Genomic DNA, 138,930 nt, shown 5'->3' on the forward strand with positions numbered 1-138,930 from the left:
TTTTTTTAATGTATTTTAATTGTTCAGGTGTGCTCTGGCTTGGTAAGTTGGTTTTCCAGTCCTGCTGTGAGATGGAACCGTGAGCCCTCTGGATGCCATGGCCAGTGGGGACACTCAATTTGAGGATGGGGCTACAAGCTCTGCCACGGACCAGTAGCTGCTGCTGCCAGCTCTGCGCGCTGGTGAGGGCAGCTCCATGCGGAGAAAGCCCTGCAGCAACTTGCTGCCGGGAAATCCGTGCTCGCTGCTTGAAAAGTGGTGCAGCTGCTTCCTGCAGCATCTGGACCTGGACAGGGTGGCTGGGCGGAGTCTCTCCTCCCTGGCTGCTCTGGGATTGACCCATGGTGGAACCAGAGCTGAGGTCCCTGGGATGCAGAGGATGAGGAGCATGTCCCATCCCACTGTGCTGTTCCTGCCTCTGTTGAACAAAGTTATTGCTCTCTCCTGTGCCTGAGGTCACCATATTGTGTCCCTGGACATTTTAGGAGGATCTAGCTCTTGGTTGTCCTCTTCTTCCCACCTGTGTATCCTGCTCTCCTTCCCCTATTGCATGTTGTCTCACCGGTCCTCGGGCCCTCAGCTATCTGCTCCAGAAACCCTTCCTCTCCTGCCCTTTGCTCTATCCTGCAGATGACCCACCTTCCAAGATGCTAGGTGGATCCCAGGCAGGTGGGATCAAAGGGAGCTTTGCTGCAGAGGCTGGTTTAGGTTTTAATCATAGAATCATAGAATGGTTAGGGCTGGAAGGGACCTTCAAAGGTCATCTAGTCCAACCCCCCTGCAAGGAACAGGGATATCTCCAACTAGATCAGGTTGCTCAGGGCCTCGTCCAACCTGGCCTTGAACATCTCCAGGGATGGAGCATCCACCACCTCTCTGGGCAACCTGTTCCAGTGTTCTACAACTCTCATGGTAAAAAATTTTTTCCTAATATCCAATCTGAATCTACCTCCCTCTATTTTAAAACCATTACCCCTTGTCCTATAATCTCTCTAAAATTTCTTCACGTGGTCCTTGTTACGCCACAACCCCTGGCCTCACCACCCCTAGCAAGCGCCCAGTAGTTGGAATCCGTCTCAGAGCACGTGCGGAGAAGGGCAGCTCCAAAAATAAACCAACACGGGGTTAAAATAACCTGCACTGCTCTGGTGCTCGAGCAGGGGCCCAAAATAGGCTCTCCTGCCAGGATCAGAGCGCTATAAATAATTCTGCGGTGATTTGCATGGGAGTGAATCACTGCTCCTGTCCAGTCAACCCAACCAATTTGTTGGGGTTTTTGGTAGAACGTGCCATTTTGGTGTCGTTTTAGTGGCTGGCGCGCAGGTTGTCCCTCTGGAGCCATCTTGGGGAGCAAGCGCACCCTGGCAGACCCCGGCGCGCGGGTCTGGCCCTGCCAGTGCTGCCTGCGGTCGGCTGCTGCACCCGAACGCCCTGCGGCAGGCTGGTCCCTCCGCACCAGGGCGAGCCTTGGTGGCACGAGCACAGAACAGCGTGGCCGTCTCGAAAAGGCCTTGGCCAGTCTTGTGTTTGTGGGCTCGCTAGCCAAGTGTGGCTTTTGGAGCGCCACAGGGCGCAGGTTCGGCTTTCCCACCAGATTTCAGCTCCGAGTGGAATTGCACAGGCCTTGGGAGCTGCGGTCGGTCAGTGGGAGCGGAGCAGCATCAACGTTTTCCCAGGACAGCATCTCCAGCTGTGCCGCTCGGAGACTCCATTGGTGCCCGTGGCTGGAGTGGGCCATGGGCCTCGTGATTCCTCTTCTCACCTGGCTGAAAGTTTGGATAAAGGCTTTTTGCCAACGCGCAGGGCTTGGCGAGTCCCGCCGCAGCCCTCCTGCGATAGCGCTGCCTTCGCCACGCCGTCCTCCTCGGAGCTTCATTTTGTCTTAACTCCTTAGCGATGAGCTGCTCAGCAAGGTAAGAGCTACCACTGCATTCCCAGCAGTAGCTGGAATATTTTGCTTGGAATACATATTCCAAATGTATTTTTTTTGACTCTACAAGCTAAAGAAAGGCCGAGTGTCCTCTGCCATCGAACTCTGAGCACGCCGGTCCCACCAGTTTCATTCCAGCTGCTCATAGCTTGCACTTGCACACCTGAGCCCCTTTATTTCCAGCTCTGTATTGGGTCAGCCCTCACCTACCCCCAACGGAATCATGCTGATGCCTCCCCCCCCAGCTGGTGCTGTGGTTAGGTTTTTATCAGCGTGCCATCACCCATCTCCAATCGCGCTGCCTTTTGCTGAGTGCCTAGTTTGCGAAGCAATCTGTTAGCTAGCAGATCCAGAAATAACAGCCTCGTGCCATTTTTAGGAGCCTTTGTGCTCCGATGTATTTTTGGGCTGTTAAAGTCTCCCATACTATTTCTTTTGTCGAATACACCGCCGATTGCTGCCGCGTTGCGCTGGGGATGCTGTAGCGCACACCTTGCCCCATCCCGCAGATCCAAGGAGATGCTGTCCCATGCAGGTTTCTGTGCTGTCCATGTTTTCCCTTCTTATTCCTGTAGCCTTGTTCCTTGTTTCTTTACATATTGGTCCTGAGTTGAGCTATTGCCACAATATGAATCATCTTTGTTCCTTTCATCACGTGCTAAATAAGTAGGACCTGTCTAATGAGCCGCAGCAGGGCCGGGCCGGTGAGTAAGGCTCAGAGAAGGGTGGTGGTGCCGGGGAGATTGGGGAAGGAGACGGGAGTGTGACGGAGAAGCACGTCCTCTCTGGCAGATGCACCAACCCCTCGGAGACACCAGTGTTTCCTGAGGATGGCCCAGCACTGGATTTGCTGGGATCTGGGAGCAGGGAACACTGCAGTGGAGAAGCTTCAGCCTCCACCACCTCCATCCCCACCAGCATGGGCTGGGCTGGACGTTCATGCACCTCCTGGGCACAGCAGGGCCTCTTGGTGCTGAAGGGCTGCGGGACCAACCAGCCGGTGCCCACCGGCCCTGGCACAGGGCTCAAGGCCACTCCTGCCAGACATCAGAAGTGTTCGACTGTCCAGTTGGGCGCACGCAGCAGTCTTTAGCTCCCTCTAATGTTTACGGCCCGAAGGAAGCATCGGAAAGCCGAACAGGACTGGGCAGGCGTCCAGGTACCACGTTTGTGAGTAAAAAATGTGGCAGCAGCTCGGCCAGCAAGGGGGTGCGAGCGCGAGATGTGCTACGCAAACGGCGTGAAAGACAAAAGGAGGCAGTGTTTTTTAAAGAGAATACGTTTGTACTTAACGCTCGGTTATTCTGAACGTAAGAAAGATTTCACAGGAAAAAGAACTGTTCCTCTAAAGGTTTCTACTCATTCCTGCACGCACAGAAGGGATGATTAGCTCTGAACCCTGCACAGCTGTGGCTACAGGAGTTTCCCAAACTCATCCTTCACTTGGGGTATAAAAAGTGAGTCCTTCACTTGGGGTATAAAAACCCCAAGCATCGCTACAGGCTTGGTGAAGAGTGGCTGGAGAGCTGCCTGGCGGAGAAGGACCTGGGGGTCTTGGTTGACTACCGGCTTGATATGAGCCAGCAGTGTGCCCAGGTGGCCAAAAAGGCCAATGGGATACTGGCGTGTATCAAGAATAGTGTGACCAGCAGGAGCAGGGAAGTGATCCTGCCCCTGTACTCGGCACTGGTGAGGCCGCACCTGGAATATTGTGCCCAGTTTTGGGCCCCTCGCTTTAAGAGAGATATTGAGCTCCTGGAGCGAGTCCAAAGAAGGGCGACTAAACTGGTCAAGGGGCTGGAAAATAAAACTTATGGGGAGCGGCTGAGGGAGTTGGGGCTGTTTAGCCTGGAGAAGAGGAGGCTGAGGGGAGACCTGATTACGGCCTATAAATACTTGAGAAAAGATGGTGGGGAGGTGGGGGAAGGGCTCTTTACATTAGTGATGGGTGATAGAACAAGAGGAAATGGGCATAAGCGTAGTCAGGGGAGATTCAGGTTGGATGTTAGGAAGTATTTCTTCTCTGAAAGGGTTGTCAGCCACTGGAATAGGCTGCCCAGGGAGGTGGTTGAGTCCCCATCCCTGGATGTGTTTAAGAATAGGGTGGATGATCTACTTGAGGATATGGTTTAATGGGGATTAGGGATGGTTGGACTCGATGATCTCTAAGGTCTTTTCCAACCTAGAAATCTATGAATCTATGAATCCACGTGAAGTGTAACACAGCTCTAAAAAACGCAGCAGAAACCTGCCAGCACGTACAGCAGCCGCAATAGGTATTTGATAACATGATACAAAACCACGTTGGAAGCTCTCAATCAAAACTAGTGGTGTGACACCACCGCTGCCATGTGCCACCGCAGCGCCTGGCAATAGCAGTTAATCGGTGAGATCCCTGAGCCATGCAAGGGTCTGGAAGCTTTGAATCCATATAAAGAGCACGTTTTCCTGTATTACAGAAACTGGAACACAAAGGCACAGAAAACAGAGGGGGAAGGCAGGACATCTTGCTGAACATGGCAAATCAAGGACCACACATTCGCTCCTGAATGCATGTGCAGGCACCTCCAAGAGCTGAACACAGATCAGGGACGGATAACAGGGAAAGGGGGAATGTAATTACCCCGTGAAGAATAAATCACTTTAACGGTTCAGTTACTGAGATCACAGCAAGGCGGTGGCACAGCCTCTTAATTAATCTTCGGCTTTTCAGACTCCTCCTGCCCCCTGCCACCATTTTCCGCCTCATGCTGGCTGGCAAGGAGATGGCCATCGGTGGGGACCCGCTGGCCAGCGTGCCCTTCTGCCGAGCAGATCTCGCAGGATCCTGGTGGCAGGGGGGCATGGCCAGGTGAGGGATGAAGCTGCTGCCCACCAGCCTGTCCCCAAGGAGACCTGTGGCTCCCTGCTACATACAGAGCGTGTGGTGCTCCAGGACCAGTGTCAGCAGCAGCCACCTATCACTCCGGGCTAATTATCCTGAGGAATTACTGGGCACAAATCTGGGTGTTCTGGGGACGGCAGAGGCTTGGGTCTCCACTTCGGAGGGAAGGCTGGTTTGTGAGAGCAAGGAGCGACCCTCACCCCCTCCGCATCTGCCCCTCCTGCTGCCTCACCCACCCAGTCTGCCCCCTTCACCTCCACCCGACTGCCCCTCTCCACGGCCCAAACCTCCCTTGCTCCTCACCCCCCAGCACCGACCCCCTTCAGCCCCATAACCCCCAACCTCCCCTCCATGAATTGCCCTCCCTCACTCCTCATCCCTTCCCAAACTGCCTCCTGCCCCCCCCTTGCCCTTCATCCTCCCTCAGAAGGACCCTTTTCATGGCATGGCCCCCTCAGGAATTGCTTCCCTTGTCCCCCTCAAATTGCTCCTCACGAGATCGGCCCTTCATCCTCCAAAACTGGCCCCCAGAGATTGTCTCATCCTCCTCAGAGATTGTCCCCTCAAGGATCGTCCCCTCATCCCCAAACTGCCCTTCAGGGATCGCTCCCTCATCTCCCGAACTGCCCCTCAGGGATCGCCCCCTCATCCCCAAACTGCCCCCTCATTCCCAAACTGCCCCCCAGGGATCGCCCCCTCACCCCCAAACTGCCCCCTCATCCCCAAACTGCCCTTCAGGGATCACTCCTCATCTCCCGAACTGCCCCCCAGGGATCGCTCCCTCATCCCCCAAACTGCCCTCCAGGGATCACCCCTTCAGCCCCAAAGTGCCCCCTCAGGGATCGCCCCCTCATCCCCTCACAGACGGCCCCCCGCTCCCTCAGGGACCGCCCCGCTCCCCTCCCGGCCCCGCGCCCCGGGGCCTGCCCGGCGCGGCGCGGCCCCGCCCGCCGCCCCACGCCCTCTCTCCGCCCCGCCGCCGCCGCCGCCGTCGCTCCCCCCCTGGCCCGGCCGGCGGCGGCGCCGCGCCGTGCCCCATGCGCCGCTGCTGCCCGGCTCTCTGCATCAGCACCAGCACCAGCGGCACCCGCCCCGCCGCCGCCGCCATCGCCATCGCCGCCCCCCTCCCGCCCGCCGCCGCCGTGTCCCGCCCGCCGCTGCTGGTGCTGGTGCTGCTGCAGCGCCGCCCCGCGCCGCCCGCTCCTGCGCCTCCGCCGCACAAGATGGCGGCCGGTGGGAGCGGCGGGGGCCCCGGGGGCCTCTCCTCATCCTGCCCGCAGCCGCCGCCGCCGCCGCCGGGCAACGGCGCCGCCGCCGCCTGCACCAACGGCGCCCCCCCGTCGCCTCCCGGCCTCACCTACAACCAGTGCGGCGCTGCCAACCCTCCGGCGAGCGGCGGCGGCGCGGGGGGCCCGGCGGCGGCGGCGGCTGCGGGGGCGGCGGCGGGGGCCGCCGGCGGGGCGGGCGGCCCCGGCGGGGCGCTGCAGCGGGAGCCGGTCTATAACTGGCAGGCGACGAAGCCGACGGTGCAGGAGCGCTTCGCCTTCCTCTTCAACAACGAGGTGCTCAGCGACGTGCACTTCCTGGTGGGGAAGGGCCGCGGCTCGCAGCGCATCCCGGCGCACAGGTGGGCCGCGCGGGGTGGGCCGGGGGTGCCCCGCGCCCCGGGGCGGCCGGGCCAGGCCGGGGGAGGGGGGCCCGCAGGCCGTGCTGGGGGCCCGGCCGGGTGCTCGGGGGTCCCGGGCCCCGGGGCTGGGCGCGGGTGTCCGGGGGGCGGGGGTGCCTCCCTCCTGAAAGGGGGGTCGGTGGCTTCACCCCGCGTTTTATCCGCTGTCGGGAGCTGCCGAGCTCGGAGGGGACGCAGCGGCCTCAGCGAGGCCCAGCTCCGCTCCGGGACGGCCTCGGACAGCCGGCAGGAACGGGGTCCGGAGCGTGGGACCCCCGGGTTTGGGCTTTGGCGTGTCGAGGGGCGACTCTGCCCCTCGCCGTGGTCAGTCGCTGTCACCTCAGATCTCTTCCAGCCCTCGGATCAAGGCCGTGCTGCTTCTTGCAGCTACAGCCCAGGCGGCAGGGCTCGGCTCTCGGGAGAGAGTGTTTTCCCTGGAGGGCAGGTGGGACTGGGGCGAGCGCAGCGGGGAAGAACCCCAAATCCCTGGATCTCGCTGATAAGCAATCCTTGGGTTTGTGGGTAGAGGAGGAATAGTCTCCAAGACTCCCTGATCTCTGCCGACACATACAGGGATCGGTGGGAGCGCTGGGAGTGGAGAGGAAAGAGCGATGATTTGAGAAACCAAATTTCTACCACAACGTTTTCTTATTTTAAAATAACCTTTATGGAATCTTTTCTGCAACCCTGTATTTTGGGGTGTGGGGGGTAATCCACATAAAACAAACGCCATGATTCTGGAAGAGCTGTATTGAGAATGACATCTGGGCGTGCGGTAACCCGCCGAGGTGAACGTTTAAGGCTGAGCTGCCATTTGAGAGTGGCTGAGCAGCTGGGAATCGCCTCCGCCTGGATAACGCAAAACCGATGTGGCTGACTGCTTCCTGGGGCAGCTCCGGTGAATCCACACGTGCCACTCGCAACCCACCGCTCCGGGAAGTGCCTCCTGGGCTGCTCGGCTGAACCAACAGCAAACGCCAGAGCTTTTCGCTTGAAGATGGGACCTGATTTAATTGGGGTAGGGGAATGCTTATTGGCGTACTTACAAGTGGTGCTTGGCAAAGGGAGCCTCACTCCAAACTACTTCAGACTATTGCTTCTCTCGTGCTCCTGGAAGTTTCCCCTTCAGATCTCCCTTTTTCTCTCGCTTTCCGAATGAAACACGCTTGTTCTAGGCTGGTTTGAGCTTCTAGGGTGTCAGTTCTTTCAGAATGTGAAGCTTAATTAGTATTTGAGTGAGTAGGCTTGCTCCTGTCCTGAGAACTAGGCTTGCTACGTGGGGAGCGGCAATGTTCAGCCAGAAATAAATGGAAAATAAATGAACCTTAAAAAAAAAAATAGCCCCAAAGTGAAATGCTGCTTAATTGCTCTGAAATCCATCTGGTGCTCTGGGTGGTAAAGATAGAATAGAATGTGTCATGCTGTGACATCCCACTTACGGATTATATAGATTTTAGTAAAACTTGCCTGTATGATGTTACAGTTGGGATATCCTGATGATTCACGAAGTACCGTGGTTATTTCAGAAACAGAGAGCTTAAAATAAAACCGCCCAGACCCCTTCTGTGCGCAGTTCTCCCCCAGCAGCCTGACAGCAGAAGATATTTTGCGCTGGAATTGAGTCCTAAAGCAACCATGAATTTAATTTGAGAGGCACTGGATTGCTTCAGTGACGAAGGGCAGATGTTTGTACTTTGGTGCTAGGTGTCCGAAATAGTGCACAGGTAAGAATTTCTCCAGTCTGCTTTTATTGTGTTAATTTGCAGACCAATAACTCTGGGCCAGATATAAAGCGTGGCCGCAATAGGAGCATATCCTAAATCAGGTTCTTGGACGGCAGCTCGTGGTTCCTCAAGGAGCGGTCTGCAATATCTAACTCGTCATCTTTGATACGGGTGTGTGAGAAATCACCGACTTTGGCAGCAAACTGGTCAGTACAAATAACCCGGGAGTCGCAGTCCTGCAGGAGCTGGAGGTGATAGTGCAGCTGCTCCCTGGTCCAGCTCCTCCACGAAGGAGGGGAGCAGAAGTTCGTAGGTTGAGGTAGTTAATGGCACGTATGGCGAGTGATCGGAAGTGATATTGTCCACGTGTAGTGGTGGTGGTGGCTCAGGGAGGAGGTTTCGGAGTGTGACATAGCTGTAGGTTCAGGTGTGTTTCTGAGAGAGTCTGGCAAGTTCAGCAGTTCGTATAAAGCCGTCGAAGCAGACAATGGGTATCTCACACAGCAGCTAAGAGCAAACATTCGTTCCGTGTGTGAAAGCCCTGCTTGTAGATAATGGCCTAACTGGCTGTGCTGCATTCAGCTGAAGGTTCATCTGTCCAAGCGTCTGTCCTGTGAAACATCTGCAGCCCTGAGAAGATCAGAATTCAGGAGGTTACAGACCTTGTGGAAGCTGATTACCTACCCTGGAGCACGCTCCATCTCTGAGCCTTGAACTCGTTCCCTCTTCCTGCTGGATCAACCATGGAGGAGATGGAACAGCTTTAAGTTTTTTTGATGTCAAGGCTATCAAATGCAGGACTGAGCAGGCTTCCTTGAAGCTTCACGATGCTAACGTGGCCAAGGTCAACGTGTTGATTAGGCCCAGCAGTAAGACAGAAGGTTTTTTTTTTTGTCTTTTTCCAGATCTGCTTCATTGAGCACAACATCAATGAGATTAGAAACATCTAAACCTCATCAGCCAGGAGCTGTATTGTTGTGATAATTAAGCTTGTTAATTGTCCAGAAAACACGGCCCAAAATGGAACAGGGCAAGCATGTGGCGATGCACCCCTGTGTAGACTCCAGCCTGGGAGATCTGCAGCTTTGGGGACAGTCTGGGTAGGTTTTTGGCTGCTCTTTCCGGGCATATAGGGTCGTCCGGTCTTTTCTGGGATACTATTAACTTGCATGTGCAGTGTCGTGTGCCGAGGTGTCCCAGCACTCGACTCTCGGGGCTGTGTTTTTGAGCCTCCGTCCTGCTTGTTTCCCCCGATGTCTCTACTCCTTGCCCTGGAAGGATGCAGCAAGCGAACGATCATTGTTCATTAGCTTCTTGTCACCTATGGCTTCACCAGACTCCAGCACATCCCGCGTTGTTCTGTTCCTGTGCCAGCTCCTCTGGAATAAATACATTAAGATTTCTCTGCAGTGGAGAGGATGGAGGAGGTATGCAGTGGTGGGATAGTCGTGGTTCTCGAGTGGTTTATTCTATTATTGATATTACCGTAGTGCCTAGAAAGGACTGTTGGGTGTACAAATTAAACTAGGTCACAGGTGGAGATGCCAAGGTGAACAAGGAAACAGTGGAAATTGGTGGGTAGGAAGCTCTAAGTAGCGTAATGAAAGACATTTTCTTGCAGGCTTCCAAAAAACCTTTGGAGTCAACTTTGGATCCTTGTGAAGACAAATCGAATTATGAACCTCACGGAGGTTCCTGTGACTCTTGTTGCTGGAAGTCAGTTCACTTTGATTCTCACACACGCAGAGGGGACGACGAGAATTCAAGTTTTGCTTTCTTAGTTCTTTTGCTCCACTTCTGCTCGTTTATTTGCATCGTTTTGGCAGTCGGCTTTATTTTGTTCACCGTGCCGTTGGTCAGAAATAACCCTCTGTTTGAGTTCTTCCTCTGACGAAGGTGGGTCACTGCTGAGCGCAGGGTACCTGCGTTTCCCTTTCGAGAGCTGGTGTTTGCGTCGGGCAGTGCTCCTCGGGGCAGGAGAGAGGCTTTGCTGGGCACTGGGCACTGCGGTGCTTCAGAAAATAGGAGGGCAAAACAAAAGAAAGCCCCGTTTCTCTGCCCGTTTGGCTTAATAGTTGTGTTTCTCCCACCTGAAACAAACCTTATTTCTTCCTTTTGCAGACCTGAGCGGTTGGGGAAAACTGTTGGAGTGTGTAGGAGAAACAGCACATGTCCCTGCTTTTCCTGGAGCGTCTTTAGAGCAGCGTTAAGTGTTCATTTTAACAAGAGTGAGAGGGAAGGCACCATGAAGAGCGAGGAACTTTCTTATGTTGCTTGTGTTCCCTTAATGTTTTAAGGGAACTTGAAAATTCGGAGCCCTGTGTCTCTCTCTGGCACCTACTGAGAGCTCTTTAGGGCTCGGTAGCTTAAAAAAAAATCAGGCTGACTTGTCCCTAAGCGAAATGGAAGCAAAAATTTGAGGTTTTTTTTTTAAATGAATGCCCTTTTCAAATTGCTATTGCTCGTTGAGGATACGTATTGGCTGTGAGAACGAAAATTTTAATGTGCAATTAATTTATGTTAATTTTTAGTAGCAAATAATGCGTGCGATTGTCTCGTCACCGTCGCTGCTTTGGTAGGAACAAGGATTTTTGTTTCATCTGGCAATTCGAGTATTGCGAACAAGGTTTTTTTTTTTATTTGTTCTTGACGTTTTTCTTCAGACTTGTTTAACAGAAATATGCGTGTGTATTTATTTTTTTTTCATCACTGTGGTTTGTCCCTAGCTCTCTTAACCGATCCGAAACAATGCACCCCGGCTTGTCAGCCAAACGGCTCGGCGTGCCAAACGAGCCTGGCACGTCCACGGCACTTCGCTCTATTGTGTCCGTGGAAGGCCTCTTCTGGATGGGAGGGGAGTTGAAAAGTGAGAAAATGAAAAATTTTGTTCAAAAGAAAAGAAAAAGGCTTCTGTGTCATTTCCTACTGCAGCAAAATCTTAACTGAAATTCCTTCCCCTTTAGTGATGGGCATTCCTTGGGGTCTGAGTACTGGAAGTTTTGGTCTCGTTCCTTCTGTCCCATACGTTTTCTGCCTCCAGTTCTTGATGCTTCTATCCATCAAACCGTGCATCAAGCTCTGCTGCAGCAAGAGCCCCTGATTTTCCAGTTTCTTCCTTTTTACAGTCGGCTGGAGAAGTGGTTGCAGTAGTCGCTTCTGCAGCCTGGTCTCCTCTGCTTCCCCGTGCTGCTGAGCTGTGACCTTCGTGGCCTCTGCTGTGTTTAACTTCAGGGAGCTGCTGGATTGCAGACACCAGGAACAAGATTGCTTTACTGGGAAAAACTCATCTCTGCGTTTTCAGACAATGCAAGTTCTCAAAGTGGCTTTTCTAAGCGTAAGGCAGGTACAGCAGCTTAAATACACGCAGGCCTCTCAGCAGCCCAGGTCTGTGCCTCCTCTTAAAACACGAGTTGCCGTTCATCAGTGAGGGAAATCATCTTGTTTACATGGGAGCGCTGGAATATGATTTTCGGTCTCAAACTTGGTTTGTGGGAATTCTTGCTTCCTATTCCTCGAGGGCCGATAACATGCCTCTCACCGTTAATCACCCCGTAAACTCACAGCAGTGCAAGAACGGTTCGTGTGCACCTGGCAGTGCCAGTTTGCTTCCAGTGAGGTTTTCCCTGCCTTCTAGGCTAAGCCCAAAGTAGTTTTTGCGTGGAAGGAGACAGCAGTGTGCCTGGGGAAGGCAGCTCCTGTGCCGGGTGCTGCAGGAGGTGCTGGTGTCCGCGGCTCCCGGTGGTGCTGCCGGTGCAATTTGCATGTTTTGGGAGCTTCCTCTGCTGTCACCAAGGATGTCTTCCTGGTGTCTGGGGAGACGGGAGGAGGATGGGTAGTGTGTAGTGACTGGTTTTCCGTAAGCGTTTTCAGTATGTGCCTGTGGGGAATTGCACCAAGACTTGGGCGCCGTTCAATGGAAAAACTTGAATTCCTTAACTTCGTTGTGTCTGAACTTCTCAACCTCGAGAATGGTCCACAGGGCTCCTACAAGGACTTTGCAAAAAGCAGCCACATGTATTCTGTCCCGTGATGCACAAAATGTTGTCTTTGGGGAACCATTACGATGTTGTGTACTGGGACAGGGCTCAAAATGAAGTTGCTTGAAACGTTGGCGTTTTCACAGTAAAGGAACAGAAAGCCTGACACTCCCTTCTGTTGCAAAACATTTTTTCTTTAACCCTAGGAGGGATTTGCTTTCCCTGGGGGTGACCTTGGGGAACAGCAACTGGCCTGGGATTTTTTTTTGGAAAGCGAATATGGTTTAACATAAGGTTTATTTTTTTTTTTCTTGTTTGTTTTTTAATGTTAGGTTTGTGCTGGCTGTGGGCAGCGCAGTCTTCGATGCCATGTTTAATGGTGGAATGGCCACAACTTCTACAGAGATTGAGCTGCCTGATGTGGAGCCTGCTGCCTTCCTAGCTCTGCTGAAGTAAGCTGCTTCTAATCTACAGTATCACTGGAATGAACAGATTTATTGTAGAAACGGGTATTTTCAATGAAAGCGGTGAACCATTTTGCAGAGTGGAGATCGTTGAGTTTCTAAATAAAATGCCTCTTTGTTGATCTGTTCAAGGACGTTTAAATGCTGGTGTTGAATCCCTCTTTTCCTGGGTAAAAGTCTAGCATAGCTACTGCACAAAAGTATCTGACTTGCTCCATGTTTTCATTTAGCAATAGTTAAATGAGTATGCCCCCCTGTTGCTGGAGTATGGGCAAAACTACATTGGATGGATTATAATTTTGTAAATATGTAGTTATATGTAGTTACACCATCAAATGCAGCAACAGGGAGGTGTTCTGGTTAGAAACTGGAGTAGGCGCACATGCTGGCCCGTGTTGTTAAGTTGGCACTCGTTCACACGCTGTCTCCTAAATTTTCGTTCATGAATTGGTTTGATTTGACCCAAACGCTGTTTGGGAGAAGTGGGGACGAGTTAAAGCTCTGTAAGTTACAAGTACTTGCAGCTCATTTAGGTTATGGGCAAATGAGCAAGTCGTAACAGGTAAGCAAGCGTATGGAATCGGTGTCAGCCATTCCGTGTGGTGTTTCCCCTGGCACGTGTTTAGATTCTCTCTGGAGAGCTGGTCTGGAGTTCACGTTGGCCGCGTGCGTTGCAGGTCTGCGTGCTGGGGCAGGGGGGAGGAAGGGCTGTAACACCCGATTCACCGATGGCTTTAAGCTCGGCTGGTGCTGTGTAACATCCAGCAGCAATCCTGAGTGTATGCTGAAAAGTCATTGTCCCGTTTCTATGGAATTTCTGTAACCTACTTCCAGGGGTTTCCAGTCCTGTGCTCTTGACACGTTCCCTGCTTGCTTCCTATTGGGAACAATGACTAAATAAATATAGCTTTGGCACACTTTTTGCTTTACCTTCACTAAGTGCTTCGGTCATGACTGTGCTGTCTTAGAAGATTTAAAAATTGATCTTTGCTAGAATGAAAGGCCAGAAATAATAGGGAGCCCCTAGCCCCCTCCCCTTCGGCTCATTTTAAACCAGACACCAGCACGTGGGGAATGCCTCTAATTGGCGTAGGACTCTGTCAGGTAGATCTCTCTGGAGCACACAGTATCTGTCCTTAAAACTTAGTGAGGTTAAGATATCGAGTGAATTAGAGGCAGAGTCATGTTGGTTCCCTGCCAGTGGTGAGATTTCAGCAGTTGTATAAACAATATGGTCTTGGAAGAGAACTATCATCTGAAAAGACTAAGGTGATGAGTTTAGGTGGATTTCAATGGAAATGTTTATATTTTGTATAGGAGAAGTTGTGTGTGGATTATCACAGTGCCTCTAAAGCTTACAGTTGTGCTACAGTGCTGTGTTCAGCTCTGGGGTCCCCAACATCAGAAGGACATGGAGCTGTTTGGAGCAGATCCAGAGGAGGGCCACGAAGATGCTCCGAGGGCTAGAGCAGCTCTGCTATGGAGACAGGCTGAGAGAGTTGGGGCTGTTCAGCCTGGACAACCGAAGACTCCAGAGACACCTTCCAGTACTTCAAGGGGGCCTACAAGAAAGCTAGAGAGGGGCTTTGGACAAGGGCATGGAGTGATAGGACAAGGGGCAATGGCTTTAAACTGAAAGAGGGGAGATTTCGATGAGATCTATGGAAGAAATTCTTCCCTCTGAGGGTGGTGAGGCACTGGAGCAGGTTGCCCAGAGAAGTTGTGGCTGCCCCATCCCTGGAAGTGTTCAGGGCCAGGTTGGATGAGGCTTTGGGCAACCTGGTGTAGTGGAAGGTGTCCCTGCCCATGGCAGAGGGGTTGGAACTGGATGACCTTGAAGGTTCCTTCCAACCCAGACTGTTCACAGTAGCTGTGCACATGGTCTAGTGGTACTATAGATTCTTAAATCTAGAATCGAACTGTCAGTTTTAAAATGCTTAAGTGTGCTAAAGGAAGTTTGAGTGCTGCTTTCTAGTCGGAAGCTTACCAAGTACATGGAGTAAAACTGATCCCTCCAAACACTGATCTGAACTAGCAGCTGATCCTTACATGTATCTCTGGACTTGATCCAAGCCATGACCGAATGCTGTAGGATCAGGAGCTTGTTACGGGACAGAATGCCCATCCTGAATGTTCATCAGAAGGTCCCTTCTGAACACTAGATTGTGATGGTGTTTGTGGGCTAGTGGCCTTTAATAGATCTGTGGTAATTGTGTAAGAGATTCTTTTTTAGTAGTAGTATTTTCATGGTAACCCAAAGAACACTTTTGCTTGTCTGGGGTTATAATCTGAATCTTCTTTTAAATTTATACGACACTTTTTCACAGTTCGAGCTTCCTCTTTGTGTACACTGGACTATTGCGAAAAAAAATAAATACCAACATAGTCATGGCAGTAAACAGAACTAGTTGTTTTTAGAGCAACTGTGTTCTTTTAAGCTTGTAATAAAAAGGATTACTTAGTGAAAATAGGACTGCTGAAGGGATGTGTGTAAAATACATTCGTCAGCCCGTGGCTTGATGCTGTTATTAACAGATGCTCTAGAGCAGCACAAAAGCCTGCTTTCAACAGCAATGAGAACGCTTCCCTTCCTCTGAATCCCCCCGTTTATGCTTCCCTGAATTGCATCCTGGCCCTCTCTAGCTGGAGGACCAGAGCTCCGCTGCTGCTCTGCAGCAAGTCGCTCCAGACAGGGACCCTGCCTGGCATCTCCCTGGAAGAGCCCTCGCTGCTGCGTGACGACAACGTTGCTGTGGCTCCTTCGGAGAAAAGCAGGAGAAGAAATTGCTGGAGTTTCCAAAATATCCCGCGGAACAGGAGTGCCAAGCGCAGTTAACACACTGAATGTGATGCCTCCGTGCTTCGTGCCTTTCAGATCCCGATGGGCAAATGCTTGACTGGCTAAAGGAAAAGCAGTAAACAAAAACTCTGCATGGGATTAGGACTAACACCAAGTGTGTAACTGGTTTTACTGAACTCAGCCTGTCGGTTCCTGTTCCCTCTCATCAGCATGCTTGGGTGTGAGGAGGCTCCGTCAGGCTTCCTAGGAAGACCGCTGTTTTTCCATGCGGAATGAATGTACTTCCTTGTTTTGGCCTAACAGTGAAGGCTGGTGCTTTGCTAGCAGCGTGGCAGTCCTTGTTTATCATTGCAATTAACTCTTGCTTTCTGCTGAAGTTATACTGTGTGCTGTACTTCAGCATCAGTATCATGAAATTAAACAGTTGGGTATATAAAGTGAAGAGATGAGGGGAAAGGGTGTGGATGGAAGATGGAAGAGATGAGGGTATGGGTGAAACCATGGATGAAACCTCACCTGCAGTGAGTGTGTATGTTTGAGTGCTTCTGATCACTTTTGAATTAATATGTAAAATGGATCTTCTCTTCTGAAGGAGGCAGGCAGGATTGAATTTTTGCCCCTGTTTAGTCTAATTGAACAGCCAAAAATGTTCATCTTTAGGCTTGGCCAAAGACTGTTCTTGCCTGGTGTAAGTGGCAGGCTAGAGAGCTCACTGGTCGTGGAGTGCTGGACCGTTCAGGGTGCCTCAGCAGATATCCCAGCTACTTCATTCATTAAAAGTTATACTGTAAAAAGTGTGGTTTTTTTTTAAAAAAAAAAAAAGCCTCTCCTTGGTAAACCAGAGTCAGTGGAAAGGATGTGAAAACCCTTCCATCTCTCACGTACAGGAAGTGAGGCCAGAATGATGGGCAGAAGCACAAACATGGGGTTTATGACTTGCAAGGCTTTTCACCCTGTTATCTTGTTGGCTTCACCAGAGCAATGTTTGTTTGCATGCTTTCAGATTTCTCTACTCAGACGAAGTTCAGATTGGACCAGAGACTGTTATGACAACGCTTTACACAGCTAAAAAATATGCAGTTCCAGCCCTTGAAGCTCATTGTGTGGAGTTTCTTAAAAAAAACCTCCGAGCAGACAATGCATTCATGCTGTTAACACAGGTGAGTTTGCAATCTTTTGCGTCAAGTCCTTTGAGCAAGGTCCATCACAATAGAAACACAAAAGTTTTCTGAGTGTTGCTGAGTTGATCATCCAAAATGGAGCAGTTCTGGGTCATTTTGAATTCTCCCTTACAGGAGTCTAGTGCTGATGAGCACGTTCTTAGAAAGAACAAGAAAATACAGCAAATGTTGCTGCCATTTCCGATCATCTTTCTGTTTCAGTGTGGCAAGTGGTTCCTTCCAGAGCGTGAGCTGGGGAAGGAATGAACTGAGTGGAAAAATTTCATCTGCCAAGAAGGAAAGTGAAATGGGAGGATTTTCACTTGTTCAGATTCAGGACTGGTGTGATAACCTTTCTCTGTGCAAAGCTTGCTGCGTTTAGCTGGTCAGACGATCTTTGAAGAACTTTTTTTTTTGCAGTAGTTTCCCTGAAATGGGGGTGAAAGAGAGGAAATGGAACTTTTTCACGAGTGCTTTGGTTTATTTTCCTAAGAGAGGAACAAAGTGATCTCTGTCTTGGCCTGTTCCAGCTCCCCTTCCTGCTGCACGGAAGGCACCCAAACCTGGAGTCCCAGTGCAGCTGTTCCCTGACTCTTCGCGAGGCTGGTTGCACATCCTCGTGCCCCTCTGTCCCATCTGGTCGGAGAGGGCTGGACTCCTCCGTCTGCCGTTTGGCCCTTCGAAGCAGCACACTAGAACGCAGTGTTTACACCTTCTGCTTATTTTGGAGAAGATGAGGCTTTGCATGCAGGTTGATTCAATTAGTACCGCTCTCCTTCCCATTTCCTAGCCCCATCTTTTCTTTCTGGTCCCAGCCACCCTCTCTGCTGACAGCTGATGACGTCCTGATGACTTCCACGGTGCTGTCACCTGCGTGTTGCAGTGTCTGTAGCATGGCCAGGGACACCCTGTTCTGGGTTGTGTAGGAACAAGAAACAAATAGGCATTGTGCACCAGTTTCTTTCCGTTAGGGAACGGGCATGCTTTTGACTAGCTCTGGAGAAATATTTCTGATCAGCCAGCTCAGGAATGCTGCTGAGATTTCTGATGTTAAACAAACCTTGCAGAGGAGTTTTCACAGCTGCCCTGACTTGGGAACCAGCGCGTTAAGGTGGTCTGACTGGGAGGCTTTGTCCTGTCTTGCGCAGCGTATCTGACAACTGGCTTTTTTGCCTCCTTGTCGGGAGTACGAGCATCTTTCAGGCTGACGGTAGGTACCACGTCGGTGGCAGTGTCTACACCAGCAGTTTTTGCAGAAACTGAAGCAGTGTTGGCCTAAAGCAGTGTTGGCCCGAAGCAGTCGCTACTGAGCTCTTTGTTTGTTTGCTGGGATTAGGCTGGGATTTTTATTTGAGTTTAAATATTTGGATCAAGTTCTTAAAGCTGTTCCATGGCTGTTGTAGGCGCTCTTCACTGCTGGGATTCCGCTATCGCTGCAAAATACCGTGTCCCTCCTTTGCACATCCTCTTTTAAACTCGGCCCTTTTCCACATGCCATAAACGGGCGACACGGCCTGAGAGACGTGGGGGGAACCGCGCTGCAATCCCCTGGGGGAGATTCGGGACCGAAAGATTCTTGCTTGGGTGATGGTAGCCAAATCTGCGCTCCCATCTGATGCGTGGTAGGACAATTGTAGCTCTTTGGCCGAAGCTCTCCCGTTCTTTGGGTTCAGCAGTCTGGAAGATCAGGAGCTGTTATCCAAGAGCTGAGAAAAGATATTTCCCATGGCTGCAGTTTTGAAGAGGCATCTTAATGCTGCCATCACCCTGGGAGGATTAGAGGTGTCAGCTTTTTGGTGGTATTCTTTATGCAGGGATTTTTTGCAGCATGCTAAGTCTCTGCAACCTGACTTGGCAGCTTTGGCAAGGTAACGTTTAGGTTTGTGGTGGCTTCCTTACATGTCACAAAGGTCCTTCTGTGGCAAAAGAGGAGGGCGTCCTAGTTTTTCAGATATCCAGAACTAGATGCTGCCTGGTGCTCGGTCAGCTGCACTGGGCAGCTGAAATGCCAGATGGAGATGGGCTTTCCTGGTTCCTTTTGTTTGTGCCTTATCTGTTATGATTAATTATCAGTGGCGATTCGTATGTGGTTTCTGTTCACTATTGCAATATATCAAGTCTTTAAAAAGTTGGAGGCTGGTGTTCTTTGATATCTGTAATCTCAATGACTGGCTGCACGAGGCACCTCACTTAATGGATCCATTCTCCAAATGCTCTCAGTTCTGCTCCTTCAGTGTGAAAATCGTTCTGTTTTCTGCTTATACTGCAACAAATTGACAGCTTGTACAGTCAATTACAGACCTGAGATGTGTGTTGTACAAAACATTTCCTGACAGGCTTCAGGTTGTGAACCTAAAATCATAAAGCCCCAAATCTCTTTTGTGTGTGTCGTTGCTGAATCCTGCTGGCCCAGCAGCTATACCATTGACAGCGTTTCAAGCAGCTGCTGATCTCTGGCAGAAATATCGGTGGCAAATAGCTCTCCTAATTGAATGTGCCTCATAGTGACCCGTGATCAAGTCCTTCACGTGTCAAAAGAGAGCCACTACAGTAGTAAAGTCTGAGTCAGTCACAGCTCTTGGATGCCCGGAGCGCAAGGCACTGGCAGTCCTCCAGCCCCAGGAGCAGGTGACGACTGCTGAAGCTTCCCTGGTCCCTGAGAAGAAGGAGAGTTCTTTCAGCTCTCTGCACTTGAGGTCTCCACGTCGAAGACCTGATTACGGCCTATAAATACTAGAGAAAAGATGGTGGGGAGGTGGGGGAAGGACTCTTTACATTAGTGATGGGTGATAGAACAAGAGGAAATGGGCATAAGCGTAGTCAGGGGAGATTCAGGTTGGATGTTAGGAAGTATTTCTTCTCTGAAAGGGTTGTCAGCCACTGGAATAGGCTGCCCAGGGAGGTGGTTGAGTCCCCATCCCTGGATGTGTTTAAGAATAGGGTGGATGATCTACTTGAGGATATGGTTTAATGGGGATTAGGGATGGTTAGACTCGATGATCTCTAAGGTCTTTTCCAACCTAGAAATCTATGAAATCTATGAAGGCTGGCCTTGCTAAGCTCTGCAGCCCATGAGCAAGGGTGAAGCAGAAGATGCTCGACAGTGTTAGCCTCCGTCAGCGCCTGAATTGCCAGCTCAAAACACAATTTTTAAGCCTTACCTGTGGCAGCGAGTTCAAGTCTCAGTGCATTCTTGCGCTGATGTTAAGGCAGTTCCTTCCTAAAGAGCAAAACCAAGGCATTGGAAATACGAGGTCATCTTAGAGACTTTTATGTGTTTCCACTTCATTTCTGTTTATGCTGGGCACAGTGTTGGTAACATGTCTTGGTGGTCCAGGGGGATCTGAAATTGTTAGGAGACTGCACTTAAGTCGAGCAGAGAGATTCTGAGCAACTCTCCAAGCTGTGTGCAGGCTTTCTTTGGAATAGTAACCTATTTGGGGAGGAATTCTTTAAGGTAACTAGATTAGAGTAGCTGTTTCTGTGCAAAACATGCAAATGCACTAAGCAGGCTGTGTACCCTGCAGGGTTTTGCACATCCTCCTGGGTCTCGAGCGGTGTGCCTGCTACGGCGGTTTTGCTAATACATGAGATCAGTGCGACTGTGTTCTTACAGAATAAGCTGTCTCTGCATATTCCTAGAGCGAGCAGGCCCGGGGTCATTGGGCAAAGCTTCCTTCTAAATATAAAAATGATGTAGTAAAAATTACCCGTGCTCAGCTGACATGGTCAGTATGGCGCTAGAAAGCGCTGCAGCCGCCTTAGCTGACGTGATGTTCAAACAAAGACGTGCCTGAAGACATGCACAGCTAAAGCAACTGATGCCAACTGCAGATTTTTCCAGTGTTTGCCTTGTCATGCTTAACTGCTTGTGAAAGACTGCTGCAGCCCAGTGAATTCATGATGCAGTCAGGCGTAGTGTTGTTAATGAAGATTGGCTCTGGGAGAGAAGGGGGGGACTTTCTCGGTGTAAGCTTTAAAATACCTTTTGTGTTAACGACTGCTTCTTCATTACCAGGCAAGACTTTTTGATGAGCCTCAGCTGGCCAGCCTTTGCCTAGAGAACATAGACAAGAACACGTCAGATGCCATCAATGCGGAGGGGTTTACAGACATTGATCTGGGTAAGCTTTTTTCCCTCCTCCCTCGACATGCTTTCGTAACAAGGCAGCCTCTAAAATTATTACAGGTTCCTACTTGGCACTTCTCTTTTGTGGCCTCGCTGTTCTGGAGCAATCTGTTGAACCAACGGTCTCTGGCACGGAGCGGCTACAGACGAGGCCAAAGAGCGTGCTTGCTTGCAGAAATATCCTGGAATCTGCGTGCTTTGGTGCAACTTGAGTTTTCTGGGCATGATGCAAAGCCCGTTTCCTCTGTTGATGTTGGCAGGTTTTGGGTGGGTGTAACTTGCCTTTCGTGGAGTTGGCATTGTTCCCTGAGTCTTTGTTGGGTTTTGAGAGTTAAAAAGGTGTTGCGTTTTTGGAAGCAAGAACTGGCTGTTTTAATTATCGTATGCAGTTTCCAAACTTGCTGGGCGCAGTTAATAAACATTAGAAGAAGGTTAAAATCTGAATTTTAATGAGATGGACTGTGGAGGTAAGGCACGGGTAACCTTCTGGCTTTCATGCTGCTTGCTTCATCCAAATTTGACATCAAGTAAGTTGCAATTCATTCTACTGCACTTCCATTAACATGCCAATTAAATGGGCACCGTTTGCTGCTCCAGTGAGTTACTTGCGCATGGAATGTGCAGATACATGTTCCTCAGAGGCTGCAGGCAGCAATTCTGAGAGATGCTGTTTTTCAAGTGCTTCTCTTTTCCTTACCTTGGCTGTACACAGGGTACTTCTGGCCAGGTGGAATCGGGTGGTTTTGGGTTAGTGCCTAAAGTTGTCACTATCTGTCCTGCCTTGCAGACACCTTGGTTGCGGTGCTGGAGAGGGACACCCTGGGGATCCGGGAGGTTCGTTTGTTTAATGCAGTGGTTCGCTGGTCGGAGGCTGAGTGTCAACGGCAGCAACTTCAGGTGATTCCAGAGAACAAGCGGAAAGTGCTGGGCAAAGCACTTTCTCTTATCCGCTTCCCATTGATGACTATTGAGGAGTTTGCAGCAGGTAACTGAACAAAGGCATTTCTGGCAACCCTGGTCTTTGCTTTCTCTGAACGACAGAGGATCAAGTACACGAAAACTGATTTTTCTCTGTATATGCTGTAGTAATTTAAATTTGAGATTGTCTCCCATTCCCACTGATTTACAAAATCTACTGTGTAAATGCTGTTTTCATCCATGATCATTCTCTCTGGTTTTAAAGACTACAGGTAGTAGTCTTTAAAACTACCATCAGGTAGGAGCAAGTTGGATCATAGCTGACTGTACTCCTAGTGTGTTTAGATGGTTACTTTCTCATTCAGCTGAGAGCAAAGATCCAAACAGGGGTTCAAATCCTCTCTGTAAACTACACAAAGCTAATGGAGTTGCAAATAATTGATGTTGATTGTAGCCTGCTCCTGAAGAGAAATGAGGATGTTTCTCCCTGTCCTCTGTTTACTGCTGCCTGTAATTCAGTGGTGGTGTTGGCCGTGTCTTGCTGATGCTGTTCAGACTAGAGCCCCATAACAGAAAAAACTTCCAAAATGTTCTTTGAGCTGAAGGGTTGGCATTGTTTAGTCTGTGTCTCAAAGCATTTTTCAAGTTTACATTAAGATCTTGATCTACAAAGATGTCTAAGTCATTTAACAGTTTTGGCTAAAGATTTTCTTGGTTTTGTTTTCATTGCCTGTTGTCTTTGACTTCATACTCTGGTGATTTTCCAGGGATCGAAAACTGGCAATCGACTTAAATACTTTCCTTGCTAAAAGACACTGTGGAGCCATTTTCAAAACTGCAGCGTGTTTTAGGCTGCAGTTCTGTGTACAAAGAAGCAAAAAGGGTCACTGACACCGTTTCCTTTGCAGATCGCTTCTCAAGGCAGAGATGGCGCCAGCTTATCGGCAGTTAATGTGCATATTTCAAGATGAAGAGGGATATTAGTGAGAAGTAAATCTGTGCTTAGAACTTGGTACCCGCTTTCTATTTTGCCTGTCGCAGCTGCCATGTGGTCTTAGGGACGTCGGTCTCTTCAGAAGCGGCTTGGTCAGGGAGGCAGAGACCCGTTCATCCGAGCTGGGTAACTGTGGCACCGGGCGAAGACAGGGCAGGCTCCGTTCCTCGGTGTGCATCGTGCCAAGCGGCAGCTTTGCGGCAGATCACAGGTTTACGTCCAGCTCGATGGGAGAACACATCCTCCCTCTGGATAGCGCTACAGCTGTCGGTGCCGAGCCTTGCATTCTTCTGTAGATCCTGTTTCTTTCAACCCTTCCTTCAGCTCTTGTATCATTCTCTCTCTCTGGGAGGAATGCATTAATTTTGGTGTATTTGGGTTGAAGCCTTTCAGCTGGGAATGTCAGTGCCCCTCCCCGCACCGTCTGTCACAACTGCCTCTTCGACTGCCATCTTCGATGAGTCGTCTTGCTTTGAGAGAAACGCTGAAGTTTTCTCCATCCATATTAACGTAAAAGATAGAATCATAGAATCATAGGATGGTTTGGGTTGGAAGGGACCTTAAAGATCATCTAGTTCCAACCCCCCTGCCATGGGCAGGGAAACCCTCCACTACACCAGGTTGCCCAAAGCCTCATCCAACCTGGCCTTGAACACTGCCAGGGATGGGGCAGCCACAACTTCTCTGGGCAACCTGTGCCACTGCCTCACCACTCTCAGAGTGAAAAATTTCTTTCTTATATCTAACCTAAATCTCCCCTCTTTCAGTTTAAATCCATTGCCCCTTGTCCTGTCAGTACACACCCTTGTAAAAAGTCCCTCTCCAGCTTTCCTGTAGCCCCTTTAGGCACTGGAAGGCTGCTATAAGATCACCCCGGAGCCTTCTCTTCTCCAGGCTGAACAGCCCCAACTCTCTCAGCCTGTCTTCATAGCAGAGGTGCTCCAGCCCTCTGATCATCTTCGTGGCCCTCCTCTGGACTTGTTCCAGTAGCTCCATGTCCTTCTTGTGTTGGGGACTCCACAGCTGAACACAGTATTCCAGGTGGGGTCTCACGAGAGCAGAGTAGAAGGGCAGAATCCCCTCCCTCGACCTGCTGCCCACGCTGCTTTTGATACAGCCCAGGACACGGGTGGCTTTCTGAGCTGCCAGCGCACATTGCCGGCTCATGTTGAGCTTCTCACCCACCAGCACTCCCAAGTCCTTCTCCTCAGGGCTGCTCTCAATCCATTCTCCGCCCAGCCTGTACTTGTGCTTGGGATTACCCCGACCCACGTGCAGGACCTTGCACTTGGCCTTGTTGAACTTCATGAAGTTCTCACAGGCCCATCTCTTGAGCCTGTCAAGGTCCCTCTGGATGGCATCCCTTCCCTCCAGCGTGTCCACAGCACCACACAACTTGGTGTCATCTGCAAGCTTGCTGAGGGTGCACTCATTCCCACTGTCCATGTCTCCAACAAAGATGCTAAATAGCACTGGTCCCAGTACTGACCCCTGAGGAACACCACTTGTCACTGGCCTCCACGTGGACATTGAACCGTTGACCACAACTCTTTGAGTGCGACCATCCAGCCAATTCCTTATCCACCGAGTAGTCCATCCATCAAAACCACGTCTTTCCAGTTTAGAGATGAGGATGTCGTGTGGGACAGTATCAAATGCTTTGGATAAGTCCAGGTAGACAATGTCCAGTTGCTCTTCCCCTGTCCATCAATGCCGTGAAAGAAGATGAGAAGCAAAGAAGAGAGAACAAGAAAAGAGAGGCTGCACTGGTCAGCTGTTCCTTAAACAAGGCACTGTCTTGGAATTGCTTCAGCTTTGCCCTTGTTTCTGAGTGACTCTGATTTCTTTGGTGATCACAGCAGAGGTAGGAGAGGGAAACCCCTCCCCTCTGTCCCCATCTCCTAAAAGGGGGAGGAAAAAAAAAACCCCACAAAAGAATTTTTACAGGCAGTGGTTTCACCAGTTTATTGTATAATCCAATATCAAACGTGGAGTTTTGCATGAAGATGTTTTCACTGGCAAATGTGTCACTCCCTTCCCTTGGAGCAAGTGCTGTGAAACATTTGAGAGTTAAATTGCAGCAGCACAGGATGCGTTTAGACATGATCAATGAGGGCTAATTTCTGCTGAGCAAAGTGTCCGTAACCTCATTTTCCTGTTAGCAGTCGACTTCCTTAAATTCTTTCATTTTCACCCATGGCAGCCTTAGACCATGATGTCTGTCCGACATCGTGCTGAGTTGCACTCACTACAAGTCATTTTGGACCAACAAGTAGCCCGACGTTTGCATCCTACATTAAAGAGCACTTGATGCTGTTGTGCCTCCAGTATGCAGTAGGGTTGTTGGGGTTTTGGGTTTTTTTTGTTAAAAGCCTCTTGCAAATAGAGGTGCAGAGCAGCTTTTGGCTCATGCCCGAAGACTAATTTTTACCCGGTTCCACTGTTGAAAGTATTTGAAGTAATTTCCAAACCTTGAGTTTAGCATCACTTTGGACAAAACATAGAATCACAGAATGGTTTGGGTCAGAAGGGACCTCAGAGATCATCCAGTTCCAACCCCCTGCCATGGGCAGGGACACCTTCCACTACACCAGGTTGCTCAAAGTCTCAGCCAACCTGGCCTTGAGCACTTCCATGAATGGGGCAGCCACAACTTCTCTGGGGAACCTGTGCCAGTGCCTCACCACCATCATTGTAAAAAATTTCTTCCTTAGATCCCATCGAAATCTCCCCTCTTTCAGTTCAAAGCCATCGCCCCGTGTCCTGTCACTACACACCCGTGTCCAAAGCCCCTCTCCAGCTTTCCTGTAGCCCCTTTAGGTACTGGAAGGTGCTGGAAGGTCTCCCTGGAGCCTTCTCTTCTCCAGGCTGAACATCCCCAACTCTCTCAGCCTGTCTCCAGAGCAGAGGTGCTCCAGCCCTCGGAGCATCTTCGTGGCCTCCTCTGGCCCCGCTCCAGCAGCTCCATGTCCTTCTGATGTTGGGGACCCCAGAGCTAAACGCAACACTGCAGGGGGGGTCTCAGGAGAGCAGAGCAGAGGGGCAGAATCTCCCCCCTCGCCCTGCTGCCCACACTGCTTTTGATACAGCCCAGGACATGGTTGGCTTTCTGGGCTGCCAGCGCACGGTGCCGGCTCATGTCGAGCTTCTCATCACCCAACACCCCCAAGTCCTTCTCCCCAGGGCTGCTCTCAGTCCATTCTCCGCCCAGCCTGTACTTGTGCTTGGGATTGCCCCGACCCACGTGCAGGACCTTGCACTTGGCCTTGTTGAACTTCATGAGGTTCTCACAGGCCCACCTCTCCAGGCTGTCAAGGTCCCTCTGGATGGCATCCCTTCCCTCCAGCGTGTCCACAGCACCACACAGTTGGTGTTATCAGCAAATGTGCTGAGGGTGCACTTGATCCCACTGTCCATGTCACCAACCAAGATGTTAAACAGCGTCAGTCCCAATGCCGACCCCTGAGGAACACCACTCGTCACCGGTCTCTGGAGAAAAGATGGGAACGTGTTTCAACTCTTGCTAAGATCGCTAGCGTTTTTCCCTAAGTTCTGCAATAAAGATAATAAAAAAACAAACCCAAAGCAGGTGTTAAATGCCCGAGGGAAGGAGGGAGTCAAAGCAGAGCATGAGCTGAACCACCTTTGTCTTGACTGAAAAATACTCTGATGCTTTCTAGGTTGATGGTAACCAGGTGCCATGTCCTCCCACTACCCCTCACGGGCTTTCATGGTGTCTGAACACGATACTCGTGTAGATGTATGAAAATCCCTGTCTCTTACCAGTGTTACCATCTCCTGAGGGAGCAGGGGTAGGATTAGCTGCATGTTTTAGGGTTTTTAAACCAGTCTTGTTGGCCAAACGCGTTTTGGCTCTGCGGAGCTACGCGCTTAATCGCCGTTTGATGTCAGCGCTCCGTACGGAGGCTCCGCAGCCCGTGCCCGGTGTGCAGATAAAAGGCAGGCAGCACGTCTGTGCCGGGGGTTTAACGTCCCGACACACCAGCGAGATCCCACGTGCCGTGTGGGTTTGGCCCGCCCAGAGCTGCAAGTCAAGTTTCCCTCCCCATGTAAATCCCAAAAGGATCCTGAGAGGTTTCGGAAGGCTGACAGCGTCGCTGCTTTCGTGCTTTTCTGCAGGGCCTGCCCAGTCGGGAATCCTCACGGACCGGGAGGTGGTGAGCCTGTTCCTCCACTTCACCGTGAACCCGAAGCCGCGGGTGGAGTTCATCGACAGACCGCGCTGCTGCCTGCGCGGGAAGGAGTGCAGCATCAGCCGATTCCAGCAGGTGGAGAGCCGCTGGGGGTACAGTGGGACTAGTGACAGGATAAGGTCAGCTCCTCTGCTCGTTCTGCTGCCGATAGATTCGTGTGTACTGAGCTTTCCACCCGCTCTAGACCTGAACCCGCAACACGCGCTACACCCCGACTGCCACCGTACGAACCCCAGTGCCAGCCCTGAAGGGCTGGGCAAGAGCGTCGCCCCACGCACCGACCTGCACGTGCAGCTGCAGGCTGCCACTTGGTCCTGTATTGGCAAAGGCTTCCAGCAAGCGTGGCCCTCCTGCACGGGCCTCTGGGGGCATTATCCCTCTCCTTTTCAAGTGGCTTCCTGCAGCTGCATGGGCACGTCATGGTTGGAGTCACCCGGCAGCTGGTGGCTTCCCCCTGTGCCTGGGTGTGTCGACTAACCAGTGCTGCATCAGGTCAGTTCCCTGCTCCGAGTGCGAGCGTGGCTTGCTGCAGCCCCTTAATCCTGCCTGTTTGAGGGAGAGATGAGGCTGACATGCTTGCTGTGCCTGCTTTGCTGCTAATACCTAGCTTGTTTAGACCGGAGCTTGTAGAGCAACGACAAAGCCCAGTCGTGGTGACAGAGGTGTGGAGGTGTGGAGTGGCAAGTGGTGGTTTGCGAGCTTTGTGTGGCCAAGCAGTTAGAGCAAGACAGGAGGTAATCAGAAAACCGTCGTTATTTCCTGATTAACCTTTGTCTTGGGTGAAAGGGGGACTCACATGAATAGAATTCTTCAAAATTCTTAAGCCTTTCCTTCGATGGTTCTCTTGCATATCGATAGAGCTGTTGGCCGGATCTTCTGAGCCATTCATCCCCTACAGGAGATCAGAATTGGAGGAGCTGCTGTCTCCAAACACTTCCTGCTCTCAGGTCTGACATCCAGAGACCTTTTAGAGCTTTAAGTTCAGTGGCTGCATCATCCCAGCCTCCAGCAGGGCTTGTGTGCAGTTTCAGCACCCAGTATGTGCAGAGCAGCGGCTTCTAGCCTGCTGCAGGCGTTGGGTCACGAAACACGCAGGACAAATTGTTGGTGGATGCGTGAAGAAGTTACGTTGGCAGTTTGGCAGGCACTGAGGCTTTCTGCTACCTGAGAAAATGGAGCTGCAGTAGGGTGAATATCCTTCCCCTTGCTGCCGGAGGCAGCAGGAATTCACAGAATCCCAGAATCCCAGCATGTCAGGGATTGGAAGGGACCCCAAAGGATCATCTAGTCCAATCCCCCTGCCGGAGCAGGGCCACCTAGATCAGATCACACAAGAACGTGTCCAGGCGGGTTTGGAACATCTCCAGAGAAGGAGACTCCACAACCTCTCTGGGCAGCCTGTTCCAGTGTTCTGTTCCCCTTACTGGGAAGAAGTTCTGCCTCATGTTTAAGCGGAACCTCCTCTGTTCCAGCTTAGATCCATTTCCCCTTGTCCTATCGTTGGATGCCACTGAGAAGAGCCTGGCTCCATCCTCATGACAGTCACCCTTTCCATATTTATAAACATTAATGAGGTCCCCCCTCAGTCTCCTCTTCTCCAAGCTAAAGAGCCCCAGCTCCCTCAGCCTTTCCTCAGAAGGGAGATGCTCCACTCCCTTCATCATCGTCGTGGCCCTGTGCTGGACTCTTTCCAGCAGTTCCTTGTCCTTCTTGAACTGAGGGGCCCAGAATGATTCCTGCATTCAGGAGCTACTGAATCTTATTTTCTACTCTTGGGTAAATCCTGAGTGCAGCTGCCCTGCGGCTCTATCCAGCGACTACTCAGAAGCACATTAAGGATTCTCCTCCAGTGCTCAGCACTGAAATATCTAACGACACTTCCAGTGGTCTTCGCTGTCCCCTCGCTGGAAAGGCTGCTGCTGCCGTGGGGGTGGGCCCTGTCCCGCGCTCGGCAGCCTGCCCTGCCTGGGCCTGGCTGCCGTTTTGGGATGCCGATGTTGTGCCGCAGCCTTGAAAGGCTTTCCGAGCGTTGGGCTCTGAAGTTTGGTGATGGGATTGTGCAGCTTTGTATTTCCCATGAACAAAGTTACGGTCGGCCTGTTAGGGCAGTCGAAGGTGTAAGCTTATGATTCCTGTCAAGAATTTCAGTTATTGGTAAGAGTTGCACTTAAAACTAGTGTGTTTGATTAAGTGCTAGGTGTAAAATGGAAGTGAGTGAAGGTATTCGGGTGTTATCCTTGTACTAAAACAGTACAGGAGTAGCAAGTTGATCTGATTCCTGATCTGTTCCTGCAGGTTCTCAGTAAACAAAAGGATATTTGTAGTTGGGTTTGGATTGTATGGATCCATACACGGGCCAACGGATTACCAAGTCAATATACAGGTAATTCTCTCTCCTACGTTAAAAATGATTGCTGCTCTGGGGCCTGCCTTACACGTTTTATGCAACAAAACGTGAAGTCAGCAGGGACTGTGTGTTCTCTAGGTGGGTGGCAGATGTCGTGAGGGCCAGATGGGGCACTGGGAATCGGAGGGATTATTGCTCTCAGTTTTATGCAGCCTCCCGTTGCATGTGTCACTGCAGTGTCTCCCCAAGCCCAACTGCAGCTTCGAAAATACGTCTCAGTGTTGTGATGCCGCACGTGTTTTCCCACGCCGAGCAGGCGTGGCTGGTTCTGCGCTGCAGGTGCTGCAGCAACAGTTGGGTGCTGCAAGAGGACTTGGACCATCTTTTGCTCCGAACTGTAGCAACGCAGTGGAGCAGCCACGATTCGGCAGGGGAAGAGAAGAAAGTGATCGCAGTGTCTGTGCTGGGCCCGTGCAGCACCCGTGTGCGCCCTCACGCCGTCGGTGTCCCGTTGGAGATGACAAGTAGGACTGAGGGAGACTCAGTTGACTGCAGTCCATCGTGATCTTGATCAAAGACTGAGGTGGCGTACGGAAATCTTGCCTTGTTCTGGGTGTGTGTACATAACCCCAGTCTGGATCACTGGAGAGCAGCCATCTCCAGGAAAGCTACCCCAGCACAACATGGCTGACGTGACGAGCACAGTGTCAGCACTTCTTCCTTAATTGTCAGGGTCTCCTTCTGGTGCCCCTGAGCTCTTGGAGGAGAAAGGCAAGTGAAGATGTAAGCACAGATCATCGGCCTGCAGTCCTCAGGGTCAGGAGGGATCGTCTTGGGCTGTCTGGGAGCCGAGCCCACCGTTGTCTGGTGTGATCGCAGCACTGAAGATGGACATAAACGATGGGGTAGTGCAGTTACAGAATCATAGAACTATCTGGTTGGAAGAGACCCTCAAGATCATCGAGTCCAACCATTCCCCCTGCACTGTCAGAGTCCCTAAACCATGTTCCTCAACACCAAATCCACACAGTTTTTAAACACCTCCAGGGATGGGGACTCCACCACCTCCCTGGGCAGCCTGTTCCAATACTTCACAACCCTCTCTGGAAAGAAATTCTTCCTGATATCTGACCTAAATTTCCCCTGGCGTAACGGGGCTCGTCAAACTATTGAGTCCCTCAGATTCAGCCCGCTTCAGCCTGGTTAATACGTGTCTTGCAGATCATCCACACGGACAGCAACACGGTGCTGGGGCAGAACGACACGGGGTTCAGCTGTGACGGATCGTCGAACACTTTCCGAGTCATGTTCAAGGAGCCTGTTGAGATTTTACCCAACGTCAACTACACAGCGTGTGCTACTCTCAAGGTACCGTACTGGGGCGGCACGGGTGGGAGAGAGGCTTACGGAGACAGGTGAAAGCAGGCTGCTTTAGTCCCGTCAGCGCAACATCTGTGTTTTCCAAGGCCTGGAGTATGATCTGGAATGTCTGCTCTGTAGTTCTTCACCCCGTGGTGCGATGAGCATGTTCACCACCAGCACTAGGAGCTGGTTTTTAACTTGTCTGGCAAGTGTACAGTTAATGAACAGGCTATGTTAGCGATGAAGTGATGAGATTTTCTTTTTTTTTTCTTGGAGTATGCAGATAAACTGTCAGTTCTGCAGGCACGTTATCCATGCATGCCGTGGCTTAAAAAAGTTGGTATTTAACTATTGAGACCTGGTTAAATGTAGTGTTAGGTTCTGGTAGAGAGGAGAGCTTTACTCAAAACACCTGAGGTGCAAGAACCAGAAAGAAAAGGGAGGAGCTGAGATCGCCAAAGCTCGTTCTTGGGGCCAGTCTGCGAGGCCAAACCCCCCAGAGCACGCCTGGGCAGCAGGGTCCTGCGGGGCTGCGATCCCCGTCTTGATCTGTTCTTGTCTTCTGTGACCGTCGCAGGGTCCAGATTCCCACTACGGAACCAAAGGACTGCGCAAAGTGATCCACGAGTCGCCAACAACGGGAGCCAAAACCTGCTTTACGTTCTGTTACGCGGCCGGGAACAACAACGGCACTTCGGTGGAGGATGGACAAATCCCAGAGATCATCTTCTACACATAGTGCAGCTGCGGAGCTGGCTCTGGACTCTGCTGTTCTCTTCCCCGTGACCTTCCAAACTAAATTTCTGGCTGAGTTTGACCACACCAATTGGAGCCACACTAGCCAAAGGTCTCAGTAAAATCATTTCAAAGCTCATCTTTTGCCTTGTGCTAGTGATTCTGCTGCTGTCCCGTACCAGACTAACTGGTACACCAGTACCATTTGTAGGTTGTCTGTGGCTAGTCATTTTTCACTTTTCTGATTAATCCTATCTAACAACATGCGGTTTTTTTGACTGTAATGAATGTAGATGCTTTTCCACCGGTCAGAAGCATGGAAACGAGCGGCTCTGGTTGTGGTTAGCCTTGTCGTGAGGAGATAATCCTGCAAAAAGACACAGTCGAGGGCTGTGCGGCCCGTCCTCTGCTGCTCCCGCTCAGCAGCCCAGGCGAGATGGTTGGCCACGCCTGCCCGGCAGCGCCGCGGCAGCGGCGGGGCTTGGCCAGCCCGTGCCTGGCACCTTCCCTCCCGCCAGCCGCGGCACGCGCAGCCGCCTTCAAAAAGTTCCGGAAAGTGGAAAGTTTTCCCTGAGGCTTCGCTGTTCCAGCACTCCGCGGTCCTGAGGGAGACCTCAAAACTCGAGCTCCTCTGGAGAGACTGCGGCGTTTTCCTGCTGTTCTCACTAATTCCTGACAATCCTTTGCCGTGGGCAGTTGGCCACAGCGACGCGAGCTCCCCTGCGGAGTCGGGCCGGGGCAGCGGCTCCGGGCAGCCCGGCTCTCCCCTCCGCCGCGCGCGGCGCTGCTCCTCTCGAACCCCGTCGCGCCTTTGGGAGGACGGGTGATCTCCATCCCCCGCGCGCCCTTCGGCAGCAGGGCACCGGCACAGATTGTTCGGTGCCACCGAAACGCTCCGCAGGCAGCGCCGGGGTTTGTCGGGCGCAGCCAGCAGGGCGCTCGCCTGGCCGGGCCGCGTTCCGGGTGCTGCTGCTGTTCCCACGCGCGTTTCGGTGCATTTTCTCCTGGTTTCTGTGCATCGCGAAGCCGCCCCGCGCCGCTGCCGAGTCCGCTGCCCTGATGCAGAATGGGAAGAGGCTGGATGTGCTGTTACCTAATAACGCAGCAGATGGAGGAGGATTTATGAAGCAGTTCAGGAAAACGTTTCAAGATTTTTCTGTTGGCCTGTGTGTGTTTGCACGGTCTGCCTGTTCGGCCGGGCGCAGGAGGAAGAGGCGGCATTTGCAAATATCACCTGTCTCTGGGCTGTTGAGCCCGGCAATCTTGAAGACGCTCCCTTCTTACCTGTTCAGGGCCGGTTGCTTTTCCCGGGAAGCAGGTACAACTCCAGCTGAGCAGGGAAGGTGCTGTCCTGCCAGGGAGGAGGTGGGTGGCTTCTACTTGGGGCTGCCTGGCCAGCTGCACGATCGCTGCCTGGTGGCAAAGACTATGACACTAATGCCCCCCCTCCTCTGCAGAGGAAGCCAAAATTAAAGGACTTCTCGGCAGCGTGGCCGGAGCCTTCCCACATCTGCGTGGGACTTGCTGGCGGGGCTGGTGCTGCCTCAAAGCTGAGGTTCCCTGTTGCAAACCTCCCCCTCTGCTCCAGCGCTCCAAACCGCCGTCAACCCGCAGGGCAGCAGTTGCCACCATGTTTAGCTGCTAGAAGTCGAACCCTGGTCGCCCTGCGCTGGTGCAGGTGGCTCGGTGCCTGCTCGCTCACTGGGGAGATGGCATCTCTCCTCTGCTCCCTCCGGTCCGGCTCCGTCCTCGGGCTGTGGCTGGACGGGTGTCTCCTCATCAGCCACGCAGCAGTAGTAATGCTGTCGGGAACACCCCGCACCTCCTGACCAGTAGCTGTTAGAGATGTCCATAGTGTGTTACGTTCTCTCGGAAGACGGTGTAAGATGTGTATATTGTCAGCCTGCTTCAAGGTAGGATGTTTTTAATATGGCCAGTACTAAAAAAACCCCAAAAATAGGAAAAAAAAAAAAGATGGGTCCATGACTTAGTTATTGAACCTGACTCTGTGCAATGCAGACGGTGTTGTGAGACGGATTAACAGACCCGGCGCGCTCCTTGCCGCGCGTCGGGGTGCACACAGCTGCGCCCGCTCCCGCTGCGGGAGCTTCACTACGAGCCCCCGAGCGCCGTGGCGGGGCCCACGCGTGTGCGGCACCGCGGGACGTTTCTTGTACGGAGGTGGCAATAGTGGAAACCATTGGAATTTGCAAGGAGCAAAGCTGCGCACTTGGCTACGGAAAGAGCGGGACGTGTCGGCAGGCCGCGCTCAGCCCAGGTGGGCACCTCCTCGAAGTGGACACCTCCTCGCTGCCTCTTCCCTGGAAGCACCTGGTTTTACTTTGTTCTTTTGTTACGCAGATTCTCTTCCCAAATCCACCCTTCCTGCCATCGACCCACCAGGTAGGTCCCGTTGGGGATTGAGCTACACCCGAGCGACTTCTGTTCTCACGACTTTTATGCAGTTTGCGGCAATTCTGGCTTTTGTAGATCGATGAATGTAATTCGTTGTTGGACATGCCTGTTTCCAAAAGTGTGAGATGCTCCGTTGTACCATGGCACCTTCCGGGCAGAGCTGGGACCGTCTCGCCGCCAGCGCTGTATTGATGAATGTATCCGATGCTCTCGTTCCGTGTTTCACACTCCGCTTTTGGCCAGCTTTGTGATTTGTAAATAGGAAATCAATAAAGACATTCCGGTCGTCTTTACTGCAGTTTCTTCCTGATTTGAAGAGCTGCCATAGGGAGGGCGGAGGGGGCAGCTGTGCCCCGCTGCTCCTGGGCTCTCGTGCCCCTGCCAAGGGGACGAGTTCCTCGGCCTCCCCCTGGGCGTTGTGTGGCATGAGCCGGGCTCCGCGGGCATCCCGAGAGGAAGGCAGGTCGCTGCTTGGAAAGCCCAAACCCTCTGGGGAACAAGGTTATGGTGGAACCTGTTTCCCTGGAGGAGGCGAGCAGGAGGGCGCGGAGCGGGCGTGATCCCGGCCCTGTGGGGGGGGGTAGATTCCGCCTGTCGTTTCTGAGTTTCCTTAACTCCGAGTGAAGGTTCCTGACACTTGGATGCGCTAAAAGCTGCTCTGACCGGGTCCGGCACAGCAGCGCCCTTGCTGCGAGCGAGGCGGGAAGGGCCGTTCCCCTGCCCTGGGCGCGGGCAGGACCGACAGCCGGTGCCGGCGGGTGGCGGGGGCAGAGCAGGGGCCAGGGCCGGGCTCTGTCTGCCCGGTGCCGGGAGCTGCACCCGCACCCCGAAAGCAGCAGCCGCAGCCGCACGAAGCACCTTCCGGCAGCTCCAGGGCACGTTGCTCCGCACCCCGGTGCCAAGCCGGGGCTCTGCCCCTGGAGGGAACAGCGGGGCTGCCAGAGCTGTCTGCTGCCCTGGGCTGGGCAGGGGGAGCTTCCAGCCTTCGGCCCATGCCGGAGCATTTTTCCAGGGGCACCAGAGTGCCAGGAGCAGCAGGGACCTCAGCTTCACCCGCCTCATACTCCTCCTTGCTCCAGGAGACAGCGGGTGGCTGTGGCTGGAGCTCACCCGGCTGGAGCGCGATGCCTGTCCTGTCCTCGCTGCTCCTCATGCCCAGCCTCCCCCCCCCGCCCCAATCAGGCCAGTGGTCCCTGTGTCAGAGCACTGGGAATTGCCCTCCTGCCCCGCAGCCTTCCCAGTTCATCAGCTTTTTACATGGAAAATCCAACCGGGCTGGGCAGGGAGATGCCCGGAGCCACTGGCTGCTCCCCTGACCTCCCCCAGCCCTTCCTCCTGCTGCTCCGCATGAAAAGAAACGTGGGGGCCGGATTTTAGCACCCACCCCGGGACGGGGAGCTCAGCGCTGGTCGAGCCTCAGCTGAAAAGGGGGTGTCCGGGCAGCGTCCCACCCTCAGGGCCATGCAGTCAAGCACAGACAAAAGCGTAGGGTTTTAAAGATTTTTTTTTTATTTTGTTTTTTAATTGTTTTTATTAAAAAAAAAAAAAAAGCCCCTAAATTCTATGGCTTCCAGGAAGCATCAGAGAAATTGAAACGCCGTTTCTGTACACTTGGTTTTAAAGCAGGAACGAAACTCGCAATGGAACCAACGCCCTCACGTACACGCTCAGCATCGGCCTCCTCGCTGGAAGGACGGCGCGTGCCGGGGGGCTGCGCGCCGGGGGGCTGCACTGCCGCCCTCGGCTGCCCCCATGGCCCCGCTCGCAGCTGCCGGTGGCAGAGGGTGCACGGCCAGAGCCGGGCACCGGCCAGTGGCCACGGCCCGTCCCGCCGCGGCTCCTCTTCGGCCTCCGCTTGGGTGGTTCTGAGCCGACACTCCGAGAAGGCTCCGCTTCCAGTGAAAATTTAAGGCGATTTTTTTTCATTTTTTTTGTTTGTTTTTGCCTCGTTGGGGAAACGAGGCCAAACGTTGCCCATCACCCCCCCCACCGCGGCTGGGCACACAGCAGCAGCTGGGGCTGCCCTGGCTGTTGCCGCCCCTCCTGCCCCGCTGCAGCCCAGGGGAAGCCAAAAGCTGGGGGCAATCCTGAATTTAGGAAAAGAGTGGCCATGGCACAGTGCCCGCCCCAGGGCCCCCACGTGCAGCCACGGCCCATGGGTGCCCAGGCAGGGTGACAGCTCTGCCTCCCCTTGCCCCCCCCCTCAGGCCAGCACAGCCCCTTCTGTATTCCAGGGCCTCCAGCCTCCCCCCGAGATGGTCAGTTTGGACAAATGTTTCAAAGCAGCCACAGATGGTCCCGGTCCCCCCCTCCCCAAAAGCCTCAGCACAGCCTCAGCCCCTCTCGTGGGGCAGAACAACAGGGTTTTGGTAAAGAGAAGTGTGTGCCCCCTCCCCAGATGTGGCATGATCAATACACACAACAGCGCACGGTTCAGTCATGTGGGAAAGCTGCAGTGCCCGGGGGGGGGGTGGGAAACAGGAGCGTGCGTGCGTGTGCGCCCGTCTCTGTGTGCGTGTCCGTGTGTTTGCGTGTAAGTTGCAAAAACATCCAGTTTCCCCCTGCCCCAGGATCAGGCCCGGCCGCAGCGTGGAGGGAGGATGCCACGCTGGCAGCACCGGGCCACCCTGACGCCCTTCGCCGCCCGCGATGCCGCCTGCCCTGGGACCCTCGGAGGGCTCAGCCACTTGGCAAACAAGAGGCAAAAAAAAAAAAAAGCCCGTGGCTCCCGCGGCGGCTGCAAATACCTAAAGCTGCCGTGGAACCACATCCAGCCCCACCACATCCCGGTGCCGGAGATGAGGTGACTTTGCTTTTCCTCCGTGCGCTGCCACCGCCCTTCATGGGTCCCTTTGGGCTCGGCCAGGCGGCCCTGGCAGCAGCGGGGCAGTCCGGTGCCCGGCCGTGCCCGTCCCCGTGTCCCCCAGCCCCCGGGGGTCACCGACCTGCTCCTGGCACGACCCATCACCGCTGTATTGCTACCAAAAGTGCATCGTAAAATGAGCTGTAAACGCATTTCCCACGCCCCCGCCCCCGCGCACACCCCGGCACCGCTCACCGCACCGGCGGCCGCGCTGCGTCACCAACGGCGTGAACGAAGGGAGGGGGACCCGACGGGGGGCGAGGGGTGAGGGGGGCCAGAGGAAGAGCAGAATTCAGGAACACTGAAGATGGCGGCCAAAGACTGACGACTCAGCACTCTGCACCGAGACTCACTTTAAATTAACTTAAGAGACAAAGAAGCAACAGAAAAAAAAAAAAAATTCCTCCTTAGCCCACTGCTCTCGAAATTGTCTTCTGCTCCTTCTGCCGGCGACGTTCGGAGTCTGTGAGTTGATCCCCATTTCAGACCTGTTCGAGACTCAAAAGCAAGTGACGCTGTGGATTTGTTTCGGTTGGTTTCTTTTTTTTTTTTCTTTTCTTTTTCTTTTTGACGGACGCAGGAACTTCAGCTTGGTTCGAGTAAACGGCCACGCGCCGGGCGAGTGGCGGAGGAAAAGGACAAGCAGTTTGGGGAGGCCCCGCTCCCCGCCTGCGCGTGGGGCGCTGGGGGAGGCCGGCCGGCCCGGCACCCCCCCGGCCCCCGCCGAACCGAGGGGCCGCCGGCTCCGCAGGGCAAGATCCAGCCACGGCCGGAGGGAGAGGAGCCATCGCACACGCCGCTCCACCCGGCCCCGGCAGCTCACTTGCGACGCTTGGTGGTTTTCCTCTTCCTTCTCTTGAAGAAACAGCAGCACCTGGGGACGGAGGGCACCCCGTCAGCGCCCGGGCACGACACGGACGGGCTCAGCAGCCCCGTGGTGAGGGCAGAGACAGTGGCAGGGGGGAACCGAAACCCCTCGGCATCTTGGTGAGCCCCCTGTGGGCAGAGCTGCTCCGGGAAGTGCCTCCAGCACATGGCAGGGGCTGGACCAGTGGCAGTGCAATGGCCACGGCACCTGGCAGCTGCCACAGCAAGTGACACCAGCCACAGCACGCGATGCCAGCCAGGGCGGATGCCAGTTGCCAGAGCCGGGGCCAGGCGGGGGCTCCCAGAGAGGGAACGGCCCCAGACAGAATCATAGAACCATGGAATGGTTTGGGATGGAAGGGACCTCAGAGATCATCCACTTCCAACCCCCCCCACCATGGGCAGGGACACTTCGCACTACACCAGGTTGCTCAAAGCCTCATCCAACCTGGCCTTGAACACTGCCAGGGATGGGGCACCCACAACTTCTCTGGGCAACCTGCTCCAGTGCCTCAGCACTCTTCTGAGGGAAGAATTTCTTCCTTAGATCCCATCGAAATCTCCCCTCTTTCAGTTTAAAGCCATTGCCCCGTGTCCTGTCACTACACACCCGTGTCCAAAGCCCCTCTCCGTGCATGTCCCTCTGCGCTGGCTTTGGGGAGGACCTGTGGGCCTGGGGTGGGGTGGGAAGGGGCTGAGGGTGGCAGCAGCCCTGCAGGGCCACCCCCCGTGGGGTCCCAGGGAAGAGCCGTAGTTACTCGCGCTGGAGCTGGGCTGTCCCTCCCCAGGGGAGGGGGAGGCAGCGGGGCCCTTACTTTGTATCGTCTGTCACCTCCACCTCGGTGGGGGCTGTGATGGGGGCGTTCGAATGTCCTGCCGTCGGGTCGTCCGTGTTCAGCTCTCCGTTGGTGGAGCTCATCACCTGGGGAGAGGCGAGCGTCAGGATGGGGCAGCCCGTGGGACACGGAGCGGTCCTTGGCCCCCTTCCCCGCCCCACGGCAGCCCCAGGAGGTGGCACGGCCCCCCCGGCCCTGCACGAGCCAGGAGCACTGAGGGCCCCACGCGGGGCAGCAAGACGGTGCCCCTCGCCCAGACAGCGGTGCTCGGCCTCGGTGCTGAGCGCTCCCCCGCAGCCCCATCACACAGAGGCGTCTCTGGGAGGATCCCAGCTCCTGGGAACCCCCACGTACCCTGCCGGGTGAGGGGCTTGCTGGCAGCCAGCTCCAGCGTGCCTGGGAGACGCAGCGCCGCGAAGCTGCTAGGTCCAAGGAGACCTTGCCATGGCCAAGCAGCTGGACACAGCTCTTGCTCCCCAGCCCCAAGCCCCAACACCGCTGGGCCCTGCAGGACTCAGCCCAGCGCCCACCCTGCAGGTTCCTGCCGGCCTCGAGGTACCCTGAGCTCCTGCCCATTCGCCAGGGCAGCGGGGCCGTATGCGGTGCCAGCGCCGGGAGGAGATCCAAGTCTCCAGAGCAAGGATGGGGTTGGCAGAGGCATCTGGGACTTGCCTGAAACCACCCTCCTGCGCCCATGGCCTCCGGGCAAAGCCCGGAGCTCCCTGGGGATGCGCAGGGCAAAGGAGCATCGAGCTGCTCATCCGCGGCGAGGTGGCTCAACTGTACCCAGACCCGTGGAGGAGCTGCCATCTGACAGCCACAGTGCCCAGCCGGCAGGGCTACGGCAAGCTGCAGCCCCCCCAAAACAAGCCCGGAGGAGACCCCTGTGCGTCGCCAACACCCCCCCGCAGTGCCGGGCGCGGGCGGAGGAGCAGGGCGAGGTTCTGCCGAGCAAGAGCAGGGAGCAGCGCCGTGGCAGGGAGGGCACGTGGTACGGGAGGAGCGGGGCAGAGCACGAGCTGGTCCCGCCGTCTGCCCTGGCCCTGCGACGGCAGCAGCGGGAGCCAGGCGGGAGCCTGGGACTGGGCGCCAGCGGAGATTCACCGCGGAGCAGCAGGAGCGAGCAGCGGCGGCAGGGATGGAAGCAGAGGCGGAGGAAAGAGCGCAGGCCCAGCCGGGGGCAACCCACCATGGATGCCCCATCATCCGAGCGGGCTGCACCCCGTCGGCCCGAGGGGGACTGGGCAGCGGAGGGCGGCAGGTCGCGAGGGCGGCGAGCACGTGGCGGACGGCGCGAGTGCAGGAGCGAGGCGGGAGACGAGGCCAAGGACTGCCCAGGGAAAGGGAGGAAGAAGCAGGGCTGGAAGGCGTTGCTCCAGTCAAGGAGGAAGAGGGATGACCCCGCGTGGGATCAGGCCATGTTGTCCGGCACTGCTGGGACGAGCAGCACTGGGGGCAGAGCCCGATGCCCACCTGGCTGCTCATGCCGCTGCGTGGCACAGAGCCAGCGCTTCGTCCGCCTCTAACTGCCCCCAAGTCCCAAGGGAGCCCGGCAGCATCTGGGAAGCAGTGCCAGCCTCGTCTGCGAGCCACGAGCATCACGCACCACGGGGACGGGGCAGCACAGCCCCCAGGTCCACGTGCTGCAGGCCAGGCAAGACCCTGGGCATGCGTGGCCCTGCTGGGGCGGGGGAGCGGGGCTGATCCCCTGGCATGGCTGGCAGACACGTGTCGGCCTGTGCCCGGCTGTGCGGGCAGGCCGCACGGCACAGGTCGGCTCTGCTCCCTCCCGTGCCCGCCCCTGCCCTCGGCGCGTGGTTGCATGTACCTGGACGGACCCCCCGAGCCTGCCGGTTGCCAGGTGAGCTCCCAAAGGCTCCTCGGCAGGCTGCCCACCGGCCGGAGGATCCCACAACTCCGTCCCCTCGGGCGGCTGCTCGCGACAGGCAGGAGGAACAGAATGAAAAGAAACAAAAGAAAAGAAAGGAGGAAGAATGGGGAAGAGAAGGGAGAGGCGGACGGAAGGGGCAGGGAGAAGAGTGGCAAAGGGAGTCGAGAAAATAAGACATGCAAAAGCAAAACCATGACCGAGCAGCTCGAGTTTGTGATTGCGGTGGGCACTCGCGCAGCACCGTCCCAGCAGCTCCCCAGTACCGTCCCGGCAGCTCCCCAGTACCGTCCCTGCGGTGACGCCGCGGGTCTGCATCCCCCCTGCCACGTGCACGCGCAACCCCCAGCCACGGAGCTGGGCTCTTCCCTTGCACTGGGCTCGTCCTCTCCAGGGGGCCGCGCGGCCAGTGCCCGCGTTCCGGAGTGCGGCGGGATAAGCAGTGCCACTCGCTGTGCCAGGAGATGCCGCTGGGCCGCGGGGACGGCACCGCCTGCTCTCCTGCGAGCGCAATGTTCCGAGGCCGACGCGGATCTTTGCGGGGCAACCGGGCGGAAGCTCCTCGAGGGCACCGCGCTCCTCGGCTGTCCCACAGCGGGGGAGCACTCCACTGCCAAGCCCTGGCTGAGCATGGCACAGCCCCACGGCTCCGGGGCGCCCTGCATCCCCGGATTGGAAACTGCTCCCACGCTACGGGAGGTTTGTGCTTTGCTTTTCCCACTGCTCCTGAGAAGGGATGTCGAACATTTCTCAGATGCTGGAGGCAGAGAACGGACCTTACTGGGAGCACGTTCCCAGGAACAAGTCAGAGGTGCTTTGAAGACGTCACCCTTTCCCTAAGGAAGCCCTGCCCAGCCAGCAGCTGGAGCGACGGCTGTCCCAGGCTTGCCACGCTCGCCAGGAGCAGTGAGGGGCACCGCTGGGGCGATACGTGGGTGAGGGAGGACAGGGTGCTGCACCCTGGGCTCCAGCCCGTTTGCCGGTGCTCTGCTCCCTGTGGAGGTTCAAGACAAGAGGACAAGGGTCTCTACAGAACTGCTGGGGAAACGTGTGAGGTTTGCTCTTGACGGCAGTTGTCCCAAATCCATGTTTCCTGCACCACAGTAGGGCAGGCCACGGCTCCAGAGCAGGGCTGGGCAGCCCGGCCCTTTCCCACAGCGACCCAGGCAGCTCTGCTCGTCTCCCTGCCCCAGGCTGCTCCCAGCTCGGTCCCCCGTGCCCTGCTGGTTCCCCGGACGCCAGCCCCTCTCTCCAGCACGGGGCCACGTGCTGCCAAGCTGCCCCACGAATCACCCCAGGCAGCCTCTTCCCTTGTCTCATGCCCCCGTCTCACTGAGGAAAGCGGCACCGTGAACAGAGCAGCAAGTCACCCCGTGGGGACGTGGCACTGGGGACATCGTCCGTAGCGCGAGGTGGCTCAGCCTGTGCCAGGCCCATGCCCACCGGCCAGCACTAAACCCTGCAGCTTGCCAGCTGAAGCCCAGGCCTGGTGCTTCCCCACCATGCTACAGCCTCCCACGGATGCTTCCTCCCGCTTCTGCCAGGCCACCTGGCACCGGAGACACTGCCCTGGTCCCCCCAGTAGCCACACACCCAGACCTGCAGGGAGGAAGCCCTCCCACAGACGGCACTGGGGAAGAAAGGATGCCCCAGTCCCTGCCTCCATCCAGGCCCCGCTGAGCTCCATCCGTCTGCGGAGCAGGAGCCGGAGCCACGCAGGACCGCGGCCCCGCAGCCCGGCCAGGGCCGCCCCCCCGCTTACCTGGTGTTTGGTGTGTGGCTGTGCTTTGTCTCTGTTCGGGGGCTGCACCTGCACCTCGCTGTGCATCGTGCCGATGGGGGTGGGCTGGGGACACAAGGACAACATCAGCTGTGGCAGAGCAGCCCTCCTGCTGCCCGCGCCCGCTGACCCAACCCCTGCCCAAACACACAAAGCACCCCAGAGCGGGGGCCTGATCCCAGCTCCTACCCCCACCCCAGCAGCGCCAGGCCTGGTGCGTGGCTGCAGCAAGCCCTGGAGGGTGCCCACGGCAGAAAGCGCGGTGCCAACTCGACTGCTGGGCTCCTCGTAGCTCCGGGAGCCTCAAATTTCTGTGTCAGGGCTTTAACTCATCGGCAGCCCCAGCTTGGAGCTACTGGTGTTTGGTGAGGACTGGTGGAGCCGATCTCTTGGGCACGGATGTGCGTGGCAGGGACAGCTGCCAGCCTACAGCCTCCGTGGCTGCTGCCGCAGACCACGCTGACTCCCCGCCACGCTGCCCACCGCCCACCGGGTGCCCTGGGGCCCAGCACCCTCTGCCCGCTCCCGTGCCACTCACCAGTGGCTTCCCTGCCCAGTCGTATTCGTAGTCGAACACGTAACCATTCCTCTCGAACAAGTCTGTGAAGAGCTTCCGCAGGTAGTCGTAATCGGGCTTCTCGAAGAAGTCCAGCCGCCGCACGTAGCGCAAGTACGTGGCCATCTCCTCTGCGGGCACAGAGGGACTCAGTTGGGGCAGGGGAAGAGATGCCAGGAGCAGGCTCCGGGGTCAGGGACAGGCTGTGCAGGGTGCCTTACCTGGGAAGTTCTCACAGAGCACCTCCACTGGCGTGGCTCTTTTGGTGTCACCGATTTTCTGGTACCTCTCCTTTAGCGTGTCAGCCTGGCAGAGACAGAGAGCAGGTCAGCGTGAGGGCCAGGCACGACCCCGGGAGCGGGGAAGGCACTGGGCACCGTCAGACCACAAATGGCTTCTTGGTCTGCCTTTTCCAGGTAAGAGCAAGAGCGCGTTCCCAGGGAATCCCCTCACCCAGGGCATGTCTGGAGGACGAACATCAGGGAGTGTGGTTCCAGGACAGCCACTGTGAGAGCAGCTGGGACACCCACACAGGAGGGGGACACAAGGAGTGGGACACCTACAGCTGCTCAGCCCAGCAAGGGCCTGGCACAGAGCTCAGAGCAACAGCCCCTGCATCCGGCGGGGTGTCAACCCTCGAACACCCCGGGGCCAGAGCTCCCCCCCACACATGATCATAGAATCGTCTGGTTGGAAGAGACCCTCAAGATCATTGAGTCCATCCGTTCACCCTGCACTGTCAGGGTCCCTAAACCATGTTGCTCAACACCAAATCCACATGGCTTTTAAACACCTCCAGGGATGGGGACTCCACCACCTCCCTGGGCAGCCTGTTCCAATACTTCACAACCCTCTCTGGAAAGAAATTTTTCCTGATATCCAACCTAAATTTCCCCTGGCGTAACTTGAGGCCATTCCCTCTCGTCCTGTCACTCATAACGTGGGAGAAGAGACCGACCCCCATCTCCCTACAGCTTCCTTTCAGGTAATTGTAGAGAGCGAGAAGGTGCCCCCTGAGCCTCCTCTTCTCCAGACTGACCAGTCCCAGCTCCCTCAGCTGCTCCTCATAGGACAAGTTCTCTAAAGCCTTCAATAGTTTTGTTGCTCTTCTCTGAACCTGCTCCAGCACCTCAGCGTCCTTCTTGAAGTGAGGGACCCAAAACTGGACACAGTACCCAAGGTGTGGCCTCACCAGTGCTGAGTACAGGGGGACAATCACTTCCCTGCTCCTGCTGGCCACACTGTTCCTGATACATGCCAGGATTCCGTTGGCTTTCTTGGCTGCTTGGGCACACTGCTGGCTCATGTTCAATCGGCTGTCGACCAGCACCCCCAGGTCCTTCTCTGCTGTGCAGCTTTCCAGCCACACTTCCCCAAGCCTGGAACACTGGGGGTTGTTGTGGCCCAAGTGAATGATGCCACCTACATCAGGGCAGAGCCAGACTCACACGACAGCCGTGCCCAGGGACAGCAGGAGCTGGCAGTCAGTTACCTTGAGGCCTTGCCAAGGGAGGCTCCCGCGGAGGAAGTACATAAACATGTGCCCTAATGCTTCCAGGTCGTCCCTGCGGCTTTGTTCTGCACGGAGAAAAAAGGAGACATGGGCACATTTCCCCTACAGCCACCGTCCCCGTCCCGGCCAGACCCTGCAGCACCCAACATCCCGGGCTGAAGAGCAGGAGGAGGAGTTTATCCCCAGCCCCACCTCTGGCAGGGGGCAGCTGGCACCCTGCAGTCCCCTTCGCTCTCCCTTTCGCTGAAAGGCAGGGCTGGCCCCCCCTGCACACACACCTTTCCCGAGGTGGGTGTTGATGCTCATGTAGCGCGCTGTCCCTGTCAGGCTCTTGTGCTCTCGGTAGGGGATGTGTTTTTTGGTCTCGGGGTCAATATACTCTTTGGCCAGGCCAAAATCGATGATGTGGATGGTGTGCTGCCGCTTGCTGCCCGGCCGCCCCACCAGGAAGTTCTCTGGCTTGACGTCTCTGTAGATCAGGCTTTTGGTGTGGACGTACTCCATCCGTGTGATCTGGGGGCAGAAGGAGATGTCAACACCACGGCAGAGGCACACCGGACTGCAGCCTCCCTGCATCCTCCTGCCCTGGGCCTGACTCAGCAGCCCTGCTCCCCTCAGCTCATACATCACCCTGGCCAAACGGACGGGCACAACAGGTCCTCCAGCTGTGGGAGACAACTTCAGTCCAGCTGCATCTCAGACACGCAGTCGGAGATGCGTGTTTGTGCTCAGAAGGGCTACACAAGGGTGAGCCAGAGCCCTCCTGCACCAGGGAAAGGGTGAGGTGTGGAGGGAGGCGGTCTGGGATGTGCCAGCAGGCAGTGGCTCCTGAGGTCTGCTGGGCACTGACTCACTCCTCCCTTTCCCCCTCTTCCCCACGGGCTTCTGGCACACTCTGCCTGCTGTGCCCACGCATCACCCTGCTCCCCCGGGGCGGCGTGCGGCCAGGCAGGCCGGGGTGAGCCGCGCAGAGCCACCAGCGAGGCGGAGGTGCTGTGCTCACCAGCTGGATCGCAATCATCAGGACGGTCTTGAGCGTGAAGGTCCGATCACACAAATCGAAGAGATCTTCTAGGCTGGGTCCTAGCAGCTCCAACACCATGGCGTTGTACTTCCCGCATGGGCCAAAGTAGTAAACCTGAGGAATTCCTTCTGCAAGAGACGGAGCGGGGGCTGGCAGGGGTGGTGGCAGGGCTGAGCAGCACACGGCCATGCTGTCATGGCCATGCCAGTGCCGGCGCCGGGATGGGGAAGCTGCAGATGGGGGGATGTCCCTGCACTGCCCTCCCTCTGTGCCGCAGACAGCCCGGCTCTGCTCTTGGCAGGAGCGTGAAGGAGGCAGCTCCATCTGCATCCCTGACTGCTGCGGGGGAGGTGGGGGGGGAAAGAACTAAATAAAAAGGGATGAAAGATTCCACGTGGCTCTGTGTAAAATCGGCCTCTACCAGCCGAGCAGATGGGCAGGAGTGGCTCAGGCTGGGGAGCGGAGTTGCAGAGTCACATTTCCAGGAAGCCTCCCTTTCCCGGCCGTATCCGACTTCCCGCGGCAGCCAGCCCAGCCCCGTACCTGCATTGCCGAGCTGTTTGTAGAACCGATACTCCAGGTGCAGCTGGGGGGCCCGGGATTTTATGGGTTCCTTGCAGGAGAGAAGGAGAACGGTTAAAGCTGTGGTGGGGAGCAGAATGTCAGGGAAGTCTGGGTGTCAGACACCTCCTTTGTGTGCTGGCAGCAGCTGGACTGAGAGCACTTGGGGTCGAGAAAAAACAGTATAAAATGGAGATGAAGCCTCAGGGGATGATGAGAGAAAACCAGCCCATATGGGAGCCAGATCCACCCCCTCTAGAGAGATCTGGGTGCTGGAGTGGATGTTAATGGGAGCAGGTATCAGCGGGGACCATCCTCTCCCGGAGGTTTCTCTGCTGCTGCCACCAGCTGAGTGCAGCACAGGCCCAGGGAGGCCCTGGAGAAGCAAAGACCCAGCTCTTCTCTCCCCGGGCCTGGATCACCCCACCTGCAGTGACGTGCATTTCTCTGCCTGCCCTCAATTCCTGGCTGCGAGCGCAGCTCCCTGCGCACCCACCTCTCCATCGCCCATTGCAACCCGCCCCGCTCCACCCGCTCCAACAACCCGGGGCGGGTGACCCACCTCCTTCCCAGGTAGCCCGAACATCAGCCCTGACCACGGAGGGACTCACCAATTTGATAGCTACGTATTCGTTCGTGTAGAGGTTCTTTCCTGCAAGGAGAGACACAAAAAGGGCAGCTGAGAGCACGTGAGCCTTTGCAGCAACACCACACCACACCGGCCGCAGTCCCGGCGGGTGCCTGGGCGGCCGAATGGCCGGAACAGGTTTGGCAGCTCCCACAACACATCAACAGGCCTCGAGGCATGAGCGGGAGCAGGAACCCACTGTGGGAGTTGCAACATGCCTCTTAATTACCCCCAGATGGGGAACGTGGATTTCTCTGGGACAGGGAGGCTGCTGGGGGGGCCGGAGCCAAGTCTGCTGGGATGGGGCAGCGTCCCAGTCCAGGCCTGCAGGGATGTGACCGGCCAAAGGAGGAACAAGGCTGGGACTTGCTGTTTCTCCCAGCCACAGCCCTGCACGGAAAGGGGCTGTCCGGAGTTGGGGGACGCAGCTTTTTGGGTGGCAGGACCATGCAGAGGGTGGCAGGAAGGAAGGATCGACAAGAGCACTGGGGCAGCCTGAGGCATTGCAGCTGGCAGTGGTTTGGAGACAGCAGGTACGTGGAGATCCCTTCCCCAAGGCTGGGGTCACTCCTGGGGACAGCACACACATATGTACGTGTGTGCGCGCGCACGCGTGTGGCTCTACCTCATCCTTCGGGATGCTCCCACCCACCCCAGGGTGCAGGGGAAGACAGGAGCGGAGCCGTGGCATGGATGTGCTGCAGGAAGGGCCAGGTGACTGCCTCCAAGTGCCCAGGAGAGCCAAAAGGGCAGCCGTGCCACCCCAAAACCCTGTAAGTTACTTCCTGGAGAGCCTGGCACCTTCATGGGAGTTTTCACACCCATAGCTACGGAAAGGTTGAGCTGATGGTGTCTGCCCATCACCCTGCCCACCCCAGAGACCCAGGAGGGCATGAAGAAGGTGTTACACCTGGGAAGCATCAGTACAACCTCTGCCCCAGGTCCATAAAAGCAAAGATGTGCAGAAATATCTGAGTGCCCGTGTGCCAGAGCCCGCCAGGACACCGGGGAGATGGGAGTTAACCGCAGCAGGTTCCCTGCTCTGCACGCGGAGCCAGCAGACACGCGATCCCACCGCCTGGCATGTGTGTATCTGATGGAGCTGCATCTGTCTCCTCAGATTTTCTCCAAGCAATTTGCTCAGGGAACAAGCTCCTCCTGGCATAAGATTTCATCTGCTCCAACGGCTGCTCTCCACCTGAAGCAGCAATAAATCCTCGCTGGGTGACATCAGAGCCAGCTGCTGAGCGCCAGAGTCGGCGGCAGGATTACGGGAAGAGGGATGAATGGGAGATATTAATGGAGCGGCTCCTCCCAAGGACGAGCTCTGCAGCCAAGGAGGGCTCAATCCTGCTGCCTCGCTGACCCTCTCCCATCCCAGGGGACCTCTGCCAAGCCACTTTGTCTCCTGCCTCTGCAAAACTAAATCCTTCCCCAGCGATTAGGAAGTAGGTGATTTGGGAGGGAGAAACATCTGGCTAACACAAGCGCATGCCAGGCCCAGGGTTTTTTGGCCCATCATGGACTGACATTTCCTGGGGAGGAGGTGGGACACACCCCAGACCCACACATGGCTCCAGAGAGGTCAAGGAAACCCTCAGTCCATTGGGAATTTCACTGGGGCAGGGAAGAACCGCAATCTCGATGGAGCCCAAGGCAGCACCCTCACCCCTGCCGCGAGCGGTCACCTCCCAACAACTCAACGGGGAGAGACGGCAGCAAGCTGGCCAGGAGGAGCGTGTGGGCAGCGGGCGGCTGTGTTTGGCAAACAATCCCAAGGGAGAGCAAAACAGCCCCACGTGTCAGCTGGGATGCTGGGGCAGGCAGAGCCCGGGCAGGCAGGCACGGCCCTGCCTGCGACAACGGCACGGCGTCCCCACGTGCTCCCTGCCAAACGAAGGTGGGCTCTGGCCTCAGGGCCCGACAGTTCCACCAAAAAAATCACTGCTGCCTTCAGGGAACTAGCGAACTCACAGCTGGATTTTCCTTGAGGTTAGGCTGAAGAGCAGGAAAAAAATAATATGGAGCATACCTGCCAGAGGGGCACTGCAAAGCTGGCGCAGCACAGCAGGGAGGGAGAAGGGAAGGAGGCAGGATCATTCCCAGCATGGCTGCTCTCCGAGAGGTCCATCCCGTCCCTGTTACGTGGCATCTGTCCTGTCCCTACCACGCTGGCCCCCCCCACGGCTCGCTGGCACAGAAAGCCACCCACAAAAATGCTCTGGGAGCTGGCAGCCCTCTCCCAGCCCAGAAACCAGTCCCCCCCGGTTTGTCCCTTCCTGTAACACTCGGAGAGCTTGAAGCCGATGGAAAGATGGGGGAGCAGAGAGAACACGGACCATCGCTGCTGGCTGATCACCACCATCCTCTTCCCCCTCCCCGATAAAAAAAAGGTGCAAAGAGCAGAACTGGCCTGTCACGAGGAAAAAAAAAAAAAGAACGGGAAAGAAAAAGCGAAGGAGTAAGGAGGGGGTGCTGTAGGGTCCTTCATGGGAAGGATCATGCCGGGGAACTCCAGGTGGTTCCCGTGGCCGCCCCCGCGCCGCCTGCTCTGCCCAGCGCTCACCAACGACACCTAAAACGTGTCGGAGTCCACGGAGCGCCCCGGGCGACGACTCAAGCAGGGAGCGCTGCAGGATTCAGAGGAGAAAAGGTGATTTTGAAAGGAAAAAAACAGAGAAAAGTGGCAAGATGGGCAGCAGAAAGCAAATATTTGCGTTTGCAGAGAGGCCTTTGCCCTGCTCAGTGCCAGCACCTGCAAGACACAGCATGCCACCCGTCGGAAGAGGCTGTCAGACCTGGGCACATTTAAAAGCCAGACATGGCTTTCTCTTAACCCCGGCGCTGCCACCCAAACCACCCCCCTCCCGAAGGCGGATTTGGCAGAAGTAGCACCTGCTCCTGCACATCTTGGTGGCCCAAGGAGGAGCTGGGCACTGCGCCAGGCTCCCAACCAGGTCCTCATCTAAGCAGCTTCCCCTGTGCCAGCCCCTCCGCCCGGCACTGCCCCTCGTTCATGGCACAGCGCAGGGCACGGCACCGCGCTGACGGTGCTGGGAGCCTCTGCGTGCTACGGCCCCGAGTCACACCTCGGCACCGGGACCAGCAATGTGGCTTCTCTGGTCGTCGGGTGATGCAGTCGAGGAGCGCGGGAGAAGGCAGGTGTGTGCCAAGGCAGCCTGGCACCGGCCCAGCACTGCAAGCGCCGCAGCCCCGGCGACACGAGCTGCATCAGTCCAAGCAGTGACAGTTCCTTGGAGCGCTGGGTTTTAATGCCATCAAAAAAAAAAAAAAGTTATTTTAGAGTTTGACCTTCCTCTAGAGGAGGCTCTGAAAGACCAAGGGGAAAAACAAGCGTGAGCTATTAGCGGCGAGGTGAGCGGGCAGCGCGTGGGCTCTTCTCTGCCACGGCCTCCTCCGGAGACACCCACGAGCCGCCTCCGGCACGCGGCGGGTCTGTGGCTCTGGCCGCCACACACACGCGTGTACGGAGGTCCCCGCAGAGCTGAGCACAGAAGGGTGTCACGTGCAGGCTGCTGGTTCCAGCCCAGTTTTCTGAAGGTGGCCCCCAAGAAGGAAACCCCCATGAGGATGCCAGAGGCGGCAGGCCAGGGGCGACAGCCACAGCTCCGGAGAGCCTGGGAATGTCCCCAGCACTCGCACGTGACCACTGAGCTGGGGCCTGGCCCCAGCCCAGCTGTAGTAGTGACCTGCTGCTGGCTCGTCCACCGCACCAGGACACACCTCCCCGTTCCCCTCCCTCCGAAATGCTGGTTTTACTCTGCAAACAGAAGTTAATTTCCAGCTTTTCGCTCCGAAGGACAACAGCCGCTGCGTTTCCATCCCGCCATTAGAAATGAGTGCAGCGGGCCGGGGGCGAGCACAGGAAAGCTGCAGAAAGCACATCTGCAGCAGTTTAGTGCAGCCTCTGCTACGTCCCCGTCCCTCCCACACCCCAGTCCTGGCTGAGGCTGTCCCAGGGCAGCCCCCCTTCCCTGTGCCACCACCTCTGCCAGTCCCTCCCGGCAGGGAAACGTCTCAGGCAGCCCCAGGCCCAGCCCCTGCCCAGGCTGTTTGTCCGTATCAAGGCAGCTGGGCAGGACAAACAACAGCTCCTGGCTCCCAAGCGCAGCCCCAGGACAGCTCAGCACCAGGCAGGGCTCAGGGAAGGGGGCTTGCATGCCAACCAGGTGTTTTGGGCTCATTTTTGACCTTTCTGGTTAATGCCTTGAGTTTTCCTGCTCTCCCCCATCCCAGCCCACCCCAAAGAACCACGGAGATGTTGCTAAGAGGGATGTGCTTCGACAAACGCTCGCCGCAAGCCGTACGTGCTGGCCTCGCTCCCAGGGGCACAGGGAGCTGGCAGAGGCAGCGGGCTGCAAGCTCCCGCCACTCAGCCACAGCCTGGTGCCAGGGTACACGAGCCACCAGCCACGCTCCGGCCACCCTTGCCGCCACCAGCTTCCTCCCACCTTGTTCCAGAGGGCAGCATGCAGCCCTGGCACAGAAAGCCCCAGGAGGAGCTGGGCTGGCACTTGCCCATGGCTGCAGGCTGTCAGGGGCAGGAACACGCACTTTGGTTGTGCTGGCTGGGGCACAGTGCCCTGCCCAGCCCAGGGTGAAGCACCAGGACAGGGTGACCAGGAGGTAACAGGACCCACCACCTGAACGACCTAAACCTGCCCCTCTAACCCCCTCCACCTCCCACTCCAGCTCTCCAGTTCTGCTCACGCAGCGAGGAACCAGCCAGCAGCGCCGTCCCACTGGGACGGGGACTGGCACTACGTCTGTGTATTGCCCAGGATGCCAAGGCCAGCGTGAACAGGGAGGGGCAGTATCTAAGCATGGCTCCCGCAGCCAGGAACTCCTGCTCAAGTCATTCCCCTCCTGGCTTCCACCAAATGCCTTATGCCAAATTTTTTACTATTATTTTTAAACAAACCACTTCTGATTTTGGACACCTCGGTAGGTGGGAGGACGCTTGTCCCCATCTGGGGCAGCTGAGCTGAGGCACCCACAAGGACAGATAGGCACCTGCCTCACAGCACCAGGGTGAAACTGGGCAAAACGTTCTCCGTTTCAGGAAGACAACTTCATTTTCCTCCATCCTCCAGCGCTGGGAGCTGGAGGAGTCACATCCAAGCATGTTTTTGCAAGATCTCCTGGTTTTTTTTATTAAAAAGATTTGGGAGCTTTTAAACACCGCGCTACACTTTGGCATCTGCAACCAGCCTGCCTTGAGGACTGAACACTCCATTCCCAGAAGAAAACCGAGCTTCCAGTAAGTGCTGGGTGCACCCCTGCTCATGCCACCACTTCACAGCGGGATCCCTCTGGTCCCTTGCCATTCATCTGCAGCTGGGAGGAATCCCTACTTTCCGTGATGTCCTGGAAGCATTCCTGAGCCCTGACCAACCCAGAGGCACACCTAAGGAAGAGGGATGCGATTTTAGGAGGAAAGCCACATAGCTGTGGCTTCCACTGAGATCCTGTGCTCAGGCTGTTACCACGTTACAGACAGGCACTACAGGGTGTGCCAGGGCAGCAAAACCACGGGAAAGGACTAGAAGCTTCTCTTGCTGGTGGCAAGGGCAAACTCTCGCAGCGAGAATCGACCGCTGCAGAGCCCTGGAGCCAGAGCTCTGCTCGTCCCTTTGGCCATGAGCAAACTGAGCCCAGCTGCTCCCACGTCCCTGTAGCAGTTCAGCTCTGAGCAACCCGGCCTGCCAGTTCCACAGACGCTCCTCAGATCCGCACAAGACTCGTGTCCACCTTGGTGCTGCCCCCAAAAAGCGAGGGGGAGGCCAAGGCAGGAGGTCACACCAACCCTCATGGCTGAGCACGCCAGACAAAGCAACAGCCACGGCCCCGGTTGTTTCAGCCTCCTGCCCAGAGCAGGATTTTGGAAGACAGTTCACCCAGAAACACGTACCCACCGTGGGACATTTGTTGGCAAGAAGGGAAAAGGACATGGAAGGACACAGGTAGACCCTGCACAGCCCTGAGCCCTCCAGCCACTCCCTCCAGCCAGGCCTGCTGGGAGGCAGCAGCAGCTGGAGGTGCAGCATCCCCAAGGGGTGTCCAGATCCATCCGGGTGGTGGAAGGAGCAGCTGGTGCAGCAAAATCCCAGAATCCCAGCATGTCAGGGATTGGGAGGGATCTCAAAGGATCATCGAGTCCAATCCCCCTGCTGGAGCAGGACCACCTAGATCAGATCACACAAGAACGTGTCCAGGCGGGTTTGGAACATCTCCAGAGAAGGAGACTCCACAACCTCTCTGGGCAGCCTGTTCCAGTGTTCTGTTCCCCTCACTGGGAAGAAGTAAAAAAAATCTCAAAAAAAATCTCCAAAACTCTCCTCCCACAGTATCTGGGTCTGGAGGAGGGATCAGAGCTCTTCACAACGCGGGGAGAGGCAGACCCTGCGCTGCCGAGCGCGGGAACCACTCGGTTGGATTTCAAACAGCATTTTCCCAAGCTCTGCAAGGAAGCCGCGATGCCATCGGGGAGTTCGGGAACAGGATGGTTTAGCCTGGCACCAGCCAGTCTGTCACGCCGGGCAGAGCTAACATTAACTCCCCACAGACAGGGGCGGCACAGGGAGGTGGGTAAGCTCACCCCACCCTCCGTGTGGGTGCCTGAGCCGGGGCTGCCGGCGGCACCTCCCGCCAGCCTCCCACCTCCTGCTCCTTTGGCACGCACACGGCCCGCTGAGATGGCCGCGTTCACTGTGGGTTGAGCTCGGTTTGGTTTGAAAAGTGAGCTAAATATTTAACTTTGCTTAAAATATCACGGAGCAACAAGGCCTACGGCTGTCACAGGCTCCCACCCTGCTCCGGGGACCGACCGGCTCTTCCCTCTTCCTGGGGTATAAACCCTTTCCCAAAGCACTCGCAGCCAAGGCCAACACTTCTCCTGGCAGAGGCTCCATCAACACGTCCAACGCGCATGCCAGGAGACATCCAGACTGTGCTGCTGGCACAGCGGTGCCTGGCACTGCCAGGCCTCTCCCAGCTGCCTGATGCCAACCAAAGAGTTAACAGCTTGCTGAGAGCCTCCTGGGGCATGTCAAGTCCTGAGGAGAGGAGCAACCTACCCACCCTCTGAATAAGAGCTTGCTTGAATCATCTCCTGACAAACGTGGTTCAAAATGGAAAGTGACCATGGAAGGTGCTTGGTTTTTATTCAGCCCTTTCTCTCTCCTCTGTGTTCAATTTTAGGAGAGTCTCTGAACCAACCAGTTTCAACGACTGGAGAATTTACCTGGGATAAAATACTGACTTCTCTTCCCCAGATGTTTACTCCAGCAGAGCAAACACCCCACAGGGCCCCGCTCTCCACCCGCTCTCCCGAGGCACATGGCGCAGCGGGAGGTCAGCTCCCTGTACACCAGTGGGACGAGATCTGGGGAGCACACAGTGGCACCTCGTGAAACATTACTCACGGAGGCTCCGGGACTGGTGGGGGACAACTAGGCCTGCATGGGGCACCACCACTTCCAACTGTAACGGTCCCCCTGACACACTCGAGCAGTGACAGGCATGGGGAGGAGATGGGTAACACCTCTGCTACCAGACTTCCGAGTTGTGATGGGCTTCGAGGGATCAAGCACGGCGCCAAGGGGCTGAGGAAAAGGAAACTCCGCCAAGGAAGCCAAGGCGGCCTGCAGCGTGCGATGCTTCAACACCCTTGGTGCTGGCGGCCACGGGCGCGCGCCAGCTCCTCCAGCTGCAGAAGGCAGCGATCCCGGCACCGGCAGCGACAGCGAGGACAGAAGAAGGCCCTTCTCACCTAGACGGAGCTCCCCGAAATTGCCGCATCCAATCTTCTTGCCGACGCGGAAGTTGGGACCCACCATTAAGACTCCCGAGTTGGTTCCAGCACTCCGGCTTCCATGACTGCTCCTTCCTCCACCTGTCTTGGACATCCTTTTACCTTCCTCCAGCTCCCCTTTCCCTCCTCTCTTATCAAATCCATAAGTTTGTGATACCCCGGCCTCTCCACGGTTACGCTGCTGCCATACAAATCCCAGAGCTGCCGAAAGTTGAGGGGTGAGGAGAAAAGAAGCAGGGCTCTTCTTGGTTAATACACCATCCCGGCGAGCGGAGGGAGGGCGGGGTGTGGAGAAGGAGGGATTAGCAGCCACCCACGGGTGCTGGGCTACTGAAATGTTAGTGCTTTCCAAGGTCCCGCGGGGATTGTCATCATTGCCTGTTACAGGGAGCTCTTTGGTGGAGAGAACATCCTGCAGAGAGGGTCCTCCCAGCGTGGCTCCTCGGTCTCCCAGCTGCGGAAAGGAGAGGGAGAAAATTAGCACAAGGAACCGGGGAGGCAGAGGACAACAGGGGGTTGTGGGCTCCAGGCTCCTGCCCCCCAGCTCCGCAGATCCCCTCCAACACCTTCCCTGCGTTACAGGTAACTCCCACTACGATGAAGGGTTCCGCGACTGCCGGGCGGGAGAGGCTGGGGCATCAGGACCACTGCAGGGTGCCCTGTGTCCAAGATGCTGGCATAAATAAATAACTAAAAGCCTGGCCACGACAGGGAGACAAAATGCTTGATGAGCATCTCCAGGTCGGAGTCAGCAGTCACGGGAGAAGAACAACATTCACGCAGGGATGGGCTGCTGGCAGCAGGGAGCCCTTCGGAGGCACCAGCCGAGGTGCTCGGGGCTGGGCTGCCTCTGGGCAGCCCCACGAGTGCCCAGGAGAGGAGGGCACACATGAACCACCGTGTTACGGGGCAACCCACACCAAGCACACAGTTTCCTATGAAGCAAAAAGAGGATATTTTCCCCAGGCAGCTGCTGGCCGGGAGGGTGCCTGCGGGTCCGGAGGCTGGGGCCAGCTGAGTCAGACCACTTCCCTCCAGCACCAACCTCCACCACGGCTGGGCCACGACCTTGCGTTGGCGATCCTGCGCCAGGACGCATGGGAGAGGACCCGGTTCCTAAGGAACTGTGCGTGCGTGGGGAATGACCACGCTCCGAGCTCCCACCACAGCCCGCCCAGGCCTGCCAGGCTGCGGTAAAACAGACAGTAGCAAACAGGAACCGAGGGCTTACTAACACCCTGCTCACCTCCACGGCGAGCTCCTGATGCCAACGCTTCCTCTCCTCCGGCAAACAAACCTTGATTTTAATTGCAAAGCTCAGAGGGAGGCACAGGGCTGCTGGCTGCAGCCTGGGAAAAAGCCACGGAGGGTAACCAGTAGCCGGGGATGCCCGTTGGCTCAGTGATCACGCAGCACCTTGCCCACCTGGTGTGCACAGCTCCCAGCAAGGCAGGTGGGAAGCCCCATGGGCTAACCCATGTTAACCAGGGGGTAACGCGGGGTACTCCTTGGCCCCCGAAAATAGGAAGGGCTTAGCTCCATGCCTCAAACCAGGGAGCTCCTTCCCACATCGCACCCTGCTCGTTACAGGGGGCTGCACTGGATGACCTTTAAAGGTCCCTTCCAGCCCAACCCGTGCTACGATGCGACGACATCGGTGGTGCACAAGGCCCCCCCACTGCTGCCTGTGTTCACATGGGCACAGCCTGACACCGAGGCCGAATCAGCCCCTCACTCCCTTTCAGGGGGGTGGGCTGACAAGTACTGTTGACCAGCTTCGTGCCCAGGAAACCGAGTTCCCAAGAGGGAGCAGCGCTCTCCCTCCATCCGGGGCTCCCACCAGAGCTGCTTGGAGGGGGAGGTCAGGCTCGGTCCCTCCTTGCAGGGACACCTGGGTGGGAGGCAGCCAGAGGCATCAGGAGCAGGAGAGCCGGGAAGCTAAACAAGGGCTGGAAAGGGCAGAGGGTCAAGCAGGAGCCGGCTGCGCGCTGGGAGGCCACGTGAGAGACAGACAGATCGACACACGCATGCACATCCCGCTTTCCCCCCCAGCATTTATCACCTCCGGTTTCGCTCCCAGCTCAGCCCTTGCCGAGTTTTGCGGGAGCTGAGCTGGGAAGCAGCCCCCCCCCCCCATCCCTGCCCACCCCCCCGGCCTCGCTGCCCCCCTCACCACCTTCCTCTGCTCCTCTCCGGGCTCCCGTGCCGCCCACCAAGAGGCTTTTCTGCTGTGGCCTCATCACCTGTGGGTTAAACAAGCGAACCCACGCCCTGCAGCGCTCAGGCTCCAGGAAATGAGCACACTGCAAGCCTTGACGCTTGGCCAAACCCCGTAAAACTTTTTATTGGTTCTCAATAGCTATTAATAAGGAAAAAAAAAAAGGCTTCTTGTGCTGAAAGGGTGCACAGAGGGAAACGGGACAGGGTCTAAGAGCAACAGAGGGTAACAGAGACCCAAGGTCAGAGCTCGGCACAGGGGAAGGACTGGCCACGTGAGGGCCCACGGGTAGAGGAGCTGCCCCGCTCCCAGTCCTCGCCTGACACCGAATCCTCACCAGGGCTCACCACACCCTGCCCACGGCACCCTGGCACAACGCCGCTGCTCTCTGGGAGGGACCGGAGTGGCAGGCACTGAAGGTGCGGGGTGCTGACCCGGCCCCTCGGGACTGTTGAGGGTGCACAACACTCCCCTGTGGCTCGCGTACTGGGAACGAGGCTTTCACGCAGGATGAGAGCCCCCTCCTTCCCCCGCAGGCTCCATCCTCCAGGCCAACATCTCCAGAGCATCCCCAGGGCACAGCAGTCCCAGCACAGAGCACCCTGGCCCTCCAAGGCCACCGCCAGCAGGTAAACACCTGGGGACCATCTCACTGCACCCAGCACATCTCAGCTGAGGGAAACTGAGGCACACAGAGCCTTCCAGCTTCCTAAAGACCACGTGGGCAGCTGTGGGCTGGCTCCTGCCTTGAGGCTCCCTTCCCCGGGAAGCCAGCGATCTCCGGCCGTGCCAGCAGGAAGCGGGGTGGGAGCGGCAGCGGAGCAGGGCTTCCCTGCGCTTTGTTCTCCCCCAGCCCCGAGCGCACACGGCCCACACGTGACATCCTGCTCATTCTTTGCTCCCCCAATAATTTCCGCTCCAGGTTCGGCGCATGGCAGTGCCCTCCTGCCCGTTCTGTGCTTCTCCCACCTCCGCTGGCCTCGGGCACGGGGGAGCCGTTTCCCCCGCGACTCCCGGCTCCTGGTGCTGCGTGGCTCTCCCCAGGCACTTCGGGAGCCAACGTCCCGGCCGCGGCTCCAGCAACACAGCAGGGAAGGGCAGGCAGCCCTGGTGCACGGGCCATGCTGCTCCATACCCCATTTTCATTTTGAATCAGACCTTTATGCTCAGTCCCGGGAGATTTTCAGGCCCAGACTGTTTGCACAGTCAGGCAGCCGCCAGCCAGAGCTGAGGGAGCTCCAGCCCTGCACTTGGGATTATTATTATTATTTTTTTTTTTTTAAGAGTTATGGGTCACTCTCTTCAAGGGAATTTCAGACAATGGAGCGAGACAGAGCCCTAACAGGAGGGAACAAATAAATATTATTTCCTGCTCTGCGACACGGTGCTGTCTTCCTCCAGTGCAGATGAACGCAGGCAGCAGCGCAGCACAACGCTCTAGCCCTGCCTGCGCAGCAAGCCTCGGCCTGGGGACAAGCCCGCCTGGCCCCAAACCCCAGTTTCAAGTAGCTGGCCCAGGGCAACAACCGGCGAGGCCACAGCACGGACCCCCGCACGGGGCTGCGTGCCAGCCGGCTGCCGCACTGCAATTTCCCCTTTCCCAAAGCCGGGTGCGCAGAGCAGCAGGAAGTCACCGAACCGCATCCGTGTGAGTCAGGCCAGGGTAAGCGATGCTCCTCCAAACTCTGCCCACCAGCCTCCCCTGTGGATGAGCCACGGGGAGCTGAAGGTGGAAGGAATCTATTTTCACATCCAAAGAGCACCAAAGAAAGGCAACGGCTCTCTGCACCTCGGGCCAAAAGCAGGACCCACCTCTCTGCGGTGTCAGTGACCCGTCAGGTTTTCCACTCTGTGCCATAAAGAGATCTCTGGCCTTTAAAATTGAGAACGACCTAATTAGAAACAGAAACCTTTGGTAAAATCCCAGGACTCCCACTGCTCCAGAGTGAACAGCCCTGCAAAAACTGTGTTTCATAGAATCAAGGAATGGTTTGGGTTGGAAGGGACCTCAGAGATCATCCAGTTCCAAACCCTCTGCCATGGGCAGGGACACCTTCCACCACACCAGGTTGCCCAAAGCCTCATCCAACCTGGCCTTGAACACTGCCAGGGATGGGGCAGCCACAACTACTCTGGGCAACCTGTGCCAGTGCCTCACCACCCTCAGAGGGAAGAATTTCTTCCTTATATCCAATCTAAATCTCCCCTCTTTCAGTTTAAAGCCATTGCCCCTTGTCCTTGCCCCTCTATGTTAAAACACAGCAGCCTCTGGATGGGCAACAGGGACCCAGACCTGCACCCTCCTGCCAGCCTCGGATAAAATCCACGGCACGTTGTTGCACTTTGAACGGGAACCCTCACCCAGAAGGTCGCATCAAGGCAAGCTGCCTCAGGAAAGCACCTTCTAGGCTGGATTTGCTGGCCTGGTATCAAATCTGATGCAAGATGAGACTAAGAAAACTTCTTTCTCCCTTTGGGGGGAAGGGGAAGGAGGGGGCCGAGTAAGAAAATAAAAATAAATTGGCCTGAAGTTTGGTAAAAGAAATTCCGAAGCAAGCAGTGGTCTTAAAGCAAACAAGCAATGCCCTGAAGCGTTGGCAATGTGGGTGCTCCAAGCCAGGGAACCCCAAAGTGAAATAAGCGCAGACAAGTGACTTCAGCACCCCTAAAACAGAACCCCAAAAACACTCAAAGTACCGCAACCGGGGCAAACCCACACAAACGATCGTCGGAAACCTAAAGCAGGGGTTCATGTTGGTTTAGTTGAAATATTGGGTTCTTTTTCTTTGCCATCTGGTTTCAAGCACGCCAGGTCTGCTCCAGTCACATTTACAAGCTTTTCCTGCAGTCATGAAGGTGAGAAAAAGAGATTGGGGGTGGGGGGGTTGTTTACTGTGTTTTGTTTTTAAAAACAACAACAAAAAGAAGAAAAAGCTGTGATTCTAGTGCTAGCCCTCATCTCCAAGATCTGGGACTTGGACTGAAATATCGAGGCTCAGGAAGTTCCCGGTCACATTTACAAGTATTGACTGCTGAAAAGTTATATTTTTAAAAATTTCTTTCCTGTGTAGCGAAACCTCGTGGCTGCTGAGAAAGGACTTGTACAATACCTTCTGGGGCACATTGTTCCAGGCCCTTCATACACACACAGTGTTCCTGCCTGAAAGAGGCTACAATTAAACGGGGCAAGACAAAAGAGGGGAAGAAGAGGGAAAAAATAGCAGCCTGGAGCAGGGCAGGGATTGGTGACGGGCAGGGAGCAGGGTCGGAGTGCTTCTCAGAACAGGGTCCAGGTGTCCCAGAGCAGTTGGCACCCCCGGGCGGGTGCGATGCTGGCACCAACCATGGAGGCTCGACCGTACCGTGCCGTGATCCCCGCCAGCCTTTGGGAGGGTTACCTGAAGCCGGTTTCCCCGTGCACTCCACACTTCACGAGCAAAAGAGAAACACAGCTGCATCCAGATGAAAGAGAAAGGAAAGCTTCTTGAGAGCACGAAAAAGAAAAGCCCTTGACACCATGCAGCTCCAAGTACAGATCACTGCCAATTAAAAGCTAAAAATAATCACAAATACCCTGATGGCCCAAAGGACGACCCATCAGCTGGCTCCCAATACAAAAATCCAGACCAAAAAGCAACTGGTGGCCTTACACAGCTGAAACCAAAAAGCCAATAAATTTTAAAATTTAAGAGGCAGGCAAGTCTTAGCTTGCAAGGAGATCCAAAGTCTTAAAACAAAGCAGGATCCAACATCTGCAACGCAAGCTGCAGATGGTCCCAGCTGATTCTACAAAGGTCTGTAGTTAAAAATGTATTCCAGTCTCCAGCGCCGGCAGCCACACCTGCTCCTGGCAAAACAGGGACGTGCCACGACACGGAGGCTTCCCAAAATGAGGGGTCACGGAAAGCCTCACCAGGCTTCCCACGGGAGACCCCTGCAACAGGCACGGTCAAGCCAGAGGTGGGAGCAGAGGCATCGGAGGGACATGGGTCAGCTCCCTCCTCCCGTGGGAGGGCAGGAGAACCAGAGCATCCCCATGCAGGCACCTCCCAAGGGCTCGGCCAGCGGAAAGGCAACGGGCTGCTGGAAGCCTCTGGCTTCTGAGCAGTCTGCAAACACCCGAGTGCTACCTGGGTGCATGGAGACCAGCCTCCAGGCACCACTGCAGCGCTGCTGGGGCCCAGACCAGCCTCCAGGCACCACTGCAGCGCTGCTGGGGCCCAGACCAGCCTCCAGGCACCACTGCAGCGCTGCTGGGGCCCAGACCAGCCTCCAGGCACCACTGCAGCGCTGCTGGGGCCCTCTCCATCCACCCCACACCCGCCATGAGGCCTCCAGAGACCAAGACGAGCAGGACAACTCTTGGTACTCATGCGTGGCTCTAAGGGCCTTCCAAGCTGAGCAGGCTCAGGAGGGGAACAACTCATCTGGGGTGTGAGCAGCTATAGAATGAGAAACGTGTTGAAAGGGGGAAAGAATAAAAATACTCATTCCAACCTAATGCTGTGAACTTCAGTGGTACGGAAGGTCCTCCCAAGATGGAGGTTTGGGCCCACACCTGCATCCTCCATGGCCACCACGCTCGCGGCAGTGGAGAGCAGAGGCCAACACAGGCTGGAGGAACAAGATGGCAACTTGTGGACAAAGGCTGTTCCACTGGCCATGAAGTCACCTTCTCCCACCAACTTGGCTCTGGACAGAGGAAAGGAAAAACTCTTCTAGAGTGTCCCAGGGCAGCGGAAACCTGTCCCGGTGGGTCTGCAGTGCCCCATGCTCACAGAGCTGGCTGAGGTCCTGTCTCTGGCCAGCTGAAGCTCCTCACTACAGCTCTTTTGACAGCTGAAAGCTTCGAGGAAAAGCCTGTCCACACAGCTACCACAAAAGGGAAACCCAGTGGATTTTCCAAGATGTAAAAATAATACAACCACTTCTCATATTCTGGAAATTCCATATTCGAACGGTATTTGCCCAGGCCCAACGCTGGCAGCTGTTACGGGACAGCCAGCACGACCAGACAACCTGGACTGGAGCGACAGTAAGCACATACACATGGGGAAAGACCCAGCTTGACCCACCACTGTTTAATGGATGTTTAGGAACAAACACGAGCATACTGGGACCAGGCCACCTTTATGCTGAGGTGGGAGCATTCCCACACCTTTGGCACCAATTCAACTTCACGGGCTCAAAACTCCTCTTTTCCACAACAGCGTTCCACAACGCTGGGGGTGACTCAATCCCAGCCCCGCAGCAGCACCAGGAACCAGAGCTGCTTCCCTTCCCTCTTCCCTCTGCGCAAACACACACCGTGCCCAGTTTGAGACGGCCGCGTCGGACACCGCAATAGCCTGTTCCTGCTTCTACCCTGGAGAGGTGGCATCGTGCTCCAAAGCATCCTGCCAAGCCCCCTGCGACTCAAATCTTTAATGAGAAAAATCCATGCTGGATGGATTTTTGAGGAAACAATTGGTCGGAGGGAGTTTTTGTGCTTTTTTTAAATGAAAAGTCCTTCCAAGACTGGGACTTGGGCAGTTTACAGCAGCCTTTTGCTTGGGCAGCAGGTTAAGTGGTAAGCTGGGAGCGTAAGGTCCTCTCCCTGCCATGTGCTGCCAGGCTCAGGCAACGCAATGGGCTCCAGGGGGATCTCCCAAGCTTCCACACACCTCTCCTCCAAGCCAGACACAGCAGCTGACCATCAGCTCCTTCCCACCGCAGACATGCTGAAGAAGCTCAGACACAGGTCTGCAGGATGGGCCATTCCCAGTTGCATCAGCTGCTTCCCCAGGAGGAAGAGGGAAACCTTGCTGTTTGGAGAAAACCTGTCCTGACTCCCTCCCAGAGAAGCCTCCTCCATGGGCTGGAGAGGCACCGGGGCTGTGCAGCACTCAGAGCTTGCTCAGCCTTGCACGTCCACCAGCTAGTCCTCCCTCCAGTTGGGGAGACCCAAGCAAATGTGCCGAGGCACAGAGTATTCCTTATAGCAAAGGCAGATTGGCTTGTTCCAGCCCAATTTCACAGAACCATAGAATGGTCTGGGTTGGAAGGGACCTTCAAGATCATCCAGTTCCAAAAACTCTAACATGGGCAGGGACACCTTCCACTACACCAGGTTGCTCAAAGTCTCATCCAACCTGGCCTGGAACACTTCCAGGGATGGGGCAGCCACAGCTTCTCTGGGCAACCTGCTCCAGTGCCTCACCACCCTGAGGCAACAATTTCTTCCTTAGATCCCATCGAAATCTCCCCTCTTTCAGTTTAAAGCCATTGCCCCGTGTCCTGTCACTCCACACCCTTGTCCAAAGCCCCTCTCCAGCTTTCCTGTAGCCCCTTTAGGTACTGGAAGGTCTCCCCGAAGCCTTCTCTTCTCCAGGCTGAACAGCCCCAACTCTCTCAGCCTGTCTCCAGAGCAGAGGTGCTCCAGCCTTTGGATCATCTTCATGGCCTCCTCTGGACCCGCTCCAACAGCTCCATGTCCTTGTGTTGGGGACTCCAGAGCTGAACGCAGTATTCCAGGTGGGAATGTTCCATCCATCTGATCCCTCAAGATTCTTTCCGATCCCTCAAGAGCGGAGACTGAGTGCTTTGACTGAGGATCTCGAGGCATATGGCGGAGAAGGGAGTTCCGGATGCGAGCATCTCTCCTGCCACAGCACAGGAGAGCTGTGCCAGCCCTGCCAGGATGGAGGACTGGCTGTGTCTCGCAGGAGAGAGCCCCTACAGAGGAGCTGGGGCAGCAGGGCAGGGGTGAAGGGGCCTTCACCTGCCCTGGGGAATCCCTTAAAAATCAGGAAGTCCTGAAAGCAGCTGCTTTCCCAGCAATGCACGATGCCTGCGGAGTTTCTGCTGATGGCACCACAAGAACATCACCCACCCGAGGCCAGCAGGGTTGGGTGAAGCAGAGATGTGTCCAGGCCTCCTTGCAACCTCCAACACTTTCCCCAGCTTACAGGGAGGCGGGAGCCAGCACAGCTCTGTGTGCCGTTCCCCGCTTTGTGCGTTCGTGTTGGTCTCAGCACAACAGGAAGCTCTTGTTACACAGTTTGTTACTGAACTGCTGACGCAGAGCCGCCGGGGACGCCAGGCGCGACGCGCGGTGGGTTTGGAGAGGTGGGGGAGCCTCGCGGCGCAGCTCGGTGCTGGGATTTGAGAACTCTCAGCTCTATCGCTGCCTCCCCGGCGATTTGGGCATGTACTGAGCTCCCAGCCCTCCACATCCTGACCATTACACTGGGATAAAAACTCCCCTGCATCTGCCTCATCTATTTGAGGTCTCCAGGGAGGTGCTTGGCTCTTTCTCAGCTTTGGAACAGTGTTCAGAGCTCAGCAACCTTCTCCCCTGCCTCCTCCAAGGCACCCTTCAGGGAAAAAACAAGAACCCAGTAACCGACTGAAGGAACTCCCTCACCAAAGAGCAACACCATTCCGTGAAACCCACCCACCGTACCTGCGCTCCTGCTGCCCACGCACAGGTCACGGCCCGCTGCGGGAGAACAGCCAACAGTCACAAATTTACTTTTTGGATCCTGGCCTCAAGCCTGCTCGTCCCAAATCGAGGCCCTCATCTTCCCGACTGCTTCCTCACGAGCCGTTGCGTCCCTCATCGCGCAGACACGGACACCAGCTCACGGCTGTTCACTGCTATTGGAGCCATCGATCGCATGGCGGACACAGTCCTATCACCATGGTCACTGTACCAGGAGCATGTGAGGCGCAGTCTCCCCTTCGACACGGGAACAGTTGTGGCTGGTCTCCTCCTCCTCCTCCAGCAAACACAGACACCGCAGCGTGGTTTCACTTTTGGCCCCACAATGTTTACAAGAAGGAAATGTGCAAGGGCAGTTTATCCAAAACATATTTTAATTCCATTCAGGTTGCTTCTTGAAAAGGAAAGAAAATAATAAAGCCGAGGGTAATGTTTCTACCAGAATTTCTTCCAGTATTCAAGGGAGAAAAAAGAAAAAAATCAACAAAAAACCCCAAACCCACAAAAACCCTAAACTGTGGCAGCAAAGCTTTTAATCCAACGTGATCCAAGCATCCTTGTTCCAAACCTCCCCTCCCTTCCTGGCTTCCCAGCTCTTTACTGAGAACACGGCGTGTCAGTGGAGACAGGACTCCACCCGCACACTTTTAGCCCAGCTCAGCCCCTGGAGCAGTGGGCACAGGGCACCCCTGGCACCTTTGGCCTCGCCGGTGCCCTCCTGCCTCTGCCCCTTGCTGCACCCCACAGCCGGGCTCTCACCTTGCCTGCGCGGCACAGGGGTCAGACACAGCCAGCACTGTTCTTAGCACCATAATTAAAAAAAAAAATAAACCCAACCCACTAATAGAGCAAATAATCAGACACACCATCACCTCCAGCTAGCTAGTTAACACGGAACGAAGGAAAAAATGATTTCTAGCCAACGAAGCGATGGAGGAGGAACGCAATGAGCCTGTTAGAGATTAAAGCGCCCAGCACGCAGAGCTCCACTGCTCCCAGCACAGACCATCAGCCCGCCCCAGCGCCTCAGCCTTTCACCCTGCTATCCCTCAGCGGCTCTTCACCACGTCCAAAAAACATCCAAGCCACAAAAACACCAGGATTAAAAAAAAAAAAAAAAATTACAATAATAAAACACTTTTTTTTCCCCCAGAGTTGAGCTGTGCTGTGAAAAAATTTTTCCTTCTGGCTTCCTCTTCCAGTTATCATGTCTATTAAGCTCTTCTCTAAATTCGAAATGTTCTCTTGTTACTGACTGTTGCCTTCCCCAGGAGATTCTCAGACACTGTACACTCTAGTCAGCTCTTGACCTACAACAGATTAAGCTCCAAATATCTTCAAAGTTATTTTCTCCCAGCTTCTAAGCACAAATATGGCTTTTTAATGGATTACTATGAATTATTTTTTTTTTAAATGTTTGTGCCACATCGTTCCCTCTAGAACAACGAGAACAGCAGCTTCAACATCGCAGCAGAGAACTGCTTCTGCTGAACGGGAGTCCTGCTTCTGGTGAGGCACTGGAACAGGTTGCCCAGAGAAGTTGTGGCTGCCCCATCCCTGGCAGTGTTCAAGGCCAGGTTGGATGGGGCTTTGGGCAACCTGGTGTAGTGGAGGGTGTCCCTGCCCATGGCAGGGGGGTTGGATCTAGATGGTCTTTGAGGTCCCTTCCAACCCAAACCATTCCATGATTCTCTGATTCACAGCTCAGAGGCCTCACCAACGCCTGGCTACACCAAGCAGCGTTCTCAGAACGCAAACCCGGTAACGACTCCCGTGTGATTTCATTGAGATCTTTAGAGGACAACACCGACCTGTTGAAAAACATCAGCCTGTTTAAAAGCAAAATCTCAGCTGTTCCTCAAACTCCAGCATCACTAACGTTAGTCAGTGCTGGATGGTCCAACCATCCCAGACTCTTGCTGCCCAAGGAGCTGCACGTGCTCGTGAATCCAGTGTGCCCAGCGTCCCCGATCTAACTCCAGCATCGTGACAGCCCCAGAAGAGAGTAGGAGCAAAACTGAAGTCTGTTGTCTAAACATAATGAAATTAAATAAGTAGTAAAAAGGGGGAAAACCACCAGTAGTGGGGGTTTCAGTTTCCAGAGGAGCCCAGAAGGCAACACTCTGAAGAGCTGGCAGGAACTCACGTGAAGGCGTGCATTCCCTACGCTGTTGTGATTTTAAAACAATTGCCTCCTTTTCAAGAGGAGCACAGAAGAGCTGTACGCACCCCTGGACTAGCAGCCGGACAACATCACCCCACAGTCTCGACCACTCTCACCACAGCCCAGTGCGGATGAGGAAAACTCCGTGCCCGGCAGCGGCTGGGCTGGAGGTGTGCGTATAGCACCAGCTTTACTAAGAGTCAGCTTTCTGGCAGCGTGCAGCAGTAATTATTTTGCACCCAAAAATCTCTAACGAGGAAACAGGCCCCTCAAACCAACAGGAGTGGGACCGTTTTGATGCGCATTTGCTCCCTGCTTGCATCAGCAGAAATGGAAATCGATGTGCTTCGGACAGTCCAAACTCAGAACAACCCAGATCCTCAACGTTTTCCAACACAAACAAGCTCGCAGAGTCAGCAGCTCTTCCAGGGCAACTCCTAAATCTCTCAGTAAAAGCAGCCACAAAGAAAACTTCACGAAGCATCTCTCCGCTGCTGCGAGCTGCTATGCAATTTGCTCCCAGCCAAATGCAGAATTTCCCTCTTTTCGTTGGATCCTCGTCCAAAGCAGTTACACCTGGATGGAAAATATTAACTATGCTTTACCAAGGAGGCGGAAATACCGTGATGGAAATTTCAGCAGCAGCACAGGAACCAGGCGAAAAGCTAAAAATACTTCTCTTAGGAAAAATAATAACAGTAAATACACACATGCTAAAATAAAACCAGATCTGAAAACTAGACTGGAAAAGATCAAACGCAGCACGAGTCAGGCAAATCCATTCGGGAACCAAGTGCCTGAGAGAGTCTATTCACCTTTCAGGGCTCGGCCGCTACAAATTTAAACTTCCAACGATGAATTCGTAAAATCTACCAGAAAACACACTGAAGCTTTATCCAAGAGACCTGAAGAGAAGCAGCTTTTCGGTCGACTTTACAGACCCCACAAAAGGGGTCTGTGCTACATGCCTTGATTTACCCCTTGCATGACATATCGTTGTGCTCAACTAAGCCCCAGGCCAGCCACCTCCTGGTTCCCGAGCCGCATCCATCTCATGAGCCATTCCCGTGGTCCCCATGCCGGATCCATACCGCATGGACACACCAGCAACGCCAAACCACTGCGGGGTGTTGGTAAAGCAAAACCCCTGGTTGCAGGAGGGAGTCAGGTAGCAAGAGATGTCGAGACCAACCGAGGTCCCAGTTGGGGCTGCTTGTCTTCCCATCCAGCTCTGCCATCGCACCTCTGGAATGTTATCGGCGTCTTCTACCTGCTCTCTACTGCAGCATCTCTTCTCGAAGACCACCAACAGCTGTCCTCATGGCTGCTGGGCCAGGAGAGGTTCTGTTATACCATTGGAAGATGGTAAGACCAGCAAATGACCCCACTACAGCTCCAGCCCACCACCCCACTGCTGGTACTGGCGTCACCTTGGTGTTCCTGCTCACAGACGGAGCAACTTCTGTCTGAGAAACTGCAACTTGCTCTGCTGTTACCGTAACAGAAGGACTGCAGGTGACAGGCACGTAACCAGAGCAGCAAACACGGTTATGAACAATAACGGAAAAGACACCAGGTCACCTTCTGCCCCTGCATGAAGCAAACTACCCAAGGCTGTAATTCTGCAGAATCTGTAACGTCTCAACAGTTCAGCACAAAAAAGTCAATTAGGATGTTGAAGTGGTTTCAGTTTTACTAACTTAGAGCTAGTAGTACTGGAAGAAAGGAAGTTCATTACAGACAAAGCCGAGTGTCTGGCTGGGAGACCTTAAAAGGGCAGTAGTCAAGAGTCCAAGTCCCAGCCCTTCATCCCTTCCCACAGCCCATATGCTCCAGTGGTTTCCAGAGGACACACGCAGGATCCCAGCCAAGACGCTGACGATGCCTTTCAAGCCCCGCTCGGCACTGCAAGAGCTGGATTCAACAAGGCACTTCAGAGACATTCACTCGAACAAGCGGCCTCAGCCGCCGAGCCCCTCGCGTGCGCCGGGTTTTGCAGCTCCGCCAGTGGGTTTTCTGTTTGAACCAGACAATACCTCCACAACGCAGCAAGCTCCAGTTAGACACTGGATACTAATTGAATCCATGCTGCTGCTAGAAGACAGAGCCGCAAAGGAACCAGCTGCCTTCCAAAAGTCCACAGCAGCTGGCCAGCAGAAACCTGTTTACCAGTCATAGAATCATAGGATGGTTTGGGTTGGAAGAGACCTCAAAGATCATCTAGTTCCAATCCCCCTGCCATGGGCAGGGACCACCTTCCACTATACCAGGTTGCTCAAAGCCTCATCCAACCTGGTCTTGAACACTGCCAGGGATGGGGCAGCCACAGCTTCTCTGGGCAACCTGCTCCAGTGCCTCACCACCCTCAGAGGGAACAATTTCTTCCTTAGATCCCATCGAAATCTCCCCTCTTTCAGTTTAAAGCCATTGCCCCGTATCCTGTTGCTCCACACCCTTGTCCAAAGCCCCTCTCCAGCTTTCCTGTAGGCCCTTTAGGCACTGGAAGGTGCTGGAAGGTCTCCCCGGAGCCTTCTCTTCTCCAGGCTGAACAGCCCCAACTCTCCCAGCCTGTCTCCAGAGCAGAGGTGCTCCAGCCTTTGGATCATCTTCATGGCCTCCTCTGGACCCGCTCCAACAGCTCCATGTCCTTCTTGTGTTGGGGACTCCAGAGCTGAACGCGGTATTCCAGGTGGGGTCTCAGGAGAGCAGAGCAGAGGGGCAGAATCCCCTCCCTCGCCCTGCTGCCCACGCAAGCGATGTGCCTTCCTCTTCTCCCACTCTCCCCTCCACACATTTACTGAGGTTGACATAAGAGCAGAACCTGCTTTTTTTCCCAGTCAGTACTATCCTGCCCAGTTTTTGCACAGATTTCACTGTCACAGCACACTCATCTTGGGAGAGAGCCTGCAAAGGTTTCGTTGCCACAGTCAAGACCCAATATTGCCATTTACTCCATGCAGTAAAGCACGAGGGCCCACCTGTACATCCAACATCGACCACAAGAAGCTTCGGAGCAGAACAATCCCAATGGATCTGACTGACACACCAGGAAAGGTCAGGTCCCTAACACTCACCTACTGCAAAACCTGACATTTGCTTTCACGCCTGGTGATGCCTCCCAAAATAGGCTCTCTCTGCAAGCAGGTATCCAAAGGATTGTCTGTATCCCTCATCACCAAGTCACGTCTGTGCCCTGGGAAATGGAAGTCCAGCTGCTCAGCACTGACCTCTGGAAAACAACTACAAAGCCAGAGCCCAAAACATTTTCAGGAACAGCCCTATTCCATATTTCAAGCTCTGCCACTGGACACTGATCCTTTTTACCTGTTTTTGCTTCAGCTGTGGGGGAAAAACCACCTTGACAACTCAGCCACCCTTTTACTGCCCTGGATTGCGATACAGGAAGAGAGGCAGATCCAGACGTGCTCCCAGTGATTGCTGGGTCCACAGCACCGTGGGGATCCAGCTGAAGGGTGCCTGACTCGTGGAAGCTGAGCAGTGCCTGCAGATGCAGCAGGAGAGCTGCACAAGCAGGTCTGTAACAGGCATCGCTGTGCCCTCTCCATCCATTCCCCAGCACCACAGACGTTTCGAGAGCAGGATGGGCTTTGGGTAATGACGCTGGTTCGGCAGCCGTGGGAGCCAGGGCGCTCATAAAGGGATGATCCTACATTTGTCACAAACACACCAACTCGCTGCCACTGCGACCCAGATCATCGGCCTGGTTGTGACGGCACCTGTGCCGGGCCACGCTCCAGGAACAAGGCAGGAAAGCACTGCATTCAGATGTCAGGCTTCCAACCAACGCGAGTTCCCCTTCCACCTCCTTCCCTCCCATCCCCAGAGCTCACAGTCTGCTTCGCAGCCATCAGGCAGTGGCAAGGAAAAAAAAAAAAAAAAAGGCTTCTAGACAAATAGATAATTTTCACCCAGTAGCCTGGAACAACTGCTTCCATTTCGCATCTCACATCTGAGGCTGGAACACCTCCTCCCGCGCCGCTGCAGCCTGAAACAAGGTTAAGACCATCTCTACCAGGACACTACTTCCCCAGCCCTGTCCCTGAACAGCCCCATGCCCTCAAAAACCAACACTTTTCACAAAACCAAGATGAAGTGCTGCTCGCCTTTCTCTTGATAAGGGACCTTGGCGCACCTTCGGCAGTGTGCACAGGAATGGATGTGAAAGAAGAGTTGCTACTGGTTTCGTAGAGAGAACAGAGGAAGGCTCTTTCCCCGCCTCCGCTGCGGCCAGGGACGTGCTGCACTTTTGCTTTGCCGCAACAGCCACGGGAGCGGAGAGCTGGCCTGCCTCCTGCCAGGCCACGGGGCAGAGCCTGCAGAACCTGCCCGGCAAAGGGAGAAGGTTTAGGGACGACCCGCTGCAAGAGGACTCCGGCAGCAAACCCAGAGCAAGAGCAGGTAGAGAAGCAGATAGCAGCAGGCGAGGAAACATCAGAGAGCTGTGCCAACCGCCCAGCAAAGCAGAGGGCAAACTGCAGCACCTGCGGGGCCACAACAGGCCAACCCGAGCGCTGGTCCTGAGCCCACTCGCTCATCACCTTTGGAGCCATAGGTGTCTGTTCACACACTGCACCAGAGCAGGAGAGCAGATGTTTTGGCAAGCGACCATCCACTTCCCACCCCACTGTGACGGGCTTACTTCCCAGCCTGGCATCAGGGCTGCTTCGCACCACTTGCTGTTAATAAACTTCGGGGTTTTCCCTCCCTCCCCCAGATCTGCAGTTGTGCACGAGAGCGCACACGTGTATTTAAATGGTAGCGTGAAGTCAGACCGTTGAAACAGTAAATACTTGGAGATCTCTGAATCTCCATCCCTGAAATCATTTCCTCCCACCACAGCAGGGAGATGGGAAGGTGTCCTGCTCTCCCAGCCCCGGGACAGCCCCACCGTCACCACAAGCAGTGCTGGATAAAGCCTCGTCATGCACACAAATCGCTTCTCTCCACATCCTGAGGCAGTGCAGGGCCCGCAGCCCCCACTAGGGCCCACCAAGGCTGACCTACAGCAAAAACTTCCTCCTCTTTATGCAACCCCAGACCACTGAGGACAGAGAACGAGCCAGGACAGCAGCAACAGTCCTTATCACGACATGAAAACCCCAGGTGACTGAGAAGGGGCTGCTGGGCCCCTTCACTCCTTGTCAACAAGCCACAGAAGAACACCCAGCCCATGGCAGGTGGCCCTGGACCCGCACCCATCCATGCAGCCAGCAGACCAGCTCCCCACTCGCTGGTTCCTCAGTTCCCAGGGATGGGGAGGTGAAGAGCAGCTCCCAGCCGGGCCCCGAGGAAGGGGATGCCCCTGCAGCCCCAAGGCAGCCCAGGTTACAGACTGCTCCGTAGGACAGCCTGGGGGGCACAAACAGGCTCCTGGCGAAGCCCAGCGCCGCTTCCCAATTCTGCCGGGCTGTGGGCGAACCGTTCTCCCACTGCCAGCCCCTGCCTCGCACCCACACTCCTCTACTTCAGGAGCCACTGCGCCGGTGTCACGGGCATCGGTCAAGGAGGAAGCTGTCCACAGCATGATCCACAGCTCCTACGGCAGGACGAGGCTCCAGAGAATGCCCAGACAGAGGGGTTTTGGTGTACGTGAGTCAGAGGGTCCGACCAGACGGTGGGGCGAGACCTCTCCCCATGGGCCGTGGGAGAGCTCCTCATGGCTCTGCCTACAGAACACAAACCACAGCCATGTCCACGGGCCAGGCAGCAGCAGAGGGGAAGCAGAGGACACGGGAAGATGCAGCTATCCAAGTGCTGTCTCAGAGGGAGCGCTGCCGAATGGTGGGAGACATTCAAGAGCAGAGGAAGAACGCGACCCTTTTGAGGATGTCCTCAGAGATCCCGCAGCCTTGAATCCCACATGTGCTTCCTTCCGGAAGGGATCAGCTGTAGCTAGGGATGAGGGGCTCAACATCTGTTCTCCAAAGGATAAGGGACATTTCCCAACCCCTTTCCTGTAACAAAAGCAAATTCCTGAACGTGCGTGTCTCCCTTCCCTTCCTTTCCTTCCCCAAGCCCAAACCGGGTGACAGTCTCCAAACCTTTCATCCACCTGGAGGAGGTTTCCTCCCCGCAGAGGAACTCGACTGAACACCAGCACGGGTGAGCCAGGCACTCTCCTCCCCAGGGAGCAGGACACCAGAGCAACACACACAGCACTTCTGCTTCCCCACAGCCTTCGGACGGGCTCCTAAAAAAACTCAGGAGCAGGAGACTGGGAGCAGACTGCTGCCCTCAGACACTCACACCACACACGGGTCTCCCCACAACACAAACGGTTCAATACTGGCTGGTGCTGGCTCAGCATCATGGAACAACCCAGAGTATCCCCACTCGCTCCCAACTTCCAGGGAGCAGGAGATGAGAGTTTAGCAGAGCACTAGCTCTCAGCGCTTCCATTTTCCCTCCCTGCAGCCTCTAAGCAGTCACAAAACGAGGAAAAGCACTCCCTCCACTCGCCACCTGCACGGCCTCCTCATGTGCCAGGCACAGGGGGCTGGGGGTTCCTGGCACATTCCAGAGGCTGAGCACTTGGAGCCGGCAAGGAAAAGGCTCCCCCAGAACAGGACAGACGAGGAGCATGAGGATTATCATCAGCGCATCGCACCAGCCTGACAATTTATGTGCCAGGGCACAAAGCTGCTCCAACAGCGGGTGATGCTCACCCTTCTCCGGAGGGCAGGACATCCCTGCTGCCCGAACTGGAGTCACACTGCAAGTCCACAGCAGGCTTTCCTCTTTTCCCCGAACCGCAGCTTTCCAAGCAGCCACCCATGAGAAAAGCCCCTCTCGTTACCTGCTCTGTCCCACCAGAGGCCAGCCCACCAGGGAGCTCTAGATGATGCCAGCTGTGGACATCGTCATTTCAAAGTTTGTACTTGACACCCCTGACCACACCTGTCACACCAGGTGGGACACCCCAGAAGAGACCCCATCCACTACCATGAGCTGGCATCTGCACCACAAGGCTCCAGGGGCTGGGCACACACCTCCTGCCCTCCCAGCAAGCTGGGCAAGAATCCAAGCAGCAGCATTAGCCATTTTATCTTCCTAGTCACAAGCTCCACGGGCTTTCCAGACAGCTGATGCAGACGATATGTGCCCCTTGGCTCTCAGACTAGCTCTTGCAGCAGCTGGCTCCAAGTACTCCACCAAGGAAGTGGCATTACGGAAGGGGGAACTGAGGCACCTAACTGCCTAACATTGTACAGAAAGCAGCAGCAGAAGAGGAAGAACAGTCCAGTTCCCAGAGGCTGCTGTGCCCTCTAAGGTCACCTGCGCAGAAGGTGGCCATGACCACGGGTACCTTTGCCAGGGCAGTGCAGTAACTCGGCCTCGTGCAGCACTGCCCGCTTGGCACTAGGAACGGGTCAGAGGCCTGGCTGCAGCGATTGGTTTCAGATTTGCCTCCCGGTTCGTGTTTCCAGGAGGCGGGTGGAGATGACGCCCACAGGCAGAGCTCAGCCAGCACCTCCCTCCTCCTCGCCAGTGCCACCCTGGGCAGGCACCACCTCTTGAGAGCCATCGACCTTCTGCCAGGGGATACAGAGGGACACCTGCGAGCGTTTATCTCCTGCTTCCTCCCTGGCTCTGCCACCACAGGGCTCTCACCAGGCAGCGGTGGGGGGAAAGGAGGGGCTCCCAGCCCTGGTAACCGGGGGGGAGGGCGAGCTGTGCTGCACCACCCAGCAAACTCGGCGCAGAGCCAGGGTGGCAATGGGAGCACTCACAGGGGATCTGAAGACTCAGATGGGAGGAGAAGATGCTGGTGGTCGGCCCAGGGCAGCCCCGCTGCTCCCAGGAGGGACCAGCCCGGGAGCCCTGTGCTGCAAAGCAACCAGCTCTTGCCAGGAGAGGGCAAAGCCCATCTGGGTGGCTTTGAAAAACGAGACAGTTTTTCCCAATCACCTTCATCAACACTTCTCCTGGGCAACTGCTGTAACACAGAGTTGCCCAGCACCTCAAATAACAGGGCTTCTTCCCAACCTTGCTTGAGGACCAGGGCAGGGGAGGATGCAGCAGAGATGAAAGCCATGGAGGAACAAAAAACACAGCCTGTTTCAACTCCCACCTCCAAGATTTGGGACAGCTACTCATCCTGCAGGAAACGGGGACAAGTTGACCACTCTGGGGCCTTCAGCTAGGAAGGGGTTACTAACGAGCCATTCATGCCAGCCACAGTTTAAAGCAGGGGCACTGACCCACCAAGACTCCAACTCAGCAGACTCGGAGCGTACCTCCAGCCCGGCTGCCGAAGGCTCGTGCACGGCAACGGCGGGATGCGTGTGACAGCAGGTTCCCCCGCTCCTCAGCCCATCTGGGGACTGTCACTCTGCAGAGATCTGTTTGGCCTCCTGTCATGTGGATCGCTACCAAACCCTTTTCTGTCAGCAGGATCTGGGCTGGCATATGCACTTTTAATAGTAGGACTTTTTTTTCCCCACTCCTTAACCCAGATCCTCTTGATAGAACCAGGTTAGGAAGCAGCTGCAGTGGCAGATCTGGAGTAAGACAAGGAAAAAGGGGTGCTGGGTCCAGTTACCAAACTACAGCTAATTGTAACTTCCCCAGCTCACCTAGAGTTGCAAGGAAGGGGAGCAACAACGCCAGCTCCGCTCTGTCCTAGGCTGGTCACTTCACTCCAGAGCAGGCCCTTTGCCCTGGAGCGAGGTGTCATTCCCACTGGTGACAAGGGCTCTTTCCATTCCTGGGTTGCAGAGTTGCAGCTCTGCCAAGCTGAGCTGCCCCACGTTAAAGCAGACACCACTTCCCTCTCTGCTGTCCTCCCCAGGCTGCTCCAAGCCCCACGTGTTTCCTCTCAAATGCCTGCCAAACCTTAAGAATTGGGGAGGAAAGAGGGGGGACAGAAAGGAAAGGAAAGCTTCCAGGAGGGTTCACAGGGAAGCCTCTCCCCAAAGAGCTGTCAAACTCCTTGTGCTGAGATGCCAAAACCACTTCCCTACTGCAAATTCACATGGGAGCTGGCTCGCTGCTGCCCTTACGTATGCTGCTCCCAGCTTCCCGCCCCAATGAGGACCATCACCCAACAGAGACAACCTTCCAGGACCACGTGCAGGACCCAGAGCCCAGACCGTGGGGAGGAAGGAGGAGCACCGTGCAATTAGTCTTTCCTGCAGAGTAGCTGGGGCGGAGGGACGCTCTGTGGCACGACAGAATCCATCAGCGTACGTGCCAGCACCAGCAGCACCTTCAGAGAAGCAACGAGCGATCCACGAGGCAGGTACCTTCCCACCCCCTCTGGTACAAGACCCAGCAGCTCAATCCATTACACGTTTTTCCCTGCAACCTCTCGAAGGTACGGAAGCGATCTGCTTACTTCACAGATAAGGAAGTGAAGCATTCGGGATCTCAGCGAAGAAAAGGAGGGTAGAGAAGGGCAATTCCCAACTAACCGGAGACTAACTGGGACAAATTCCTAAGACCTACACAAAGACCGCAGTCTGCTGGCTTCCAGGGAGAGACAAGCCTCAGAACAGAGGGGCCAGACACCCACATCTTATTCCTGGCCACACCACAAACTGCTCAGGATCTTTTCACTTCTCCCTTCCTCTCGCAGAGGATCAGACTCACACCACTTTATTAAGCACTGTGACAGCTTTGTGGATTAAGGACTCAGTCTGGTTTGCCACCAACCTTCACATCAGAAAGGCAAGTTCCAAAGGTTGCTTCTCATCTTCACTCATTCCTCATCTGCGTGTATTTTGCACAGGATCAAGGCCAGGACAAAATCAGGAACACCACAGGAGTGGCTACAGCCAAAAAGGCGGCGACAGAGGCGTTGGGGACTGGGAAAGGAAACTTTTCAAGGTGTTCATCCAAACTACTCTCTCCCAAACCAGCAGATCTCGTGCCACCTCGCTGGTTCTCCCTTTACTTTACCTGCTCAAGACCTGCCCCTCTGGGCCCTACACGAAAGGCTTACGGCAGAGGGATCGCACACACGAAGGAACACAAACACATTCCCTCAGGAGGACCCAGTTCTTCTTGCTGCTATTAATACCTGGAACATCATTTGCACGAACAAACTGTCCCTTCTCACTCATTTCTGGGCTCTCACTTCTCTGATTTGTCCCAGAAACCCCAGCCAACACACGTTCACCCTTCTCTAGTACACATTTCCATCCAAAACCCAAACTTTTTCTCTTTTTTTTTGCGTTAATTACTCATGCTTCTACTTCCTGTCACTTCTTCCAGTCCCTGCAGACAGGACACAGCTCCCCTGGCTCTCTCATTCATCATCCAACCAACTTGTGGGCCTAAACTCATCAATACTCATTATGGAAACAGGCCAAGACTTCCCAACACTGCGCCGTGCTGCTGGGAGCCCACCCCCAGCCAGCCCTGCGGGTGTGCGCTCGGAGGGGCTGCCAGCCACGCTCTGGAGTACAAGCCCCTCTATGGCCTTTCAAACTTGGAACGCAACCAGAGGGGCTCCGGGCCGGGCACGGACACTGCCAGAGCCCTTGGGTTGAACGGACACGGCTCAGTGACACCCACCGGCACCATGCAGAGCATGCCAAGGGGGGGAAGTCAGTTTGCCATCTTCCTATATGGCCCTCGAATCCTGCCGAACTCCAGCACCACGCCACGCTCTGAGGGGGATGGGGCTCTGACAAAAGTCTCTGCTTCCCCAGTGCCAAATCTGTCACTAAAAGCCAGAGTCACGCTCCAGCAGGACTTGGGTCTCCTTAGCATGGCTTCAGGCGGGGACTGAGGCTGCCTGCAAGCCCTCTGCTACGCTGGAAGGAGGAAGTTGTCAATGTTTCAGAGCTGGGCTGAACTCTGCACACAGGAGCCCGGGCAAGGCCTTCCCCTTGGGCTGGCTCACAAACAGCCACGTGCCTTTGATTTTGCTTCAAGAGAAAACATGTTCTTTCTGTATCTAAGCAAAGCTCAGCTAAACAGTCAGAGATGGCCAAAAGCATCCAGTCAAGAGCACAGAGCATGAGAAGTCACCATGTAGCTCAGGAAGCCCAGACTCCACGTCCAGACCCAGAATCACTAACTGGCCCCGTGTGCCGAGAGGGGATGCCTGACCTGCCCGAGACCACCGAGGGAGCTGGGAACAGAGGACCAGGCTCCTCTCCATCGCCACCTCCTCATGCACCACAGCCAGCCCATGCAGCCCGAGGAGATGCCAGCATAACCTGAATTGTGATGCACACCACCAGGATCCCAGCACACAGCTCCACGGAGCCGCTCTCTGCCCAGAAATGCGGGACAAGCTCGACACTGATCGGCACCAACAAACACCCTTCCAGGCACAGTGGAGGCCATGCCCTGGTGTTCGCGGCAAGGATCGCACACAAAGGTGAGAGAGGACAGGAGAAGCCACAAGCACCTCACTGAGCAGGTCCAGGGAATGGGAAATCCTGCCATCAGCAGAGGATTCACAGTTAACGAACTCTTGCCACCAAAGACCACAGAGAACTGCTGCAAAAGCAGCAGAACAGTTCTTTTCCGATAAGCAGCTTTCGCCAGGAAGTTTCCGCACGCTTCAGCCTGGCTGCCTGCACCAGCCCCAGCTGGAAAGCAGCTCCAAACCTGCGCCTTTCCCTCCCCCTTGGCAGCGGGAGAGCACTGGGGCTGTGCGCAGACACACCCTGCGCCGCTGCCTGCTCCCAGCACACAAACATTTCCTCCCGTCGCTCCCGCGCCGCGGCTCTGCCGGAGCAGCCTCGGTACCTGCGTCAGCCGTGCCAGGAGGCTGTTTTACACAGACCTGCAAACACAGACACTTAAACTTGGTTCCTGAAATCCCCCCTGCTTCCCCCTCCGCAGCGGACGTTCTTCCCTCCAACTTCTTCCTTAAGGCAAATATTTAGAGTCTACCAGGCATTCCTCAGCACAGGCACAAGTTAAATATTGGCCCTAAAACAACAGCGAGTCCCTTTAAATGATTCTGGCTGGAGAAGCACTGCTCTGGACTTTGGTTTCTGGCTCTGAACAAAAATAGGGGCAACGCACCAAGTGTTACACTCTTCTCCCAGGAGAAGTCAGCGTCCAGGCTCTGCACGTCTCCTGCCAGGACCACAAGCAGCAGTGGGAACTGTCCCCTGCTCGTGCATTATCACACCTCCGGTGTCTGCTGTCACTGAGCCAAACCTGCTGCAGTGCATCCTCTGCACTGTGCACAGGAATATTTCCAGTCTCATTTCTGCGCTTATACATGCTCAGAGAGACATCAGAGGCGGCCTGCTGGGAACCGCGGGTGCCATCCAGACTGCAGTGAGGGCATTCGCACACCTTGTCCTGCCCCTTCTGCTTGCACCACCTCCGCTCTCAAAGGCGCCCACCTTTCCGTCCAGCCATGCTTGGCAAACCCATCTCTCTGGAGCAGAAGATGCTCTGGGCTGTTCCCGCTATGCAGGCAGCCCTGCTCCCTGACGGACGTGCGAGCTCTCGCAAGGAAATATCTCAGCAAGGTGGGAGCCTGAGAAGTCAGAGAGATGTCAGCACAATAAACAGGAAAGGGAAGGGTGAGGATTAAAAAAAAATCAATGCAGTGAGGTCAGTACACCTGAAGCATGGCTGCACCCGGGACATGGTGGACATCTTCGGCACAGAGAAGAGGGGAGCAGAGCTCCCATCGTGACTGTGCCGGAGCCCCTGCAGAGCTGGCCTTGCCTCACCCCGAAGCAGCCTGCTTCCCCCTTTCACTTTCGTGAACTGGGTGCCTGCAGAGCAGATAAGCCTGAGGAGCACCTTGCTCTGCTCCCCCTGCTCCAAGCACCAGGCCTGGGAGGGAGAAGAGGGGCCAGAGCGGCAGCAAGCTGCTCCCTGGCAACATCCCCTGCTGCGGCGGGAGACGGGGAGCTGTGATGGTCTGCTGGGCTGGAATGCCTCTCTCCTCCCTTCTCTGCACTGCAACACATACTGCTTCAGGCGGAGAGTCTGCTGGGGACTCTGATGATCTCTTCTCAGGACCCCCTGATCGGCCAGACACTCCCATGAAAACGGCATAGGTTTAAAATCAGCTGCAAGTTATCTCGGAGGAAACGCTACAGCTCCATCCCTCCAAGCAGTTCCTATTCCCGCCCCAGCCGCCAAAGCCCACTGAGCGACAAGCTCCAGCAAGCAAGTTTGTGCAGGAATTCCCAAGGCTCAAGGCGGAGACTAGTCTGTACCTGTCAGCACAAACACCTCCAGAGTCTCATCCCGTGGCACGCTGACCCCACACCCACCAGAGGCAGCTGCTGCTCCTCAGCTACCGGCTGCAAACACGCCGTTCCAACATCCAGGCTGTAGCTCCGCTTCCAGCACTTGTTCTAAGTCGTGTCCTTAATATTCTCTGTACTTGGGAACATAAGCCAGGCTTCAACTCCAGCCTGCATCGCCTTTGGGATAAGGGGAATCGGCATAGCTGGGGGTGGGGGGATTCCAAGAGAGCCTTAGCCTGCCCCTCACCCACACGTACTGCACAGAAGGTGCTGGAAAGCACCATCCTCTCCCTGCATCGAACTGGGGAAACCAGGCAGAGAGTATAAACTTCACCACTGCCAACAGTCCATGCTAAAAAAAGGAAAAGAAAAAGGGTTTCTTGCTTTGTTGTTTATACCTCAGTGCTATTTCAAAAGCAAAAAAGCGGCGAGATTTTCGACCTGGAAACATGCAGCAATGACAAAAGTCTGTAAGAACGGAGCTTCTGAGCAGTTCAAAACCGTTACACCTCCGTTCTGGTTTTAAACTGGATCACCGCTGACCTTTCAGAGCCCAGCGTCCAGTCCCCCCCGCCCTGGCAACAGCCACTTTTAGCCAGACTTTCCAGCCTGGGAAGGGGCACGAACCCCCAAAGCCGCGGCCGTGCTGCCAGGGCACCCCCGCGCCCCTCCCAGCACCGTCCTCCTGCTCCTCTGCTCAGCTGCCAACCAGTCGGGCTGCAAAGCTCTTCCAAAGGAAAGCTTCACAAAGTCCAAGCCCAAGAGCAACCTTAACCTCTGTTTATTAACTTAAGAGCAGCTCTCAAGCTGACAAAGCCTGCACATCACCTGCCAACCATCTAACCTACCATTTGGAAAGCAAAAGCCAGGCCTCCCTCATCAAAAACCATCACATAATGGTAATAACAAAGGGCTACGGGACACTCTTCGGTTGGTGGACATGTAAAAATGAAGGATTAAAAAATAAACACTTCTTTTCTCCACACTTGGCATCTCAAATACCCTGGGAGCCCAACGAGTATGTTAGTCCACAGTTTTTAAACACCTCCAGGGATGGGGACTCCACCACCTCCCTGGGCAGCCTGTTCCAATACTTCACAACTCTCTCTGGAAAGAAATTTTTCCTGATATCCAACCTAAATTTCCCCTGACGTAACTTGAGGCCATTCCCTCTCGTCCCGTCATTCATAACATGGGAGAAGAGACCGACCCCCATCTCCCTACAGCTTCCTTTCAGGTAACTGTAGAGAGTGAGAAGGTCCCCCCTGAGCCCCCTCTTCTCCAGACTGACCAGTCCCAGCTCCCTCAGCCGCTCCTCACAGGACAAGTTCTCTTAGTGCAAGTCTTTCCAGCAGATGAGATCATGAGAGCCCTTGGTTTTACTGTCAGAGATGAACCAGCCTCAAGACATCAAGACCTTCGTTTCCTACAGGTGAGAATGTTTATGCTGCAACTTTTTAAGCAACGCGGGTCTGACTGCAGCACAGACACGTCAGCAGGGCATTGCTTAGAAGATGCAACTGTCACCAACCTTCCAGCAGAAGAATACAAACTTCATGGGCACTGGGGAACGTTCCTGGACACACGGTAACCTTCTGTCCATCATTTTTGGAACTAAAGAAGCCAATTTAAAGTCTTTCAAGAACTAATTGAATCCCTCTACTCCAGGAGCAAACCCTCCTTACTGTGAGCTGTGAAAGAAATCACGAACATCTCGCTCCGCGCAGCATTTTAAACCACCCTGCAAAGTCTGACCTGCAAGTTTCAGCTTACCTGAAGAACCATTTCCGAAATCACAGAGCGTGGCATCCCCTCCGCACTTACCGAGTGCGCCAGTCTGCTGCAACGTTACCATCACAGCAAGCGGAAGCCAGACAGACTTTCTGTGGTTTTACACACACTGAACTTGCACCCAGCACACCCAGTACCACCTCTCCCTCCCTATGGCAGCAGGGCTGGTGGAACCTGTGAGCAGTGGGGATCACAGCTCCAAGCACCCTAGGTCGAGACATGCCTGGAAAGGGCAGATCCGTAATCTCACACGGGCAGCTGATAGCGCAGTAAAGACATGGCAGGAGGTATCCTGGAACATCTCAGCTCCATGCATGCTCTGCAGTAAGCTTTTGGTTTTTAAATTATTAGGAATTAGGAATAATGCATCAACTTAACGTGCAGGGAGGGGCTGTCCAACAGGAAGGGCTGCAGCCTGTGCAGGGATTGAGAAGAATTCCCGAGGAGATGGGGGGCAGCTACTGCGAATCTGGGTGGCAGGCCGAGAGCTCTAGTACTCTGTGTTCAGCTGCCCCAGCAGAAAGTTATCTTTACACCTCCTCACTGCTACCCTACAGCGATGGACCTACTGGCGACGCAGACTTGCCAGCAGGAAGTATAAACATGCATTCTAATAAACCCCCAAACTATTGATAAGCACCCAGCTTTCCTAATGGGAAGATAACTTGATCTCCAGCAGAATCGCAGAGCTGCTGAAGGACCTGCTCCCTCTCCTTCCCCTCCTGGCTCACAGGGCACAGCAGGACCAAAGCAGTCTCCAAGCCACTCTTGGAGGTTCAGTTTCACAGCTTCTTACTGTGCCCAGGACAAGCCAAGTCTTCCCAGTCAAAGCCCAATTACAGGGCTGTGGGCAGAGCTGTTCCCACAAGCTCTGAGCAAAATGCCGTCGTAAGCACCCGAAGGGAGCTCCTGCGTTGGGACCCAGGCCTCTCCCCTCTCAGCGGCACTACGGGGGAAGAGGGTCCGAGTCCTGACGCAGCTGAAGTCACAGGAGTAGCGCAAGGCAAACCAGGCTGCTGCGTGCTGGCACCAAACCCCACGTTATCCAGGTGTGGCGAGGGAAAGGACGGCGTCTCTTCCACAGCCCTGAGACTCTCACCTCTGCTGCAAACCCCCAGGAAGCAGCCAAAGCACAGCTCGAGGTACCGCTCACCCGAGGCGTCCTCAACCATCTCAGATACGCCTTTGGTGCCTGTCGTGCTGTGGTTCCTCTATCTGGAAAGCAGAGAGAACAGCTTCCTGCCCGCACTGGCTCAGGCGAGGACCGCTCCTTTCAGCAGCCTGTAATGCCCCTGGACCGGAGCTGAGGCACATACCTGGATGGACCAGCCAAAGCAAAGGATTGCTGTTCCAGCACAGCTCATCAAAGCTCCTCCTAGCTAGGAAAACCAGTGGGGGGGGGGGGGGAGAAGGCTACAGAGCACAGTCAGGCCCAAGTCCAGTAAACATGTTTATTGGCAGTTGCTCTCGGACATCATCTCTTCCAGCCCAGTGGGGCTGGAGGGAGTGGGGGGAAAAAAATACTGCTTGTCCATGAGCACAACCCTCATGTCATTCTCATTGATCCGCTGAGTCACTCCCGTATTCACAGTTTTGACAACACTCAGGCTGCACAGGAGCTCGGAACCGGAATACAAAACAAGAGGCGACGAAGCCTCTCCACACACTGACACCAGCGGAGAGGAGCACTCGCAGGGCAGAATCCAGAAACCTACTGAACTGCAAGTGCCAACTTCCTCCTCTCCACTCGCTCTTCTGAAGAGTGCTGCAACAAGAAAACCAAACACGAACCACGCTGCAAGGGCAGGAACACAGAGCCCCATTCAGTGCGCCCAGAGAAAGCAGTCTCCCCTGCAAACCACCACCAACTGCACCCCAGTCGTTCCCACGGGAGTACAAACCGGAGCAGCAGCTGTTTCCGCAGAGAAACTACAGAATTGATTTGTAAGGGCCTTACAGATGTGTAAGCTAACGAGGAGGAGATCAAATCCTCAGGCAGACTGACACAGGAGGGTAGCCATGGCCATCCCTACAATCCAATAAAACAATCCTCCAGGGGGAACTGGGGTTGCCTAAGCGTGCGTATCACCACAGACCTGAAGGAAGCTGCCACCAGCCTGGCAGCAGACCGGGGTTAGACCACCCTTGTCTGCACCACTAGACTACAACCCACCCAGAGGCCCAAAAGGTGCCAAGCAGTGACAAAATCATCACCAAACAACGTTCCTACGTGTAACATGCCGAACTAAAACAAAACCAACACATCTCTGGCAAGTTCCTCGCAGCAGTCAACCCTACCTCATCACGGAGAAGGCCTCTCCACAGGATCCCCATGGAGGCCTCCTGCCCTAATTTACAGCAATTCTTTCTCAGACGCACTGGCAAACACCAAACGTTTCCTCCAATCTGTTATATAAGGCCCAGTTTTTCAACCTCCGTGCTGGCAGTGGGGAGATGGGGCACGCTGCATGTGGCAGGCTGACAGGACAGTCCAGCTGGCAGGTGAACTTACGCACTCCTCAGAACTCATTTCCAAATATCCAACCACTTGTTGTACAAACGGGAAACAAATGGATTAGTTAACGAGGCAACTTTCAAACACACTGGTGCAAACCACTCGCATGCCTGCGTTCATTTTACACACGGTTTGACCCGGGTCCTGGTTACCTCTAGCTTGTTTAGAACAGGCTGATTTCATGGCAACTGGAAAGAGGTGTAACAAACTTCATGTTTTAAGTTCAAAAACACACCTAACGCAGCAGGTCCCCATGCTGCTCAGATCATAATCCTCAAAAGAAAAGACACCTCCCCAAACATACCCAGGACTTCACATTATTTTCCCCCACCAGGTCCAAAAGCCTCACTCAACGTCCCTCTGCCAGCCACCAAACAGGAGCCACAGGCCTCTGGTGGCCCAGCTCCACAGAAGAGCTGCTTCTCATCTGCAACCTCTCTTCTTGGCTGCTTTAGGAACCACTAAAGTCAGCTCCTGTCTGGCGGGGGCAGAAGGGGGAGGATATTTTTCTTGTTTCCCACATTCATCCTCACCCGCTTCGCTAAAAAAATAAAATATCTATTTTAAACATCAGATTCAGTACAGTCCCTTTCCCCAAATAAACACTTCCCAACCCCTCTGGAGAAAGGAAAGCCATCTACAAAGGAACCACATCCTGCGAGGCTCCGGCTGCCCCGGGCAGGGTGCAGGCCCGGGGGACAGCAGCCGGGGAGGCCCGACTCCATCCCCGCCACCGCCCGGGTCTCAAACGGGCCTCGGGGCGGGGGGGAGGGGGAGGGAAGGGTGGCGATCTCGGAGGGACCCGGACCCCCTCCTCAGGGTTACAAAGCAGGCACCGCCGGCAGGAAACGGAGCGATGCCGCCCTGGGCCCTCAGCCCGCCGACCCAACCCCAACCCGAGCCCTGCGGCCCCTCAGAACCCTGGGGCCGGTCTGACCCACCCCGCTCCGCCTCAGCCCCCCCGGGCCACGCCTGGGCCTCCCCCCGCCCCGGTACCTACCTCGCCCCGCCGCCCCCACGGTCCCTTCTGCCCCCGGGCCCTGCCGGGCCCCTACAGCCTTCCCGGCGCCCCGAGCCCGGCCCCCGCCCCCCCGCCTGAGGCGGCGCGGCCCGGCCCGGCCCCCCCCGCACCGCCCGGTCCCGGCCGGGGCGAACCGCAGCAACAGGGCAACCCGGCGCGGCCCCAGCGCCCCGAGGCGGCGGTTACCTCCGCGGGCTCTCAGCGGCGGGCCGCGCTGCCGCTGCCCCGCGGCCGCCTCCCCATGGCGGCGCCCCCGGCCCGGCTCTCCTCACGCCGCCTCTCGCCTCCCCTCACCACTCCGCGGGCAGCGGCCAGCCAGCGACAACGCTACGCCACCGGCGTAGGCTCCGCGCGCACCCATGCGCCCCCCGCCACAGCGCCGGCGCAAGCGCCTTTCCTGAATACCAACTACCGAAGCGGCGAGGCCCGGCGGAGCTCGGCGCAAGCGCAGCCGACGGGAGGGTGGTGGCGCAACGGCGTTGGCGTAAAGCGCGTTCGAGAATAGGAGGCTTAGAGGCGAGCGACGGGAGAGAGCAGCTTTGCGGCCGCGCGGGACGCTTTACGGCAGCGCCGCGCTTGGCAGCTACCAGCGGGGCTTCCGATTAACTCCGTGCTGCCCGGCGCGGCGGGGGGCGCGGGTCCTATAGAGCGCTATAGGGGACAGACCCCGGTATACAGCGCTATAGGGGGCGGGCCCTAATACATAGCTGAGCCCTCCCCTTAAGAGTACAGCCCCAGTATGGGGTACAGCCCGAATATAGGGGACAGCCCCAGTATGGGGTACAGCCCCAATATAGGGGGCAGCCCCAGTATGGGGTACAGCCCCCAGTACAACATACAGCCCCGCTATAGCCGCCAACAGGCACTAAGACGGGGCAATCTCCGGGGAGGGAAACTGAGGCTGGGGGGGTCCCACAGCAGGGGTGTCACCGTGGTCCTGGTCAGCAACATCTCCATCCCACCGCAGCCTGTCCCGCGGGAGCAGGGGGAAGCTGGGGCTGGGATTTACCACCACTGAACCTTCTGAGGGCCACCAGCCCCACGCAAAGCCCCTGCCACCCCCGCTGCCTTGCCTGGGAGGTCCGCGGGATGGAGCTCCGGGCTGGTGGGACGCACTGGGACAGGAGCCAGGTGGGCACACAGCCCCCTCTGCTACCTCCAAAAGCCTTCGGCTTTCATCAGTCTTTGAGTTAGTCCAAATCATCCGGCCATGAAAATTCTCTCCCTGGCGAAGGAGGGCACTGCCGGGAGAATCATTTCCTTCTCTTGGTGGCACAGGAGCTGTCCCTGTTGGAGCTTTCAGGGTCACGTTGGGGGGAGGAGGCACCGCTGTACGACTCTGCTGCTCTCCTCTTCTTCATGGCATGGGACTGATTCACCCCAAAAAATGTTTTCGGGCAATGGGCAAAGGAGTTTGTGTGGTTCTGGGGGAGAACCAGGTCTTCAACCGCCAGCATCACCCTGAATACCCATTGCAGCATTTCCAGCCGCTCGATTCTTTACCAGTTCCAGGGAAACGCTCTCCCCTCAGCATTCCTCTAAAGTCATTTTTCCCCTATAGATCTTTGCTTCTAGAAGAAATGTAGAGAATTAGCAAAATAAAAGGAGCTACAGCCCACATATGGCCATCCCATGCCCGTGCTGTGCCACGGGGCTCCTCTCCCTGTGCCCAGCTCAGGAGGGCGGCGACGGGCCGTGACCTTCGTCCTGCCGCTGGAATGAGAACTGCCCCCGAGGTGCCCAACGGCACAACCATCGCCCCGTTCCCTTTTGGCACCGTCCCCCCACCCCGTGCCGCAGAAAGAGGCCGTTCCAAGCCCTTCCAGAACACGCAGGTTGCTCAGCCGTTTGGCTGGAGAATTGACCCGTTCTCTGGAGTGGGAGAGGGCGAAAACGACCAGTTTGGATTTTATTTCCAGGCAGATCTCCAGCGGTGAACACGCCGTGTGCCAGGCGTGCTCTGCAAAGACCGGTACAGCTCATGCTACGGAACCGGCTCAGCACTGGCGAGCGAGCGAGAAAAGCAGGGAATTTCTGTCAGGAAAGCATCCAGGCCTGAACCCGGCCCTCCTCCTGCGGGCATGAGTTAATTAGGGCTAATTGACAAGCAGACAACACAAAATGGAACCACTCTCGCTCATGCACAGGAGGATGAGTGGCTCGGGGGCGGACGGAACATTCGTGTTCAGGGCCTGGGAAACCGAAGAGCGACAGAAACACACGAAGAACAGGACACAAAAAACATCCAGGCCCCTCGTGGGGGGGGGATGCACCTCTGGGTGAAGAGCCCCCACCCTGATGAGGGACCCTGAACCTTTTGGGGAGCTCCTCGGGGCAGGGGGCTGGGCTCAGCTGCACAGTCACTGCCCGGCCCCGTGCTTTGGGCATGTTCCGGGCGAACCTTGCCCCGTCCTCGGGCAGAGCCCCGGCTCTCGCGCAGGGAGCACGGCGGAGGCGAACAGCTCGTTGCTCCCAAGTGCCAAGGTCCTGCCCTGGTAGCAGCTGGAGCTGGAGCTTAAAGCTGTGCCTCGTGCTCGGACTCGAAGGGCCTGAAGGAAGAATTGAGCAAAAGCCATTTCATCCTCGGGCTCAACACATCCCTGGCACAGCGGCGAGCAGCCGTGGGAAACCACTGCCGGTGAAAGCAAGATGCTGACGGCTGGGCAGGGGGTACCTGGCACAAGGCTTTGGAGAAAAGGAAGATGCTGAGATTAGCAGATGTCGTATCGAGCAGCTGTGATGAAAACGGCTCTTTTAGGATTAAATATCTGCTTATGGAGCGGCACTGGGGTATGAAGCCACAATATGGTAATTTGGGGCAATAAATTCAGCTGCGTGCTAAATAGAGCGGTTCAACTCACCTTCACTGTCAAACAGCCCATTTACTCCAGGGATAATGATCTCCTCCTGGGCAATAAAGCAGGGAAGGCAGAAGCCAGCACTGCAAGGGGCCAGCATGAGTCTCTGCACTGCTGAGGAGAGGCTAGGAAAAAGAGCTCAACCTCGGTGCTCAGGAGATGCAACCTTCTCACCACCACCCAACCTCTGCTCTCCGTTCCCTTCGTTAGAAAACGAGAACAATGGCAGCACCTTTAGTGCACGCTTCTCAGGCACCTGTATGAGCACAAACCACAGTGTGCCAGTCCCCAGCACAGAGGATGAGCTTCATCCATAAATGTGCTGTTCTTCCAAGGAAAAAACAACATGTGGCGGGAGACTTTGGAGGAAAATAGAGATTTCGCCATTTCCCTCTGCCAGATAACTCCGGTTACCTAGGAACAGACACACTTCTCTAACGCGGCCAGTTCTTCTCACCAAGCACAGGATGAGCATTTATTGTCTTGTGATCAGGAGAAAAACACAAACAAGACCCAGAGCTCCACAAGTGACATGAAACATCGCACACATACACGCCACGTGATGCTGAACAAAACCAGGAGCCAGGTCCAGGTTAATGGTGTTAAGAAGTCTTGGAAATCTAATGTAAACATTTAAAAACATACAGAAGAGTCCAAAAAAAATAAGCCACGGTAGTTCAGGCAGCGTGTTGAGTCAACTTGCTGGAATTACTGTTTCTGGCATCGAAGAGGATGGAGGGGAGATGAGATGGCAGATCCCATCCAGTGAGGTTCACTTTCAGGCAGTGACTGCTAATGGGGTGCAATTTTGGTGTCTGGCTCCAACCCTCCTGGTGGACAGGCTCCTAAGTCCCCCCTCTCCGTGCATCAAGCGTTTTCGATGTGACTGAACATGGGTGCTTCAAAACAGCCCCCTGAATTATCCAAGGGGAAAAAAAAAAAGAAAAAAAACAAAAGAGAAGCAGGGCAGAGACCCCAGCAATGCTTCTCCTCTTGATTCCTTTGAAATCTCCAACCTGACACATTAAAAAAAAAAAAAAAAAGACACACCAATCGCTTTTGAAAAATTTTGGCAAGAGGCTGAAGATGGTGAGGAGCAGCGCCGGACGGAGCATCGTACACCGGTGCCCCATGTTCTGGCCAAGCTCGTGTTCGGCCACGTTAACCTCCCCTCACTCCCCCGCAGTGCCATCGTATTTCCAGGGAGTGAATCGACAGGCAGTTCTATCACTCTGGTGGCAAGCGACAAAGAATGCTTAAAGTCACACTCGACACGAGACAAAGGCACCTAAAAGCTTGACAACACAATCGGGTCGTGTTCTGTTAAGAAGGCTTCAAGCACTCGTACTTACAAGCACCTTGCACACTCGCAAGGAAAAAAACAACACCCTCGTGTTCGGTGCACGCTAAATATCCCAGATCCAGCCAAAGGCTGGTTCTGCAGCAGGGCGCCAGTGTTGCTTGTAAACGGAAACCAGTGAGGCTCTGCCCTCTGATTCAGGTTTGCTTTCGCTTTGGCCCTAGTAACAAAGGTGTCATGCAGACTCCACGTTGTCCTGCACTTAGTATTTACAGTGTGACACAGGAAAAGTTAATAGAGCAAATGTGAAGTTCTGCAGGGGCGATGGAGAAGGAGGAGTTCTCCTTTGTGAACTCTAATTTTATTAGATAAGGCACATGTAGAGACAGTTTTCAAAAGATCACTTGCAAATCAATTCCACCTAGCTAGGACAACCTCTCTGTCCCTTACCAGGGGCCAATTTTGTCTTCCAGTTACTCAGTGTGAACTTGGAGTGACTCCACTTACACCGTAACATCTCTGGCATCCCATCCACCAGCCTGCCAAGCCAGACTGGCTCTGGGTCTGACCCAGGGGTGCCCAACACCTCCCAAGTCTCCGCAGTGGAACACTCCATCCTTCACAGGATCATCGGCCGAAACTTTCAGAGCCAAAGACTTTGAACACTCACTCCCTATAAAAATGTTGGGAACTGACCTCCCAGTTTTGACAGGTCTGAAAAAATTCACAGCAGGCTGTTGAGGGAGAGGAAGAAACCGCAGCCTTTGCTGCTTGGATCACTGTAGGACACAGGGGAATTGGATGGCTCAGGCTACAGGAGTCCTGATGTGCATGCACAGAATGGAGAAGAACGATGAGATGGATGCTAGCTCTCAGGGAAAACAATCCCTCCCAACAGCTTTAGCCGACTCTTGGAGCAAGGCAAGAATCTCTCTCTCTCTGCTGGAAGGAAAGTGCTTCTGGCTACACAGATGCAGCCCGCATCTGCACAGCTAACATCAGTTAGGAAGACTAACGAGAGCCCTCCTTGGTCCACCCGACCCCACTGCGTAACGTCTGGATTTCAACTACATTGGTAGAAGGCAGAATTAAAACTGTTCATTGTAATAGAATTGCTCCCAAACCAGGCTGGGACCCCAGCACTGCCATCAATAGTTATCTTGCATCCAGCTACTGGTTGGGATCTCAGAAAATAAAGGTTGTCCCAACAGGGCAAGGTGTCTGCTGCAGGGTATTTCTCGGGTCAGCACAAAACCTGGATGCCACATAAGTGGAAGTCAGATGGCGCAGAGATGTCACGCTGCCTACCTGTAGCAGGGTGAACATCACCCAGGTAGCCAGGTCCAAACCCCAGTGCCAGCCAGCTTTTCAGTAGTTCCCTGTGGGCTTTGACTGAGGCTTTTAGGGAGCAATCATTAACCAAACGAGATGAATCTGCTCCTCTGAAGCACACAGATCCGGCAAAAACTTTTGGCAGCAGGGAAAGCAAGACTTCTAGCGTGACAATAGTCCTAGCCAGGCAAACGAGGACTTCTGTGGACTTCGCATCTAAACAACACTCACCCACAGCAAGCACCGTTATCTAAAGCATTCTTCACTAGAGAGCGCGAGCAAATGAGGTTGTAGATTTCACAAATACCTTCGATATCACTAGTACCAAATAATTCAGGTGTTGCATTTCCCTTCAAGTGAAAAATTCCAGATTATTCATCCCGGAGAGTAAACACTAGTTGCTACTAATGCTCTGATTGCGTTTCTTACAATTACAGAGGACTTGGCGCTGTGCACGTGATGAAAACTAGGCAGGGAGGCAGGAGAAGGAGCCATCGCGGTAGTGTTCGCCGTCTGGGGAAGTCTGGTCACGAGAGGATTCCCTCGAGAAGGACAGTGAAGGGTTGGGTCCTCAGTCTGCAACGAGGCAAATACTGGTAACTCAACACAAACAAAAAAATTTCTGATAAGGCCGTGCAGAGCTCCGGAGGTGGCAAGGGCTGACAGCACGTATCTTCTGCAGTGATGAGGAGACAAAAGAACAAACCAAAAAAAAAAAAGTCCCCGAGATGACTGGGGTGCTTGGAGGGGGAATGCAAATGATCTTTTCAAATAACAATAATAAAAAGACCAAAAAAGAAGAGAATCCAGGCAGTTTGCAGCTGTTGCTGCTTAAGGCCATTGGTTTCCCGGGGGATAGTTGGGCACTGTGGGATACTCTGGCAGGCTGTTCCCTGAAAAATTGTTGTACTGGGCCTCCCTGCTGGGGGGGTTCCTCCACGCGCCGCTGTTCCACTCGTCTTGAGCTTTCTGAAAGCTTCCACCAGCCCCTCGATAGATTTTATGAACCTAATGGACAAAGGAGAGGAAAATCAGCAACAGGTACCCATACCTCTTCCCGAGAAGGGCTAGAGTGACTTTTGTACTGCATCGTGTATCTGTTTCTCTCTGTAAAGAACTCGATTTCCGAGGGACAAAAGCCCTAAAATTGTAATAATACAGGGAACAGAGGTGCAAATAGATAATATCAAGCCAAGACTTTAACCCATTTCAGCCGCATGCCTGGGATTCAGGTTGGGAATCCCACAGCAAGGCAGCCAACCCAGGCCAGTAGGCTGAAACCTCTGTAAAACCGAGACTGCTGCTCCAAAAGGGCTTCTGTCTTCCCTCCTCCTCTGCCACCAGTCTCCCAAAGCTTTCCAGACCTCCTTCCTCCAAGTTCTTCTTTCTGCAGAGAACCGAGGACCACTTCCCATCCTGTCACCCAGTCCCCAGGCCGTCTCGAGATGCTTCATCTTTACAATCAGTGACCATCCCAACGAGCAACGAAGCTTGCTTCGAGTGACGTGAAGGAGCATCGCCACGTGAAACGGCGGCAACATCCAGCCCCAGCGGCCTTGTGTTATCTGGGTTTGTCCTCTGGATACTGAGACACACCTGACTACACTACAAAACCTTTAAAAGCAGTGATGCCTCACAGTGGCTGCCAAGCTGCCTGTTGGCATTATCGCGATCCAAAGTGCGGATACTCCACGTCGGAGAGACGCCTGAAGCACCTACCCTTACGATGGAGATCAACATTGCGACCGCTGACATTGTAAACATAATGGCAGGAAACAGCATGAACACAGCAGCTGCAACACTCTCGCTAAAGAAAGTAATGGCTGCGAACCATCCACTGGAAGAAACAGAAAGAAAGGAACAATATCGTTACAGCTCTCTTTTTTAAGTGTCCTTATTATCAGAAAACCTGTTTACTCATACCCAGAAATTACAGGGCAGCTTTAAAGCTCTTGAAAACGAAAAGAACAATGGAGAAAACAGACTGAATTAAGTGCAGCTCAGGCAGGTACTTCCCCAAGATCTCAAATCTCACCTGCCAGCATCCCTCGCTAATCAAGTCTCAGACCTTTAGGGGATAGCCAGCTGCACAGATTTGGGGAAGAAAAGATTTATTCCCAAGGTGCTTTTGGTTGTGCAGAGGGCGTGCGTCTAGAGACCAGACCTGGGAATGGGGAACATGAGTGTCCTATGATTTACACAGCATCTTTATTCCTTTGATGGCAATAACCAGGTAGGGCAACTGGAGAGCATCAGCAGTTAACAAAACAAAATGCTATACGCAGTGCAAAGACTTTCTATTATTTGTCATTTCAGCAGGAATTGCTCTCAAGTCTCTAGAGACAGAAAGTTAAAATGCCAAACAATTATAACCAGGGACAGACACTAAAACGTTCCCATTTATTTTAGGACAACTCTCACAATACTTGCTCTACAGGCCAACAGTGAGTCATCTTGCACTGCTCACCATGTGCTGTGAATAATTTGAGGGCAATGCTACGGGAGGATCAGATGAATCTTGAAACTGGCTGGTTAAATGGTAAAAACAAATGGACATCGTAGGAAGGTGCTAAAAAGAACAAGCAGGTGAAGGTGTCTGACTTCTGCCAATACAGGAACTCTTGCAATAACCAGCAACAGAAACAGAACTGTGTACTCCAAGAGCAGATCTAATTAAGCCACAGAGGAAAACAGAAAGCTTTTTCCACTCCACCCTGTACAAACTCCCACCAGTTTCTCCACAGTTCACAGAAACAGCCCGTAGCCTGAAACTCTCGGCCACGGGAGCTGAGTGCTCGGCCCTAAGACTGTAGGAGCATCCTGCTTACCAAGCTCCCCATCCGGAGAAACCAATCGCCTGCAGGACCGCGAGAACAAACTGTGCGCCAAAGATGAAGAAAAAGGCCATAAAATTAAACGAGCTGTCCGACCTGTGAAGGAAGAGAGGAATTAGGGGGAGACCGGCACTTTGCATCGCTTCACGCTGATGCCTGACCCCATCACGTACAAACCCTCAAATGTGGCATCTCAGAAGAGATCCCTCTACTTTCAAGGCTGCTCCTCTTTCCCTGGCAGTGAAAGCACGCACATCCATGAATCATCAGTGCCTAATCTCTTCCAATAAGCCTGGCTCCTGCAATTGCTCTACCAAAGTAATTGCATATCCGATGACACACGAGGAGAGGCAGAATCCTGCCGAACTGAGAGTGCCTCAATCATTTCTCTGACCAAACATGTGAAGACAGTGCAGCCTGACACCTGAGCAGCTCAGCCACTGGCAGGCAGGCACAAGGGAGCCTAAACACTGGCAGGCAGAGTTTGCCCAGACGCTAAAAGCAATCATTGAGCATGATAATTCCAGCTGGGAATGTCTCAGTGGCTGCTCATCATCACATTTGCACACCCACGGCTAATGATCCAGCACTGGAACATAACAGGAGGGTGGTACCCTGTTTGGGGAAATGCGGAAGCATGCATCTTTGCAGGCTCCACATCTTCAGGACATATAGGTGGAGAGGGTCCTGAATATGTGAGGTCCTTTAATTTATGCAGATGTAACAGGCAGCACGAATATGATCCCAAACAAGAAGGCTGACCGGGTACGTTCATGGTCTCCCTGTCATGGGTGCCCTGGGGCACAGCACTGTCCTGCCCGCGTTCTGGCTCTCCCACAGAACTGCAGCAGAACATCTTCAGCCCATTAAAGCAGCTACGTCGATAAGCCAGCCTTTGACTGTAAGCCCAGGCACACCTAAAACTCTCCAAACTATCATTTTTAGTGGTACAAATAATTTCCATTCTCTCAGGAACTCAAAGTGCCCATGATTTACAGAACAGATTTACAAAAAACACTGCAGTTGCTTACGAGGCAGCTTGGTGCAAGGGGGAGTTTACAAAAGAGCTCCAGTCATTCCTAGCTCCTGCTCAAACCCTGGAAGTATTTTAATGTTTATTATTTTAATTATTATTATTTTATTGTGTATCAGTATTACAATTCCAGCCCCTAATGCCTAAAGAGGACATGAGGGAGGCAGGACCTCAGGCTCTGGAGGGGTCAATGCTGTGGACCCTGGCTAGTCTGAGACAAGTGGAAAAGCCTCCAGCCAGACCCAGAGCCACATGTGACGGTACAGCTATCTTTCAAATTTCAAAAAACGACCACAGAGATGCTGTGAAAGACATTTACCATTCCTCAGTATCCTCACGATCCCACCCTTCAGATACCACCTCAGAGGACAGCAATGTGAAAGAAACACTTTAAACACGGCCAGTTCACAGTAGTGCCTCTCATAATCCAATTAACAAGCATTAGCCTTGAAGCTGAGCCTTCAAACAGACTCTCACAACTACAGCCTGAAAGGGCTGGAGAAGTCTTCCTTTGAAAGGATCTGTGGGAATTAGCAAGGATACACAGAAAAGGTGATTTCTGATCCAGCTTTCCGGTGCAGATTTGCAACAGCTTTGCCCTAGCGCCAAAGCTCTGCAGCTAATTTAATTTTGGACGCGGATGTATGACGAAGGTTTTACGAAAGCATCCTCGCAGTACACGATGCCGACGGTGAAGGGCTGCCTCTTCCCAGGAGAAGCGTGGCCAGTGGGTCTGACCTGGCTTTCTTGAGTCAAGACTAGCTGCAATCCCACAAGAAACGCTGCTGCCCCACTGCAGCATTTTTCAAACCTCTTCTACAATGGATGCCAAAGTCACTGATCTCTGGGCTTGCCACTCTGTCCCTCGGGCTTATTCTTTTTTTAACTGTAGAAGTCTTTAACCTCAGGGACCTTTCAGTATTGTTGCATAAACACATACAGACAACATTAAAGAAATAATTAGAAACGGTCCTTGTGAAGCCCAGAGGAGGTCAACAGGGAGGAGTAATTTTTCCCAGACTTCAGAATGGAAATTGCTCTTTGAACAGAGCTGTAGCCGGCACTCGGAGGCCCTCGGGCTTCGGAAGGAGGGATGGGGACAAAACCCCAGCCCCAGAGGGCAAGAGTTCAGAGCTGGTATTTTCCTGTCTTTTAAAACTTTCAGATGAATTCAATCCAGTAGCCTTCCATTTCCATCAGGAATAATCCTCTCCTGTACTGCCCCATGTAGTCACTGATGTTTTAAGCACCAGCAGTGCACTGGCTGCCCAGTGCTGTTAGTGCACAGAGCGTTAAGCCAGAAGAGCATTTCAACACCTAATTTAGCACGTGCTAAACAGACAGGACCCGACCTGCCAACTCCCATTTCTATCAGCTGCTTTTGCTGTTAGCTAAACTAACTCATCACAGAGTCTGGTGGATAATCAAAATCCAGAGTATTCTGCTAACTGGGAACCAGAAGAGAGTCCAAATCCCTGACTGGTGTGCAGGGTCTGCTGGTGACCTGCAGGGTGATGCTGCACAGGCCCTTCCCCTCCTCTGTGCCTCCATTCCCTGCATCAGGCTGGAAAATGCTTGGGACCCTTCACGGCTCCAAGGAGCATTATGCATTAATGTCTGAATAATGCCTCGTGATCCACAGCAAGCACGAGCAAATGCAAATGATTATTAATTAAAGTGAAAATGTAGCATGGCTTTAAATATTTGTGGAGTTTCAGAAGGACTCGCTCCAGGGAACTGCTTTAATCTGGAAAGCAAAGCAGCCAAGCTCTCAAGTATCTGAGGACAAAAACCAGAGGAGTTCTCAAAAAAATAACACAATAGTCTTCCACCAAAATGAGCCTCAATGAAGCTTTACCAACTTAGTGTCTATCTTAATGCTGTGCTGATATGAGGGTGCTAAGCTTGAGATGTTTAAGTAAAATATGAATTTCATCCTCATGGAAGTGGCAGACTACTCACTGCTCCTCTCCTCCAACTCTAGGCAGGTGACTCTCAGTCCTACATCTGGTTAATTAGGATTAGCCACATCTTCGTTTCGAAAGTAAACAAGACATTCAGACAGCAAGTCCTTAATCGTTATCCCAGATAGACGAGTCTCCACAGGGACACTCCCTAATAACACCACCTCTTGCTCCCAAAGGAAACAGAAACAAAACCACCTCACGGGCTTCTACTTACCGGAAGGCTTTGTAGGCAGGTCGGAACCAGCAGACGTAGCCGCAGGGACTGAAGAGGAGAAGCCAGAGGATGGCCAACCCAAAATTGACCCCAGAGCCTCCTCCGATCCACCACGCCAGGCACGCAATTACATTCACTACCAGCGTGATGCAGTAAACTGTGAAGAGAGCAGAGGAAAGAACATGAGGTTGTGCAGTCTCACGTCTTCATGCCAGAAGGTAACAAATACCCGGTATTATAGTAGGAAGGGTCCACGCTGCGGGGGGAAACTCAAGCCCAATAACGCAGCCGCTCCGAGGGAGCCGCAGGTTCCTGCGTGGCCCCAGGAGCCGGCAGCACAGGCGCATCCGTCTCCAGAGGGAATGCTGCAGCACAGGGATGAGGAACCTCTTTTGGGACCTGCCAAAGGACAGAGAGCTGGGTAGTAACTGGTGCAACCAATTCAAGACCCAGGCTGGTATTATTACGAATTATGAGCAAGGTTCAATTCCCTTTTGTAGCAAAGCCCCTTTATGAGAGGAGAGCGGTGCAAAACACTGCCCTGCACCCAGCCTCCATGACTTTGGTCTCCGTGCTTGCTGAGGCTGCCTCGGGAGCTGTTACGGAGCACGCACAGCGCCTCGTGGGCTTGTTCTCTGCTTCCCCGGGCCTCTGAGGAAGCCTGGAAGTTAGCTTCAGGGCTCGTAAGTGCTGCCTTGAGCGAGGGGATAAGCAAACTCCAATCAGGCTGAGAACACAGGACCACAGGGGTGGCTTAAAGGCCCTTTCACATCCCTGTTCCTGCCACTTGGATAAAAAGGAACAGTTGACAAGGGCCCCCAGAGCTCACCAGTGCTGCACTGAGTAGACGTGCATGAAGTGACGCTGCTCCCCCCTCTCACTGAAGCTCAACATCCCGGCTAGGCAGGGCTGCACGCTTCCCAGCTTCCGCAGGCGGAGCTCAGCCCCCATGCCAGGGGCTGCCCGCTCTCCTCCACGCACTCCCCTCAATACTCCAGGGACTCTCTGCAGCTGTCCCTGCATCCCCCCCAGGCTCTGCCAGTGTTGAAGAGGCTTAGCCCAATTACAAGCTCATATTTTGGAAAACAGGTGGTAACTCTTAGAAAGCTTTGCGGTAGCCTCTATCAATTAGCACGGAGAAGGAGAAATGAGAAGGCGGAGGGTCCAAACACAAAAGACCCTTCAGTACCTCCTGCTGATGAGCTCACAGTAACACTTTGTACCCTGGTCTCATTTATTCACTCAAAATTAAATCCCTGGCTTGCTCTTCTCCCGTGGCAAGTGAACATGCTCTGCCCATTCCTTGCTTCGCTACATGCACTGGCTCTGCAGCATGCCTGCACGGCACTGGCTTCGTCCTCCGACGCCCGATGCCAGTCTGGCCTCTCCTCCCAATGACTCTTCCCTTTCCTCCTCTTGGCACAGACCCACCTGTCTCCACGCAGCCCGGGGCCTGCTAAACAACTACAAACCTGTGTGGTCACAAAATAACATTGACAACACAATTGGGAGAATCTGGTGTGCAAAGCATTCGAACCCAGCTGCTGCTTCTGACATATATGTTACATGAGGGTTAAAATAAAACATTGTTTTACTACAAAGAAAACGTCTTCTGAGTAGCTAACAAGGCTTTATACACAATGGCTTTGGATGTATCTTAATATTGGTGGGAAGAAAGAGTTTTAATTATTTAAATTTCATTTAAAGAGTAATCAAAAATTCAGAATTAAAAATTCCCCAAATTTTTATTTTCAGAACTCATTTATTCTCCAAAAGTCACTTAAAAAAAAATAAGCCACCAGGCCAAGAGCACCCATGAAGTTTCAAGGGACTTCTGGCTCTCCCTGTGCCAGGGAGGAGTTTGTTCTCCAGCAGTGGGAGCTCTGGTTCAGGTTTCCCCAAATCACCATCCATCTTAATACAATGCTCACATCCAATTAAAGTAAAGAGCATTCAACCTTCTAGCGACCACTTCCGTGTCTCTATTTTTAACACCAGCCTTTTCGTGTCTACTCCCTTCCCTCCGTATGTGTCTCTCTCTCCATCCCATCTCAAAAAGTCGGGGAGACCCCAAAAGAAAACGTGCTGCGGATGGAAATGTAAAACTCCTGGTGAAAATGCCAGGTCTCCTCAGCCAGGCATAGAGTCGTGCCCAGAAGTGGCTGGCACCCCTCCAGCCTGCCATTAACTGGAAAGAGGGACGCTTTGTTTAGGAAGAGTGGGAGACAAAGGCAGCTTTACAGCACCCAACGTTTAACCAGTTAGTCTGAAGGGACAAGCAGTTTCTTCAGGCAAGAAAATTACAGAGCTCATTTCAGCATCTCTAAATAACGAAAGAACAATGGAGTGATAGATTATGCCATTATTTATGCACACAAATCTCTCTCATACACACATCCTATGCATCTGGAATAAAAGCCGTGCCACCAAATGCATATCTGGCAGAAAACAAGCTTTCCTTCAGCGAGAAGGGTAAATAGGATGACAAGCATTTGGGGGAAAAAAGATAAGCAAGGCAAAAAGATTTTTAATTTTCCGAAGCGTTCCCTGTGGTTCTCTAGGCCTGCCACACCATTTTTCATCCAATTTCATTCCTTGGAGAAGAATGGTCAATTTTCATTACCGGCTTTTGAATGGCTAAGCCAGACAACACGAGCCCAGAGCCAGGAGGTCTGTTCCTACGGAATATCAGCAAACCACCAGCTGTGACCAAGAGGATCAGTGCCCTTTTCCAGCAGGACAGGGAACGTTTTCTGGGCTACGGGTAGCTACGGAAGAGACAGCGTATGGCTAGAAGACACTGCTTCAGTTGGGATGGGACATCTGTGGATGGCAAAGCACGGGGGAATTTTAGCCTTCCTAAAATTTTAGCCTTCCTACAGCGAGGTGGGGAGACAGGCAGCGAGCACACGGGCCGTGTTCATTTTCTCGCCTAAAATCCTCTTACTCATCGTGGTTTAGGTGAATTGGGAATTACTTTAAGAGGGCTATTTTGGGGAGTAAAACACCACTTGACATTAATAAAGGGATCAAACGTGGTCTGCTTTTTTCCTCCTTACATTTACTAACAGACTTTCCTAGCACTGATACTCCCTCCTTTCTTCGGCTCTGCAGCAACGATTCTGCAGCTTAAAATTTGGGCACAAAGTTCCATTACAGTATTCTCAGACAAATCATTGTTTCTCATCAACTGACTGCAGTCAAAACCTGAGAGCACATAACTCTGAGATCTATGGTGTTTCAATACACATACACGTTTTCCCAGCACAGGTTTCTTTTCAACTTACAGATCCATACGTGGTAGATCCTCTTCACCAGAGACTGATAATCGATGGGAATTTCATCAGCAAAATTCTGGTAGAAACATGGTTTCAGAGGGATAAACTTTGGGAGCGGTGGGAAGTTATTCACCTTTTCTACAATGCAGAACACAGACATTAGCTGAATGCAGAGACGTTCTCACGTGGCTGAGCAAGTGCAGTATGCTCCACACCTTCCCAATACACACACGTGGACCCCTGTGGCAAGGAGACTCGCAAGAACCAGAAGAGAAAACCAGAAAGTCATCACCAGCTCTGGTCGTTCACGTTACTCACTGTAGCATGTTCATCCTCACCCTGGACACCAAAAATCCTGTTCTCCTTCATCAGCAGTGGATGTATTTAAACTAGCAGCACATTGCAAGGCTTAGAGTGAGGAAAGGAAACGAGCTAATAAGCAACACATGGATTTGATACCTTTACACATCAGTGTAAAGTTCTGCAAAAGGCGTTGCCAGACAAAAAAAAAAAATTAAAATAAGCTCCAGGATGATGTTTCTCAGGAAGGGGGGAGAGGCTAGCAACATCTTGGGGAAACAGGCTGCACAGAGGTTTAGTTACAACCTCTCAGAAAACCCACGCGAGAGGAAAGGCTGGCGATTGTCCAGACAAGCAGATTTACCTTCAGCACAAGCTCTGAGCAGGCAGCTTTGCTGGCACAGGGATCAGGCCTTGAGACCCGGAGCAGATATGTTCCCTGTGACAGCGAGGAAGAGTGCCTTTGGAAAGCATCCCTCCAACTGGAATTTAGTACTCAGACGTCATGCAGTTCAGGGAAGGCGAGTCAGACGTCAGGGATGATTTCGTTGTGACAAGATTCATGAATGTACTCTTTGTACCCTTTTTTCTTTAAAAGTCAAGATTTTCCTGTAAGGTTAAGCCCCAGCAGGAAAAAAAAAAAAAAAAAAGGAAAAAAGCAGAAAGGAAAAAAAGCTTTGCATTCAGATACAATAAATCAAATGCTGCCAAAAGCAATAGGGCAAAGCTTACCTTGGGAAGAAATTATGTTTTAAAATCAAGTAATTAAATGCCTAAATCCTCTGCATTTAAGCTGCTGTCAGCTTCCAGACAGATGCACAGATCTGGCCGCGTACACGTCTGTGCCTGGATGCGCGTCTCTACGTGTTTGGGAACGTTTGCTCCTGCCTTCCAGTGCTGATTAAAGTTTGATTCCAGGGCATTGTGACTAATTGTCTCTAGTCTACTTCAGCCCCAGTAAACAGAATTAAAAACAACCAGAGGAAGAGATGAAGAATGTCCTGGGAAAACCTCCAAATGGCACAGAAGACGAGAGGAAATGTCTGAACAAGAACTGTCAGCACAGAGTTCCCCTTCTCGTGCCATCATCTCCGTGTGAGAAGACATTTCGCAGGAGCAGCTTCTTAGCTTCGTTTGAAGGTTGGCAGGGAAGAGTCTAAAGCTGTAAGCCATGCTTTAGGAGAGAAAAGGCTTTACTTCACGCAAAGGAAAGGCATATTTTCACACAGAAATACGGTGAGGATAACACCCACTGTGAGTACATCAGAATTAAGTACAGAATCATGTCTGAAGTCACTAGCCCAACTTGAGCTTTCAGTAGACTTTTCCTTATAAAGTCTTCTGCCCCTCCTCACCCATTTCCTCCAAAGACATTTTACATTAATTCAGATGTCCTCTAAAGCTGGTATTGCCTACTGGTCAACACCTACTGCTGACCCCATCACATGTAGCACTTATGTCCCATGGCTGCTTTCAAATTCCTAGGAATTTGGACTTCTTAGCGCTCATTTTCTGTCTGCTGTAAACACCTAATGGGCGTTCTCAGCAGCCTACACAAGGACTAACAACGCTGGATCGAAGGGCAGGAAGGGGGCACAGCTTTCAAAGCTAAAGAGAGAGCTCTCTAGGGAAGTCAGTAAGACCAAGATTAACCGACCACAGTAAAAGCAGATTTTCTAACAATTTTTTTTTTTTTTAGAGATGAGGAAAATTTTGTTTTGTCCCTCTTCCAACAGCTGAAGCTGCAGCTAGTTACTTTGGTTCTGCTGTCTTCCATTTTCTCTCTTACAGTACAGATCCATCATGAGCAACAGAGCTGCTGCCAGCCTCTCATGCTGCAGTCCCCAAATGGCAGGGCCAAAACCAACTGGCCTGCTGGGCACCAGCCACTGCAGTTTGTAATTTTTCAAGCTTGCAAAACGCTCCGAGTACTTCCACAATTGTTTGCTAGGTGCACAAAGACTGGGATTACACTTCTCTGTTGCTGCTCAGCTGCAAGCAGTCAGATGATCACTTTTTCCCACCCAGAGACCCTGTAGTTTTCAACTGTTCTGGGTTACTTCCAAGAACATACAAAAGAAGTCAAACGAAAACATCCTCTTTCATGTCTGACTGCTTAGCTTGGAGTGCTCCAGCACTCCCATCAAGGCTAGGATCATAAAATCATTAAGGTCAACACATTAGATCATAGAATGGTTAGGGCTGGAAGGGACCTTCAAAGGCCATCTAGTCCAACCCCCCTGCAAGGAACAGGGATATCTCCAACTAGATCAGGTTGCTCAGGGCCTCGTCCAACCTGGCCTTGAACGTCTCCAGGGATGGAGCATCCACCACCTCTCTGGGCAACCTGTTCCAGTGTTCTACAACTCTCATGGTAAAAAATTTTTCCCTAATATCCAATCTGAATCTACCTCCCTCTATTTTAAAACCATTACCCCTTGTCCTATCACAACAGGCCCTCCTGAACAGCCTCTCCCCATCTTTCTTGTAGGCCCCCTTGATCAGCAAGAGCAATCTGTGCTTTCAAAAATCAAACTGTGTTACCAATGAACAGCAGCTGTATGCAAGTCCCAGACTTTCTCTTATCTTAAAAAAGTGCAGAGGAATATTGCTACTACTTTCACTACACATAAAATTAAGATGTAAAGATGTATTAATATCAACAGTACAGCTAGGAACCCTGTGGGAAGCTGTTTAGCCTCTGTAAGGATAGAATTATCCTCACGTACCTTTTTGTGAATAAATAAAACTTTCAAACGAGTCACACCTGAGCCCTTATCACTAGAACAGTAACCTCAAACCTACAGCAGATAAGTGTAAAAGTGAACGTGACCAAGGCAAGAAAAGAGAAGTGGCCACAGAACTTTAGGGATCGCTAAGATCTCAGGAAGCGACGCGTGGAGCACACCTGCTGCGTTACAGCCATCACAGCATAGTGAAGAACATCATCTGAAACCCTTCCTCTCCCTACATTGCCATGTTTTGAGGTGCTCTTACCTGCCATTGCTATGAGGAGTGTTCCCTGGTGAAGTTTCAAGCAGATAGCAACAGATCTATTGGAGAAAAAAGATCAGGTCAGCACGTGTCACTACCCAGCACCCAAAGAATCTCCTGGAATCGGGAGTAGGTCCGGCACAGTCTTTGACAGACTGAGCCTGAGGTTCCCATCACAACCTACTCGTCTCCCATTGCCCAAAGTGGGCACGCTGGAACCTTACAGAAAGGACCACAATTTCTCCTCGTACATATAAAGCTCCACCTGGTAGCACCTCATTCAGCACAACCCCGCTGTCAACCACTTTTAACACCTGCATTATCCAGCAGCAAACAAACGTGCTCCTCGCAGTACCTGGCAAAGGCTGAGGATGCCCAGGCAGCCACTGCCAGAACATGGGTACCTTCCAGCTGCAGCCAGCCAACAAGCTGAGACAGACAGGTCTGCGTGGGACCCACCAAAGCGCAAACATCGGAAGAGAAATGTGTACAAGCTCACCAGGCTTAATGCCTCATTTAGGTGTGGAGATGATTTGTTGGCTCCTGGCTCTCTGTGGACCTTCCCAACTGCTGAAACAAACATAATCATTGTTAGCTGGGAAGGAAACTGCTGTTAAAAAAAAAAAAATACATCGGCTGGTACACAAACCCCAACATCCCTCATTATTTGAATAATTCTGCACAACCCTTCTTAAAATGCAGATTCTTTCTTCATGTTACCACCACTGAACACGACTAATTGTGGAATCATAGAATTGTCTGGTTGGAAGAGACTTTCAAGATCATCGAGTCCAACCATTCCCCCTGCACTGTCAGGGTCCCTACACCATGTTAAGGGCTGAAGCCTCCAGCTTTCCCACAATACAGACATTACCCAGTTTCTGACAGGCGTTTTATAACTTATGATTGAGAAATGGAAGCATTTTTGTTTGCCTTTTTTAAATGTGTGAATAGAAAATCAAATATGAAGACAGTTAAGAATACAAATAAAACTTCACCCCACCCATTTGCAGCTGCTCCCAGCTGAGATCCGTAAATTTTGGAGGCAGAACACATGACACATGGACACCAGTTACGCTGAAGCACGAAAAGAGTCTTTCACTGAAAGATGAGCAAATAAGTAAAGTTCACCTTCAGAAGAGGATTATTTAGTTCATGTACTTCAGTGCCAGTGTCTCAAAGCTGCAGAGCAGTGGGAGGTGTCAGTCTGTCCACTGGAAAAGGGACCAGAAGGAAAGATCAAGGGACACGTTCCTGGCATGACAGAGGCATCGTGGCCAACGGTAGCTCCTGGGTGCCCTCCAGGAGCAGCTGATCAGCTTTAACTCAAATAAATGAACGAAAGGAAGAACAGAGAAAGCAGCGTTCCGGTCATCCACTCCCTTCTCATCTTACCCAGTTTTTCTTGTTCACCTGCTCATTTCCTAACAAATCTCAGCCACAGCTTAACGCTTTGAAGACAGAGATGATCCTTACGGGTCCCTTCCAACTTGAGATATTCTCTGGTTCTATGATCGCCCTGGAAAGAAGCTACGACTGAAACTACCAAATATCCCTCTCTTCGGCAACCTTTGCTTTCACGAGTGACCGCACAAAAGTTCCTGGGACCACAGTTGTCACCCCCCTACAGAAAGACACGTTTTGGAACCGCAAAGCGGCATTAAGAATATTTCCTCCTGCAAGGACAAGCGCATACGACCACGTTTTACACTGAATAATCAGTTCCTGCCGTGCATCGACCTTCCACTGGTTCTGCTGCACCGAGACTCCAGCCCAGCTCCCGGCGAAAGGAAACAGGGCTTTCCCCACGGACACCTACGGCAGCAAGCTCAAGCCTTTTGTGGGCATGAACTCAAGGCTCCAGGATCCAACCCAACGATGTTTTTATTCGGTGCTCCAAGATACATTCGCACAGGAGTTGCTTTTTTCATCTTCCTCAGCTCACGACTCAGCTTGGGCGGGATTTCTGCACACTCTTAATTGCAAGGCCTTGGGATACCAGGCCTCGGATGTACAGTCCGGGAAAAATCTTGTGTCTGGTAAGTGATGACACTGCTCAGCTTGGATGGAAACTCTTTTGGAGGGGGGGGGAACTCACTGTGCAGCCTAAACATCCTCGAGTCACACTCCAGTTGCGAGATCCTGCCATAAGGAAATAGATTTTGCAGCAAATACAAACAGCTCTCATCCAACCACAAGTGAATTTACGCAAGACAACACCACAGAAAAAACCCTCTCTATTCACCAGAAGGTTTGCAGTTTAATTAGGAAGAGACAAAACTCAACTTCCTGCACTCCACTGCAGAGATTCCTTCGTATATAATCCACTGTTTGCGGAGGGAGGAAACCATGCAAGCTAAGGAAAACAGAGCGTGAGCTTCCTCTTTCCACTGGGCTCATCCGTGGTCAATGAATAACTCCAAAGTTTACAGTCCAACACACATGACTCACAAGAGACAGTCGGGGCTTTTCTTCACCAGTATTTCAGAGACAAAAATGCCCTGTGTCATTCCAAGAGACAGCATTTCCCTTTTCAACCAAGACACGGACCCGAGCAGCACTGTTTTTCCAGGTGGACAACAACATGATTGCTTTGAACGTGACTTTAGTGTGAAACTAAAGATCCAATCAGGGAAAATTTTCTTCAGGAATACCTGTGGCAATCTGCTTGAGGCACATTACATGACCACATGTATGTTACAGTTCTGACCCCTTGTTTGATATAAAATTTATTCTGCCTGTATTACAGTAAATAGTTTTCGAAGTTCAGTTATTTCTCACTACTGCTTCTCCAAAGAGAGAGAAAGGTGGTCGGAGAAATAAAGGACAGGGCAAAAGAGGAGTGCTGACAGGGAGGAGGGAGAGCTGAACTCATTCTTGCTTTGCCACAAACCCACCTGGTGACCTGGGACAAGTCCCCTAAGACCAGATTGACAGGACACCAGCTCCTCTCATGCTGTCTGCAGACGTCCCAGGCAAACTCGGGAAGGCCCAACACCCTAAGCTTTCCATACAGCAAAACCCACCAGCTTCTCAAGTCTTGCTTTAGGAGATTTTCTGTACTGCTTTTATATTTTCATTCCGATCTGATGACTGTAGCAAGGTTAGGAGCTTCTACTCAGATCCGTACTCAAGGGTTTAATCTAGAGTGCTTTGCCACAGGCGAAAGGAGGGGCAGGATGCACACACAGCAGCAACGGCAGAACTTGCCAACGCTCCCTCCCAAGACAATGATTTCATGATCAGAGCATAAGCGGAACGAGAAGACTTGGGCACAAGGCACATCTCCTGAAAGTGGTTCAAGCTTACCCCTCTGGCGGGGGCTATCACCGGAGACCAGGCTTTCAGGAGTCACTTCATGCTGCAAGTCAGCAAACCCCAGCCCTTTCGGAAAGGCAAGTGGCCTAAAAGCACGGGCACCTCGCAGGGATCTGGGAGATGTGCATTTGAAACCACCAGCTAGGCAGGGAACCAGCACAGCCTCCAGCATTTGCCAGACAGCGAATGCCTTGCTCGTATGCCTCTCCAGTTGCATTTAAAGAGAAAGTGGATGCAGTGGTTTTAAGAGAAAAAGGTGGGTTTGGGTCAAGGGAGGTGATTCTGCCCCTCTGCTCAGCTCTCATGAGATCCCACCTGGAATACTGCGTTCAGCTCTGCAGTCCTCAACACAAGAAGGACATGGAGCTGCTGGAGTGGGTCCAGAGGAGGCCATGAAGATGATCCGAGGGCTGGAGCACCTCTGCTATGGAGGCAGGCTGAGAGAGTTGGGGCTGTTCAGCCTGGAGAAGAGAAGGCTCCGGGGTGATCTTATAGCAGCCTTCCAGTGCCTAAAGGGGCTACAGGAAAGCTGGAGAGGGACTTTTTACGAGGGCATGTACTGACAGGACACGGGGCAATGGCTTTAAACTGAAAGAGGGGAGATTTAGATTGGATACAAGGAAGAAATTTTTCCCTCTGAGGGTGCTGAGGCACTGGCACAGGTTGCCCAGAGAAGCTTTGGCTGCCCCATCCCTGGAAGTGTCCAAGGCCAGGTCGGATGAGGCTTTGGGCCACCTGGTGTAGTGGGAGGTGTCCCTGCCCATGGCAGGGGGGTTGGAACTAGATGATCTTTGAGGTCCCTTCCAACCCAAACTATTCTATGATTCTATGATTCAGATACCCAACTCTTATCAGGAACCTCCCAGGGAGCCCAAGGCAGCAAAGGTCACTCTGCAAGGCACCAAACCACTTGGCTCAGCTTTGTGAACCTAGACTTTGTTTAGCTGATACAGTTCGTATTCGATAGCGTTTCCCCTCCCTATCAGCCCTCGTGGAGAGGGACATTGTCCCTTCAGTGACGCCAGCACAATGCATTGCCATGCTTCATATTAGATGGGGTGACAAATCAGCCAAAGAAGTATTTCAAAAGCCGCCCAGCATGACCAGTGAGAATGGGGAAACTGTTTGCAGCACTGCTGCTATGAAAACACAGAGGGAACAATGAAGTTAGCAAGGGTTACCCTCCTCCCACACCAGTCTGACAGCTCCAAGTTGCACTGGTTGTACGGAGCATTTTGCTGCCCCCTCTCCCCCTTGTCTCCCATCCCGGAGCTGGTGAGAAAGCACAACTGGAAGCAATTCCCCCCAAGTCTCTCTCACGCCTGTTTAAACAGCCACCTCCACTGCTGCAGCAGATGGGCAGAAGCCTTAATTCGGGTGCTACGGAACTCACAGCAGACAAACAGTAACTTTGGTACGACCGCTTCCAAAAGCAAAGCCCGGCCGCACATAGAGCCGCAAAAGGCTCGAGGGAAAGAGGGAAAGCACAGAAAGATGCATCTTCAGGGCACGAGCCCATCCCACCATGGGTCACCTAGGTGGACTGGCCCCACTGGGAAGACCTGGGCTGCAGGCAGTAGCCACGACGTGAGCTGGCTGATAACACTACAAAGCAGATCACTTAATCTTTCGTTTCTAAGCTGCTGCGTCAGGTAAGAGTTTCTCGAGACAGTTAATGTTCACAAAAAGCTAAAACTAGAGAAAGGGGGAATAAAATTACAGCGTCCCCGCTGTCTCTGTCGAGGGCAATATGGGAAACCGCTGCTCAAACCACGCGCGCCAAAAAGCCTCCCCCTCGCTCCCCCCAGCCCCCGGAGAACCCCCGACACAAACCTCCCCGGCAGGAGCCGCGCAGCCCGCGCCCCCCTGCCCCGAGCCCACCGGCCGCAGCCCCTCGGCGTGCCCGGCGCTGCCCCGGGACCCCCCCGCCCCCCGCCGGGGCTGCTCCGGCCCCGCCCGCGCACCGCCCCCGACAGCTGCTCCCCCCGGAGCTGTCCCCGATTCCCTCCCCCGCCCCGTGCGCCATCCCCCACGCCTGTCCCCAACGCCCCCCGGCACGCGCTCCCCCGACACCCCCTCCCCGCTGCTGCCCCCGTTACCCCCCGAGGCTGAGGCAGCTCTGCCACCGCCCGCGCTCCCCCCGCTCAGCTCCCCCCGACGGCCCCAGCGCTGTCCCCCCCCCCCAGCCGCGCCGCCAGCCCCGCGCTCACCGTACGCACCTCCCGGCGCCGCGGCGGGAGCCCCCCCCACCCCGTGCCCCGACCCGCCGCGGAGCGCGCTGGGAAAGAGAGTCGCTCCGGGAGCCGCCGCCGCCGCGCTTCCGGTGCGGCGGACTACACTTCCCAGCGCGCCCCGCGGCGCGCCCCGCCGCTCGTCACGTGGGCGGCCAGCGGCTGCGGGGCGCTGACTGCGCTACGGCGGCTGAGAGGGACAGAATTGGCGGGCGGCGGGCGCGGGGCCCCCTGGCCGTCACCCCGTCGGAGTGGCCGACACGCCCCGCGCGAGCCGCCCGCCCCCTCCGCATTCATCCATGGCGGTGCCGTTTTCTGTCCAGGAAAACGAGAGTTTCTCCGGTTGGGAGGCGGCCGTGGGCTCCGTCCCAGCTCCCCGCGCCAGCGCAGCCCCGCGGCGCCGGGCGTTCATCCCGGGGCGGTTCCGGCGGGTGGCAGCGGGGGGCGGGCGGCGCGGGCATGAGGAGATGCTGCTCGGAACGGCTGTGGGGAAACGCGGCTGTTGGCGCTGACCCGGCTGGATCAACTCGGCTCCTTCCGCGGTGCACCGAAACGGGGGGTGGTCCAACGGAAAATCGTGGGATCATGGAATGGGTTGGGCTGGGAGGGACCTCAGAGACCACCCAGTTCCAACCCCCCTGCCACGGGCAGGGACACCTTCCACTACACCAGGTGGCCCAAAGCCCCATCCAACCTGGCCTTGAGCACTGCCAGGGATGGGGCAGCCACAGCTGCTCTGGGCAACCTGTGCCAGTGCCTCACCACCCTCAGAGGGAAGAATTTCTCTCTTAGATCCCATCGAAATCTCCCCTCTTTCAGTTTAAAGCCATTGCCCCGTGTCCTGCCACTCCACACCCTTGTCCAAAGCCCCTCTCCAGCTTTCCTGTAGCCCCTTTAGGCACTGGAAGGTGCTGGAAGGTGTCCCTCGAGGCTTCTCCAGGCTGAACAGCCCCAACTCTCTCAGCCTGTCTCCAGAGCAGAGGTGCTCCAGCCCTTGGATCACTCTGAACTCTTAGTGCTGATGCAGCCTGACAGCACTGCGCTGGGAAGCCCCTCCCAGCCACGCTGACAGCTGAACTTAGGCACTTTCTGAATTTATACACTTTTTTTTTGGTTCCATAGCTCCTTAACTCCTTATCCGCTCTGTCTTAGTCTCCTAATGTAGGTACCAACCCATCTCCGAGGCACCAGCTCTCCGTAATTGCTGTTAATTTGGCCACATACAAACCCTGCTCCACTCTACAAACCTTTACAAGCCCTGGGGCTGCGGTTTCCGCAGACGCAGCGCTCCCAGCTCCAGACTGGATGATCCAGGATCATCCCTCTAACACTCCCCTCAGCAAACGCTGAGCCTGTACACACCTAATCTGGAAAGTTTCCCTAAAACACAGGTCTTGGGGTTCATTGGTTGCCTTCAGCCCCGGCTCAAGGCAGGTTCCCCCCCTTTGCTGGGAGTTGCTCCCCAAAGCGGGCACAGGCAGCGCCACTGGCTGCGGTATTTGCCAGCTGGGCAAATATTTTTTGGGGAGGGAAGGATCAGGCTGCCTGCCTCCATCGATCTAGAAGATCATGGAGATACAAGGAATATTTTAGCTATAAACCAGCAGAGGTCACTCCGCCCCAGTAAATCCAGTGCTACTGGAGACGTTAGGCCACCAGTAAGAGAGAGAGCTTACCGGGGGAAGGTGGGATAGGCAGTGGGGTGGCAGAGCCCAGGGACACCGGGCATCCAGGCCACTCTCGTAGCAGCAGCTCTTCACTGCGCCCCGCATGGGACAGACACACTCGGGGGGGGTCCCGTCCCGCTGCCTCTTGCGGAAAGTGTTTGGGCTTCGGGGTGCCCCTTGCACCCATCCTCCGCTGGCTCCCACGGGCTGCGGATGTTCACGCTCCTCTTGGCAATTCCCAGCATCTCCCCTGGAACTGAAAGGCAATTTTTCATAAACAGGTTTTGTTTGAAGAGTAGCTCTTTGCGAGGAATTTTTAAACTGATTTCTCATGCTTTATTTTTTTTCTGAAAAAAAAAAAAAAAAGAAGAAACATGATTTTTATGGAGAAAAAGACATCTTAAAAAAAAAAAAAAAGGGAAAACCAACTAAACATACCAGCGTGCGACAGCTTGGCAGGGCCGTGGGCTGCTACACCTGCATCGCTGCCACAGCTCCGGCTCGTCCCTGCGTGACCCCGCACTGGACACAGCGGTTCCCCCCAGTCCCGGCCACCTCAGCTCCGCTCCCTCCTTATCCCAACGAGATGATAACCCTTCCCCATGCCCCCGCAAGCCATGCCCTGTTTCTGGCTATTCCAGGCTCTCGGTAGCAGCCAGGTTTTATCCTGCAATATATAAACTCTGCGGGTGGGATCCGCGAAGGAGGACGCGTGCTGCCTCCTGGGAATGGCAGAGCAGTAGTGGCTGGGCAGCTGGGGGGGTGAAACCCTGGAATTTATTGACCCTGCTAATACAAAGATCCTTTTTCATTATTTTGCTCTGCTCCACAGCTCCCAGCCAGTTCAGCTGCTGCTGCCAGGGGACACAACCGCTGTGGGTTCGCACCGGGAGCAGGGAGCGTGCACCCACGGGAGATTTTCAGGGGAAGCAGAAGGGGGAAATGAGAACGATTTGCACACTTGATACCCAGTGATGCTTTTGAGCCACCTGCATCCTAACGGAGAGGAGTCCTTGCATCCAAGGCATGTATCTTCCTTCCCTCCCTCCTAGGACTGGGTGCTGTTTGAAAACGAATCCACCCACCCCCTGCCCTGAAACGCGTCCCCACGTGCAGTCACTGTCCTCAGCCTGGTGGGGCTTGAACAGGTTTCCCAGATGAAGCCCCTTCCCAGATCTCAGGATCCTCCCCAGTGTGTGCCTGGCTTTAAGTGACCCAAGAAAACCTTAGGACATTGCAAATCCAGCTTTGTGTCCCAATCCTGCACTGGCTCGGGGCTTCTAGTACAGCTTGGTCCTGAGCCCGTGGAAGAAATGAAAGGCTTTTCCGTGACCTTGAGGGTTTTGCTTCCAGTCTCACCCTTTGCTAAAATTATTATTTTTTTATGTTGGAAACCAGACTTTCTTTTTCTTCCTATAAATTTTGTGCAATATATATCTATACACCTATAGAATACACCTCAATAAAAAGTTTTTTGTCCATATATTATATTACTTTTTATTTAATGTCATGAAAAATTCAGACAACGCTTTTGTCCTTAAATAAACATTTCTCCCTCCCCTGCCCTCCCTTCCTAGCTGACTGGTCCAAAAGAGGAAATTTTATTTAGTTATTTTCTTTTCTTTAAAAAAATAGAAATTACAATCTTACAAGACAGAACATTCAATGAGAACAGAAGCATGTTCCTAATTCTAAAAAGTAAAACATTTCCATAAAACCTGTCGGTATCTACAGGTAGGTGTGTGTGGAGGGTGGTAAATGGAAAAAAAATGTTTTCCATTTCTTCCTTTCATTCATATAGATAAAAAATAACATAAAACCGACTGAAACTTTATATATTTTTCTCTTTTGCACCAACATTCACAAGAATATATATTATAGATATATTTTATCCATTTTTATACACAGTGTGAGGGTTCTGGAGGTGGAAATGCACACTCAGCTAAACTGCCAGAGCAAACAAACAAACACAAAATTAATCTTCATCCGGAAAAGAGCAATCCCTCGCGGCTGAGGTCGCCCTGCTCAAGGGAACCGTTGCCGAGGTCCGTTTGAAAACAAAGCGGCAAAACGTCTCGTGGCCGGTGGGATGGAAACGGCTCCGAGACGCCGAGGACAGAGCATCAAAGCGAGTCCAGGGTCTCGGGGTTCCCGTGCGCCATCTCCGCTGGCCACACGCAGCTCTGGCGCAGGGGAGAGCGGAAATCTCCCTTTTTCAGGCATTTCTACCCATTTTCCATTCGCCCATTCCCTAAAAGCTCGGCGCCTGGCTCTGCCGAGCCGCTGTCCCTGGGTGGCACAGAGGGACCTTGGCACAGCCACCGCGGCCCCGCGGATTCAGCGAGCAGAAGCAGAGGCCACAGCCGGCCGAGGCGCCACGGGGCGTTCGGTGCGCCCTTGCCATCCCTTCCGATGCCGCCCGTCCCAGGCAGGAAATCACTTAATCAACATTTAATCATTTATCCCCTCCCAAGAAATCATTTAATCGACAAGTCGGTTCCTTTAAAGAGAACTTAAAAGTGCAGGTTCCCGCAGTTTGGCAGGTTGAGTTACACGGGTTTAATACTTCCAGTCTTCCCTAGATTCCCACGGAGGCTTTTATTGCTCAGAATCCAAAACCTCTCCCGTGAGAAGGACGCGGTGTCGTAAGCCAGAAACACGCAACCAGTGGCGAGGGCTCAGTCTTTTCCCGATTTAAGGTGCTTTCTTGGTGTCTTTGCCAGATGAAATGAGAACGGTGACGCTGACCGTTGGTGCACGTTGGCCCATGAATACCGAGGACGTAGAGAAGGGTGTGTGCTTTTCTTTTTTCCCCCCAAACATTTCAAAACACTCGTGGGTGTTTCCTCCGAGAAAGGGAGTGCTGCTGTCCTGCAGAAACGGAGGGCGAGAGCCCCCTCCGCAACGCACGTTCGTTTCCTCATTTCCCGCAGAGAGGAGCCGGGAAGCGAACGGTGCTGTCAGAAAAGATTCTTCAAAAACAAAAAAAAAAAGGCACAACCCTCTAGACGAAAAAGGCAGTACTGACTTCACACTTCTGTCAAAGCTCTAGGATCTGAGAGGGCAGGAAAGAAGCACGGTGCATCCCCCGCCCCGGCGAACGCTGCGCTGGAGAACGACGCATTGGCACTCAACATCGCGTGGGGCCGCGGGGAAGGGGCGGCAGCCTTCACCGGAGACCCGGGCTCCAACGCCACCCGGGAGAGGAACAAGGCTGACCAACTCCGACACGCTCCGGCAAGCAGCTCAGACGGCGCTCAGCGAAACCGGGAAGCGCGGAGCTGCAGGCGCGGACAGCGGCTGCCGGGGAATGGCACACTCCGAGTTTTCCTCTGCCTGACACTGAAGCAGAAATCCCATCGGTTTCCTGGTGAGTCTTCTCTGGTCGAGGTTGGTCCATGGTCTTCCCTAGGAGGTCTTTTAACCGGAAGCGTGAATATCCCCTACCATCACTAAGAAAGCTGCTTGTTTAGTTTAAGGGGTGCAATTATGGGATTGAAGGTCTTCGGTTTACACTCCGGGATGATCCGAGCTGCCAGAGGATGGGATTGGGCACACCAGAAATCAACACGAAGTGGGAAGGGGCTTGGGATTTTAGCCCTTTGTCAGCAGAAACTGGGGCTGCCTCCGAGCAGGTTTTTCCCTTGTAGCTTTTGGCATTTGCTGCAGGAGGAGCAGGAATAGGGACGGAAAAAACCATCTGCAGAGCCTGGCCAGAGTGTCCCTTGAGCGGTGCCGATGGCTGCAGGCATCACGCCATGGATCCATCCCTTCTTTGCCGATGGAGCCTCCCAAGCACAGAGCTGCAGGTCCTGACCGTGCCATGACTTCCCGGGGAAGGAATAAGGACCTTTCACTTCCCCTTGACCCCAAAGGGCAGTTTCTCCCCTATGAAGTCCCCAGCTCTTGCTAAATAGAGAACAAATCCCAAAATAACAGTTCTAAGGAGCTCCTTGGGGGGAAAAGCCTGCGTCAAATTCAATCTGCAATAGCAGAGTGGTCCCGGTGTGGGAAAGGGGCATCCGGCTGCGGGACTGGCTGCGGGCTGGGCAGAGAAAGGCCACGACACCTCCTCAGGGTGCTGAGCCACGGGACAGCTTTAATGGTCTCGATAAGAAGTCTACGCGTGGCAGCCAGCACCCAAGAGCCGCTGCCTGCGCCGACGCACGGGGACAGGCACCGAAGCCCAGCGCCCTGCGGGTGCCTCTGGGGCGCAGCAGCTGGGAGCAGGGATTTGGCCACGGTCACACGGGAAAAGCCCCTCTTCAAAAAGCCCTCGGGATGCGGTAAGGTGGCACGAGGTGGGCGAACCTGCCGAATTGGCCCCAAAAAGCCAGGCGGGTGGCCAGCCGGCCGGGGAGTTGGCCGGGCGTTTGGGAAAATGTCGCGAGGGTGGGCGCAGAGACCCTGCAAAGCTTCTCCCCGCCGCGTTGGGCATCCTTTCCCTCAAACCAGCCTCCTCCACGGGGAAATCCTGTGCTGAATTATCCCCTGGCCACAGGTGGGTCTTTCTTGGCCGAGCTCCTGAGGTCACCCTGTGCCCCAAGGGAGAAGAAATAAAGCAGAGGCTCTGCCTTCGCCCTCTCCTTGGCTCCAGCCAGGAGCTCACAGCTGCCCCCACTAGCCTGGCTCATCCCCTATGCAGCTGAGTCTGCGTTACCCCTTTTTTATCCCATGCCTTGTGTTTGGGTAAAAAAAAATAAAATAAAAATAATAATTAAAAAAAAAATAAAATGAAAAATCAGAGATGGAGAGTGCAGCCAGGACGGTGGGAAGGGCCGTGCCGCGAGCGCGGCGGCGTGTGCGTGGCGTGTGCTCCCCTGGATCCGTGCACTGCGGGGAGGAGTCGGTCCCTCACCGCTGCCAGGAGCATCTCCTCTCCCGAGCGGAGATTTCACATTCATTTCACTGGTATGGCAAAGTCCGTTTGCTTTTTCCTTCAAGGTGCTTTACATTCAAGAGCTATTGCAATCCACAGCGAGGAAACGGGGCTCGGGAGGTGCCCCGGCCCCTCAGGTTCTCTTGAGTTTGATTATTTGATTTAAACTGCCCCAAACCTCTGAAGTTTAGTTCATCTCCAAATTTTGGGGAACTCGAAGGGGGTCGGCGGCTCCCAGCCTTAGCTCTCCCGTGGGTCGCTGTACTGAAGCTCCGAGTTGAAAACCTCCTTATAGAGGGGTGGGAAGTTCATGGCGGTCTCTGGGTGCAGGAGGCGGAAAAATTCCAGCTTGTCCAGGTGCAGGTTACAAATGGTCTTCATCAAGGGCAGCTTGGAAACCATCTGCGGGGAAAGAAGGAGCCAGATCTGGTGACCACTGGGGTGCTGGCCAGCATCGCTCACGCCACCATTCCCCGTCCTTTGGGGACAAGCAGGTGGGTTTGGGGACCATCGGCTCTGCCCGGTGCTGGAGGCACTGGAATACACCCCCCACCTTTGGGCAGCCTGGCAGCAACGTGGCCTTGCCTCCAAACCCACGTCCTTCTGCAGGACAACCAGCACCTGGGAGGGTGTGAGGAGTCTTCCAGTGCCTCCCATCCCCATCCCAGCTCCGTCCTGCCCGAAGCGTCCCTAAACCAGCTCCTTTTGCCCCAAACCCCACTGCCCAACACGCTGCCGGGCTCAGTGGCATGGGGCTGCCTCCACCTGCACTGCGACAGAGATGCACGGCCCTCGGAAAGAGAAATTCTCCTCCTTCAACAGGTCGCAGGGCTCCCCCCTCCAAAACGCCCGTGTGTGGCTAACGAGCGCTGGCACAGCCGCATCCACCAACGCAGCCATCTCCCCGGGGCACACGTGTGCCTCGGCCGGGCTCCCCGCACCGCGCGCAGGCAGCGCCGCTACCTTCGACAGCTTGTCCTCGGCGGAGTGTTTCTTCTGGATCTCGTGCTGCAGGGCCACGTAGATCTTGTCCTGGAGCTTCTGCACCTTCCTGGACTCCGTCAGCCACGGGCGATCTATGGGAGGTGGCAGGTCAGTGCTGCCACGGGGCTCCCCCCGCTGCCGTGCAGTGGCCTCTTGCTCTTTTAACCCTCCCTGCTCTCCAGGATGTTTTTGGGGTCGGTGGCCACGGCCAGGCAGCCCCTCTCCACCCCCCTACCCCGCTGTGGGGGGTGCAGCTCATCCTCCCACTGAGGAGTTTGGGCAGATGCATTTTGTGCATTTTCAGGTGCATTTTTTTCCCCTCAACCTCCTCTCCCGGCAACAACTTGAATCATCCACCGAGGAAGCAGCGCTGAGATTTACGGGTCAGTTCTCCCATTTTTGGCACGAGACCCCCCCAACTCCCCGTTGCCGCGTGTCCCCCCATCACCCCCCCGTCACCCCCCCAGCCCCGCGCACCCGGGGAGAGCAGGACGGCGGCGGTGAAGAGGGCGAGCTCCTCGTCCGACAGCTGCAGGCGGCACAGGGTCCTCCCCAGCTCGAAGACGGCGCCGATGAGATCATCGCAGCCTGACGGCGAGGAAGAGGAGGATGTCATGGCTCTGCGCTGCCCAGCAGCACCCCCACCCACCAGCCCATCTCAGCAGCACCCAGGGCTCGGAAAGCTTTTTGGGAGACGAGATGGATGAAGGAAGGGTCCCTGGCAGAGGATGCCCGGTGTCGCTGGGCTTCGGGCTGGGGCAGAAAGCGGGTCCCGACCCCATACCAATGGGAGTGGGAGCGAGCACAGCGGGGTCTCACCCCCTCCTGGCCCCCCGGGATTTAGCCCAGCCGCAGCGATGCCACGTTTCACCCGGCTGCAAACCCCAGCCCCATCCAGGCGTCGAAGGGAGCGCAGAACCCCGAGGGGCGCAGCGAAGCGGCTCTTACCGAGCGACTTGAACATCTGCGCGCCGCCGAACTTGCCCTCGAAGAGGACGGTGTTGTTCAAGGGGTTGAACGCGCGGATCATGCGGATCAGGAGCACCTCGAGGCAACCTGGCGTGGGCAGAGAGAGCGCAGGGCAGGGCAGGGCAGGGCAGGGCAGGGGGGTTTCCAGCATCCCAGGACCAAATGTACGAAAGAGGAAAGTCCCCAGTGCAAGTTTGATGTCCAGATTGTTCGTTCCCAAGAGCAGAATGGTTATTCCAATAAATCCAATTTGAGGTTTGGGGTTTTTTTGAAGGTTGCCAATTGCAACCACAATATTTCACCAAAAGGAAATATTATCCAGTCATTTGCAGCCGGACACAGAGATGAGTTGAGGTCGTGGTGGAGCACCAAGAGAGGAGAGGGTGGAAACAAAATAAAATGGAAGGAAGAAACGAAAGAACAAGTTAAACTCCAGCGTGTGGGGCACAGCGAGCTCTGGCTTTGGGGTACAGCACCCCGCACACATCCCCTGTGCTGGGGGAGGCTCTCAGCTCCCCAGCCCCTAAAGTTTAGAAACTGGGCAGCTTTTCCACCTTTTTTAGCATTTTGGGGCTTTTGCACATTCAGCCCCCTTGCCTGGGCACAGCGGCGTGGGCTCGGGCAGACGGGTGGGGGACACAGGAGTGCGCTGCCATTGTCTTCCTCCTCCCAGCCTGAGCTGGAGTTGCCTCTTCTCCCTCTCTGCTCCCCTTTGGGTTTGGCACCCCTTTTCCCGGGGGAAATCCCTCTGGCCTTGTTTCCATCCCGGTTCCTGGGTGACATTCAGCTGAGGGCGACCACGGAGAAAAGCCTCTGCCCAGGGTGGCTGCTCCCCACGTCCCTCTCTATACCGTCACCTTTAAAAACCACCTTCAACACCTTCTACCCAGACACCTGCCCCCGAGCACCGATGCCAAGCCTGGGGGCAACCGGGGCAGCGACAGGGCGGGGGGAGATCCCGAAAGGAAAGCGCTAGCCAAGAGAAAAGATGGGATTTGCCTTGGGGGCACCATGGCAGGGACACGGGGGGACAGCAGGGACGTGGGGGGGACGGCGGGGTCCCCTGCTCTTACCGGCTTTCAGGAGGATGATCTGGTCGTTCTGGCAGAGCTCCATGAAGCCGTCGATGCGTTTGGCGAACTCCACCACGTACTGGATGGCGTTGGAGATCTGCAGCGAGCACTGCTGCCACATGGCCTCGCAGCTCTGCTGGCACAGCGGGGATGGCCCTTAGCTGCCACCCTGTCTCCCTGGCTCCCCTGTGCCCCCTTCCCCATGGCACGGGGCGGCGAAGGGACCCAGGAGCCGTGCTGTCCACTGGGGTGGTGGCACTAGGACACCTGGGGTGTGACCTGCCACCCACCACTGTCCCTCCCACCATACTGGGCTTTTGCCCCTCCCAAAGCACCTAAAGACCCCGTTCCTCCTCCTCCTCGCCTTCCTCCCTGCCTCGGCGCTGCGCTGGGGGACAGCGGTGGCCCTCACCGAGGGCTGCGGTGGCCCTGGCCGTGGCAGGGAGCCGGGGGGCTGTGGCCGCGGGGCTCACCTTGCTCTGCAAGGCGCGGACCTCCTCCGGGGAGTAGAGGCTCCACGCCAGGCGCTTGAGCTCCTCCGTCGTGTACTGGCACGTCTCCAGGTGCGACTTCACCACGTTCTGGGCCACCCGGTCTGCAAGGCGAGGGCAGCGGATGGTGAGCCCCGGCGACGCCGCCAGCCCCCCATCCCCACATGCCCATGCCATCCTCTCCTGGGTGTTGCAGGGGGCTGCTGGAGGGGTAGAGGGGCTCACACACAGTGTCACGGGGGTGTTGGAGGTTGTCCCTGAGAGATGCTCCACACAACCTCAGGTGCACCGAGCTCCACCAGTGCTCAGCCTGGAGGAGGGGATGGGCTCGGGGCTGCTCCAAGAGCTGAGGTGTTGGTCCCTCACTGTGACCGTGCCTGGTGCTGCGCAGGGGGTGTTCTGCAAGGCACCCAGGACTGCCCCGAGCGCCACCCCCTGAGCTGCGTGCCCCACGCGTGCCCGGCATGGCGGCAGGACGGTGCTGATGCTCACCGATCTCGAGGATGGAGATATCGGCAGAGAGCTGGCCGCCCTCCAGCGCGCCGTGCGCAAACAGGGCCGGCTCCAGCATCAGCTCGTAGACGGACTCCTGCTTGATGAGCGTGGCATCGGCCACGTCCAGGCTGGACTGGTCGGGCGAGGGCTGCGCCGAGGCGAGCAGGTCGAGGTTGTAGTAGGTGCTGCTGCCATCGGGGGTGAGGGGGAAGTCGAAGAGGAGCCCGTCCGACAGCGTGGAGATGTCGTCCAGGTCCGAGAGCCCGCTGCTGACGCTGGTGGTGTAGACGCGGCTCAGGGGCTCGGGCTCATCCTTGGTGCCACCGCTCTGCTCCTGGCTCTGCTGGTGCTTCTGCACCTCGGCGTAGAGGCTGTCCCGCTGCTTCTTCGACATGCGGCCGAACTTCACCGCTGCCCGGGGAGGAGATGCCAGTCGTGTCAGGGCAGCTTCGCTCCCGCGGAGCGGCAGCCGCCACCACCTGCCTGCCCTGGGAAGGGTCCTGGCTCCCACAGGAGCGTGTGGTTTGGGGGTGTACGAGCCCTGAGCAGGGCAGGGGCCCCACCGGATGCACCCCCCACCCCAGAACAACCCTGTGTCCAACGGAACAGAATCAATTGAAATTTTCCCATGGAAAACGCAAAAGCATTTCTTGCTTCCCAAAAACCTCCTGTCACTGGGCCAGCCCCATGGGGGAAGCAGCTTCGGCTGTAACAGCCGGACCCTCTCTGAGGAGGAGTGGACGGGCCCCTGGGGACCCTGGGCACCACTCACCGTCGCGGGACATGCCCAGTGCCAGGCATTTCTGCAGGCGGCAGTGCTGGCAGCGGTTGCGGTTGGTGCGGTCGATCAGGCAGTTCCTCTGCCGGGAGCAGGAGTAGCTGGCGTTGTTCTGCTGGCTCCTCCGAAAAAATCCCTGCACCCGACAGGGAGACATTGGGAACGCGCCCGGTGGGACACCAGCCCCTGTGGCCACCTGCCCCGCTGGCACCCGTCCCCGGGTGTCCCTGGGCATCCCCGGGCTCACCTTGCAGCCTTCACAGGTGATAACACCGTAGTGGATCCCTGAGGACTTGTCTCCGCAGATCTTGCACGGGATCACTTCAATTTGGGCTGTGGCAGAGGGCAAAAGGGGGGAAAACCGCGGTGGTTAACGACAGGCACCGCTGAACTGAACGAGGGAGACCGTCTCCTTGCCCTGCGACAGCCGCAGCCCTGCTCGGCAGCTGGGGAAACTGAGGCACGAGAGCTGGACCAGCTCTTCCTGCATACCCTGTAAGGCTGCTTGAACCTCAGAGAGGACCCCAAAAAGACCCACGCAGGGCACGGCATACCCCCATCCTCTCCAGCACCAAGAGATGGGTAGAAAACCCCTTTGTGAGCGCAGCACGTTTGGGCACCAGCCCACCCTGGACCCCTTTTTGGAAGCATTCCCCTTATTTTTCAGCTGGTGCGTGTGCACTGGGGGGGCACCCGGGACAGGGACACATCCCCGTTCCTGCAGCCACGGACACTCTCCTGCCAGGGCTGCGGCCCCAGCGGAGGGTCCGGGGGCCTCCCACCCCTCCGGCAGCTCCTCTGAAAGCCGGGACCGATATAGCCACCACCAGCTCAAGGTCCCGGCCCCCTTCCCCCTCCCTGCAAATCCGCTTCCCTCCCCGCTTCTGCTTCGCTGGCACTGAGCTGCTAATAGGCTTCAGCCTCCTCGTTTTCCAGCTGCCCCAGATCCGGGCTGGCTCTGCCCGCCCTGCGCACAGGACGGGGGGGACGCGGGGCACCCCTGGGACTCGTACGTGCCTCCCGGCATCTCTGCACCCTCTAATCCCCGCTGCAGCCCCCGCACCCCCCTGGCTGGGCTCATCCTGGCAGCGCTCTCGAGGGTGCTGAGCAGCCGCCGTCGCGCCAAAATAACCCCCGCGGTCAGATTATGGCTGTTTCAAATCTCCTGGGCCTGTGCAAATCCCCGGCTCCGGTAATTCCCTTCTGCCTCCCTCCTCCCCTGGGAGCGACCGGCTCTGGTTGAGGGATGCGTTTTGGGGGTCGCTGTCGGCGGGGACCCCGGCCACCCCTGCAGGTGACAGTCCCAGCGCTCGGCTGGCACCGCCTGCGCCCCGGCACCCAGCGGTGCCGCAGGGTCCCTCACTGCTTTGGGGGAGGCTGGGACAGCAGGAGCTTGACCCAAGGTGGGGACATCACACCCCTGCCCATCCCCAAAGCCTCTGCCCGAGCCCCTTCTGGAGTTTTGGGTCTAGGGTGGCAGAGTCACCCCTCCGAGGTGGGCAGGGAGCTCCGATGACCAATACACCCTCTAACTCCCCGGCTCCCACCACCGCCTTTGCCCGTGCTGCCAGGGAGGGGTGCAACCGGCAAACCACGCGGACCCCTCCTCGCCCTGACCCCCTGCCCCAAGCTCTGTCCCCAGTGCCCAGGGACGGGACGGGGGTGATGGCACCACGGTGGGCACAGGGAGGTGGTGCCACCCCCGGCAGGAAACGGCGTCGGTTCGTTATGCAACTTAATTGCAGCCGCTGGGAGAAGCGGGGTGATGCATCGCCGGCGCGCCGCGCCCTCACGCCCGCAGCCGATACTCTCGGCCCTCCGCAATTACGGGCACCGCGCACCTGGCAAAACAGCCGGGCTTAGCGCAGCCCTGGCACCCGCTGGCACCCACCCAGCAAAGCCCGAGGGTGCCACTCCGCTCGCCCCACAGGGCCCCTAAAGCCATTTGCTGGCTCCCAACAACGGCGACGGTTTCATGTGATGCCAATGGCCGAATCCTGCCCCCGTGCCCCCCGCAAAGGGGAGCTCCCCAAGAGCCCCCCGCAGCCAGCGTGGGCAGAGCTAAGGGTACACGGGGACGATGCTCTCCCGGCTCCTCTGGAGTCAACCAGCACCCCTGGCTGCCGCAAAGGCGAAGCCCTGACCGCTCGCTGTGTGCCTGCAGCCTCTTTGGGCTCTAATTAGCATCCTGCTAATTACCCAGCCGTGCCCGCCACTGGCACCTGACCCAACTCCTAAGACGTTCGCCCCAAATAACTGCCGTGGAGGTATGGCCGTAACCCCGGTGCGATGGCAATTACAGCCCAGAACCACGTTTAATTGCTGCTCTGTTTGTAAACCCCGGCTGAATCACCGCGCCGGCTCCCGCGGCGTCCCCTCGTGCCACGGCCGTGGCTCCCCCAGCACCCCCGGGGTGGCCAGACACCCTCCTGGGGCAAACCCAGCAGGACAGGGAGGGACCTGGGTGCTGGTGGGGGGGCTGCAGTGGCACTCCGCATCCCCCAAATCCCACCACAATCGGAGGGAAACACCACTGCGGACCCCACACCCTGGGCATGGCCCCCTCTGCCATGCCTCAGTTTCCCCACCGGAGTGCTGGACCCCTCCTCCTCCCACCACAACTCTACAAGCATCAGCCACGCTGTGCAAAAGAGGATTTTATTTAGGTGGGGGGCAGGCAGCGAAACTGGGTGGGGGGCAGGCAGTGAAACTGCCCCCTGGGGCCAGCGGGGCTAAAAAAAAGGGATTTTTTTTAAAAAAAAGGGTTAAAAAAAATAAATAATAATCTGCCAGCAATTAAAATGTCCCGGCTGCGGTATTTGCTCTCCTCCCACTGTAAATATTTCTTGCCCAACTCCCGGCCCGCTGCCACCGGCCGGCCCTTATGTAAGTGGCACCGAAGCACCGGCCGGCCACGGGGCTCGGCCGTGGTGGTGGCGATTGGCCCCCGGTCCGGTGGCTTCGCGTGGCCCCGCGGCTGGAGCCATCCTGTCCCACTGACACACTTTCTGCCCGTGGCCCCACGGGCTTGTGTAACACCAGCGCCGCTGCCGTTAACCCTTCCAGCGGCTGCGCCGGGGCTGCACCCCGACCTCGCGCTGCTGGGGACTGGGGGGGCCCTTTGGGGGCGTTTCGGGGCGATACCTCGAGCCGGCCCCAGCGACACCCGTTTGCTGCTCCAGGGCGCAGCTCTCCGGGGGGGCTGCAGCTCCGTCCCTGCACGATCCCCAGGTCTCCTGTCACCCCCCGGACCCGGCTGTGTGGGTCCCCCCCCAGCCCAGCACCGCTTGCCCCCGAACCGAGCAGGTGGCTGCGGTGGTTTCGGCAGAGCCAGAGCCGCCCTCTCCAGAGCAAGACTTGGCCTTCCTCCCCCGCTGGCACACCCTCGTCTCCATCACCTCCACCCCAAGGGCGGGCATCCCTCCTGCACCCCAAAACAAGGCAGATCCCGCAGGATCTGGCCACGGGGGGGCTGTATCCTCCCTCTGTGGTGTGGGGGCCACAGGTGGCCCCATCCTCCTCCTCCTTCCTCCTTCCCTCAGCCATATTTTCTCACTGCTGGGGGGGATCACCCCAAAACCCTCAGCAACCCACTGAGCCCCAGGATGCGCCGCAATCCTGCTGCTGCTGGAGGCTTTTTTGAGCTGCCCCTCTCCCAGTCGGCTCAATGGGGCTGGGTGCCCCTGGCTGAGGGGGGAGATCTCCTAGGGTGGGGGGGGGCACATCTTAGGGGACACTGGCCCTCGGCGCAGACCCCCCCAGGGTAAGCCAGCACACCCTTCACCCTGTGGGGCTGGGGTCAGGATACGGCCACCCCCTCCCCCGGGGGGGCCATGGGAAGCAGCTCAGCTCCGGGTGTTTCAGAGGTGACTCCCTGCCCCAAATACCCCCTCGGCTGCTGGGGCGAGAGGCTTCCCCAGTGCCCTGGCTCATTACCCAGCGAACCTGCTGGGAAAGTAGGTCTGTGCCCCATCACGCTGCCGCGATCGATGCTGCAGGACGGGCACCTCCGGTAATTAGCAGCAGCCCCGCAGCCCCCCCCCACCTCCCCAGCCCCAGCCGGGGCACAGGGATGCTCTGATGCTCTGCCACCACCATCCTCCCCCCTCCAGCTCCGCATCCCCCCCGGTACACCCAGAGCAGGGGGAGAAGGATGGGTCCAGTCTGCATGGGGACACGCAGGGACCCACGCTGCCATCCCGCCTCCCCATTCCTGCCTCAAACCTCAGCTCCGCTCTCTCATTCCCTGGCAACCTCTGACCCCGGGGCCCAGTGCTGCTGCCGGCTGCACCCATGTCCGGGAGCCACTGCGCTTCCCCGCAGCAATTAGCCACCGTTGGACTTTGGGAAGGTGGCAGTGGGGTAGGGGTGGTGGAGGAGGAATAAATAATAAACAAAGGGAATGATCACCTCGTTACATCTGCTGCTGGTTTCGCTTTTACACAGACTCCTGCACCGCAGTGCCCTGGGGTCCCCCAGCATCCCCACGTTTCGGTTATCACCGCCGGCAAATCCCATCCCCATCCGTGTGCCTTGTGGGTGACCCCAAACGGGCCGGGGCTGTGTGAGGCCACAGCGATTTGCAGCGTGCGGCTGGCACGGCCCTGGTGTGATGTTCGAAGCACCAGTGCCCGGCCACAGGGGCACCAGCAGCACCAGGGCCGTGCAGGCAACCGATGGAAAATAAGGAAACCGAGACCAGGCTGGGATGCTGGAGGTGGGAACCAGTTTCTTAATTGATTAGCAGAGATTTCCAGGAAACTTTGGGCCAGAACGGGGCTCAGCTGCTCACCCCTTGTCCCAGAGTGACCCTCAGCCACCTTTGCTCATGGCCACGCAGCCGGTGCTGCCCCAATCCCTGGCAAGGTGCCGTATTTTCCCCGTCTCGTGGCACAGCGCGTGTCCCCAGCTCAGAGATCATAACAAGTGGTTTGCCCACAAGCAGTGGTGGGCAGGCGATGAGGCTCCCCCATGGCCACCCCTGCTGCTCTGGTTCACCCGCTCCTGCGCCGGCTCCTGCGCCGCCGGCACCGCTCCAAGGCCAGCCCTGCCAGCACAGGACACAGCCCTTTGCACTTTGGCTGGTGCAGGAGGGTGGCAAAGGTGCAGCGGTAGGGAGGGGGACCTGCCACCAGCCTGGGGTGGCAAGAAACTAGGTGCCAACCTCGCCTGACCCCGCAGATAAATTGGGGGGGGAATTATCTCCGTGGGGCTAAATAAAGGCAGTGAGAGCGGCTCCGCTCACCACATCCAATAAACCGGGCACGATTTAGACATTAGCAGCTCTTTAAATAGGCGTTGCCAAGTTCAAAGTTAAACACGACGGGGAGGAGGGACGGGCAGGATGGGCAGGGGGTGCTGTGGGGTTAACCTGCTGCCACTCGCGGGGACAGGGACCAACGTCTCCCCATCATTGTGGGTTCCCCCTCCATGTGCCGCTGCTCCCCTGAGTTATCGGGGTCGAGGATCCCAAATCCTGCCTGGATCCCTCAGGACCCCACACTGCCACGCTTTCTCCTCCAATTTTATTTTCAGCAGCCGAGGGGCACGACCATCCCCATCCCATGGTAGCCGGGATGGGCGCAGCCGTCGTGCGAGAGGACCGATGGGTGCTGGCCGTCCTCACCCGCGCCGGCGTGCGCACGCTGCCTGAACGGGCAGGGAAGCTCCTCCTCCACCATCTCTTGATTTTTCCAATGACAGATCTAGGTCACTAGGACAAGTCGCAAAGGCTGCCGAGCCACCGCACGCTCCTCGCCACGCCGCTTGCAAAACAAGCGAGCAGGAGGGCTGGAAACCCTATAGGATTATACAAGGCAAAGCCTCTCCCCCGGTCCCAGTGCAGCCACAGAGCGGGGAAAGACAGGAGTGAGGAGCTGCTGTGGCCCCTGGGGAAAAGGAGCAGAGTGGAGGAGGTTTTGGGGGAAAAAACGGAGATTGAATCTATTCGGCGTCACCATGCGTCACTCGGGCTTCAGCGAGAGACGGGGACCTCGCACCGAGCGGGACTGCGGGAAAAATGCCCAACGGGGGAAAAAGATGTGATGTTGGGGGTGCTTGGCCCTTAATTAGGGCTAACGGACAGTAATTGGGGAGTAAAAAAGGGAAAAAAATCAAAAATGAGAAAGTTCACCCAGCTGCTAATTAAGCCCAGTGCCGGCTGTGCAGGCACTATGCGAGAGCCAGGCGGTGCTATTAATTGGGCAGGCGTTAATGCTCCCCTCCGTACTAATAAAGGTGAAATCCTGGGATGTCACGGGGTGGGAAGGGGACGCGGGGGGCTCGTCTCACCCTCACCTGGCCCCGACTCCACCATTACACAAGAGCGCGGTGGGTGGCAAAGCCGCAGCACCGGTGGCCGCGCCAGGGAGGCAAACGGATCCGAGGAGCTCGAAGATGTACGTCCCGGTGGGTAAACCCAAAAATACATCTGAAGATGTTCACCCCAAAAATACACCTCTGTACGTGCACCCCAAAACCACACCCAAAGACGTGCTCAGCACAACTTCAAGCAAGTCCCGGCAGCAGCGAAGGGCTCAGGCACGGCAGGTGATGATGGAAAAGCGCTTTAAAGGGGGGTAAAAATCCCAGCCCCCGGCACCAGGTCCCTGCTGTGCTCCCAGTAGCTCCATCAGGAAGAGGTACTGGGAGAACTGGGTCTGGTCACCACTGCGTCACCATCACCGGGTCCCGCTGGAGCCTTCCTCCCTCCATCCTCCTCCTCTCAACCGCTCTGGCTTTGCAAAGCGGAGGGGTGAAAAGTAGGAATCGCTTTTAATGAGGGATAAAATCAGGGAAGTGCTGGCGCGATTCACCCCCTTCCCTGGGCACGGGGGCACCCGAAATCGCGGCTGGTCCCTCGCCCGTCCCTGCTCCGTCCTCCGGCTGCACCGGCCCAGCCCCAAACCGGCCCCGAAGCGCCGGGGGGACGGGGAAAAGGGGGAAAACCCCCCAGTAAATCCAGCCCCGGTGGGAGCAACATATTGAAGAGGAGATTAAGGGGTTTAGTGCGAGGAAAAGCTTAAGCGCGGGTCTAAGCCGGCGTCGGAAAGCGACGCAAAACAAGAATTTTTATTCCTAATGAAGGGGGAGCTGGAGGAGCCAGATCGACCCCGGCGGGGCCGATACCGGGACCCCCGTGTCCCCCGGCGGGGCTGATGCCGCGTCCCCCCCGTCCCTCCCCGGCGGGGCCGATGCCGCGTCCCCCCCGGTGCCCCCGGGCAGCCTGACACCGGGTCCCCCTCCGGGGACAACTTTTGCCGCTGCCCCCCCGCAGCCGGGCGGTCCCCGCGCTGCCCCCAGACCCCCCATTTCCCCCCGGACCCACCTCGCATCGTGGCCGGCGGCGGTCAGGAGCGCGCCGGGGGGCGCATGGGGCGGCGCGGGGGTCCCTGCGGCGGAGCGCGGCGGGGCGGGGAGCGGCGGCACCGGGAGGTACCGGCAGGTACCGGGCGGCGCGGGGCGGCTCTGGCACCTGCCCCTACGCCGCGCCGCTGACCCACTTCTGCCCGAGCATGCGGCCGTTCACATGACGAGCCCGCCCCGCCCCGCCCCCCCAAGTCGGTTTCACTTCCAGCCCCACCTCCTGCCCTTCCTCCTCCTCCTTCTCCTCCTCCTCCTCCTACTCCATCCCCGCCGCTCCCGCCGCGCCGGTGATCGGCGCTGGACATGGGTGCTGGGCTGCGGGTACCCCCGGTGCCTTCTCTGTGCCGGGGGCTGTTCGACTCCCTGGGCCGTGGGCACACGGCTCCGGCAGCGGGGTGCTCGGCACTGCACCCCCCGGTGCTGCCCGCCCAAGGGAGGGCCGTGCCGCTGCCCGTCCTGTCCCGGCTCGCCCAGGCACGGGGCCGGCTGCGTGTCCCGCTGAATCACCGCACCTCCTTGCTGCACCCCATTCCCAGGGCTGTCCCCCCGGAGTGCCCCGTTTGGCACAGGGACCCCAGCACCCTCCGGCAGGACAGGGTGGGGGGACCCTGGAGAAAGCGCAGACACCCAGGGCTGGGGGGATGTGGGAAGTGCAGGGAGCCCCGAGTGGCCCGATCATGTCCCAGCACCGCGGTGCAGGTGTCACAGTCGGAGGGGACATCCTGGCTGGGAGAGCTGCGGTTCGGGAAGTGCGCGGTGGGAGCAGTGGGAAGCTTTAGAGGTGGCAGGGAGCCATCCCCACCCCGTCCCTCCTGCTGCGATGCGCACAGCGGGCTTCATGGCCCGGGGTCCATCCTGGCTAACCGGGTGCTCCAACACGCTGCAGTAATTAATGCACAGAAGCATCAGCTCTGGACCACGCAACAAGGCCTCGTGGTGCAGTGCCAGAGGTGCCGGCACGGGGCAAAGTGCCATGGCTGGGACTCTTGCACCAGGTCACCGGAGCCCCCGTGGTGCCACATCATGGGGTTGGAGGCAGTTGGTCTGTGTCACGGCTGGGCCAGGGCTCTGGGTGCTCGGGATGCGGTGCTCGGGGGTGCCTGGGTCCTGTGGACGGTGGCCTGTGGACCTGCTGTGTGCAGAGATGGCATCTGCCATGGACATGAGCATGGCATTCACCATGGATGTGAGCATGGCATCCTCCAGGGACACAGCATCCACTGTAGGCATGGATGTGGCATCTGCTGCGGGCATGAACAAGCCATCAGTCACGGTACGGGCACAGTCATGGACACAACATCAGCCATGGGCATGGAGGTGGCATCCACCACCATCACACACACATGGCATTGCTGCCTCCTCCCCAGACTGCTCCCTGCCCTCGCAGTTGTGCTCCGCAGGGCGCACCGCAGCCTCCAGACCCTTAAATTAAACCATTTAAGCGTGGCTGAAGAGGAGGGTGATTTCAACCCGCATCCATCCCAAAGCCTGGGGCTGAGCTGGGGGGCACAGGGACGCTGCGGGCTGGCACAGAGGGGCTCTCCCTGCCCCTCTCCCAGCACCGTATCCCCACAGCAGCGCGGGCGGGCAGCACTGGCAGAAGGACGGTGAGGCTGAGCCGCGGTGGCACTTTGGGTGCTCCCACCCGTGTGCTGAGTTACCACTTCGCTCCGCTCTGGCGCGGGAGCGGCTGCGGCCGGGGAGGGGGACGCCGTCGGGCAGGCGGGGGGCGGAGGGGGGCGGGGGGCGGAGGGGGCCGAGCCGGCTGCCGCGCTCCAGTGCTGCTGTCTGACATGATTTTGCTGATGGCGATTGGGAATGGGTTCGCTGCTCTCGCCCGGTCGGATCCGCTCCTTCCTCCCGGCTTTCCTCCCTCCTCCTCGCCACACTCCGCATGGATGGGCACGCAGATGGGACACGGGGTGACGTCTCGGCTTCGTCTTTACAGGCTGCGCTTCCAGCGGGGGCTTCTGCAGTCGCAGCCTCTGAAATCCCACCCCAGCACACATCTCAACCGGCCCCGCTGGGGGCAGCCCCCACGCCGGCAGCATGCGCGGCGCGAGGCCGTTGTCCGTCCCCGGAGGTCACGGGCGCTGCCCGAAGGAGGTCAGTCTCATTAGCCCCATTTCACAGATGGGGAAACTGAGACTGGGAGCAATGCGGTGACTCTTCAGGACACGCAGGGTCCGGCCCCGGCGAACTCGCCCCTCCCAAAAGGCGGTCGCCGGCTCACCCAGTGCGGCCCCAGTTGCCGCTATTGGGACAGTCGTGGCCAAACGGCGGGCAGGCTAGAGCGACAACACTCCCCGGGCGCCCCGGCGCAACCCAAAAGTATGAGGTTACATAAGCAGCACCACACCTGCCATGAGCAACGCCGGACCCATACACCCACGCGCCCGCTCCCTGCCACTGCCACCCTCTCCTTAACCCTTCGTGCACAGCGCCCGACCTCTGCCGCCCACCGACGGGCATTGATGTGGCCGAGAGAAAGCCCCAGGGGGGATAGGGAGATGCCGCTGGGCCACCCGAGCAGGGATGGCCAGTCTCAGGTCTGGGACTCGGCCCCATGGTTTTGGGGCACAGGGGTGGAGGTGGGGAGGTTACGCCAGAGCAGGACCCCTCATTTGTCTTGGCCGGGGCCTCACCCCGCAGACTTGGCCGAGTTTAAATCAGGGTCCTGGTCCAGCAAAGCCAGAACCAAGGTGGAGCCAGTTCACCAGTGGTGACAGTCAACTCCGTGGGGTAATATTAGCTCTGGAGAGAGGAGTGGCATCCCCTCCCCTTGCTCTTTCGGATGTGGCAGCACTGGAGGTCGCTGAACATCCCCTAAAAACCATCACTGGTTCCAAGTGCTGTGATGTGGAGACTGGTGCCACTTCTCTCGCAGCCGCTTTGTGCGGAGACACTGATCCCGGCATCCACCGGCACCGGCCCCAGCAACGAGGAAGCAGTGGGGCTGGAGGGGCCGGAGCTGCCAGCCACCGTCCGGGTGATGCCAGAGCCGGGCTCGATGCCAAGGAGCTGCACCCGCCCGGGCGATGCCGGGGGACGCATCCAGCAGGGCTGGATCCAGCCCGTCACCTGCGGCACCAGCAGCCCCGGGCATTGGTGGCACGGGGAGGTGACGGCCACTGGCAATGAATAAGAAGCAAAAACCACTGCCGCCCCACCACCGTCTGGCCCTTTTCTTTCCCCTCCTCCCTGGCCCGGCCTCTCCTCTGACTCTTTGTGGTCAGGGCCAGGATGGACGCCAGGCACTGCCAGCCCGTGGCTGCATCGAAGCGGCAACCGCTGGCACCGCTCCGGCACCAGGATCGGCCCAATGGGCCCGTGGCTGGCCTGGAGGCGAGCAGGAATTTGGGATGACACCACCGCACCTTAATCACTGTTTGCTCTCGCTTGCGCCCCACCCAGCGAGAGGGGAACTTCTCCACCCACCCGGCCAGCGTCCCCCCATCCTGCACCCGGCCTCGGGGACCACCAAGCCCCCCGTTGGGGCTGTGCCAGGCTGCCCTACCCTCACTGTGCCCCAGCATGGCCAGCTGGTAGAGCTGGCTCCCGCAGTGGCTGTGCTGTGGGTTCCCTACCGTGGGCAATGCTAGGTCACTTCGCCTCCCTGTGACTCAGTTTCCCGTCGGGAAATGCTGACCTGCCTGGCGGGGAGCAGGTCACTGGGTGAACCCGCCAATGGGGGCCGTGCCATCGGTGTCCCCAAGCCTGGTCCTCAGCTGCTGGTGTGGGGACATGCCCCGTGGCAGCCCCCACGCTGCGTGGGGGTCCTGTCCCCCCATGCCAGGCTCCAGAGTGGGTGTGGACGGTGGGGACGGGATGGATGCAGGGCAGCCACGGGCACTTGCAACAGCTGAGCCTCAACGTGGTCCCCCCTGACTGCAGGGTTGGCACCATGGAGAACCCTCCCAGCTCGCAGACAGGCAGCCAGTGCTTTGTGCCCTCCATGGCACTCTGCTGCCGATGTGCTCTGGCAGCGCGGGACGAGGGTCCCCCCACTGCGCCAGATGGGGCCGGTGCCCTTGGACCACTGGGGACTGGACTTGGCTTTGTCACCTGCGCCAACCCCCGCAGTCAGCTGGATCTGGCATGGCGCTGGGCACGTGGCCCCGCCAGAGCAGCGTGAGTCAGTGCCCCACGGCGCTCATTATGTAAAGGCTGGCATGGGGCCGTGGTGTGGGGCTGTGGTGTGGGGCTGTGACTTGGGGCTGTGGCATGAGGCCATAGTGAGGGGCTGTGGTGTGGGGTTATGATGTGGGGCTGTGACGTGGGGCCATGGTGTGGGGCCATGGCAAGGGGCCGTGGTGCAGGGTGGGCACTACTCGGGCACACCAGGGCAAGTGGCAGGTGCAAAGCAGAGCGTGGAGATGAGGGAAACTGAGGCAGCAGTGGGGTGCGCCCTTGGGTCTCGCAGCCCGTGTGGGGCTGTCTCTGACCCCTCCTTGGGCCGGGGGCTGTGTGGGGCCAGTGGGGGCAGCGGGGCCAGGTGTAACCGGAGCCCCCGGGCTGGCCTGACCCGCTCACGTAACGCCCGGCTGGCGCTTATGCAATAACTGCTGCCGCGCGGCTATGAGGGACATCCAGCGCCGCGGTAATTACCTGGCCCTTAATCAGCGACAATGCAGGATAACGAGGCTAATTGGAGCCATGGCCGGCAGAGCCGCTGGTGGGCCGGGAAGGGGCATTGGGCCTGACCCTGCACCCCAAGGGGGCCCCAAGCAATGAGCGGCTGCTGAGCCTGCGTGAGGGGCTGGGGGTGCGGGTGGGGTGGGACAGGGCATCTCCTCATCACTTGGCTGGAGTGTGACATCCCCGTCCCCATCCCCGTCCCTGTCCTCATCCCCGTGCCCCTCCCCGTCCCCATTCCCATCCCATCCCCATCCCCGTTCCCATCCCCATCTCCATCCTCATCCCCATCCCCATCCCATCCCATCCCATCCCTGTCCCCGTCCCCATCCCCATCCCCATCCCCATCCCCGTCCCCGTTCCCGTCCCTGTCCCCGTCCTCATCCCCATCCCATCCCCATCCCATCCCGTCCCTGTCCTCATCCCATCCGCGTCCCTGTCCATGTCCCCATCCCTGTCCCCTTCTCCACCCCCATCCCCATCCTATCCCCATCCCCATCCCCGCGCGTCCATGGCGCAGCGATGCTCAAAGTAGGTCAGTGGGCCGAGGCGCCCGGCAACCGCGGACGACTGCGGCATCCGCCCCTGAGGGGTTCGCTCCGGGGGGGGCTCGGCCTCCGCCCCAGCTGCCCGTACCCTCCCCTGAGCCCATCGCCCGCCTCGAGTCCCTGGGGAGAGATGCAAAGGCAGCGTGTCCCAGGGCTGGGCTGTAGAGCCCTGGCACAGCTCGCTGCACAAATGATGCCCAAATAAGATGCCTAAAAGAGAGGGTAGGGACCTCCCCACGTCCCCCCCACGTCCCTGCTGCCTTGGGGGGCTCAGCGCAGCGCTGTGGGGGTGCAGAGGGGGTTCGCAGGCTCCCCCCGGCTCTTGCCCCCAGCTTGGGCAGCGCTGCCTCCGCTCGGCGCTGGCCCGGGCACCGCATGGTGCTGCCGAATCTCCGGCGTAATAATTAGGAGATAAACAGGAAAGAGGAAAGGGGTAGATTTCATATTCCACCCCAATCCCCCCGAGAGAGATAAAAGCGGAGTGGGGGGACGCGAGGGGGCTTTTTTCCCACTTGTTTCTGCTGAATCAAACATTTTTTTCCTCCTGTTTAGAAGATTTCCCAGCTCCCCCCGGCCCCCTCGCTCCCGCCTTAATGAGGTTTTGCTCTAAAAGTCTCCGAGCCTCCGCCGTGGCCTTGAGTTAATCTCCAGGCACCTTCAAAGCCGGGTTGTTCCTGCCCCCCCCCCGCCTTCACCTCCGTCTTTTTGAACTTCACAGCCACAAAATTGCCGGGTTTCATGTGATGCTGCTTCTCCCGTGCCCAGCAGTGAGCCAGCCGGGACCCGTGGCAGACAGGGGCACACGGGGCCGGACATGCCCTGGGACTGGGGCAGGGATGTGAGATGGGGACTTCCCAAAGGTGTCTGGAGGGGGTTTCCAAACTGGAGTGAAAAAGGGCTATTTTGGGATATTTTTTTTGGCCCCAAATTAAAATATTGTGGAAATATTGCAAAAAAATAGCTCTTGGCTCAGCTGAGATCGTGGCCAGACCCTTTTTGCTGCCAACAACAAGGGCTTTGGGGGCCTGGTGACACCGAGGTGTCACCCTGGGGGACAGGCAGAGGATTTGGGGTGCCAGCAGGTCCAAGGGGACTGGGAGCATCCCCCCGCCAGGGCTCAGCCAGCGACATCTGCGGGACTCTGGGGCCGGGTCTGGTGGCTGGAGGACAGTGCCAAGGTGCCCGTCTCAGTTGCCCACTTGGGATGGGGATGGGAGCTGGGGATCAGTCCACAGGGATCTGGCTGCTGCCTTGGGAAGGGGCTCGGGAGCTGCCGCAGCCGCGTGTGCAGCCTCGCCAAGCCCCTCCATCGCATCCCTGCTGCTGGGATGACACCTGCCATGCTGGGTGCTGGGTGGTCCTCAAAGGACCCAGCCACCCTGGGGGGCTTCTGGGCATCTTCACCCTCCCCATCGCCTGGGTGGGTGCTCAGCCCTGACCGCAGCAGATCCAAAATCCTGGGGATGGGAGTAGCAGGAGCTGGGAGCACCCGGGCTGCTCAAGCATGGGGTGCTGCACCCACCCAACCGCGCTGGAGCTTCCTCCTGCCACGGCCAGTGGCCCCGGCTGCCTGCTGCGCCCGTACCTGGGTGTCCCGCTCCAGAGCCGATCTGGAGGCTTTAGCGCAAGTTAATCCCAGCAATCCCTTAATTCCAGGGACGAAAATAGGAAAGATCAGTAGGTCAGTGGGAAAAGCTCTTGGCCAAAGTTAACATGTTAATGCGGAGAGAGAGCGAGAGAAAGAGCAGGGCAGAGGAAAGCACCCGGGGATCTGCTCCGGCTTCTCCCCGTGCCCGGGCTCAGGTCATCCCGCGTCACACCGCGGAGCCGTTTTGGCGATGCCGACCAGCGCCGGGCTGGGGAGTCTCGGCAGCTCCCGCTCCACCACGGTTTGGGGAGGGAAGGGAGGTTTTCCCTCCCAACCCCAGCGCTCGCATCCCCGAGACGATTTTGCCGCGGTTTAAATCCCGGTCTCCAGAGGCGAAAGGTTGCGTATTAACACGCTGCACCGCTGAGCGTCTCTAATTAGGGCTTGGCAGGCTCCCGCCTCGGCCCCGTAAGCACCTTTTTGGCTGCTGCTCTGGAAAAAGCCGTGCCGGAGGACTTAGCTTTTAATACAGCCAAAGCCCAGGTGAGCCACCCACCGCTGCCCGCCTGGCACCGACCGCGCCGGTCCCAGCCCCGGTGCGGGTCCCAGCACCGTGGGGCTTCACTGGGCGGTCACAGGTGGGATCTTCCAGCCTGGCGGTGCTGGTGCCAATACCAGTACTGGTGCCAGTGCCGGTGCATCCTGCTGAGGAGCAAACCCAAGGCCTTTCCCTGCATCCCCGGGCACCTTTCCCCGGGCTGGGTGTTTTTGGGCAATAATATCGCTCTGGGAGCAGTTTCCTTAAATCCATCTCTGTTACCGCAAGCAGCTTAACACCAGAAACTCTCTTCCTCTCCGCGCTTTTAATACGATCCGGGCTTAGCAAAGCCCCGGGCTTAGCCGCTGCCCCTGCAGTGCAAGTGAGGAGAGGAGAATTAAATAATATGAAAGCAGAAAACAAAGGGCTCTGCTTGGTTTAAGCAGCTGGGGCGGGGTGCAGGGTGGCCCAGCCTTCCCAGGGGAGCCACTGGGGTTACCTGCGGAGAGAGATGCTCGGCTGGATGATACGGGGTGCAGCCCCTCCGGGATGCCTCAGTTTTATGGGTCAGTGGGTCAGGGATGCTCTGATGTTTTCAGCCACTGCTTCTGCTGCTGGGGAGCGGGGGGAGCGTGGCTCGGAGACACGCTCACCCCAACGGCGCCCCGAACACGTCTCTGGGCTTTTTGGTGGCAAATATTCCTGTTTTCCAGAGTTTTCCCATCTTGGGCTCTGAGAAACCCAGTGCCCTTCACAGAGGCACCATCACACCAAGAAATGGGGCTTCCCCACCCTTCCCACCTCACCCACCGTGCCGGTGCCCGTGATGGTGCATCCCAGCTGCCGGGCAGACCCCGCTGCCCATGCCATGCCCATGGGCTGGGAGTTATCGCTCATCTCCGGGTCCTGGCTGACCAGGCTGGCTCCCATCGCCGGCACCGCGGCTCACCTTGGACTCCGCTCCCGGCACGGCCCTGGGTTGCTGGGGAGACGGGCTGGTTTATTTACCATCAGGGCTGCGATAAGGAGTGTGAAAGGGGAGGCGAAGCACATGGTGTCCAATGTGCCTGACCCACTTTCCAGCGCCCGGGCATCGCTCGCTCTCGGCTATTGGATTGCAGCGGCAGAGGCGCAGGGAGTGCGGTTGCAAACACCCCCGTGCTCGCCGGAGCCCCCCGTGCCGTGAGGGTTTGGGGGTCTTTGGTTCCGAACCCCATTTTCTCCAGGCTGGTTGGGAATAGAGGAAAAGCATCCCTGGGCACTGTGGATGCCGAGATACCGAGACGCTGCGACGGGGACAAAAACTCGGGGGAAAGCTCGCCGTGGCAGACTCCTCGCGCCTGTCCTCGGCTGCGGTCCCCACCGCGGCGAGTCCCCTGCCGGCGCTGGCACAGTGGCCCAGATCTGCCATTCCGCATGGCTTCCCCGGCTCTCCCCGGGGCCGGGTGCCGGCAGGCAGGGCGCTCGCTCGGCGTCTCGCGTGGCCGCCTGCTAATCCGACATGACTCTTCCATTAGAGACGAGATGCCGACAAAGAGCTTTTCGGTGTAGGAATTAACTCCTTCTCCCACCCTGGAGCTTCCCGACCTGCAGAATTGACTCTGTCTCCATCACTCGCGTGGCCTGGGGTCTGCGGGATGGGGGGGTTCCCCCCACCATCGTCACCCCCAGCCTGGTGATGGGCTCCCCGTGGAATCTGGCTCTGCCCTTGCACGTGCACCTCCCATCCTCCTCCTCCGAGGATGCAGGATGAGAGCAGGGACCTGGCATGGCGGTGCTGGAAGGTGCCGGAGCGGGGCTCTGCAGGGCAGGAGGAGCCCCAGCCCTGCCAGCCCCGGCCCCGGCTGCAGCGCCAGCCGCTTGCCTTATTGATTGTCTCTCCTGCTGTTAATTAGCAGCTCCAATTTAGCCTGATCAGAGCCGCGGTTCCCTGCAAAGGGCCTGTCTCAGTTTTGGCCATCAGACCCCCAGGGCACTGGGGCTGCTGGGGAGCGGACAGGACCCAAAAGGGGAGACCAGGGATCCGCAGGTGGTTTGGGGTGAGCATCCCGGCTGGGGATGGGACGTGGCAGGGACCGATGGTGGGGGTGAGCCCTGGCCAGGATCCCTCACTTGCCACCCCAAGGGCACAAATGTCCCAGCCAGGAGGTGTCAGCTGTGGCAGGGGGACAGCGGTGGCAGCTCCACGGTGGCAGCCGGCTCCGGAAGCAGAGGAGCGTGGGCTGGAAACGCAGTGCAGGGTCCACTCTCCAAGACCACCCCCTCCCCCAGGGACAGCCACCTTCCTGTGCCAGGGCAGAGCTGTCCCTCGTGTCCCTGCTCCCCTGGAGCCATTCGGGGGAGTGATGGATCCTCAGTCCCCTGCTCCAAGGACAGGCTCCAGCATCCTTCCGGATGGGGAAGGCAAAGCTGATCCTGCCCGGTGGTGGTCCCTTGGGTGCTGATCTCGGGGGTGGCACCCATGACCAGCCTCCTCCCGCCTCTGTTTGATGGAGAAAATGATGGGTTATCGTGTCCCTTGGCTGCCCCTCCTGGCAGCGTGCTGGGGCTGGGGTCTGTCCCTTGGTGGAGGTCAGGATCTCATTTTCCTGCCCATGGCCTTGGAGAGTGACTATGACACCCTGCAAAATGCCTGGAGGGACAGGTCATCCCCAGGGTACAGTGGGGAAACCAAGGCACAAAGCGAGGTGGGGACATGCACGATGCCAGGGTCTGCCCAGGCAGAGATGGGGGCTCTGGGGCATCATCTGAGCCATGTGGCTGCTTGAGGCCCACCAGACTGGAGCAGCGTGTCCTCACCATCACCTCCCCCATCGCTGCCATGGATGGCTGCTGTCCCCATCCCTCACGGTGGCCCCAGGACAGCCCAGCTTGGGGGGAACACTCCAGGCCACCCACACAGTGCTTTGGATCCTGGGGTGGGGGGCATCCAGTGAAGGCGGTTGGGGAGGTCACAACAGAGACCCCCAGCCCTGCACTCGGGGTGTCCCATCTCCCCCCAGAGCAGAGAGACTCCCAAAGGACACGCCTGCTCCTCCCAGGCAGGGGCCAAAACACCCCGGATTATTTTCGTGGGACTCCTTGGCTGCAAATTGAGGTGTCATCACTCTTCGTCCGCATCGGACGACCCAGCCTTCGTGGCAGGGTGGGGACGCGGCAGCAGTGGAGGGAACCCTCCCTGAAATCCCGGCGTGGAGCCACCCATGAAATATTCAGGGCGTTCAGTGCGATTCCCACCCCAGCACCGAAAGCACCATGAATATTGCAGGCGGGCATTAAAGTTTCACGGCTGCTCCGCTTCGGCGCGGTCCCGCTGACACTGCTACTGCGGGAAGCCCCTTGCATCATGCCTTCACCAGGCTCCAATGATCTGTTTCCCTCTGGTTTACCCCCAAAAGAAGTGGTGATGGGCCAGGTCTCTGAACCGCTCCAAGAGCAAACCGACTTGGAGCTCCCCGCCATGTCCCTGGGATGGAGCAGCACAGCTCAAGGCAAAGCCACAGGAGGGTGCGAGGTCCTGCAGGACCAGGGACAAGGAGACGTCGTGGCCACCCCACCCCAAAGCTCGGCCACGCTCCTCACTGCCCCGATGACAGCGTGGCCTCACTCCTCCGCAGCCCTGAGTGATGCCAGGGAAGACGTTTGCAGCTCCCTGAGCATCTCGGAGGGTTTCGTCCTCCATGTCATGAGCTTTCCAGGTCAGTCCCCACCAGAAGGGACCGTTCCCTTCTCCTCTGCCCGCTCTCATAACTCCGCTATTCCTGTGTTTATATAACAACGACGTCTCCCACGGACCGGGGAGAGAATTGGCTGGGGAGAAATAATGAGGATAATTCAAGTCATTTGGGAAGATGAGGTTTGCGAGGTGCCCAGCGTCTTCCACCTTTTACATGTTGTCTCTAATCATCCGCAATCTCGGATGGCCATTGATGGAGCTCGTTGCTGTGGCGACGGATGAATAGCCCTGGGATTGTACCATGCCAAAAAAGTGCCGTCCTTCCATCAAAACAACAACAACAACAACAAAAAAATATCATTTTGTTCAGGAAATTAAGCAGTTTGCAACCAAATAGCAGCGTCTGAAAGGGCTCCCGCATCCGCTCTTTCCTCCCGGCTCCCGCAGCCGTCTTGGGTTTGTCAGGAACATGCCCAGCGCCCCGGCGAGTCCTTTGTGTGCGCCGGGCAAGGAGAAGGTGGTAATTGCAAGGGGGTTTCTAACCCACTGAGCCTATTAAAAGGATTTTATGCTTCCCCCCCTCCTGTTCTTCACCAGATGTGTGTCATGCAGGCCGGGAGCGCGGGGTGCTGCGGGCAGGGGCTGGCACAGCACTAGGTTAATGTGTTAGCCGTGCAGGGTTGGACCAGAGCAGGGGCTGGGTGCTGGGGGAGAGAGAGGTGGTGATGGCCGGAGGACGGGGCAGGGTGTCGGGGCTCAGGTCCCGCTTGTCCCCTGGGGAAGGGGTGATGCCCAGCAGCAAGGGCTGGCACAGGGCTCCCCAGCTGCGGGAGGAGGGTGGTGGGCTGGGTGGGGAGCACAGGGCTCCTGCTGCTGTCGGCTTCCGTGGTTTTTGATTTAAACTCCCTCCCAGGCAATACCGAGCCCAGATACTCTCCTTCCTTCCCCACCACTCTGGGAGCGTTTCCAGGGCGGCTGCTGGAGATGCTGCTGTGGAGCTGTGCTGCTGGGCAGCGGGTGGCACAGCCCCGGGGCCAAGGCTGGGATGGGGGCGATTTGGGGTCTGCTCAGTCAGGGAATGAGCCCGGCTTTGGGTTTGCCTCTGGGTGGAGGCGTCTGACC

General features: G+C 55.9%; 4 protein-coding genes across 10 annotated transcripts; 1 reads left to right on the forward strand and 3 right to left on the reverse strand.

Annotated features, from left to right (window-relative positions):
* Positions 1 to 5,836: 5,836 nt before the first annotated feature.
* Positions 5,837 to 31,443, forward strand: BTBD2 (BTB domain containing 2). The gene is made up of 9 exons (XM_086627572.1): positions 5,837 to 6,441; positions 12,514 to 12,633; positions 16,449 to 16,605; positions 20,624 to 20,729; positions 21,522 to 21,719; positions 26,787 to 26,979; positions 29,156 to 29,243; positions 30,429 to 30,575; positions 31,147 to 31,443. The coding sequence occupies exons 1-9, from the start codon at positions 5,852 to 5,854 to the stop codon at positions 31,306 to 31,308; spliced, it is 1,761 nt and encodes a 586-aa protein (XP_086483698.1). The 5' UTR covers positions 5,837 to 5,851; the 3' UTR covers positions 31,309 to 31,443.
* Positions 31,444 to 37,334: 5,891 nt separating this feature from the next.
* On the reverse strand, positions 37,335 to 54,522 carry CSNK1G2 (casein kinase 1 gamma 2). 2 transcript variants are annotated; one of them, XM_086627926.1, is made up of 12 exons: positions 54,028 to 54,522; positions 46,219 to 46,259; positions 45,590 to 45,659; positions 45,026 to 45,174; positions 44,301 to 44,535; positions 44,002 to 44,087; positions 42,731 to 42,815; positions 42,492 to 42,640; positions 41,936 to 42,019; positions 40,114 to 40,218; positions 38,265 to 38,371; positions 37,335 to 37,456 (listed from the first exon to the last, which is right to left on the reverse strand). In XM_086627926.1, the coding sequence occupies exons 1-12, from the start codon at positions 54,161 to 54,163 to the stop codon at positions 37,402 to 37,404; spliced, it is 1,302 nt and encodes a 433-aa protein (XP_086484052.1). In that variant the 5' UTR covers positions 54,164 to 54,522; the 3' UTR covers positions 37,335 to 37,401. The 2 variants fall into 2 exon arrangements, with proteins under 2 accessions (XP_086484052.1, XP_086484053.1); XM_086627927.1 differs by lacking the exon at positions 40,114 to 40,218.
* A 33,247-nt stretch (positions 54,523 to 87,769) lies between these two features.
* SCAMP4 (secretory carrier membrane protein 4) lies at positions 87,770 to 108,139 on the reverse strand. Of its 6 annotated transcripts, XM_086627802.1 has the most exons (9): positions 108,111 to 108,138; positions 103,705 to 103,787; positions 103,073 to 103,143; positions 102,577 to 102,632; positions 99,289 to 99,417; positions 96,002 to 96,158; positions 92,782 to 92,883; positions 91,673 to 91,790; positions 87,770 to 90,961 (listed from the first exon to the last, which is right to left on the reverse strand). In XM_086627802.1, the coding sequence occupies exons 4-9, from the start codon at positions 102,581 to 102,583 to the stop codon at positions 90,785 to 90,787; spliced, it is 690 nt and encodes a 229-aa protein (XP_086483928.1). In that variant the 5' UTR covers positions 102,584 to 102,632; positions 103,073 to 103,143; positions 103,705 to 103,787; positions 108,111 to 108,138; the 3' UTR covers positions 87,770 to 90,784. The 6 variants fall into 6 exon arrangements, with proteins under 6 accessions (XP_086483928.1, XP_086483930.1, XP_086483932.1 ...); XM_086627804.1 differs by lacking the exon at positions 103,705 to 103,787 and having other exon boundaries at positions 108,102 to 108,139; XM_086627806.1 differs by lacking the exon at positions 103,705 to 103,787 and having other exon boundaries at positions 103,073 to 103,140; positions 108,102 to 108,136.
* A 6,769-nt stretch (positions 108,140 to 114,908) lies between these two features.
* Positions 114,909 to 121,956, reverse strand: LOC104381973 (nuclear receptor ROR-beta-like). The gene is made up of 10 exons (XM_086627569.1): positions 121,950 to 121,956; positions 119,706 to 119,791; positions 119,453 to 119,594; positions 118,678 to 119,091; positions 118,168 to 118,289; positions 117,695 to 117,827; positions 116,601 to 116,708; positions 116,130 to 116,240; positions 115,632 to 115,744; positions 114,909 to 115,070 (listed from the first exon to the last, which is right to left on the reverse strand). Exons 1-10 carry the CDS (start codon positions 121,954 to 121,956, stop codon positions 114,909 to 114,911), a joined length of 1,398 nt encoding a protein of 465 aa, XP_086483695.1.
* Positions 121,957 to 138,930: the final 16,974 nt, after the last annotated feature.

This window comes from Tauraco erythrolophus, chromosome 28 (assembly GCF_009769465.1).
Source record: "Tauraco erythrolophus isolate bTauEry1 chromosome 28, bTauEry1.pri, whole genome shotgun sequence".
NCBI classification, from domain to species: Eukaryota; Metazoa; Chordata; class Aves; order Musophagiformes; family Musophagidae; genus Tauraco; species Tauraco erythrolophus.

Excerpts from the sequence above, each read along its gene's own strand:
- CSNK1G2 (XM_086627926.1), bottom strand. The coding sequence starts at position 54,163 with ATGTCCAAGACAGGTGGAGGAAGGAGCAGTCATGGAAGCCGGAGTGCT. Across the intron at positions 45,175-45,589 it reads CAAACAGCTCGGCAATGCAG|AAGGAATTCCTCAGGTTTAC; the intron begins GTACGGGGCTGG and ends CGTCTCTTGCAG. Across the intron at positions 42,641-42,730 it reads GCTCTGTGAGAACTTCCCAG|AGGAGATGGCCACGTACTTG; the intron begins GTAAGGCACCCT and ends CTGTGCCCGCAG.
- SCAMP4 (XM_086627804.1), bottom strand. Across the intron at positions 91,791-92,781 it reads TTCTCCGGATGGGGAGCTTG|TGGATGGTTCGCAGCCATTA; the intron begins GTAAGCAGGATG and ends TGTTTCTTCCAG. Across the intron at positions 90,962-91,672 it reads TGTTGATCTCCATCGTAAGG|GTTCATAAAATCTATCGAGG; the intron begins GTAGGTGCTTCA and ends TTTGTCCATTAG.
- BTBD2 (XM_086627572.1), top strand. The coding sequence starts at position 5,852 with ATGCGCCGCTGCTGCCCGGCTCTCTGCATCAGCACCAGCACCAGCGGC. Across the intron at positions 29,244-30,428 it reads ATTACCAAGTCAATATACAG|ATCATCCACACGGACAGCAA; the intron begins GTAATTCTCTCT and ends CGTGTCTTGCAG. Across the intron at positions 30,576-31,146 it reads CAGCGTGTGCTACTCTCAAG|GGTCCAGATTCCCACTACGG; the intron begins GTACCGTACTGG and ends TGACCGTCGCAG.
- LOC104381973 (XM_086627569.1), bottom strand. Across the intron at positions 119,595-119,705 it reads TCACCTGTGAAGGCTGCAAG|GGATTTTTTCGGAGGAGCCA; the intron begins GTGAGCCCGGGG and ends TGTCGGGTGCAG. Across the intron at positions 116,709-117,694 it reads GATCATCCTCCTGAAAGCCG|GTTGCCTCGAGGTGCTCCTG; the intron begins GTAAGAGCAGGG and ends TGCCCACGCCAG.